This window comes from Magnolia sinica, chromosome 17 (assembly GCF_029962835.1).
Source record: "Magnolia sinica isolate HGM2019 chromosome 17, MsV1, whole genome shotgun sequence".
NCBI classification, from domain to species: domain Eukaryota; kingdom Viridiplantae; phylum Streptophyta; class Magnoliopsida; order Magnoliales; family Magnoliaceae; genus Magnolia; species Magnolia sinica.
In genome coordinates, this window is record NC_080589.1 from 44,892,553 (window position 1) to 45,036,731 (window position 144,179).

General features: G+C 39.6%; 3 protein-coding genes, 2 long non-coding RNA genes and 1 other non-coding gene across 7 annotated transcripts; 3 read left to right on the top strand and 3 right to left on the bottom strand.

Moving 5' to 3' along the window:
- Window positions 1–7,035: 7,035 nt before the first annotated feature.
- LOC131230693 (MDIS1-interacting receptor like kinase 2-like) lies at window positions 7,036–77,516 on the bottom strand. Of its 2 annotated transcripts, XM_058226617.1 has the most exons (3): window positions 74,491–77,515; window positions 72,957–73,016; window positions 7,036–7,562 (listed from the first exon to the last, which is right to left on the bottom strand). In XM_058226617.1, exons 1-3 carry the CDS (start codon window positions 77,297–77,299, stop codon window positions 7,264–7,266), a joined length of 3,168 nt encoding a protein of 1,055 aa, XP_058082600.1. In that variant the 5' UTR covers window positions 77,300–77,515; the 3' UTR covers window positions 7,036–7,263. The 2 variants fall into 2 exon arrangements, with proteins under 2 accessions (XP_058082600.1, XP_058082601.1); XM_058226618.1 differs by lacking the exon at window positions 72,957–73,016 and having other exon boundaries at window positions 7,036–7,622; window positions 74,491–77,516.
- LOC131230695 (protein BOBBER 2-like) lies at window positions 62,711–65,436 on the bottom strand. Its single transcript, XM_058226619.1, has 4 exons — window positions 65,270–65,436; window positions 65,065–65,113; window positions 63,185–63,233; window positions 62,711–63,084 (listed from the first exon to the last, which is right to left on the bottom strand). Exons 1-4 carry the CDS (start codon window positions 65,355–65,357, stop codon window positions 62,839–62,841), a joined length of 432 nt encoding a protein of 143 aa, XP_058082602.1. The 5' UTR covers window positions 65,358–65,436; the 3' UTR covers window positions 62,711–62,838.
- Window positions 77,517–86,844: 9,328 nt separating the features above from the next.
- On the top strand, window positions 86,845–89,683 carry LOC131230894 (uncharacterized). The gene is made up of 2 exons (XR_009164127.1): window positions 86,845–87,091; window positions 89,331–89,683. It is a non-coding gene; the product is annotated as an uncharacterized LOC131230894 (long non-coding RNA).
- A 662-nt stretch (window positions 89,684–90,345) lies between these two features.
- On the bottom strand, window positions 90,346–95,609 carry LOC131230893 (probable leucine-rich repeat receptor-like protein kinase At1g35710). Its single transcript, XM_058226918.1, has 2 exons — window positions 92,477–95,609; window positions 90,346–90,942 (listed from the first exon to the last, which is right to left on the bottom strand). The coding sequence occupies exons 1-2, from the start codon at window positions 95,502–95,504 to the stop codon at window positions 90,584–90,586; spliced, it is 3,387 nt and encodes a 1,128-aa protein (XP_058082901.1). The 5' UTR covers window positions 95,505–95,609; the 3' UTR covers window positions 90,346–90,583.
- Window positions 91,217–91,706, top strand: LOC131230895 (uncharacterized). Its single transcript, XR_009164128.1, has 2 exons — window positions 91,217–91,517; window positions 91,551–91,706. It is a non-coding gene; the product is annotated as an uncharacterized LOC131230895 (long non-coding RNA).
- A 28,651-nt stretch (window positions 95,610–124,260) lies between the features above and the next one.
- LOC131232104 (small nucleolar RNA R71) lies at window positions 124,261–124,367 on the top strand. Its single transcript, XR_009164706.1, has one exon. It is a non-coding gene; the product is annotated as a small nucleolar RNA R71 (small nucleolar RNA).
- The last annotated feature ends 19,812 nt before the right edge of the window (window positions 124,368–144,179 follow it).

The following is a 144,179-nucleotide window of genomic DNA, read 5'->3' on the forward strand; positions in this document are numbered from 1 at the left end:
TATATTCTATGAGTTTTTACAATCCATGCATTTAAATGGTCATGTATACCTTCATATTATGATTTTGATGTGTATGGATATGTTATCTGGTGTGACATGTTAGAAAAGCAACAAATGTATTGTTTTTATTATTATTATTATTATTATTATTTTACAAGAATTTTAATAATGGATTGCCCAAGTGAACAGCACAAATTGATTCAGTTATGCTTTCTTTACATTATCTTTTGATTTTCTTGTAGGTATATTCTTTGGAGTGAGTTTTTACTGTCCACGCATTTGAATGGTCATGTCTTCATATTATGAATTTGATGTATAGATGTGATAGTGGCAGAAATTTTAACGACGGACTAAATCCGTCACTACTTTGAGATCATCAACAAAGAGTAGCGACGGATATGATCCGTCATAACATTTTAGGATGTTCGTCAAATTTGTCGAGGTTTACGATGGACATAATCCGTCGTTTTTTTTTTTACAGACCCTATTTATCATCGCAAAATTCGACAAACCATGCGACAGATAGTCTATCATTAAATGTGTTTATTATTATTATTATTATTGTTTTGGCATGGCGACCACAGAGAGAGAGAGAGAGAGAGAGAGAGAGAGAGAGAGAGAGGAATACAGGTAAGGTGATCAAACCCAAGGGTTGACAATCTCAAGTGTAGGGCCGCGATGCAGTAATGACTCGGTGAGACCGATGTCAAATCCTCAGGGAATGGAGAATACAACCTAGAACTAATATAAAGATAAAGGGTGTTTAGATTTTTAATCCAACGAATAGGTTAAAGGATTTTAAAACAACAATAAATAAATAAAAACTAAGTATTCAAGAATCCACTCATAACAATCACAATATCTTACACATTGATTTAATGTATAACTTAATTAGAATCGAGGTCCTATCATATCTAATCAGAAGATAACTCTGTTAATCCAACCATTAACATCAATAAGATATGATTTCGATTGAATGATTCTCTCATGAAGCACTTAAATTTCAATCACAGGTAATCAAAAGTGTCTAAAGCACGCTTATGTGATAATAGATTAATCAATTGTACATATTGAATCTTTATCTATTTTAGGCTAAACAATTCCTAAATCAAAGCATTCATTGTACTCGTATTGTATAATAAATCTAGAAATAAACAACTTAAAGACTTTAAAGTAAATCCAAATCTATTTTAATTTATTATCATCATTCAAACCATTATCATTGAATCAAATAAACTAAATATTGTAATTGAACTACAAGCTTCATCCCTTACTGTAACTAAGAGATTAGCCTAACACGACTAATATCTTAAAAGAAAAATAAAAAGAAAACTAAAACGACAAATTAGTTTTGAGGGATTGACGAAGAAGGACGGATCCGTGGAAGTTCTGTCACCCCTAGGTCTTTCTCTCAAGCCATAATTCATACTTTGGAATGCTTAGAACACCCCTTTAAATAGGAAAAACTCGCACCAACTTAAATTTTACACACATTATGCTTCGAACCTACTAACAGTCACCTTTGGTTACACCAAAGTTGTATCGAATTCAACCGAAGATGCCTTCGGTTGCAGCCAAATTTCATCAAAATATATTTGAAGTCATTGTCCCCCTCAGGTTACACAAAACTCTCCTTTCGATGGCACCGAACATGACTTTGGTCGCCCTTGAGTGTCGAGTTGAATTACATTTGAAAATCACAATTTCTTGGTTTATGATTTTGTACACATTCAGTCGGATGGAGCAAACCTTAGTTGGGACCGAACAATCTGTTATTTTTATTGATGTATTGCTTGATTTTTCAGTATTTTATTTCTAATTTGTCCTTGATTTTCTTGGATCTTTGACACTTAAATTCTTCATTAATTACTTCCAAAATTTCAGCTCTTCACCATCTTTTTTTGAGCTCTAAATCTATCTTTTAAGCATGTATTCTTCTTTACATCCAAAATCATCTCGTATATAGAAAACATATATAATTAAATTAAAATTACACTTCAATGCCAGAAAAGTTAATGCAATTGAGATGATAAATATGTAATATTTAGGCGTTATCATAAAGCTTATAGTAGCCGACGACAACCACCGCTATATAATAAAAACAATCAACTATAGTGTTGTGGATACATTGATCCACCACTATATAATGGCGGATATCCTAACTGCCACTAAAGATCTCCATAATGACAAAAAACTAAAGGGCGCCAAAGGTGGCGGATATCCTATCTGCCACTAAAGACTTTCTACATGACAGAAGACCAAGGGGTGCCAACATGTATAGTGGGGGATAAATATTCTTCGCTATTACTAATGCCAGCAAGCCAAAGGGCGCCAGCTGGCGTGTTTGATAACATATAGTGGTGGATAAATTATCCGCTACTACAGGCAAATAATGCTAGAATATCAAAGGGTACCACCTAATGTGTGCAGCTTATCATGGCTGATAAATTATCAGCCACTACAGACCTTAATCATGACAGAATCAAAAGGTGTCACTTGGCATGTTATTAAATGGCTACCTATCAATGATATGAGATTCTGCCGCTATATGCTCAGGTACAGTAAAAAAAAAAAAAGAAAAAGGCTGGGATAAAGATGTTGGAGGGGTGAAATGGCGAAAAAAATCTAGTGGTGGAAATGAGCCACTACATATTTTATTATCCACCACTACATATTTTATTAATGCCATAAAACCATATGGCGGTGTTTTTGATATTCTATAGTGGTGGATAAGTTATTCGCCACTAAATACACTATTAATGAATGAACACTAAAGGGCGCCAACTGGCTTGTATGGTCTATCGTGGCAGATATCTTATCCACCACTAAAGACCTTATTTATAAAAGAAAACCAAAAGGCACCACTTGGTGTGTTTTTGTGTTGGCAGATATAAATTTCTGTCACTATATGCTTAAGAATGGCGGGAATGGTGCTCTTTGATGGTAAAATGGTAGTAAATCTATAGTGGTGGATTATCCGCCGCTAATCGGCTGCTATTTATACATCAAGATCGTTTTTTGCGGTGGTAATAACGTAATGGTGCTTTTTAGTTCGAGGTGGATTGAATTTTTCACTGTTATTTTGCAGGAAATTACTGGTATAGTGGTGGATTAGTGTTATCCGTCGTAAGATAAACTTTACAATAGCGGATAAAATTATCTGCCGCCAGGGACTACCGTTATAGGTCACTTTTCTTGTAGTGGGTAGGCGTTCCATCCCCACTGTTTCTTGTTTCTTGTGGTGTGGTCCGCTTGAGCCTTAGATATCTCACCTTTTTGGGCCCATGCCATGAAATGGTCTGTAAAAATGGAAGAACGGCCTGGATAAAACACATAAATCAAGCCTTATTGAGCTCCTACCGGGGCCATTCATCTGTAGCTAAGTCCTAGTGAGGATAGTAATCAATTAGTACTACGTTATGCAATAGGAGATCCTAGCCCTTGGAAAATGGGCACAGCTTTAATGGATTCCTTGGATCTACTGAGGTGGGTGGATCCCTGGCTGAGGGGCCCACCATGATGTATGTGCCTTACATCCACACCATTTATCCATTTTTAGCTCATTTTAGGACATGATCTCGAAAATGAAGTAGATCCAAATATGAGGTGGACCACCATTAAAAACTTCTTGGGGCCACTAGAATATTTATTTTCCATCCAAATATCAGCTTCATTCAAAATTTCTGTCGCCCACAACAAGTTTTAACTGCCAATAACCACTGTTTCCTATGGTGTGGTCCACCTAAGATTTAGATCTCTTATTTTTTAAATCATGCTTTAAAATGAGCCGTTAAAATAGATGGATGACATGGATGTAAGGTACATATATCAAGGTGGGCCCAACAGTCAGGGATCCACTCACCTCGGTGGATCTGAGGATCCACAGAAGTCGTTCTCTTTGAAAACAGGTGCAGATTGGGTACTGCCCTCACTAGGACCTAGCTAGAGATAGACAGTCCTACCAGGGGTTCTGTGGGGCCCACCATGATATATCTGTTTTATCTAATCGATCATTTTATGGTATGAGCCTAAAAAGGAAGCAGATTGGAGGTTGGAGTCGATCACACCACAAGAAGCAGTGGTGTCAATGATCCCCACAGTTGAAACCTTCCTAGGTCCACCACGATGTTTATTTGTCATCCAATCATGTTCGTGCCAGCGTGCTACCGTGCTGCCCTGGGCGTGCCAGCGTGCTACCGTGCTGCTGCCGTGCTGCCCTGGGCGTGCCAGCGTGCTGCCGTGCTGCCGCCGTGCTGCTCTGGGCGTGCCAGCGTGCTGCTGTGCTGCTGCTGCGCGCGCGGAGGCTGGCAGCGCTGGCACATGGACCTAGATAAAGGACAAACATAAATATCAGCTTGATCCAAAACTTCCATGGCTTCCAGGAGGTTTTAGCCTTAGGCATATAATCCTCACTGCTTACTATGGTGTGGTCCATTTAAGCATTCGATCTGCCTCATTTTTTGGGCTAATGACTAAAATGATTTTTCAAAATGGATGGATGATGTGGGTAAAACACATACATCATGGTGGGCCCTAAAGAGGCCCTGCCAACTGTTCGTCTCTAGCTAGGTCGGGGTAGTAACCAATCCCCTGGCTTGGAAAACAGGAGTGGATTGCCTGTGACCCCAACACGGACAGAGATATCTCTATGCTTGAGGCTGTGGGGACCACAGGGATGTCCGTGACAAATCCATTCGGTCCATCTTTTTTGAAAGACCATATTATGATAGGATTATAGAACTCAGGCAGATTTAAAACTCAGGTAGGCTATACCAACAAAACAGTGAGAACAACAATGTCCACCTTGAAACCTTCCTAGAGATGACCAGGATGCTTATATGCCATCCAAACCATTCATAAAATTATTGCCATTAAGATAAACTGTAGGAACGAATATCATCCTGATATAGAACTTACGTCACCGCCAAGCCTTCAATCCCCACTTTTTTTCATCTGGTATGGCTCACATGAGTTTTGGATCTGCCCGATTTTAAAATCCTGTCCTATTGTAGTCTTTCAAAACAGATGGATGAAGTGGATTTGTCACCAACATCTCTATGGGCCCACGCAGTGCCGAGCACAGGCATAGGGATATTCACTCCCTTGGAAAGGGGGATTTCTCTGACACTACTACTCCGATGAAATGGTCGAAAAGTGAGAACGGATGAGGTGCAGCCCTGGCCTCACCCGAGACAGTGTGGACCTTATCCTGGGCCCACATTGATGTATGTATGTTATATCTATGCGGTCATTTTTCAAATCATTTTAAAGCTTGAGCCAAAAAATAAAGCTAGTGCAATTCTTCGATGGACCATACCGTACGAAACAGTGATGATTTGATTGACCCCTACTGGGCCACAAAACTTTTGGATCATGCTTATATTTGTTGTTTTTGTTTTTTGTTTTTTTTTTCCTCTATCCAAGTTTATGTGACCTTATCATAAGACTGGATGGCAAACAAAAATTATAAAAACATTATAATGGGTCCTAAAAAGTTCTTAATGGTAGGGTGTTCAATCACCTCGTTTCCTATGAGGTCATTTGGCTGGTGGTAGATGGGGCAAGTAGTAAATGATTTACTAACAAATCATTTACTACTTGTATTTGGATGCTCGAATTTACTAGTAAATCATTTACTACTTATAAATAATTTACCAACAAAGCCCTCTTCTCATTTACCAACAAAAATGTGAGTTTTCATTTACTAGTAAATGAGGAGATGGCAACGGCTCTATTTTTTATTTTTATTTTTAATGAAAGCCAAATTTCATTTACCATTTACACTATCCAAACATTGTAAATGATTTAGTAATAAATTTACAACTTAAAGCCAAATAAAAATGTTAGAAATCATTTCAAGCCTTCAAGTGATTTACTAATAAATCATTTGCAACGTAAACCATTTACCACCATCCAAACGTCCCCGATAGTATGGTCCATCTGATAATTTGATCTATTAAATTTTTGGGAAAATGCCTTAATCTTATCTGGAAAAATGGATGGACAGTGTAGATACAAAATGCATGCATCAAGGTGGGCCTACAGTGAGGGTCACCCCGTCTTGGGTGAGGCTAGGTTCTCGCCTAATCTGCTCCCTATGTGTAGGGTTTTTATACTCCCCCAAATTGTATTAGTTCTATTATAAGGTCCGCAGGATTTTGGAGTGGGATGTTTAGTTTTCTTCATACAAAAAAGAAAAGAAAAAACTATAAACACTAAACAACTTCACATTCATAGAAGGAGAAGAAGAAGAAGAAGAAGAAGAACACGGATGAGAAGAAAGCAACCAGTTTATTCAGCTTCATTATCGACAGTAGGATTTTCAGCATTTTGATGTCCCTTGCTGTCAGTAATATTTGCAGCAGTGGTTGTTTCTCTTCAGTGGCTGCCTTGCGGTGTTAGTCAGTGATAAGTGAAAGCTTTGAATCTTTGTTGAAGGGTGGGAGAAGTTCTCGGTGCAGTCCTAACCTGGATTCATCGCCTACTGCACCCCATGGGAGAAGCTCATACCTCTTGCACATTGGTTTCTATTCTACCTTCTTCTTGGTCTATTGGTTAGTCTCCAAACACTGTGTTGTTGCATATTTTCCTTTTGTTTGTGTCGTGTTTGGATTGAGATTGGGATTTCTTTGTATATTTTAATGGTAGATGATCCCATATGTTGTATAGGTCACTTGTAAGGGGCATTGTCCTTGTTCGCCCCTTGCGAGGTGTTTTTTTTTTCTTATCAATAAAATTTGCAGGTGGTGTGCTCCCACCTTTCTAAATAATAAATAAATAAAAAAAAGTAAAATCATTTTATTAAAGGACTTCCGGACAAGGAGAAAGAAGATGGTTGCAAGTTGCAACAAGGACAACTAAAGTTCTTTTTTCTTTTATTTAAAGAAGCCACAATTTATGCCTTCTTTCACAGATAAATGTCATTCTTCTACTTTCGATAACACATTAGTACACAATTGGTATCACAGAAAAAGATTACAATTCCTAAAAGGTTACTTCTTTGGCATAAAAACCTTTGGCTAGAAGATAAACATCACACAAGAAAACATCTTTATTCTTTCAACTTACTTTTATTACATTTGGATTTTTATCACCAATCCTAGTAATTTATATTCTAGATAAACGTCGATTCCACACATTGAACCATGTATGCATCCTAACAAGAAAAACACCTTTGTGATTGATTATTTTCATACAATATACACACAATAATAATGTTCTTGGCACTACATGCCCACAAACTCACTAATTTTCATACACCAATTATACCTTGAGATCCATCAGCTGACGTAATGTAAGTGCATGGAATGGCTCTAGAGAGAAAGAAGGCCCACCAACTGATAGCTCCTGAGCCACATGGTACATGGTTGGCCGAGTGTCTGGATTCAGCCGAATGCATGCAAGTGCCATGGACACTGCAAAAATGACTTCCTGTGCAACCTCCGCCATTGGATCAGAGAGATGCTGGTCCAATGTATCTTTTAGCAGTGTATCTTCTCTATTTGGTGATGACAACGAGGAGATGAGCTCCCCAGGATGCCTTCCCATCATCACTTCAAGTGCCACAAAACCAAAGCTATATACGTCACATTTTTCAGTCACCCTCATTGTATTTGCAAGCTCTGAAAGATAGAAGATAGTTCAATCATATTCTTACTCTTTGCAAATCATCAATAGATAAACTCTTATTCATATATCAAACTAAAATGGGTTTCTAAATTTAGGTTTCCTATCTTATAATCTTTTGTGCTTGATAAACCCATGGCATCTCTACAAACTGGGCATGTGCCAAGAGATGTGTTTGGTACATCTGGGAGGTTCGGATCGTCCACTCATCAGGCATGCCACATATATATATATACATTGAGTGTGTACTATTGGCTTTTTTGTATTTTCTTAAAACATTACCCGATAAGGGGATAAGCTTAATCATTGTGTCGAGTCATCTGAATAGTTGGGCCTATTTTCATGTACACCTCAGATATAACATACTCATGAGACGTTGTCATGTATGAACTAGAGTGTAATAGTGTCTATAGCTATTCGTTGTAGTGACACATTTCATTGGCATGGATTGGGTGATACGGGTAATGTTGTATTTAGCATAATTTATCAATATTTTGGACCCAAAAACCAAATCTCTCTCTCTCTCTCTCTCTCTCTCTCTCTCTCTCTCTCTCTCTCTAAGGAAACAACCAACAAACATGCTCAAGAGTATCTACGGCTTTACATCTGTGTTAGCGAAGTCCATATTTCCAAGATCCAAACCATTGACATAGTGGGCCCCAATTTAGATGGCTCATGCATTAGCAATTCTCTAATTGGAAATCCTAACCATTTTAGTTGCTAGCAGATAGATGATCAAGAAGAAGAAAACAATTGCGCACATTCAACAAAGAAAGACCATATATAAAATGGCTAGGATTTTCCAATCTAAGATTATTAATTTTTTGCGTGGGGCATCCATTGCGTGAGGCATCACATGAACAGTTTGGATTGTAGAGCTATGGAACCCTTGTACAACAGGAAACCCCAAGTTCAGGCTATGGAATCTCTTGGTAGAGCATTGAACGATGCCACATTTTCTGATGCTTCATTTTCAGATTTACTTATATGTAATAGAAGTCAGGAGTTTTTTCAATAATTTCTTAACCAGTGTTTTAAATATTGACGATATTGGCTGATATATCCCACAATAAATCTTGTATCCCACCTGTACGGTACGAAGCTCACAAGTAGTGCAATATATCTCACATGTTCAATCCGGTAAGCATTTTCGATTTTCAATCATATATATATATCATGTTAAATCAATGTCAGATTGTTACAAATCCAAGGCTTTTCATGTTTTGCATAAAAAATCATGGATTGAGAACTTAAATTTCGATATTTGGAGGAGATGGGCCGAGTTGCGGAAAATTGAAAAAAAAAATCAAAATTTCCCACTTTCTTGCAAATCGGTTGCAATCCTTATGTTCAAACATAAAATCAAACATGTATAGAACCTGATCTAGTGATTCTTCTTTTCTTTTTGAATGTATTGTTTGTATTTACACACATCTTCTTACATTTATAAATTATATGAATAGACTTTGAATATACTTGCATCAATTCAGTTAGACAACACATATATTAGGACCTCATATAAGGAAAACATATTATGTGCACTTATTTTTTGCAATGTTTTGATTTATAAATGTGTGTTGATGTCTTTTGTAACAACCATTGAAGTTTCATTGAAAAATTCGACCAATTTTCCTATGTTTCCAACAATAACGATACATTACGCAATACAATCGATATATCCCATGTGATAACCAATATGTATCCGAATCCCAAGGGTGCGATACATAACGCGATACCGATATTTCAAACACCTGTCATAACTCATCCATCTAAACTTAGTAAACATGTAAATCAATCCAGCCATCAGGAAACAAGATCCAATAAATGACACTTATGGAAGGATTCTATCCAACCAATGGTTAGTGCCACAAATTTAATAGCTAATAAAATATGGTAAAAGTTTTTTTGGTAAATGTGAATCATGGTTAAGTCTTACCATGTAGCCATATTATCTTTACAAGGCCTCTTATAGTTGTTGGATTAAGGAAACTTAGAGGGGAAAATTTTCAAATATGAAATGTTCTCATATTCTAATCACCCTAGATTGCCTCATATGACATTAGTGTGGTAACCAATACACAAATTTTATAGTACATAATTGCCAATAAAAAATATGAAAGCTTAAGTAAAATAAAGGCCAATTTATAATAAACCTAGTAAAGTGTCGAGAATGTATTAGTGACTAACCTGGAGCGATGTATCCATAAGTGCCTGCGAGCATAGTCCAATTAGACGAATTGGGTATCAGCAGTCGTGCAGTGCCAAAGTCAGAGACACTAGCCTCAAGTTCCGAATTCAACGAAATGTTGTTGCTTGATAGGTCTCGATGGACAATCGGCAGAGTGCAATCATGATGCATGTATGATAAAGCATGCGCCACACCTTTAATAACCTTCATCCTTTGAGTCCAGTTCAACTGTACAACTTCTTCATCATTGTTTAGGATACTTGCCAAGCTTCCCCTTTCCATATATTCATAGACTAGAAACGAGTATTGAGCATGTGAACAAAAGCCATAAAGCTTCACAATGTTGCGATGGCGGATTTCGGTTAATGCTCGTATCTCATTTCTAAAACTTATATGAGCAGATTGATCCCCACCTTCGAGTGGGTGAAGTTTCTTCACAGCTACTACCTGGCTCATTGGTAGATTTGCTCTGTAAACTTTTCCATACCCTCCGGTTCCAATGCAGTATTTGTCGTCAAAACCCTATGTTGCCTCCACAATGTCTTCAAACACAGCAATCCCATCATAATTCCATATTGAAAATGGATTTCCATGGCTCCTCTCAAGAAACTCTTTCTCTACATATCTTCTTCTTCGGTAATAAATGGAAGAAATGCTGACAATTACAAATAAAAGAAACAAGGCCACCAAGAGGGGAAGAATAATGAGGATCACAACCTTGCGGCCTTTCATCGCATCATCACGACTTATTGAAGGGGCATTGCAAGGTCGCAAACCTTGAACTTCGCCGCATAGGCCTTTATTTTTTATGAATGCTTCTACAAGAGCCGTCTGAAAGGCTTTGTTGTTGGGAAGAGGACCTTCCAAAGCATTGTATGAAAAATCAATGGATTGCAAGCTGAACATTCCTTCAAAAGAAGGTGGAATGGAGCCTGACAATATATTGTGGGAGAGGTTTAACTTTTCCAGCCGAATCAATTTCGCGAGTTGTGGTGATATCTCTCCATTGAGGGAGTTATGACTTAGATCTAGTAAGCCCTGTAGGTATACTAGGTTACCGATCTGAAAAGGAATGCTTCCATTCAAAACATTTTGGCTCAATTTCAGATACTGGAGTTTGGAGCAATCCCCTAATTGATGTGGTATTGGACCGCTTAAGAGATTCATTGACAAGTCCAGAATCTCCAAATTGGACAGTTTTCCAATATCTTGTGGTAACTGACCAGAAAGCTGGTTATCCCTTAAACTCAAGTTGAACAAGGAAGTCAGCCCCCCAAATTCCTTTGGAATCTCTCCTACTAGATGGTTTGAAGAAAGATCAAGCACTCTTAGCTGCCTCAACTGTCCAATCTCAGGAGGAATTCTACCGATGATCATGTTCCCGGAGAATTGTAGCTTTGTCAGGTTTTGGCATTCTCCCCAGTTCGGTGAGAGTTCACCAAACAGCATGTTGTCGCTGATGTCCATGAATGTGAGATTCGGGTATACACCAAAGGCTTCCGATATGTTTGCAGCAAGTTGGTTTCCATTGAGCTGCACTCTTGTTAAGCTTGTGCAGTTTCTGAAGCTTCTCGGGATCTCACCAGTGAAATGGTTGTTTGGCACACCGATTACTTTAAGAGATCCACCATGGCATAACTCAGGTAAATAGCCAGACAAGTTGTTGCCATCCAAGTAGAGTTCAGAAAGATTTGTCATGTTTGTCATTTCTTGAGGCAAGAAACCAGATAATTTACAGTGAACAAGGGACATTAAAGCAAGCTTGGTCAAGTTACCTAAAGTGGAAGGGATAGAACCTGTTAGAAAGTTACTACAGATGAGAAGTTTCTTGAGATTAATCAGATTCCCTATTTCTGGTGGAATTGAACCCGAAAATTGGTTGTCGGAGAGATGCAAAAGTTCAAGGTTGCTCAAATTACCCAGAGAAGGAGGGATCGGACCAGTCAGATTGTTTTGGTACAAGGACATCCCAACCAAATTCTTGAGTTTTCCTAATTCTCGAGGAATTGTGCATGAAATCTGATTTTTGTATAAAGACAAATTTGTGAGCATGGACAGGTTCCCTAAAGTGGAAGGGATGCAACCATCTAGCTGGTTAATGGACAAGTCTAGGTCATTCAAATTCACAAGATTCCCTATTTCGGGAGGTATTGATCCACTTATTTCATTTCCCCGTAAGTGCAAGATTTGGAGATTTATAAGCAAGACGATTTGAGATGGAATGTTTCCAGTGAGTTGATTGTTCTGGAACTGAAGGGAGATGAGTTTGGTCCAATTGGTGAAGAAAATGGGAGCTAGTTCACCTCTTATTTCATTAGATGAAATGTCGAGCTCTAAAATGTGGCTAAGGTTAGCCATTGAAAGAGGTAGAACTCCAGAGAGATTATTTGCAGACAGATCGAGGGAGACGAGTCTGGAAAGAGTGCCAATATGGTCTGGGATGTTTCCAATGAGGCTGTTGCCACTGAGATTGAGACCAAGGAGGTTTGGAAATGATGGGAAGCTCAAGTTATCAAGCTTACCTTGCAAGCCTACACTCTGTAAGGTTATATCTGTGACACTTCCAAGGCGGTCGCATGAGATCCCAATCCATTTACATGGAGAGATTGTGTTGGTGGTAGCATTAGCAGCAGGAAGTGACCATGAATGGAGAGCTTGTACTGGGGAGAGGCTGGCTTTCCATTTCAGGAGAGCCTCTGCTTCTGAGAGTGCGGGTGATGGTGTTGCTGTTGCAAATGATGTTGCATGGGAAGAAAAAAAGGCCAGAAAAACGAGTAGAAAAGCATGGGGGAGAGATTTCTGTATAGCCATGGTTGCTGTTGCTTATGGTATGTTAAGAACTTATGATGGGTGGGTAATATTATAGTAGAAGGTTGATGGTACTCAGGTCAAGCACAGCTCATCTTACTCTTACGGGAGAGAAAATGAGAAAAATAAAATAACATAAAAAGAGTTGTTGGATACACGTGCTGAAAAGTATAATTTGTCAAACAAAGTGGACCCTAACTTGGATGGGAAACAATAGATGATATCAGATCCGTTCGACCTATCTCACCTATGAATGATGGGCATTTGTTCTTTGAGTGCAAGTCCTCTTTAAAATTTTCACCATCCATATTTTAGACATTGAGATGGTGGCTATGGACTGTCCACAGTTTCTAATATTATTTTAACAGCTTGGATTGGCCTACGTGTAGAGCTATACACGAGTCGAACTGAGTCGATCTTGGCTCAGCTCAGCTCGGCTTGGCCAACAAGCTACCCCAGCTTGAACCCGGCTCGGGTCGGCTCAGCTCGGTCAGCAACTCAGTCAGCTGAAGGCAAGTTCGAGCCTACAAGCTAAGTTCGAATTTAGGTTTTATGATATATATATATATATATATATATATTGTGTGTATATAATTTATTTAAATATATAAATATGTACAAAACATTTATATTAAGTAAATCCGATCCGAGTCGAATCGATTCAAACCGAGTCAAGTTCGAGTCAAGTTCCAAGATGAGTTGAGTCGAGTCTGGTCTAGCTTGGACTCGGCTTGAAATTTTTTCGAGCTAAAAAAATCGGCTCGGCTTGGCTCGAACCCAGTTTTGAACCGAGTCAAGTCAAGTGAGTTAACTGAGCTAATTCAGTTTGTTTATAACTCTACCTAGATGTATGATACGTATACGATGACTATGTGCACACCGAACATTAACATGTAACAGATCATTCTCATTTTCTGATTTTCTATTATCATATCAGTGCTGACGTCAGGTCTTCCTAATGCTGATATTTCCTTTCTATCGACCTGCCTTAACCCGGGTTAGGGTTAACCCGGGTTATCCAGTAAACCTCAGGCTATGTGGAGCACACCGAGGTGTTTATCCATCCCTTTTCCCAGCTCATTTTTGGAGACAAGCCCAAACATGAGAAAGATCCAAGACGCAAGTGAGAGATATCACAAGAAATAGTGAAGAAAGAGATGCTGATCATTGATACCTTCTAACATGCTCATTAGGTGGTTCTTACATGCAGGAAGGGAAAATACAAATATCAGCTTAATACAAAAGCAGCTGTATTCAACTCCTTTATTTCTGGGATGCTCTGAATTTGGGATATTAATGGATGTGAATTACCTGTGCCACCAGCCTATGGGATGTTCCAATAGGTTATAGTTATATGTGGTCTGCCATGATGTACGTGAGACATCCACTCCATTCATCAGTTTTTACGGTTCATGTTAAGACTATTTCCTATCATGTGGCTCACATGAGTTTTATATCTATCTTATGAAATTGATGAAGAGAGCTTTGGCCTGGTGGCTCCCTGTATACTGGGCCACATGAAAGTGACAACCAATGCGAATTGCCTATAATCCGGGGTTACATTAATCTACTCTTACCCTAGACTCCATGAGGCCCACTGTGATGTTTGTGTTATATCCACTCCTTTCGTCCATTGTGCTTGCCCATTTTAGGACCTCATTTGAAAAATAAGGCCTAATCAAATATCAAATGAGCCACACTAGAAGAAACAGTGGTGATTGAACAACCACCATCGAAAACTTTCCGTGGGCCACAAAAGTTTCGGATGAGGCTGATATTGGTCTTTCCCTTCATCTACCTGAGAATCAACTTGTGAACTGTTTTGGATGGCATATAAACATCAGGTGGGCCTTTGGAAAGTTTCAACGTGGGTGTATCTATCCCCACTATTTTATGTGGTGTGGCTCATTTTAGTTTTTGAATCTTCCTGATTTTCAACATCACCTCCTAACTTGGGCTGTCACAGTGAATGGAGTAACAAAGACATGACAACTGCTCCCTTAGAACTTGAGGGCAAAAGGGATTCCTGAACCCTGGGTTAAGAGGCAAGTGGCATTTGTGATATTTCCAGGAGTGGGGCCTGGGATTGGATGGTTTTGGACTTACTCGTTTGTAGTCTCTAATTTCTTTATTTTTACTTTTGTTGAAATGCTGCGAAATTTCCAGGAATTGGGCATGTGATTGGATGGCTTTGGACTAAAATTTTATATTTTAAAAGTCAAATCTCCTCTTTTGCAAGGAGCAGCGATATTCAAAAGAGTGGAGCCCTTGACGGGATGGATTTGGGCCCAAATTCCGTTGAGAGTCAAAGTCTCTCTCTCTCTCTCTCTCTCTCTCTCTCTCTCTCTCTCTTCTCTGATTTCAAGAAGATGGGCCCATGATGGGATGGTTTTAAGTCCAACATGACGTTTAGATGCCATCCAACCTTGTTATTCTCGTGGGGCTGAAGGAAAAAGATACAATCATCCTGGTCTAAAACTTTTGTAGCCCAAAATATGATTTTAACAGTGGGCATTCAATCTCCACTGTTTATAGTGATGTGGCCTACCTGACTTGAAGTCTAACTAATTTTTGAGAACTAGTCTTAACATATGCTAGCTAAATTGGATGGCTATACTGAATATAATATATGTTGTGTTTGATGTTTTTAATCAAGTTTTATGTTTCCTTTCTCATTTGGGATTCTTCCTAGTTTCCTTTTCCATTTGAGATGGGATTCTTCCCAGTTTCCTTTTCCATTTGAGATTCTTCACAAGGCTATATATATATATATATATATATATATATAAACAGGATTAGAACATATTCCTAGGGGTTTTCAAATCCATCTAAGGGGCTCAAAGGGTGTAGCTAGGGTGAGATTCAAGGTTGTTCGAATCGTGTAAGATATTTCTCTTTGTAATTTTGCTTTCATAGTATTCATCTGTCGCTTTGTGCCGTGGTTTTTTCCTGCAAAAGTTTTTTCATGTTAAAATCTGTTTACTTCTCTCTGTGTGCTTCCGCGGTCCCCCCAACAAGTGGTATTAGAGCTAACATTGGGGTGCAGGCTTCAATCTGAAGGATTAGTATCAATGAGAAATACTAAGTATGATATTGAGAAGTACTTAGGGAAAAATAATTTTGAATTATGGAAGGTTAAGATGATTAGCCTATTAACTAAGCAAGACGAATATGGGGCTCTTGAGGAGTGCCAACTATTTATGAGTGACGATGATTGAAATACTCTTGATAAGAAAGTCTTATCCTCTATCTGATTGTGTCTTGCGGATGAGGTTTTCTATAATATCTTGAGGGAAAAAACCGCAGCAAGTTTGTGGGCGAAGTTAGAGGACTTTTATGCTAAAAAGTCCCTTGAGAATCGCCTACACTTGAAGCTATAGTTGTTCAACTTTTAGATGGCAGAAGGTGGAGATGAGGAGGCCCACATCAGTAGTTTTAATAAGTTGATTTGCAAGTTGCTGGACATGTAGGAGGTGATCAAAGATGAAGACTAGGCATGTATTTTGTTGAACTTTATGCCGGCCTTATATGAGCAATTCAGGGACTCATTATGCACTGAGAATTCGTCCTTAAGTGTGGCCACCGTTATCTTATCCCTTCAGGGTAAGGTCATGAAAGCGATAAACGGTATCATAGGTGGCTCTTTAGATGCACTGATTACAAGGGGCAAAAATTTTGAGCGAGGTACATGATTTTCAATGTCGATATCTAAGTCCATGGGCAAGGGCAAAGCTAAGTTAAAGTGTTGGAATTGTAGGATGGGATGACACATGAAGAAGGATTGTACAAATCCTAAATCTAAGAGAGAAGACTCTGAGGCTTCATGCAGGGAGGCCAACGTTGCAACGTCCAAAGAATATTCGAGTGGATATGAAGATGATGTCTTGTCTATGTCTATGATCGGACACTTATACGATGATCATACAGATAAGTGGATTCTAGACACAAGGGTATCTTATTTCATGACTCCTCATCGGAGTTAGTTCACTAGCTACAGAGAGTGCGATGGTGGACAGGTGTTTATAAGCAATGACATTGCCTGTAATGTTGTGATTTTTTTTTTTTTTTTTGGTTTTACACATGTACACACGCTCACGCTGGTGGAATTTCACCACCTACGGGTACTCGAACCCTTGACGGAGAGTTGAAACTCTTGTAATGTTATGGTTGTTAGTACAGTGCGCATCATGATGTTTGATGGGACAGAGCATATCCTGACTGAGGTGAAGCATGCTCCCAACATGAAGAAGAGTCTGATTTCTCTTGATGCACTTGAGGCAATAAGATGCAAGTTCACCGGATTTGATGGTGCCCTTAAAGTATCTAAGGGAGCACTTGTAATCATGAAAGTGCAGAGACTCGGAAACCTTTACAGGTTGATCGGGAGTACTTCTACAGGTGGAGGTGTAGTGGCTACAACAGATTCCACCTCTACACGTATGTGGCATGCATGTCAGGGTCATATGAGAGAGCATGGCATGAAGGTTGAGACAGCTACGCGGACATAGATACAGGAGCAGGTGGAGCAATCACCTGTGAGAAGAAACCCACCACGGGATCGCAGGTTATCGGAAAGATGCAAGGACGACTCTAAATCGCATATGCCCTCATTATAGATGAGGGAGACCCGTCTACCATTCAGGAGGCTCTTGATGAGCCTGATGTAAAAAAGTGGAAAGTGGCTATGGACAATGAGATGGACTCTTTGTACAAGAACCACTCATGGGAGCTAGTGAAGCTTTTAGTGGGTCGAAAAACGATCGGATACAAGTAGTTATTCAAAAGGAAACATGATAGATACAAAGTGAGGATGGTGGCGAATGATTATGCTCAAAGAAAAGAAATCGACTTCACAGAAATATTCGCGCCGGTGGTTAAGCAGATGTCTATCAGATTCGTGTTGGTGCTGGTTGCCCAATATGATCTCGAGCTGGAATAGATGGATGTGAAGATTGCATTCCTACATGGGAAATTAGAAGAACAGATCTACATTAAGCAACCAAAGGGCTACGAAGTTAAAGAGACAGAATAAAGTTTGCAGGTTAATGAGGTCATTGTACGGCCTGAAACAGTCGCCTAGGCAGTGGTATAAAAAAATTTATTCTTTCATGCAGAATCAGAAATTTACTAAGAGTGAACATGATCACTGTATATATTACAAGACACTGAGTGATGAAAATTTCATCATCCTAGTATTGTATGTTGATGATATGTTGATTGCCAGTCATGATATGTCTGAAATCGATATACTGAAGACTTGGTTATCAGGGACATTCGAGATGAAAGATCTGTGGGGTTGCAAAGAGGGTTCTCGGCATAGATATTCATAGAGATAAGATGATGAGTAGACTTCATTTATCACAGGTAGAATACCTTGAAAAGGTGTTGATCAAGTATGGGATGAACTAGGCTAAGCCGGTGAGCATTCTCCATGTGACTTATTTCAAGCTTTCCTCAGAACCATGTTCCAAAATAGATAATGAAAAGAAGGATATGTCCCATGTGCCTTATTCGAATGCGGTTGATAATTTAATGTATGTCATAGTCTGTATGAGACCGGATATTTCACAAGCAGTCGGTGTTGTGAGCATATATATGTCAAACCCCGACAAATAACATTGGGAAGTAGTGAAATGACTACTTCAATACATTCGAGGTACAAAAGACTACGTCTTAACTTTTGAGAAGACAAGAGCAAAGTTGGTTAGGTATGTGGATTCAGACTACGTAGCCAGTGTGGATTCCAGAAAGTTGACTTCAGGTTACTCGTTTGTACTAGCGGGTGGAACAATTAGTTGGATGTTGAAGCTTTGGTCTATGATGGCTCTTTCCACGATCGAAGCAGAGTACATGGCGGTGACGGAAGTATTTAAAGAAGGTGTTTGGCTAAGACGCATGGTAAATTAGTTGGGGCATCAGTAGGAGGCCGTGTCAGTTAACTGTGATAGCGAGAGCGCCATCAATTTGGCTAAAAAATTTATTTATTATTCACGTGCTAAATATATTAATGTTCGTCACCATTTTATCCGACAGATGCTTGAGGAAGGAGGTGTAACTTTGGAGAAGATTCACACCAACGTGAATTTGGTAGACATGCTCACCAATGTGGTTCCTACATAGAAGTTTAAGTTTTGTGCGACTTCTCTGGGGTTGGCGATGGCGTAAAAGGAAGATAGAGTGTGCACGAGAAGCGTTGATAGAGTTATCTTGCAAGGAAGAGATAGGAGAAGAGGACAAGAAGCTAAACATTTGATGATTGAAGACATGGTGGAGATAGTTGTATTTAATGTCTTTAATCAAGTTTTATGTTTCCTTTTCCGTTTGGGGTTCTTTCCAGTTTCCTTTTCCGTTTGGGGTTCTTTCCAGTTTCCTTTTCCATTTGGGATGGGATTCTTCCCAAGGCGATGTATATATGGGTGTAAATAGGATTAGAACATATTCCTAGGGGTTTTCAAATTGATCAAAGGGGCTCAAAGGGTGTAGTAAGGGTGAGATTCGAGGTTGTTCGAATCGGGTAAGCTTTTTTTCTTCATAATTTTGCTTTTATAGTGTTCATCTGTCGCTTTGTGATGAGGTTTTTTCCCGTAAGGGTTTTTCCACGTTAAAATATCTGTGTACTTCTCTCTTTTGCTTGGTCCCATTGGGTTGCCATCCTAGATCCACCTCTGTGTGCTTCCGCGGTCCCCCAATAATATAGACATCAAAGAAGGCCTTATGGCGCTTAGGGTTACACAGGGATCATGTCACTCCTGGTCACAGGCAAGTTACATCCCAGTGAAAAGTCCGGACCCTAAATGCCTCAACTAGGACTTCGTTAAGTGGTAACCTTAGCTTTGTGGAACCCAGCTTGGTGTTTGTGTTATATGCACTCTTGCCATCCACTTCACAAACTCCATCTTGGCAATGAGCCCAAAGGGGAGGGAAATCCAAAACTCAAGTGGGTCACGTCACAGGAAACAGTGGAAATGGAAATGCCCCTTTCTCAAAGCCCTTCCTGTAGCCCACCTTGATGCATGTATGCCATCAAATATTTTCATAAGATGATTATTGCATGGATGAAGGGAAAATTTAAATATCATCCTGATCTCAAACTTGTGTGGCCTCCAGGAAAGTTTCAACGGTGGTACTCAATTCACACTATTTTATGGTGTAACTTGAGTTTTGGATCTCCTTTTTTTGGGCTCATCTTGTAAATGAGCTAACAAAATGGATGTTCGAGTCCATATATAATGTAGAGCCAGTCGCAGACGCTTTCATTGAAAAGATGGACCAAAGAGGGCCTGGTGGGAGGCGACTGTCATAACCTTAAAACAGTCTATCTCCCAAACTAGGATACCATTTTTGACATACTTAAGCCAACCTACTCTACTACATCAGGTTACCCATTCTAGATTTGCGAGATTCCATCAAATCGATGGTCAAAAGTCCCGTTTTATTTCATTTTTACTATAAATACTAAGTTTTAATTTGAGTACAACTTTTGATCCTTTGAGTTGAAGCCGTGCCCAACATGAAAAGGGCTTAGAAAAGTTAGGAGAATAACGTGGTCATGCCAAATTGGACAATTACTATTTTCAGCTGAAAACTATGAAGTTTAGTAGAAATAGAGATCCTTTATAAATAGTAAATATACTATTTATAGCAAGTGACGTTTTTTGGGTGTTTGAGTTGGACTCTAAATCTAAAAATTTGTCCTAAGTTTGAGTTCCTTATTTTAAGAGTTGTAATTTCAATTATTTTTTTTAATCATCAATCAATTTATTTCGAATTTATTAAAAATTATTTCTACTTTTATCCCTCGTGGATTCGAGGAAGCTCTAGAGGAGTCCAAAGAGCTCCGTGGATTCAGAGTAGATATCCCCTAAGGAAGATAGTGATCAACCTCATCATGTCCCTCCTCACTTCAAGTGGTATCAAAGCGAGGACTTTACTTGGGCCGATGGCAATTAATGATGTAATGGACCAAAATCCTATGACGGTGATCCATCGATTCATTATCTATTAGAAAGAATGGAAGCTTTCTACCGGGAGAGTCAGGTGACCATGCAAGGGTTGTAAACAACCCTTGAATGTATTGTGGATGGGCTAATTTCGCCCCGAGCCCAAGGTGATGCTCAGTCGCTTGCAATTGCTGTATGACATAACCCTAATTTTCGTAGAGTGCTTCCATAGGTAAATCATATGGCTTTCCCAAATAAGTCAAGCTCTAGCGATGAGGATGTTGGTGGCGTCGCTGCCTGGTAGTCAATCCATGGAGATGATCGACTAAATCATGCTGAAAGAGATTATTGAGATAAGGTCGAACTTCTCAATTTTACGGGCTTATTGCGTATAAAAGACTTCCTCGATTGGTTAACCGAAGTATAACAGTATTTTGATTACATGGATATGACATAAGAAAATAAAATGAAGTTGGTTGTGCTCAAATTGAAATCTGGTGCTTCTGCATGGTGGAAACAATTATGTAACACCCCATACTTTTTAGTGCACAGGTGTTACCATGAGGATTTAACTTAGTATAAACATAGACCCGATTTATATAAACATTAACACACTCTCGTTAGGGGTAACCTTCATCTGTAGATCAAGCCGTCTACCTTCTAAGTATATGATCAACGGCTAGATTTTCACTTATATGGTCTCTAGGACACCTAAAACTAGTGAGGAATGAGTCTAAAACAATTGCATTGTTGGATCACAAGATCTGACCATTGGAATTGTAGATCAACTATGGAATTCGAGATAGATCATTGGATTTAGGCCTCGCATCATGCGATGATGGATCTGATCATCAAAACTAGTTATTAGATTCATTTAAGGGACTCCTGAACCGTCGATGAACCGTCCTGAAATAATTCAGCCATTCAAACTCATGATCGCTCGTTCAATTAAGAGGTAGGGACGATTAATTGTAAAAATGACTGTTGAATTTGTCCTAAATCAGATTAAAAACTATTAGGCGTGTTGATGATCATATTTGGAAAGAATCTGACTATCGGGAGCTTTCTCCGCCTAATAGAGTTTAAATGGACAACTTCCGTTTTGATGTGATGTGGCCCACCATTAAACACTTCAAATGATCTGAATCATCCATCTGGTTCAGAGCGAGATTTTGACTAGAGTCCTAAAGTCCGCACACGTTTGTGTGCACGCTCGCATGAGGGATCACAGATAAAAACCCATCGGTGTGCGAGAATCTTTCTGAAAATAGAAAAAATTCTTTTTCCTTCCTCTTTCCATGTTGGCAATCCTTATGAGGGAGGTTCCAATAATCTTGACCTTCTATTTGGTGGAATCACAGCCCTCCGAGTTAGGGCTTTCCTCGGTAGTCGCTTGGATTTTTCTCTCGCCTCCGCTGCAAGTTAAAACCAAAGCCACTATTTGAAAATGCTAATAATCATCCCTTTGGTGGCTCTCGTGATGATCATAGGGCCTATCGACACCGTCCATTCACTGGTGATCATCGGATCAGCCATCAGATGATGACCAGTCATTAACGTTCCGGACATGTTCTCTATGCGATCAAAGAACCCACCAACCTGAGATGCAGCCCACTCACTGATCTAAAATGTCCATGAGGTGGATCCTTTAACTAGATGTTCACTTTAATAAGTAGATGAGCATCATGTAGTCGGTTTGAGTAGAAACAACGACTTGTGCAAGTGGTGATTATATCCCTACGTAACTAATCCCTTGGTTATTAGGGATACTAACCTCTAGAAAAAATGATTTAGGGAAGGTTATAAGTGGTCTCTTTTTCTAGGGCAAGGGTCTCAAAACCCTGGAAAGCCGAAGCAAAATGGAAGTTAGAGAGAGAGAGAGGAGTGTCTGCTCCGTCGTACTGCATCGATTCGGTCCGAGTCTGGGGTGAGTCTAGACCCTATCTAGCCATAAGATAGGCTCATGTAGAGAGGGGAGGATGAAGTAAAAGGAAGCAGAAGAGAGAGAGAGAGGGAGACAGAGAGGAGTTGTGTCGCACTCCCGTTAAGTGCAAGAGCACAATTACTGTCACACTAAGTTTCAGACTTGGTCTGTCCAAGTCTGGGTTCATGTAGGCCTCTTTATTATCCAAACAAGAAGAAAAGGAGAGAGTGATAGAGGAGATGAGAAATGAGGGAGAGAGAGAGAGAGAGAGAGAGAGAGAGAGAGAGAGGTGCGGCTGCTGCTATCGCACCAAGCTGGGCCCAGGGGGTTGCTGCCAAGTCGAGTGGACTCGCCGCAACTGGTCTGGTACGGGTTCTTCCAGTATGGAGAGAGAGAGAGAGAGAAGGAAGAAAGGAAGATAATAGATGGAAATAGGAGGAAGAGAGGTAGATAGGTAGAGAAATGAGAGAGAGAGAGAGAGTTTGGTGGTTATTGAGTCAACTCGGCCAAAATCGAGTCCAGTTGGGCCGAGTTAGGCTTAAGCCTGGTCCAGGCTTAACGATGGTTCCAATAAGGATGAGAGAGAGAGAGAGAGAGAGAGAAGGTTAGAGAGAGTTATTCTTTGTCGTCGAGTCAACTCGGTTGGAACTCGACGAGTACAACTGAGTCTAGCTAAATTTGGGGTTGTTGGGTTGTTGGAGCCTAGTTAGGTTAAGTTGGGCTTGGGTTTGGTCCAGGTCCGCCTGGAATCTAGGTATGGAGAGGGGAGGTGCATCCGAGTCACGATCGAGTTGACTCGGTTGGTTTTAGCTGAGTTCAACCAAGTTCGGCTGAGTTCCTGTTGAGTCACTGAGATAAACTATCAAGTCGAGATTTGACTCTATCGGGCTGCAGTCATGCTATCTAGTGGACCACATAACTAGGTTGTTTGATCAAGGTGAGGACTCCCCCTTTAAACTTCTCACTTAAATTCATCAATCTTCATATAGACGATGCCTTAATCTCTCATATTCAGTATCTCCTGAGTCACATGATTTATTTACTTGTCTCATTATGTAAATATGTCTATCTGTTGTGCATTCGACTCATGTGCTATATACTTTATATGTCTCTTTAATGTTAGTAAGCATTAATGAATTTGTTGTAACATTTTACTTCAAGTTGTAGAATTTGTTAATTAATTAGATGTTGCCACTTGTGTTTATGTGATGGATTGAATGGAACTTATCGTGGACTTACCATCTTGCAGTTCGTTTATGCCCTATACAGCTTTGATCACATAATGGCCCTATTGAGCTCAGATCGCATATTTTCCCTACGCAGCTTTGATTGCATACTTGCCCCACGTGGCTTGGATCACATTTTTCCCTACAAGGCTTTGAATGCATATTTTTCCCTTTGCGACTTTGATGGAGTATTGGTGCCCTTCGTGGCTTTGATGGTTACACTTATATAAACTTGTTGACTTTTGGGTCATTATGCGAAGTTTGATATGATTTCCGGGTGGGCTGAAGTTCATTTATTAATTTTCTAGTCATCTTGTAGAGTTCATACGATTTTTAAATGACATCGGAGTTCATATGTTGATTCTCTCTTCATCTTACGGAGTTCAGTTGTATTATGATTTATAGGTGGAGCTGAAGTTCATTTATCGATTTTATACCCATCTTACGGAATTCATGTACGATATGATTTATGGGTGAAGCAGAGGTTTGAATGTTGATTTTTTATTGACCTCACGGAGTTCACTTGTATTATGATTTCTGGGTGAAACTGAAGTTCACATGTTGATTTCGTAGTCACCACGCGAAGTTTATATGATTTCTGGATGAAGCAGAAGTTCATTTATTGATTTTCTAGTCACCGTGCAAAGTTCTATATGATTTTCAGGTGAAGCGGACGTTTATTTGTTGATTTTCTAGTCATCTTGCGGAATTCACGTACAATGTAATTTTCGAGTATAATAGAAGGTTGTATAATGATTATTTGACTATCTGGACACATTCACTTACAATGTGACTGCTAGTACATTTCCTTAATAGTGAAATTATATTGATTGACTTTATTTTTAAATATATGATCATGATTTTGAATTGCATTGTTTATTATGTCTTCTCATGTCCTGCAATCTATACTAAATTATGAATGATGAGTGTGTAATCTTAGTGGATATCTCTCACTGTGATAGCAATTAAAGCTATCAAAATATATAAGTTGATGTACGTGTAGAGCAAGTCGATGCTGTTCACTTGGTTACTTGAGTAGATTGTATAGTTGAGGAGCTAGATGAGGTCCCTGTTCACTCCCCAAGTATAGGGTTGTGATGTAGTAATAAACTCGGTGAGACCGAGGTCGAATCCCAAGGGACTGAAACATGTACGTAATCTGAAAATAACTAGAACTAGAACTAGAAAAAGATGAAATCTAAATCAGGTGGATTTGAGGAATAATAGTGAAACAGTAAACTAAAATGTGTAGAATTCAAAGGTAGGAAACTAGGGTGCCAAGGATCCACTTGTAGCAATTGGGAAGTTACCTTGCACTGATTCAAGGACACAACTGGAATCAGAGTCCTATCTTATCCAGTTGGTAAGAAGAGATTTGTCAGATCTCTGAACTTCTCATGAATCTAATCATCAACAGATAAGATTGGTGAAGATTTGGAAGTGATTCCGTCACCTAACCATGCCCAGGAGACTATGGCAAACAACAGCAATTTACCAATCTCACAGCTATTCATGAGAGAATTGTGAAAGTTAGGAAGGGTTCCATCACCCAACCATGCCCATGAGACAATGGCGAACAACAGAGCCTCCTAAGTTCACAATCTCATAATGAAAAGAACATACTCAAAGCTATTGCAGATCTACTGTAATTTGAATCACAATAAACCATTAAAAACTAAAAGTATTCCTTAATAATCAAACTAGAATCCATAAGAGTTCAATAACCATGAATCAAAGCAAAACTAACACCCCAATCACGCTACAAGCTTCACCTCTTAGCCCTAGCTAAGAGGTTAGCTAACCACAGACATGATCAACTAATTCTAAAAAAGAAAAGAAAAGAAAAATAGAAAAACTAAAAACTCTCTCCCACGTCTGCTTCCACGTCCAAGCCTAAACCGACCTCCTTTTCTCTTTCTTCTCCCCTCTCTTTTATAGCTGATGAAGGTAGGCTGGGAGTGCGTAGGGCTGGAGTCGATGCGTGCAAAAGATCTCCTTACACAGCATGAGAACCGACTTCCTTTCACAGCAAGGAATCGGCAGAAGAGGTGGGCCAGCTTACGCAGCCGGTGATCAGAAACTTCGTGCGGCCCGCTATTCATTTTCTGGTCAATTCTGCCAGCGTGGAAGTGGATGAATCTTCCCTCTCTATCATTTAGATGGTTCAGATCAATGTCACAACCCAGACAATGGACGCACAATCGCCCGGAATGTCCGGGTTTCTCGAACGTGCGAAGCGTTACGCAGGGGGTTGCGCTAATGCTTGGTGGGGCCCACTTTATTTGGCATCTGAAAAATCCACTCTGTCTAATGAATGCACAACGAAAAACCAGTGGGAATTAGCTGGTTTTGGGTTAGATTCGGTGTGGCCCACGTGGTTTTCTGCTCTGCCGTCTGTCTTGTGTTTGGACGATTAAAAATCGATCCTTACTTCTTCTTGGAAAATTTCCACCTAGGTCTTGGCCAGTGGGGCTTTGGGAGTCCAATGGACGATCCGGATCGGACCGTCGAATTACGATGGTGGCCCACAAATGAAAACCGCATGTCCCTGTTTCTGTTTTCACGCCGCTGAAAACGGAAGTTTCCCTTTTAATGAGAGAAGTTGGGTCAGCGCCTGCTAACCGACTTTGTCCATTCGGTGCACGACTTCTGTGCACTCCACTTTTCTCAAAGTGGGCCTCACCTTGATGTATATGCAAAATCCAATCCGTCCATCCACTTTTTCATCTCATGTAAACCGTTGAGACCAAAATTGAAGCACATCCAAATATCAGGTAGGCCCCAAATCACTGTTTTGTGGGCTGATCTATCCATTGGGTCACTTCCACAGGGATCGAATGGTTGAAATTCGACGTGTACAGTTAATTCATGGTCCTCAGGCCATGTGTGAAGTTTCGAGCCGATCAGATAGTGGGAACCCTGTGATCTTGCATTCTGGACGTTTTTCAGTTCTGTTTGAAGTAAGCGGCTGGAATTTCGCTGATCTCTGGTGTGTAAATCCTCGATCTTGGACCCATGGAGTCCCATCCAATGCATTGGTGATGCCAGAGCGTGAAATCCATGCTTTTAGCATTCTTTTTAGTCCCCGCTCGTAAATCCACCTTGCAGCACAAACATGATTAAAATGGGGCGTTAATTGGTATCATGTTCGTAAATCCATGTAATAAATGGGGTCTAATATGCAATATTTGACCCTCAATACAACCCCAACCAGCATTTTGTTAGTCCCGAGCAAAGTATGCAAAAAATAAATTGAGAATTATAAGATAATTTCTAAAAACTCGAATGATTTTGGGAAACAATCCAGATACTAGAAGTCTAAGATTCATGAATGTTGGGCATTACTTTCTCTTGGACTCAAGCACTCGGTAGACTTCATAATCAAGATCAAAGTATTAATCCATCAATTAGAAAAAATTCTGAACATTAGGATCCATGATTGTATAGTCTAATCTCGGCTTATCATCATTAAAATTCACTTCTCTATTTCAGGATATCATTTGGTAACCAACAAGAGAATTCATGATAACCAAAACTTAAACACTTGCCTCACAGATCATTTTTTCATTCTTCCAGCTTTTGATTTTTTCATTAAAAGAAACGCCAAGAAGGGGAATCAATTTCTCACCTATAGGGAGCAAACCTATGGTGAAGACTATATACCCAATCCTTTTCACATATCATCTATGGGGAATCGAATCTACACCTATAGGGAGCAAACCTATGGTGAAGTTCGTTTGCCCAACCCTTTCCGCAGGCAGCTATCTTGTAACTAGGTGTTTTCTTTTTCTTTCATGATGGATAAATTCCGCAGGTTGGTTCCTTTCATGCTTAATGATCACCAAGTCATAGTTCAATATTGAACTGAAACCTAAATGTGCAAGCGAGATGTGTCTTGTGAAATCATGACTCAATCAATGTTTACAATTTCTAATTCTGGGTTAATAATTCAAACTTAACTGTGAAATCTAACAGATACTGAATCCAAGAGTCATAAATCACGTATCTTGAAATTCTAAGTGCCCTAGATGGCCGTCAAAATCACTTCGAATTCACAAGAAATTCCCAAAAATTTCACAATTTTTGCTCATGACCAAGAAAACACTAATTAGGTTACCTAATCTCCTACCCCCAACCTAAAATCTACATTGTCCTCAATGTAAAAGATATGAGCATGCAATGCACATGGGACAACGAAAGTAAATGAGAAGTGAGGGGAAGATAATACCTGAATGAAGGTACAAGAGAGATTTTTCAAAAGATCGCAGTGTGAGAGCATGTCAGTACGAGAGTGAACACATGAAAGAAAACTATCCTAAAATAATGCATGAAGCAAACTAACCTAATGGCATAAAACTGTCTATCCGAGAACAACATAAAGCAAACTACTCTAATCCTATGAAAGCAAGAAAAAACTACTCGATCACGCTGCAAGGTTCCTCTTCCGGCCAATATCTTAATAAGTTTCTTAGTAAGTTCCTTAACAGGATCATCCAAAAGCCCTTTTTGCAATAGGCTTGGACGCCCTGGAGCATGACTTTCCAGAGAAACTTATGTACCTCATAAAATTTTTTTTGTTGAAATGCTTGAGGTATCCAAAGGATATATGATTCACCTGTGACAGAAAAAGTTTCAAAGTTAGTATCCCATGGTGAATTAGAGACTACAAGTAAATAAAACTCAGAAAACTTCTCAGAAAGTGATGTAGTCTTGACACATTCCAAAGTTTTAAACTTCGGTTCAAATTTCAGCTTCGCCTCCCTTAATGGTAAACAGTCAGGATCTAGGGAAGAAGGGGCTTCAGAGTAAGGGTCCTCTCGGTCTATGACATCTACCGACGTATTGTCTTGCGAGGCATCCACTTTGTCATGTATCAGGGGGTCGTCAGAATCCACAAAGTGTGCCACGCATGTAGTCAAAGGGTTGGGACAATCAACTGAGAGTGACTCGTCTCCTGCATCGAAGTCTATGATGATTTGTCCAAGGATTCCATCGTCTTTTGAAGTGAATGGACGCATGCTCGCTTGCTCTTGCCCTTCACAGACAGATGGACAATCAATAGGCGAAGAATTGATGTGAAAACTCTGGTCATTGAAGCTTCTCAGTGGAGGCATTGAATCGTCTAAAGTGTGTAGCTCATATTGTGGCCTCAACTGGGTAGTTTCAAATTCTAGAGTCATAACAAGCAAATCATCCATCACTTGAATCATATCATCATTCAATTCAGGGCAGTGGTCCAAACATGCATCACAAGAGTTGGAAGGGTTAGTTAAAAGTTGTTCATTTTCCACATTCAAATCAGTTATGTCAGACAAGTGGAGTAGATCATTATGGTTAACAACTTCTTGAACCTCTTGATCATTGGCAGGGGTCACACTTGAGATTGAACCCAATACTCATCATCGTCCAGTTTCGTGCAGTGTGCACTTGGGAGGGATCACATTTCTCACATTCTATTCCTAGATTGGGTTGAGGTTCGAATAACCTAACCTCTACCTCATCAGTGTAATCATGTGTGTCATGTGAGTGAAGTGTGTCACTATCATTATATTTGAAAGACACACACGTCTCTTGATCATTCTTTTGAACAGTCATCGAGATCGACTCATCGGGGAACTGAACCGTATGCTCATTAATGGAATCCAACTCCTCAATCCAAATTTCAGATTTCTTCAAAAGTGAGTGAGGATCACTTTCCTTACATTGTATTTCTGGATTGGATTGTAGTTGGGATGAGCAAGCTTCCTCTATCCTATTGAGGCACGAATTGAGTGCTTCCATTGCTTTTCTAATTTCCGCAAGACACTCCATGTTATGCTGAAATGAATTCTCTTGAATCGTTTCTTGTTGGTTCTCAAAGGTAGGGTGTCCAAGAGAATAATCGTTACAACATATTGTTAGTTCATCTTCCCAGTTTTGATGGTTCCACGGGTTATAGTCATACGGATCATAGGTAGGAGAGTCTGATGGTTAGTAATACATATTATCACTCATAATATAATCACGCATTGTTTTCTTTTTATCAAATGAATGATAATAATTCTCACTCCCATAGTTATGATAACCCCAACACTCATGTACTGTTTTGTTAATCCGTGGGGTGTAATTGTTTTCCTGCATATGATCACGTAAGGACTTCTTAACCGGTGGATCTTTATATTCTAATCGGTTCTCAATGATAGTTTTGGAAAAGTTTTGAGACATAGGTTGAATTCTATCATCATCATCCCAATATATGTTATTTTTCTCAGCATACTGATGTTCCCACTCGTGCATATACATGGTGAAACCCTAACTCTGAATCTAAAATGGAAAAAAAAAAAAAGATCCTACAGCAATATGGAAATTAAGATGAGGAGAAGTTAGAAAGAGGGTACCAAATGAGAAGTTCCTATGTTAAGATCCTGTAAAAGAAAACAAAAGAGATTAGTTTTTAAAAGAGAAAGTCTAAAGTTAGAAAGTTCCCACAATTGAAATAGAAAGTTAGTTTCTAAAAAGGAAAGTTTCCTAAACTTATAAGCTAAGTTAGTTTCTAAAAAGAAGGTCTAGATTAGAAAATCCTTAAAAAGAAAGATAGAAGTAAACTAGTTTTTAAAAGAAGAAATTCCTAAAAGAAAGTGGAAATTTTTAAAATAAATTAGGAAAGTCCTAAACTAGAAAGTAAGTTACTAAAAGAGATCTGAAAAATAGAAAGTAGAGAAAGAGCTTACCGAATTAGAAATTTCTATCTTAAAAGCCTACAAAATAGGAAAGTTGGGTTAGTTTCTAAAATTAGAAAGAATTTCTAAAAAGGGAAATAACTAACCTAGTCTCTAAAAACAAAAGAGGAAAGTTTCTAAAAATAAACTAGTTCTTAAAAATAGAAAAATACTAGAATTAGAAAATTTCTAAAAGGAGAAAATAAAACCCAAAATTAGAGAGTTTCTGAAAATAAGTAGGAAAGTTCTAAACCTAAAGTTAGAAAATTCTAAAAAAAACATAATCCTAAAATAGAAAATATTGTTAGTTTCTAAAAAGGGAAAATTTTCTAAAATTAGAAAATAGAAAATTTCTAAAATTAAAAAAAAAGCCAAGAATTAGAAAATTTTTAAAACTCAAACCCTAATTCTAAAAAATAGAAAAAGTAGAGGAATTAGAAAGGGATTACCAATTTAGAAGTTTATGTCAGGATCCTACAAAACAGGAAAACAGGTTAGTTTCTAGAAATCAGAAAAACTTAAACCTAAAGTTAGAAAAATCCTAATCTTAAAATAATCCTAAAACTAGTTAATTTCAAAAACGAAACCGTCATTCCCCGGCAACGGCACCGAAAACTTGTTCACTCCCCAAGTATAGGGTTGTGATGTAGTAATAAACTCGGTGAGACCGAGGTCAAATTCCAAGGGACTGAAACTTGTACGTAATCTGAAAATAACTAGAACTAGAACTAGAAAAAGATGAAATCTAAATCAGGTGGATTTGAGGAATAATGGTGAAACAGTAAACTAAATTGTGTAGAATTCAAAGGTAGGAAACTAGGGTGCCAAGGATCCACTTATAGCAATTGGAAAGTTATCTTGCACTGATTCAAGGACACAACTGGAATCAGAGTCCTATCTTATCCAGTTGGTAAGAAGAGATTTGTCAGATCTTTGAACTTCTCATGAATCTAATCATCAATAGATAAGATTGGTGAAGATTTGGAAGTGATTCCGTCACCTAACCATGCCCAGGAGACTATGGCAAACAACAGCAATTTACCAATCTCACAGCTAATCATGAGAGAATTGTGAAAGTTAGGAAGGGTTCCATCACCCAACCATGCCCATGAGACGATGGCGAACAACAGGGCCTCCTAAGTTCACAATCTCATAATGAAAAGAACATACTCAAAGCTATTGCAGATCTACTGTAATTTGAGTCACAATAAACCATTAAAAGTATTCCTTAATAATCAAACAAGAATCCATAAGAGTTCAATAACTATGAATCAAAGCAAAACTAACACCCCAATCATGCTACAAGCTTCACCGCTTAGTCCTAGCTAAGAGGTTAGCTAACCATAGACATGATCAACTAATTCTAAAAAAGAAAAGAAAAGAAAAATAAAAAAACTAAAAACTCTCTCCCACGTCTGCTTCCACGTCCAAGCCCAAACCGACCTCCTTTTCTCTTTCTTCTCCTCTCTCTTTTATAGCTGATGAAGGTAGGCTGGGAGTGCGAAAGGGCTAGAGTCGGTGCGTGCAGAAGATCTCCTTATGCAACATGAGAACCGACTTCCTTTCACAGCAAGGAATCAGCAGAAGAGGCGGGCCAGCTTATGCAGCCGGTGATCAAAAACTTCGTGCGGCCCGCTGTTCATTTTCTGATCAATTCTGCTAGCGTGGAAGTGGATGAATCTTCCCTCTCTATCATTTAGACGGTTCAGATCAATGTCATAATCCAGACCATGGACGCATAACCGCCCGGAATGTCCGGGTTTCTCGAACGTGCGAAGCGTTACGCAGGGGGCTGCACTGATGCCTAGTGGGGCCCACTTTATTTGGCATCTGAAAAATTCACTCCGTCTACTGAATGCACAACGAAAAACCAGTGGGAATTGGCTGGTTTTGGGTTAGATTTGGTGTGGCCCATGTGGTTTTCTGCTCTACTGTCTATCTTGTGTTTGGACGATTGAAAACCGATCCTTACTTCTTCTTGGAAAATTTCCACCTAGGTCTTGGCCAGTGGGGCTTTGGGAGTCCAATGGACGGTCCGGATCGGACCGTCGAATTACGATGGTGGCCCACAAATGAAAATCGAATGTCCCTGTTTCTGTTTTCATGCCACTGAAAACAGAAGTTTCTGTTTTAATGAGAGAAGTCGGGTTAGCGCTTGCTGACCAACTTGGTCCATTCGGTGCACGGCAAGTGCATGGCTTCTGTGCACTCCAATTTTCTCAAAGTGGACCCCACCTTGATGTATATGCAAAATCCAATCCGTCCATCCACTTTTTCATCTCATGTAAACTGTTGAGACCAAAATTGAAGCACATCCAGATATCAGGTGGGCCCTAAATCGTTGTTTTGTGGGCTGATCTGTCCATTGGGTCACTTCCACAGGGATCGAATGGTTGAAATTCGACGTGTACGGTTAATTCATGGTCCTCAGGCCATGTATGAAGTTTCGAGCCGATCAGATGGTGGGAACCCTGTGATCTTGCATTCTGGACGTTTTTTAGTCCTGTTTGAAGTAAGCGGCTGGAATTTCGCTGATCTCTGGTGTGTAAATCCTTGATCTTGGACCCATGGAGTCCCGTCCAATGCCTTAGTGATGCTAGAGCGTTAAATCCATGCTTTTAGCATTCTTTTTAGTCCCTGCTCGTAAATCCACCTTGCAGCACAAACATGATTAAAATGGGGCGTTAATTGGTATCATGTTCGTAAATCCATGTAATAAATGGGGTCTAATATGCAATATTTGACCCTCAACAGTCCCCAAGGCCCATATTGAGCTCCATCATTTAATGATATATTTCTGTTTTGGTTTAGTGAACTTTTGGTATTTAGGTTGTATAAGTCTCGTATGGGCACTACGTTTGGATTCTTGTGGTGATTGGAATGTTTTTATACAATACATGATTTAGTCCACCAACATTTGCAGCTAACTCTAATTAATGATAAGAATGCTTCAATTTAGACTGAAATTTTAAAGGCCAACGCTCAAGTTTTTTGAAAATGAGTAGTATATTCGGGTTTTAAAAACTAGGGTGTTACAAGTTAGTATCGGAGCGGAGTATAGATAAACTAGGCATTGGGATAAAAACAAGACTTATACAAATTCGTATATTCCAAAGTTACACTGATGAAATTAGAGACTTGAAACTAGGTTTAACTCCCTTAGGTTTAGGGTGTTTCGTGAACTTAGAAATAAAAAATCTTAGGCTCCATTGAAAATTAGTAGGATAGCCGTGGAACTTAGAAAAAAAGTAAAATTAGTTGTTGTGGGAAAATTTGGTTAGGAACTCACAAGTTTAGACCTCTTGTAGTTCATCTCGGGTCATAAATATAACTTTAAGATATTCATAGAACCTTAACTGTAAGTCGAAAACGAAAAGATGTGGGTCAAAAATCAAGTTTTGTATGATTCGTGTCATGGCCTAGAAAGAATGATGCTTTGTTGGTCATGTTAGGAACTTTGGAGCCTTGTTGCATATAATTGCAAAGGATAGGGAGTTGTCGAGCTCTTATTGATTCGAATGACACTCTAGTCTGGCAATTCATATCTAACTTTTAAGATAAACTGCTTCGTGATCTTAGATCAACACTTGCTTAAACCTATGTGGATGGGACCATGACAAATCCTCTCTTTTAAGAGGATTATGGCCCCAAGATCCTGTTGCCCGAGACCAAAAACTCTTTATTTGCTAACTTTGCCAACAAAAAAGGTTGTTAAGGAAAAGAGTCCTAGTGCACTCATGTACCTCCAGTTGGGCCAAGTAGCCCTGAAAGAGAGTCAGCATCAGGAACTGTCCCATCTCAATCGCTTGCGGGTCCTGTTGGCACACCTCCATCAAATGCGCAACATGGAGCCCTACCTAGCAATGTTATTAGTCAGATGACTATCATTATACAACAGCAAAAGGCTTCGATCGCCACACTACTAGAGGCTCTTCAACACAATATCCATGCATCAGCCTCAAAATCTTAGGAGATTAGTGAGGATGATATGTTTGAAAGATTTCAGAGGTTGAGGCCACCAACCTTCTTAGGAGCGCTAGATCTAGTCCTAGCAGAGCACTACTTGAATAGAATGGCCAAGATGATGAGGTCACTTGGTTGTTCAGACGCTTAGAAGGTTACTCTCGCCAATTATACCCTGGAATGCGAGGCGGATATATGGTGAGAGAGCATGCTAAGAAGAGTTCCATCTAATTATGAGTGGACCTGGGTTGAGTTATAGAAGAAGTTCAATGAAAAGTATTTTCTCTCATGCTATCGCCATGAGAAAGTAGCTCAGATTCTTAAGTTGGAGCAATGGAATATGTTAATATCTCAATATGTAGCATGCCTCGATGAGTTGTCACGATATGTGTCAAAGGTTGTTGAGGACGATGAATATAAAATGCAGACGTTTAAGGAAGGTCTTCAACCTAAAATTCAGTTGAGATTGTGCACCATGGATTTTGTTGACTTCACTAATGTTATGGACAAAGCAATGCGAATAGAAAAAGACTTCGAGCATATGGATAGAACACGTATTCTTATTCGAGGTTTGACAAGTAAAGCTAGGTCGACGCCATCTGCATCTCATATGGCTGGGAAAAGGGTGAAATTTACATCTCACCCAACTCATTCTTCAAGACAAGTTAAGCTTTATAGCTATTGTGGAAGACCGGGTCATGTCTTAAAACAATGTGAAAAGGAGAGGTAGAGATGTCCTAGAGGGGTGAATAGGATAGTGCCAAATAATCAAAATAAATGCATAATATGTAAATATTACAAAAATCTTAATCGCTTGGGTATTAAAACCTTGATTCTAAATAATTTGTACGATAACCTTCACCTAAAATATTAGGTAGGACAACCTTATTTCATGAATGTCTTTAAAATCAATCTTTCAAAAGAGCAAGAGAATATAAAAACGATTACAACATTCATACAAGATTGAAATAGTAAATAACATCCAATCACCAAAAAGAATAAAGCATTCACCACACGACACAAGGAGTTATAGTAGTTTGGTGCTTAAAACAACCACACCTACTCCACTCCCAAAATTACTACTCTCGTAATTTTGGCTTTCACTATAATAAGGTTTTCATAGGTTCACCTTAACAACTTGATACAGTTCCTTATGATTTTCATGGGCTTACCACAATAAAAACCCTTTTATGATTTTCACGGGTTATCACAAATAGAAACCCCACAGAGATTTTCACAGGCTATCTCAGACAAAACCTCACTGAGAATTTCACAGGCTATCTCAAAAAAACCTAAAAAGAAATATAGTAAATGTACTTATCTTTAAATGGAGATTCGAAGACGTGGCAAAAGCTTGTAGCACTTCTTTCTTAAACGTAGATGTCACAGTGTTCAATCAAATAGAAAGAGTCTAGAGTTCTATAAATTTTATAAATAAAAAACTCGAATGCTACTTGATTCAATTCTCTTACATCTCAAAGAAAAACATAGTTTACCCTCTTAGAATAATATTAAAATGATCTAGAGATAAGGGAATTGAATAACCTATAAATTAAATTTATAAATACCAACATATAGCTTGTCGAGGACTTGAGCTTCTCTCTCTTTCTTGCAGAAGAATTATAGTAATTTTCGTTTTAATTTGGAATGAGAGAAAGCTTCAATTTATAGGTAAGGAAGTTGAATCTTCGGCTAGCTTATGACTAGCTTCGGCTGGCCGGAGTTCATCGGATTCGTTTCAACGGCTCTCAGATCACGCGGAATAAGGTATATCCAAAATTCGCCTGGCCTGAGGACAAATTTTGCTGGTCGAATTTGCTAATCAGCTAGCCAATTTTTCGATAAATTCAAATATTTTCATTGTTGGAATTTCACCCGAACTTTCTCGGGCTAGCCGAATTTCAAGCGTAGGCTAGTCGAACCAAAACTTAGGCTAGCCGAATTCTCAACAGATTTTGTTATTTAGTTCGTGCTTAAAGTTTGGCTGACCAAGGAAGTTAGGTTTGTCGAACCAGAAGATAGGCTGGCCGAATTCCACGATAAAAATACTTATAAAACCCAATATAATGATATTTTGAAAGAACCTAATCCTAAGGTCTTTCTAGGGTTATACCACCCATGTTTTAATAAATAAACGAGTAATCTTATCTTGAACTTTGACTTGATCTTGTCTTGAATACGGGCATCGATTTCTTGAGAAGATGTGCCAATCTTAACTTGATCATAAGCCGATCTTGAGTTGATCATAAGCCATGTAGAGTAGTTGTGATTTTGTACTTATGATCTGACCTTGAAGCACTTTTGTCTTACCAAATTTGACAACTTATGTGTGCTTAACATAATAGCACTTACAATCTCCCCCTTTGTCAATTTCGGGACAAAACACACAACATTACACTATAAATCCATTAACTCATTTACAAGATCAACCCAACTCAAGATGTAACAAGCTTGTTGATGTGAGCATCCCTGTAATATTCGTAGCCATCTGTGATGCTCAAGTGATACTCCCCTTGCGAAATACAACATATAGTTTGCAAAAAAATAAAAAATAAAAAATTGTACACAAACATTTCATTCATTCATTCCATATGCCCCCATTTTACTCACACACCAAAAACCAATTTCTCCCCTTTTTGTCACAAGTTGACAAAGGAAGAATAAATGACATGAGAGATAAATATTAAGGTAAAGTAGATAAGATAAACGATAAATATCAGTAAGCAGGAATATCAGGAAAAATAACACTGTTTAAGACAGTGTATTAAACAGTGTATGAAGTATCAAGCAAATCAACTCATACTACTATAATATAAGGAAATCATCCAAAATATCCAATCGAACCAAAATATCCAAAACAAATTAAAATACCCAAAATAAACTAACCATCAAATAGATCCAACATATAGTAAGCAAATGAATCAAGTTGAATCTGACTCAATCTGACTCGGAGGAAGATGGTGCAGGCATCGAATGATCTTAATCCGCAAACTCCAGTTGAGTAATTTTTCATGTACTTCATTGTAGACTATTGGGTTTGGGCTAATGATGCCTGAGAAACATGCAGCGCATTGACCTTCACTTCTAACGTAGATAACCTCTTATCGAATTGAGAGGGATGATAGTCAGAATAAGCCGGTTCGTCAGAATCTTCTAACTCATTAAATATGTCATCCATGGTTGTGTCTCTACCCACCTACGGTTCTTCTCGTCCTTCTCTTTACTTAGGTAGGGGAGTGAGATTCATCATATTCAAGTTAGAGTTGTTGAAAGGGAGTTCGGATTCCAGTGCCTCAACTATAAGGACTTGGACATTATAATGAAAGGCCAGACTAGACATAAGATGTCCAAACGAAATCAACCCATGCTTAGGATGCAAGCGAAATTGAATAATGTATAGCAAATCAAAGAAGGTAAATAGACACGAATACCTATAACCACAGGATGGAAGACTCGAAGTATAAAGGGAGTAAAATTAGTCTTGTTCTCAAGTCTAGGATATACATTGGATGTAAAGATCTGATGTAAGACCCGGTATTTAGGAAATAGTTTGTTTGAGGGTAAGGCATTAATGGATCTCTATTTAGCATTGAAACCATACAACACTTTTGTAATTGTTTCCCTTTCAGAGTTAAGACATCATCTCTAAAAGAGCGGCGATTGGAATTCCATCATCTGCAACATCTATATCCATTAATGCATAAATGACGAAAAGCGTAATGGTGATTGTTCCTTCTAAAAATTTAATAGAGAATGACAAATCCTCTAAAAAACAGCATCACAAATAGAGGCATACATGCCTTACACAATGGACCAATAAGCTGTCCCACCCCAATGTAAAATACGTTCACATCCAACTACAAACAAAATATCAACAAGACCAAAGCGAGTGATATGGTCTAAATTCACAAATTTTTCTATAATAATGTTTCTAGTGCGGAAATCATGGACCTTTTTCGAATCCTCCTCTGGTGTGCGCAACGATCATACACTTAGAGGAATGGATCTAGAAGTAGAACTAGCACGAGATTTGCGTACATAACGCTTTACTCGTGATTCCATTGTAAATGCACATGAAAAATGCAAGGAAGGTAAATCAGATTTTGAGAAAAACCTACAAAGAAAAGGGTTTCAAATTGATAAAGAACTACTCAAACTTGCAAATCTAGTGAAGGACAATCAAAATCTAGAAGGAAATTGAAAGAAAATCACTTACAAGAGAGTTTGGTTGATGGGTTGATCAAATGGGGCACCGGCTAGCTGAAGAAGAAGAAGACTGAAAAGAAATTTAAAGTTTTTCCCCTTTTTAACTCAATCGGTGCGATCTTCGGCTAGCCTGAGTATGTGCTCGACTAGCTGAATTTTTTGATCAGTAACGGTTCACTGAAAAATCCCAATTTTTTTTTAATTTCATCTTTTATATTTATTTTTATTTTTCATTTTTCTTTTCATGCATTTCATAATAAAAATAAACATAAATGTAAATAAAATAATAATTATTTAACAATACACAATCCAATATCATGCTTCACATTTGAAATTTTAACATTGTCAAGCGACTTAATCAGTATATCTGCAAGCTTCTTCTCAGTTTGAATGTATTCCAGCATGATAGTTTTATCTTTAACTAATTCTTAAATATAGTGATATCGTATGTCAATATGCTTTGTACAAGAATGCTGAATTAGATTTTTAGAGATATTTATTGCACTAGAATTATCGCAATATAATGTCGTTGTGTCTTGCGTAATTCCATAATCAACTAACATTCTTTTCATCCACATTAGCTGAGTGCAAGCATTCCCTGCTGCAATATATTCAACTTTTGCAGCGGATATAGATACAGAATTTTATTTCTTGTTAAGCCATGATACTAAGCAGTTTCCAACATAGAAACATCCACTGTAGGTAGATTTTCTATCATCAACATTTCCTGCCTAGTCTGCATCTATATAACCAGCAATTCGTACAGACATATCATGTGGATACCATAAGCCTAAGTTCGCAGAACTTACGACATATCTGATTATTCATTTGACAATAGATAAGTGAGATTCTTTAGGATTATATTGATATTTAACACAAATTCTAATGTTAAATGCATATCAGGTATACTAGCAGTTAAGTACAAAAGACTACTGATCATACTGCGATATAGTCGAGAGTCTACATTTTTACCTGATTCATCTTTTGAGAGTTTAAGAATTGTACTTGTTATGGGAAGACCAGAGATACATCAGAGCCAAGGTGTGAGATAAGTCAGAGCCAATTCAGGGCGTAAAACCAAGCTCTGGGGTTGTATAGGTGAAGGATGATCATCTGATTCGACGACCGTAATGTTCTGAGGGCCCAGACTGTATGACCCGAGGATGAGTTGGTCCGTCCGAAGGTCAGAGCGGAATCCTATAATGCTCCGAGGCTGAAGGTGTCGGCTCGGAGTCATCTGGGGCCGAGGTACTCGGTTAAGGATTCGAACCAGGATCCACTAATGAAGAAGGCTGTGAAGTGTCCCACAATCACACGACTGGTGACGATTACTCAACCGCCCACTTCCACACGACTATACTACGATTGGGTGGCTGAATCACCCGCATGATGGGGTAAATGCCTTGAGACGCCCTGAGTTATCTGGACATGCCCATTCTAAGCATAAGGGTATATATAGCATCTTGTGAGGAAGAAACGGGTACGCAAGATCTCACACTCTCCCTCTACAAATCAACTTAGACCCAGATTCCCTTGACCTAACTTAGGCATCAGAGGGTCCCCTGTTTAAGCCAGGGTCTCCTTTACTCACCGTGATTGTGCAGGTTCAGGACCCTGAAGCAACTCGGAGTTTAGTGATCCGAGCGGAGAGTCATCCAGATTTTGTTAGCAACATTTTTAGCGCCGTCTGTGGGAAACTAATACAAAAAGTCAGTTTCCTATTCATAAGTAAAATGGTGAGAGGAAAGAAGAAATCTGCAGCTTTGGAGCCGGAGCCAAATGAACAGACTCGGTCTTCCTCACTACTTCACGCCGAGTCAGCCCTAAGACCTTCCCAGCATTCTCGCAATCGGGCGAGCAAGTATCTAGTTATGCAAAGCAAGATACAAGCCCTGCACGATGAAATTTACCAGATGAAATAGTGACAGGAGTAGTAGCCGCAGCCGCATCCCGTCCAGGAAACGGTCAGACTGGTGGTGGAAGTCCAGTCCGCACCGCTGAATATGAGACCCGAGGGGTCTCATCATCAATCCGTTGGGGTTTCAGCCTCAGTCCAGAACCCTCCCCCGACCCAAGACCGAGTTCCAACTCGAAACACAATGACCCGAGTTCCAACGAACGCCTCAGTCACCTCGACTCTGGCACCGACAGATCTTCATCACGAGCTAGAAAGGAGGAGGGGAAGAAGAACTCCTGAAGTGGAAGCTACACAAGAGATAGTAGCAAAAAACAAAGATCCGTGGGAGACGTAGTTTGCAGAGCTCAATAACAAGATTCTGATGCTAAAGCAGAATCAGCATCCGTCATCAGTCTCCACCGCCGTTCAAGCAATAATGGAAGAGACCGAACCTCCCTTCACCTCTACAATCATGAGTGAGGTGATGCCACAGAGGTTCCGGATACCTCCCATCATCCAATACTCCGGATCTGGCAACCCGTATGAGCACGTAGAGGCTTATCACTTGTGGATGCAAATCTAGAGAGTGATGGATGCGATGATGTGCAGGGGATTTTCAATCACGCTCACTGGATCCGCTCGGAGTTGGTACTGGCAACTCAAACCCAATTCCATTGGTTCCTTTAAAGAGCTCAGCAGATTATTCCTTACCCAATTCATAAGTGGTAAGAAGAGTCAGAAGCCAAATACTCATCTCTTCACCATTAAGCAAGGGCCTAAAAAATCGTTGAAGGACTACATCACCCATTTCAACGAGGAAGCATTGCAGGTGGAGGACTATGACAACAAAATGGCGCTCTCTGCTGTGTTTAGTGGTTTGAAAGAGGGAAAGTTCACCATCTCCATTGGAAAGAATCCGCCGAAGACGTTAGCTGAGCTCGTCACCAGAGCTTATAAATATACTAACGCCGAGGAATTCTCCAATGTACGTAAAAATGTTCAAGTAGCAGAGCCGACTAGTAAGGGGAAGAGGCCGAGGAACGAAGAACCTCAATCGTCCAGTAAAAGACCAGACGACCGTGCTTCTCGTGATCGTTGTCCGAGCAGAAAACCTGATGGCAAATTTCGTTCCTACACTCCCCTCAACACATCTACTGAATAAATACTACTGGACACAAAGGCCAAAAGCTCCTGAATTGGCCTGTTTGTATGAAGGTCGACCCAGATCATCGAGACAAGCGCAAGTATTGTCGTTTCCATCGAGATCACGACCACAACACGGCCGACTGCGTGGATCTCAAAGACGAGATCGAGACTCTTATCCGTAAAGGTCATCTATGCCGATATACCAAGGAAGAGAGAACAACACGAAGAGAAGAACGAGAGCAACCAAATAATACTGCGAAAGAGCCGGCTGAAATCCGTACCATCTTTGGGGGTTCATCCGGTGAAGGATATTCAAACAGGGCCCGTAAAGCTCATTCTCGGAAGTCTGATCCGGAACTCTACATTCACATGACCGAGAGGCCAAGCAAAGAACTCCAGGTCAGCCCGTGCAGTCTGACCTTCACGGAAGATGATGCGTGCAGAATCCAGCATTTGCATAACGACACCTTAGTAGTTACTATGACCATAGTCAACCACAAGGTATATCGCATCCTGATCGACACCGAAAGCTCAGCTGATGTAATCTACCCTGAAGCTTTTAAAAGAATGGAGATTCCAAGGTCACGCCTCAAACCTGTGAAGACCCCCCACCCGGCTTTGCCGAAGAAAGGTTGATTTTCGAGGGAGCCATCTCCCTTCCTGTGATAGCAAGAGAAGGACGACATCAAGTCACCCTCATGGTGGACTTCCTTGTCGTTAAAGTACCATCAGTGCATAATGTCATTCTGGGCAGACCTTCTCTTAATGCAATGAAGGCAGTCATCTCAACCTACCATTTGATGATGAAGTTTCACAGCCTGAATGTAGACCCGGATCATAAACCTGTGAAGCAAAAGAGGAGACCGTTCGATGTCGAGCGGTATGAAGCTATAGTCGACGAAGTCTTTAAACTGCTCAGCGCTGGCTTCGTCAAGGAGGTACACTATCCAGATTGGATCGCAAACGTGGTCCTCGTCAAGAAAGCTAACGGGAAATGGCAAATCTATGTGGACTACTTGGATTTGAAAAAGGCCTGTCCTAAGGATAGCTTTCCATTGCATTGGATCGATCAGCTGGTAAACAGTACGGAGGGGCACGAACTACTGTCCTTCCTAGATGTCTATTCCAGGTATAACCAGATCGCGATGCATCCCCCAGACAGGCAGCAGACTACTTTCGTCACCGACAAGGGACTCTACTGTTATCGGGTCATGTCATTCGGCCTGAAAAACGCTGGGGCCACGTATCAGAGATTGGTGAATCAAATGTTCACCAAACAGATCGGACGTATTATGGAGGTTTATGTAGACAATATGCTCATTAAGAGTGTTAAGGCGTCCGGTCACTTAGTAGATCTCAGAGAAACCTTCTCCATCCTCTAAGAGTACCAGATGAAGCTGAACCCCGTGAAGTGCGCCTTCGGAGTTGGCTTCGGTAAATTCTTTTCAAGTCAGTCAGAGGGGCATTGAGGCAAATCCCGACAAGATTAAGGCACTCCTCGACATGAGCTCGCCTCGGACTATCAAGGAGATACAATGCCTCACTGGACGAGTAGCAGCGCTCGGGCGATTCATATCCAGAGCCACTGACAAATGCCTCCCCTTCTTTCAGTAGTTGAAGGGTCATAAGAAGGCTGAGTGGACATCAGAATGTGAGCAGGCCTTGCAACAATTGAAACAGTACTTGGGCTCACTGCCCCTACTGTCCAAGCCCGAAGAAGGCGAACCCTTGTTCTTGTATCTTGCGGTCTCGGCCTCAACTGTTAGCTCAGCCCTGATTAAAGACTTAAGGGGCAAGCAGCATCCCGTATACTATGTGAGTAAAGCTATGGTACCTGCCAAGACAAGGTATCCGGCTCTGGAAAAGTTGGCACTTTGTCTTGTTGTCTTGACTCGGAGATTACGGCCGTACTTCCAGGCCCATTCCATTGTTGTCTTGACTGACTCTCCCCACAAGCAAGTCCTCCAAAGGCCCGAAGTGTCGGGTCGGTTAACTAAGTGGGCGATCGAACTCGAGGAGTTTGATATCCAGTTTTGACCAAGGACCGCGATTAAGGGCTGAGTTGTGGCCGACTTCATTGCGGAGTACACTGCCCCGAGCGAAGAGGGAATCAGAGCCGAAGTGGAGACGGTTCCGTCGCCTGCTCCTCCAAGTAATCAAGAGACAGTATCAGAGCCAGGATGGATTCTCTATGTGGATGGGTCGTCCAATGCCAAGCATGCCGGAGCAGGAATTGTCCTGGTCGCTCCTGATTCTATACCCATCCATTATGTGATCAAACTCGGTTTCAAGGCCTCTAACAATGAGGCGGAGTATGAGGCTCTGCTGGCTAGACTCAGGCTGGCGGCCAGTCTGGGGGTCCAGTCTCTTAAGGTATGATGTGATTCTCAGCTGGTAGTGAATCATATCTCCACTGAATACGAGGCCAAGGAAACTAGGATGGTAGCTTACTTGGCCAAAGCAATGAAACTGATAGAAAGGTTCTGGAGCTGCACTATCAATCAGATTCCTAAAGCGGAGAATTCCTTGGCCGACGCCCTAGGGAAGCTAGCCTCAGCCATGGAAGGAAAGATCCCGCGAGTCATTCCCGTGGAGTTCATAAAACATCAGAGCATTGACCAAATAGAGAAGAAAACGGTCAACCTAGTAGAAGATTCTCCGAGCTGGATGGACCCAATTTATAACTACCTCACATCTGGTGAGGTCCCCTTAGACAAGTTGGAGGCTAGGCTCCTGAGAGTCGGAGCAGCACGGTATATAGTCCTAGATGGGATCTTATACAAAAAAGGGCATTCACAGCCCTACCTCAGGTGTCTCCAACTTGATGAAGCAGACTACACTGCAGAAGTCACTCTGGTAGTCGGGCCTTGGCTCTGAAAATACTTCGCCAAGGATATTTCTAGCCAACCATCAGGGAGGACTCAAAGAACTACGTTCAAAGTTGCGACAAGTGTCAACGGTACGCGACCGTACTGAGGCGACCTGGGAAGAAATGACTCCCATGAGTGGACCGTGGCCCTTCGCTCAATGGGGGATTGATATCATCGGACCTACCCATAGGGAAAGGGCATGTCAAATTCGCTATTATCGCAATTAATTACTTCACCAAATGGGCCGAAACTAAGCCTGTCGCAAAAATCACAGAACAGAAGGTGGTTGATTTTGTTTAGAAGAACATCATCTGCCGATTCGGGATCCCGCGCACCATCGTTCGATAATAACAAGTTCCGAGGTATGTGTCAGGGGCTCGGCATTTCAAATGCGTATTCTTCGCCTCGGCACCCGCAATCTAATGGACAGGTGAAGGCAGTTAACAAAGTCATCAAGCAACATCTCAAAACAAAATTAGAGAAAGCGTATGGGAACTGGGCCAAGGAGCTCCCATTCATCCTCTGGGCTTATAGGACTACGGCTCAGTCATCTACTGGGGAAACCCTATTCTCACTTTCCTACGGCTCGGAGGAGATGGTGCCAGTTGAAATTAGCATCCCTATAGCTCGGGTCAGGAACTATCAGGAAGATCAGAATACCGAGCAGATTGCAGCTAACCTGGACCTACTTGAGGAAGCTAGAGATATCTCCAAACTCAGGGTTGTCGCTCGGCATCAGTAGGTGGCACGGTTCTACAATTCTAAGGTCAAGACTAGGTATTTCCATCCAGGAGACTTAGTCCTTTGCCGAGTCTTCCAGAACACTGCAGAACCAGGGGCTGGGGCACTCGGACCTAATTGGGAGGGGCCATATCGTGTGGTCTGATCGACCAAGCCTGGCTCCTACCACTTAGAAGATCTCGAAGGCCATCAGCTCCCCCACCACTGGAACGTCGAGCACCTAAAAGTCTACTACCCTTAATATAATGGTCATTGAAGGCCCCCAATAAGTGTACATCTCCGCACGACTAGCCTTTAAGGCTTTCAATAAAATCCATATCTCTTCGTATCTACCTAAACAAGTTATCGACTAATAAAAAGTTGTCTCTCATAAGTAGGGGCCGACTTAACGAACTGATCCCTTAAAGAAGGAGTCAGTACGTTATCTCACGAAAGCTCGTCAAGGCATCCCTTCATATTCGGAGGAAAAGCCCGTGGATGACCCGACGGCTCGTCATCCGACCGACGGATTTACTAAAAGATGCTTGCCATTTGTGGGAGGAATCGACCCCCCAGGGGGCCGGTCCTGATAATTTTAACATCATAGAATTCTACAAAACGGCCTTACGGTGAGCCGACCCGCTAAGGAATCGGTTCAGCAATCAACAACTTAACATCTAACAATCATCATCCAAAAAATCAACTATGATTTATCATCTAACGATCATCAGCCAAAAATTCAACTATTGCGCCCTCTTAGAGGGTCAAAATATATATCATCCATCAGATTATCCGTCAAAAGTACTGTATAGAAGAGTTATAAAAAAGGAATGTATAAAAAGAAGGAACGTCGAAAGCTATTCGGTCAAAGGAGGAGTTTAAGAGGCAGGGGCTTGGTCTGGGTAGGCGTCTCCAACTGGTTTCTCCCCTACATCCTCGGGTAGCAGAGGCTCAAGGTTGAGGTCCGAATAGAGCTCCTGGATCGCATCGATGCAAGCATCGAAGCTGCGGTTATAAAACTTGGTGGCTTCGGCGGTCCTCTCCTCCAAGGACTTGAACGCGTCCATTGCAGCTGCCACCGCCAAGGCCAGGGAGGCCTCATCTTCGGTCCGCTAAGTTTCCTTCGCCTGGGTGACTACTCGGTGTTGCTCTTCCACCACCTCGGCTTTGGTCTGCTCTAGCACGTCCCCCAATCGGGCGTTCTCCTTCGCGAGCGAGTTGACATGGGCCCTGGCTCGGGACAGTTCGGCTGTAATGGCAGCGCATCGGGCTTTAAGATCGCTGGTGACCCCCTTCAGTTGTAGCTCGCGAGCTTTTCCATCGTCAAGCTGCCGGCGTAGTTCTGCCTGCTCCATTCGGAGGAACGCAGCCTCATCTCGGAGGTTCTCAATCTCGCTCCTGACGGTCCTTATCTCCGCGTCTTTCTGCGCCAGATCCCTCAACCTCTCCGGGTTTAAGAGGAGCCTCGGGACATACTGAATCGAAGTAAGAGAGTGAACATACAGACGCAACAAAAGAAACCAAAGGCAAGAAAGGTTGGTAGAAATACTCGGTAGAAGATGGAGGCCATGTCGTTGATGAAGGACTCATCCGACTTGTTGAGAAGGGTCGTTATCTCCTCCTCCGGGGAATGTTTAGTAGCCCAGCGAACTAAGCATGACATGTGATAACCCGGCTGAAACCTCTCTCTGCTGGTTCCAACCTGAGCCGACCCCATCGCTCCCCCTGCTTTGATCATGCTACCTACCGAAGCTCGAGCCTCACCCTCGGGGTTGTTCTCGGCTTCGAGAGGAGAGAGCATCGCATCAGCTATCCAAATGGCCTCCTCCTCCTTGGAAGAAGATGCGATGGCTATGAAGGGTTCGGGGGCTGGCGGAGGTTCATAAGGGACGCGAGGCGTAACATCAGGAGGGGGCATTGGAGCTGAGGCAGCAGCTACAGCCGGAGCTGCAGCAACAGAAATTGGAGCTGCAGCTGAAACTGTAGTGACAGAAATTGGGGCTGAGGGGCCCCCACCGTGAGGAGCCTCCTACCTCCTCCAAACAATTGTTTTTGTTCGTGGTTCGGCTCTCAGCATCTCCTCGAAGGTCGGAGCAGCTTTCTTCTTCTGGGATCCAGAAGCCTCGGTCATGCCTGCATACAGAATAATGAATCAATATCCAAGCTAAGAGATTCAGTTCCCTCAAAGTAAAAGGCGAAGGAAAACTTACTGAAGGAAGTGGGGAGTGGCTTGGACTTGCAGAGCCCAGACTGATAAAGATTATCAGTAGTGATCAGGCCCGACCAGGAGCGTAGGTCTTTCGAGCGTGCCCTAGCCTTAGCGATCTAGTTCTTTTGCCTCGAGGTGACGAGAGGCAAGCCCCTCGGGAAGTCTGTAAAAATGAAAAGAAGGCTTCAATCAGATCACAACAAATGAAGAAGCATCGCAAGAAGACTTCAGAATTCGACCTAGAGATTTGAATCAGGTAGGAACCCCAGTCCTTAGGTTCCCGAGTTCCGCTGCCGGCACCTCTCACTCACCCGAAGCCAAAAACCACTTGTTCTTCCAATCCTTATTAGAGGATGGAAGTTGCAGGACCAGCCCCGAACCCTTGCTGCCGCAAGTCGCGAAGTAATACCACGGCTCTTGGCTATCATGCTTAACTAAGTATAAGCTTACCAGCTCCTCTAGTGTCAGCTCCGGGTTCCCGACTTCGTGCCAGATGATGTAAGAAGATATCAAAACCTTCCAAGCGATGGGGGTAAACTGGCCTGGAGTCAGTCCCAAGTAGGCTGGCAGGGCTCGGATGAAGGGGTGCATGGGAAGTCGGAGCCCACATTGTAGCGCGCAGAGGAAGATCACAACTTCCCCTTCGGCAAGAGCTCCAGCGGTATCGAGGGGCTCTGGCGCCCGTATCTACACGGAGTCCGGGATTTCAAACTCCGATCTGATTCATTCCATCTGAGACTCAACTAGTACAGAGCCTCCTGGGATGGTTTCTGTAGCCTGCCCGCTCGCAGGCATCTCTGCACCGCCTGCTGTCAAGTCTCGGGGGGCTTGGGAAGTTTTCTTCCTGCCCGTGCGGCGTGTCCGATCCCCCGCCTCTTTGCCCCTCCTGGGCGGAGGGAGGATGGGTACTGCTTCAAGGGGACCTTCGGAGGCCCATCTTCTATCATCCGAGCTCCTTGGCTCGGAGTCATCATTGAAGTCGTAATTGCCTCGGACCATATTTGAATCGTCCGACATCCCGCAGAGGCAAAGGAAAGTGGTAAACCGAAAACGAAAGGGAGGACTCACCAGGTGGTCACTGGGAATCGCTTCTGCCAGAAACTACGAATCAGTCGAAATCGCCTTCGTCAGAAATCGCAATCACCGAAAATTGCCTCCTTAGGTAACCCACAGTAACACGGATTCAGGACGTAAAAATGAGAAGCGCTTCCGAAGCGTTGGGGTTTATATAACCTGTGGAGGATTCTCGCATTAATGGCGAGATATGATGACTGTAGCCGAACCATCACGAGCCAACTTCGGAATACACGTGACCAAATGTCACTGGCCCAAGCACTGTCAGGCCGTGTGCCTCTGACATTGGGCGACGAGCTATGAGCAGTGGAAGCGTTGTTTAACCATCTTCCATAGCTTACGTGGCGATCCCTCATAGGTTTTATGACGATCCCATATCCCAACCATCGCCACACGGCCGTTCAAGGATAACCCACGGACGGGAACCCCGAGGACGTATCCTTCTGGATATAAAAACCATGATCATAACTGCACGCGTCGAAGGGAAACCACTGATCTTACGCATATACTTACTCTCTGAGTCCGTGTCCGAACTCGGAGAGTAAGGGGCTTCTGTTATGGGAAGACCAGAGATATATCAGAGCCAAGGTCTGAGATAAGTCAGAGCCGATTCAGGGCATAAAACAAAGCTTTGGGGTTGTATAGGCAAAGGATGATCATCTGATTCGACAACCGTAATGTTCTGAGGCCCCATACGGTATGATCCGAGGATGAGTTGGTACGTCCGAAGGTCAGAGCGAAATCCTGTAATGCTCCGAGGCTGAAGGTGTCGGCTTGGAGTCATCTGGGGCCAAGGTACTCGGTTAAGGACTTGGACCAGGATCCACTAATGAAGAAGGCTGTGAAGTGTCCCACTATCACACGACTGGTGACGGTTACTCAACTGCCCACTTCTGCACGACTATACTACGACTAAGTGGCCGAATCACCCGCATGATGGGGTAAATGCCTTGAGACGTGCCGAGTTATCCGGACATGCCCATTCTAAGCATGAGGGTATATATAGCATCTTGTGAGGAAGAAACGGGTATGCAAGATCTCGCACTCTCCCTCTACAAATCAACTTAGACCCAGATTCCCTTGACCTGACTTAGGCATCGGAGGGTCCCCTATTTAAGCCAGGGTCACCTTTGCTCACCGTGGTTGTGCATGTTTAGGACCCTGAAGCAACTCGGAGTTCAGTGATCCGAGCGGAGAGTCATCCAGATTTTGTCAGCAACAGTACTCATCGGAGTATTGAAATTTTTACCATTCTCAAAGCCAAACATTTTTACAAGGTTCAATGCATATTTGTTATGAGAGATGAATATGCCATCTTCAAGTTGTTTGACTTGTAATCTAAGGAAATAGTTAAGTTCACTGACCATACTCATTTCAAACTTGGATATCATAAGATCTGTAAACTCAATAGATAGATTAGTGCATGTAGATCCATAGATAATATCATAAACATAGATTTGAACAATTAGGATAGTATCATTAAGAAATTTTACAAATAGGATTTTGTCAGCACTACCCATAACAAAATTATGACTAAGTAAGAATTTAGTCAACTTTTCATACTATGCTCTGGGAGCTTGTTTTAAACCATAAAGAGCATTTTTAAGATGGTAAACATGATCGGGAAGTTTGAGATCTTCAAAACCATTTGGTTGTTCAACATGAACTTTCTCATTTAGATTACCATTTTTAAAAGCACTTTTTACATCCATTTGATAAATTTTGAATTTTTTATGGCATACAATGGAAATAAATAATCTGATTGATTCAAGGCACACAACTGGTGCAAAGGTTTCATCGTAATCAATACCTTCAATCTAAGTATAACCTTGTACAACCAGTCGTGCCTTATTTTTTATAATGTTCCCCATTTCATCAGTTTTATTTTAAAAAATCCACTTAGTTCCAATCACGTGTTTGTCAGTAGGTTTGGAAACCAAATATCATACATCATTTCTAATAAATTGGTTTAATTCCTTTTGCATGGCATTTATCCAACTTTCATCAGCGAGCGCTTCATTTACATTACCCGATTCAATTTGAGAAGTACAGCAGACATGATTACATATATTTTCAAGTTGTCTTCCTGTTTGAACGCCAGTGTGAGGGTTACGAAGTATTGGATTAGTCGGATGATCTTTGATTAACCTTAACTTGGTATTGTCAGATTTAAATGAAGATTTAGGTATATTAATCAAATTGATATCATCATCATCTTAATTAGAACATGGTGTGATCTATTGATCATCTATTACAATATTTATCGATTCTTGTTTAACAACAGTTCTTTTGTTAAGTACTCAGTATGCCCGACTATTTAGAGCATATCCTACAAATATTCCCTCATCGCTTTTGGCTTCAAATTTTTTCAAGATTTCACGGTCATGTAAAATAAAGCATTTACTTTCAAAAGTTTGAAAATATTTAACCATGGGCTTTTTGTTAAACCATAGTTCATAAGCTGTTTTGTTTTTAGCTTTTCTAATATAAACACGATTAATTAGATAGCATACAGTACTAATAGCTTCAACCCATAAATTTTTACGTAAGTTCATGCTATTTAGCATTACATTAGTCATTTCTTGCAGAATTTTATTTTTTCTTTCAACAACCCCATTTTGCTGAGGTGTTTTTAGAGCAGAAAATTCATGCAATATACTATGATTATTGCAGTATTTTTTAAAATTGCTATTTTTGAATTCAGTACCGTGATCACTTCTAATTTGAATCATAGATAACTCTCTTTCAGTCTGTATGCATTTTATAAATTTTCTAACTTCATCAAGAGTATTTGATTTTTCTCTTAGAAGGGCTACCCAAGTATATCTAGTGTAGTCAATTATAACTAGAAAATATTTTTTTCCGTCTCTACTCTCCATTCTAGTTGGTCCAACTAAGTCCATATGGAGAAGTTCAAGAGGTCTAGCAGTGGCTAATGTGTTTACTTTCTTGTGACTACTCCTAACTTGCTTGCCTATCTGACAAACACCACAAACTTTTTCTATCTTTTTCAGTTTGGGTAGGCTACGTATGTGATCTCTTTTACTCAATTTATATAGATCTTTATAATTTACATGTCCCAGACGTTAATGTCATCGTTCAATTTCGTCTGTTTGGACCATTTAACACGAATGGTTTGTTGAGCAAGAGTCATCGATTATATAGCAATTTTCAGAAATTCTAAGTCCATTTAATATTACATTTCATTTCTCATTTATTATCTCCCATTCGTGATTTGAAAATTTTATGTTATTATCACAGATCTGAGATATACTCAAAAGATTATGTTTTAATCCTTGCATATTAAACATTTTCAAAGAAAGGTAAGTTAGGAAGTTTTACATTACCTTGGCTAATAATCTTGCAATTGCTTCCATCTCTGATCGTAACTGAGCCGCCATTTATTTGGTTGATGTTTGAGAGTATAACCTTATCACCTGTCAATTGTCTTGAATATCCACTATCCAGGTACCATTTTGAATGGCTACTTGCATTGAAAGTTGTGTGGATTACAAGACACTGAACCTTTGAGACCCATTTCATTACAGTTCTAGGTTTAAGAGGATCTCTTACTTTACGCTGTGTTTAGGAGTTATGATTTCTATATATTTCAGTCTTATCAGAGTTGGATTTCAATAATTCTTTAAGCAAGTACACGAGTTTATTGGTTAGAGAAGGATTTTTTGTTATTATTCTTTTGATGTTTATAGTAGTTGGCACAATTTTTCATATTAGAGGCTTAAAAAGGTTTTGAATTCTTGAAGTCATTCCTCTTATAGTTTGAATCTTTTAAAGTCTCTGCTTTATAGTTCGAGAATTCTTCTTTTACAAAGGTAGGAGTAGAATCCTTAAATTTTAAAGAGTTATTTTTAATATAACCCAGTTCAGACTTGTCACCACATCGCCTAGATGAGGTTAATAGTTTTTCAAGTTTCTGGTCACCAAGGGTATATTTCCAAGTATCCTTTAAACTCTGAATGGAGAAAACTTTTTTAGTTTCTCATTTTCGGATTTAAGTTTTTGTAATTTAAAAGACTTAAAACTCAAATCTAATTTAGTCTTTTCAAAACAATCGGAAAAATGAAAATTTTCTACAACAGCTTTTTCAAGTTCTAATTTAAGTTTAGCATAATTTTCTTTCTGAAATTTCAATTTAACTACAATTTTTTAACTTTCTTGGTATAGGGTATTATATACATCTTGAAGATCATCTTCATTTTTCGAATCACTTCTTCGAGTTTCGTAATCAGATATATCACAGTTATCTAAAGAAATGATTCTGGCTATTATCATAAAGGCTTTCAAATCATTTGTATTTTCCTGGTCTAATTCATCAGTTTCAGAATTAGTTTCAGACTCTGATGATTCTTCCCAAGTAGCTATCATGCATTTTCTTTTAGATTTATCCTTTTTAAGACATTTTGAAGCTAAATGCCCATATTCAAAACAGTTGAAACATTTAGCTAGAATCATGGTGTTTGAAGTTTTGAATTTCCTTTTCTTTTATCAAATGTTTTTTGAAATTTTGTTCTTTTATTATTTTTGAAAATTCTATAAAATTTCTTTACCAATATAGTCATATCATCTTCATTTTCTTCAAAATCAGAATTTACATTAGATTTCTTTGAATTAAATTTAGAAGATTTAAGAGCAATGGACTTAATTTTAGAAGCTTTGAAATTTAGCTCGTAAGTTTGAAGAGGGCCAACTAACTCCTCAACCTTCATGGCATCTGTATCCATTAATTCCTGTCTAGCAATAACCTTTGAATTAAACCTATCAGGAAATGATTACATTATTTTTGCACAAACCTTGCTTTCAGAGATTTTATCTCTAAGAACCCACATGGAATTTACCACGTCGTTAAGTTTCATATACAAGTCCATAAAAGACTCATTTTCTTCCATACGAATTTCCTCAAATATGGTTGTGAGCATTTGAATTTTAGATTTTTTTACAATAGTAGTTCCATCATATATCATTTCGATAATATCCCATGCTTGTTTAGCTATATCGCATGAAATGATTCTTTTGAATTCATCTGGCAATAGAGCACTAGTAATTGCATTTAAGGCTTTTACATTTGCACTGCTTTCATTTTTCTAAACAATAATCCAAAAATTGTATGCGGTTTCTTTCATTGATATGGTTCCATCATCGGCTACTACTTCCATCATAGGAGGGATCCATTTAGTCACAGTGGCTTGCCACACATTTTCATTAATGGATTTGAGGAAAATCCTCGTCTTGGCTTTCTAGTATGAATAGTTAGATCCATCAAAGGGAGGTGCCCTGGTAATGGATAAGCTTTTGAAACTTGACATCTTGTGGCTCTGAATCTAGCTCAATGAGGTAAATCCAAAAAAAAAAAAGAGCAACCTTCTTTAATACCACTTGAAAATGAGAGCTAGAGATGTCCTAAAAAGAAATATAGTAAATGTACAGTATCTTGAAATGGAGATTCGAAGACGTGGCAGAAGCTTGTAGCAGGACTTTTTTCTTGAACGTAGATGTCGCAGTGTTTAAACAAACAGAAAGAGTCTAGGGTTTTATAGATTTTATAAATGAAAAACTCAAATTCTATTTGATTCAATTCTCTTAGATCTCAAATAAGAGTATAGTTTACCCTCTTAGAATAATATTAAAATGATCTAGAGACAAGGGAATTAAATAAGTTATAAATTAAATTTATAAATACCAATAAATAGCTTGCTGAGGACTTGAGCTTCTCTCTCTTTCTTGTAGAAGAATTATGGTAATTTTCGTTATCATTTGGAATGAGAGAAAGCTTCAATTTATAGGCAAGGAGGTTGAATCTTCAGCTAACCTGAGACTGGCTTCGGCTGGCCGAAGTTCACCGGATTCGTTCCAACGGCTCTCAGATCGCGCAGGATAAGATATATCCAAAATTCGCCTGGCCCGAGGACAAATTCGACTGGCCAAATAAATTTTCAAGAAATTCAAATATTTTCACTGCTAGAATTTCACCCGAACTTTCTCGGGCTAGCCGAATTTCAAGCTTAGGCTAGTCGAACCAAAACTTAGGCTAGCCGAATTCTCAACGGATTTTGTTATTTAGTTCGTGCTTAAAGTTTGGCTGACCGAGGAAGTAAGGTTGCCCGAACCAGAAGATAGGCTGGTCGAATTTCAAGATAAAAACACTTATAAAATCCAATATAATGATATTTGAAAGAACCTAATCCTAAGGTCTTTCTAGGGTTATAACACCCGTGTTTTAGCAAATAAACGAGTCATCTTTTCTTGAACTTTGACTTGATCTTGTCTTGAATACATGCGTCAATTTCTTGAGAAGATGTGCCGATCTTGACTTGATCATAAGCCGATCTTAACTTGATCATAAGCCATGTAGAGTAGTTGTGATTCTGTACTTGTGATCTAACCTTGAAGCACTTTTGTCTTACCAAATTTGACAACCTATGTGTGCTTAATATAATAGCACTTACACAATGTTTAAGAAATTGTGAGATGAGAGGATCTTTCCTCCAGCACAGTAACCTCAGCTACCGATTCAGGTTTCTTCAATCCCTGCTCTAGTATCACAACCTCAAGCACGATGACATGTAACTCATCACATGTACGCCTTGGATACACTCAACCCTGGAAGAGCCCACCAAGGTGCAATCTTTACAACGTAATTATAGAGTAGTTAGTAGGAATTAAGAGTTTTGTGGCTATGTAGTAATGTGACAATAACAATTAAATTTTAGATTTTGAGATAGTACTCCAGATAGTTGAAGTGCGGCATGAAAACGTAACGAGCCATCTAGGCTTATTCTTTATAGAAATTAAAAACTAAATAACATATCTCAAATGACTAGAATGATCAGGAACATGAATCGACGGAACCATGTTTAAGCGAAGTATATACGGTTGGAGTCGAATTCTAAATCCTGATGATTATAATGATCTCAATGCCCTGATCAAACAGAAGATCGATATTCACTAGGATTAAGAATGATACTAGCAAACTCATTGCCTGACCAGGCAAAAGTTTGGCGCATCAGGTTCAGACCTACTACAACTGTCCTTTCGTGTTTTCCTGAATAATGGAAACATAAAATTTCCTTTATTTTTAATAGCAGAGAGATATCCTCGATTCCATCCATGATAGAAGTGTTGGATTTAAGGATGAAATTCTTTTAACAGGGGTAGATTGTAACACCCTGTACATTTCATACCCGATTATGTGAACATTCACACACTCCCGTTAGGGGTAACCTTCATCCGTAGATCAAGCCATCTGACCTTCTAAGTTTATTATCAACATCTAGATTTCCACTTATACGGTCTTTAGAACACCTAGAACTAGTGAGGAATGAATCTAAAACAATTACGTTATTGGATCACAAGATTCGACTGTTAGAATTGTAGAACAACTATGGGATTCAAGATAGATCATCGGATTTAGGCCTTGCATCGTACGATGATGGATCTGATCATCAAAACTAGTTATTAAATTCATTTAAGGGACTCCTGGACCGTCAATGAACTGTCTTGAAATAATTCAGCCATATAAATCCATCATCTCTTGTTCAATTGAGAGGTATGGACAATTAATTGTAGAATTGACTATTGAATTTTTCCTAAATAGGAATGCAAACTATTAGACGTGTTGATGATCATATTTGGAAAGAATCTGACCGTCAAATTAGTGAAAATTCACTGCTAAAGTCGAAGATTCTAAGGTGTGGTCCACCTGGACTTTGATTGGCTTGATCGATGGCCAGGGGCCTTACTTGGACCCATGGAATCTAATGGACGGATTAGATTTTCCAAGATCACCACGGTGGACCCCACCCTGTCTGTGCGTGTGCACAACTGATGCAAACGCGCCGTGCACTAGGCCGGGAAACCCGGTCAATCGGGTTTGACCTGATGAAAATATCAACTGAGAAGGGAGCTTTCTCATGCTCGATAGAGTTTAAACAGACACCATCCATTTAGATGTGATGTGGCCCACCATCAAACACTATTCAGATGATCTGAACCGTCCATCTAGTTCAGGGCGAGATTTCGACCAGAGTCTTAAAATCTGCACACATTTATGTGCACGCTCGCGCTAGGGACCACAGACAGAAACCCATTGGCCTGCGAGAATCTTTCCGAAAATGAAAAAAATATTATGTTTCCTTCCTCTTTCCACGATGGCACTCCTTTTGAGGTAGGTTCTAACAATCTCGATTCTCCATTTGGTGGAATCACAGCCTTCTAAGTTAGGGCTTTCCTCGGCAGTTGGTTGGGTTTTTCTCCCACCGCTGACGTAAGTTTTAACAAAAGCCACTAAATTAAAATGTTAATAATCATCCCTTTGATGGGTCCCACGATGATCCTTAGGCCTATCCACACCGTCCATATGTTGTTGATCATCGGATCAGCCATCTGATGATGATCTGCCGTTAACGCCTAGGACATCTTCTCCGTGCGATCGAAGAACCCACAACCTGAGATGGGGCGCACTCGCTAATCTAAAACGTCCATGAGTGGGTCCCTTAACTTTATGTTATTCTAATATGTAGATGAGCCCCATGCAATCGGTTTGGGTAGAAACAACGACTTGTGCAAGTTGTGTTATATCCCGATGTAACTAACCTCTAGAAAAAACAAATTAGGGATGGTTATAAGGGCTCCCTTTCACTAGGGTGAGGGTCTCAAAACCCTACAAAGCCGAAGGAAAATGGAAGTTAGAGAGAGAGGAGAGTGTCTGCTCCGCCGCACTACATCGACTTGCTCCAAGTCTGGGGTGAGTTTAGACCCTATCTGGCCATGAGATAGGCTCAGGTAGAGAGGGGAGGATGAAGAAGGAAGCAGAAGGGAGAAAGAGAGAGGGAGACGGAGAGGGGTGGCGCTGCAATCCTGTTAGTGCAAGATCACTGCTACTACCGCACTGAGTCTCAGACTCGGTCTGTCCAAGTCAGGGTTCATGCAAGCCTCTTGAGTATCCAAAAAAGAAGAGAAGGAGAGAGCAACAGAGGAGAAGGAGAAACGAGGGAGAGAGAGAGACAGAGAGGTGTGATTGCTGCTGCAGCACCAAGCTGGGCCCGAGGGGTTGTTGAGTTCAGTCAAGTTCGACTGAGTTCATGTCAAATCACCGAGATAAACTATCAAGTCGAGATTTGACTCTATCAGGTTGCAGTCATGCTATCTAGTGGACCACATAACTAGGTTGTTTGATCAAGGTGAGGACTCCTCTTTTAAGCTTCTCACTTAAATTCATCAATCTTCATATCAATGATGCCTTAATCTCTCATATTTAGTATCTCCTAACTCACATGATTTATTTACTTATCTCATTATGTAAATATGTCTATCTATTGCGCAATCGACTCATGTGCTATATACTTTATATGTCTATTTAATGTTAGCAAGCATGAATGAATTTTTTATAACATGTTATTCCAAGTTGTAGAATTTGTTAATTAATTAGATGTTGCTACTTATGTTTATGCGATAGATTGAATGAAACTTATTGTGGACTTACCATCTTGTGGTTCATTTGTGCCCTATACGACCTTGATCAAACAATGGCCTTATGTAGCTCAGATCGCATGTTTGTCTCATGCCGCTTTGATCGCATATTTTCCACATGTGGCTTGCATCGCATATTTGCCCCTTTGCAGCTTTAATGGAGTATTGGTGCCCTTCGAGGCTTTGATGGTTATACTTGTATAAACTTGTTATTTTCGGGTCATTATGCAAAGTTTGATATGATTTTCGGGTGGGTTGAAGTTCGTTTATCGATTTTCTAGCCATCTTGCGGAGTTCATACGATTTCCGAATGACCGGAGTTTATATGTTTATCCTCTCTTCATCTTACGAAATTCAGTCGTATTGTGATTTCTGGGTGGAGTTGAAGTTCATTTATCGATTTTCTAGTCATCTTGCAGAGTTCACGTACGATATGATTTCTAGGTGAAGCAAAAGTTTGAATGTTGATTTTTTATTCACCTTACAGAGTTCACTTGTATTGTGATTTATAGGTGAAGCTGAAGTTCACACGTTGATTTTGTAGTCACCGTGCGGAGTTCATATGATTTCTGGGTGAAGCGGAAGTTCATTTATTGATTTTCTAGTCATCGTGCGGAGTTCTATATGATTTTTGGGTGAAGCAAAAGTTCACTTGTTGATTTTACAATCATCTTGCGAAGTTCACATACAATGTGATTTCCAAGTGCAATAGAAGGTTGTATGATGATTATTTGACTGTCTGGACACAATCACTTACATTGCGACTGCTGGTACATTTCATTAATGGTGAAATTATATTGATTGGCTTTATTTTTACATATAAGATCATGATTTTGAATTGCATTGTTTATTATATGTCTTCTCATGTCCTGCGATCTATACTAGATTATGAATGATGAGTGTATAATCTTAGAAGGTATTTCTCACTGCGATAGTCATTGACGGTATCAAAATATATTAGTTGACACAAGTGTAGAGCGAGTCGATGCTGTACACTTAGTTGTTGGAGTAGATCATGTATTTAATGAGCTAGACGGGGTCCATGTGGTCCATATTGAACTCCATCATTAGATGATAAATTTCTGTTTTTGTTTAGTGAACTTTTGGTATTTGGGTTGCGTAAGTCCGGTATAGGCGCCACGTTTGGATTCTTGTGTTGATTGGAATGTTTTTGTAAAATGCATGGTTTACTTTGCCAATATTTGCTGCTAACTCTGATTAATAATAAGAATGCTAAAATTTAGACTAAAATTTTAAAGGCTAGTGTTCGAGTTTTTGATAAACGAGTAGTATACTCAGGTATCGAAAGCCGGGGTATTACAAATTACCACTCTCACATGTCCAACAGAACAAGACGCCCATCCGATCATGGCTACGGATGAGACACCTTCTTTGATCACGATTCCTCCTTAGTGATTACGAGTAGGTGTTGTTCTAGCAATACCAAAATTGCCAGCAGAAAAATCAAACCATAATAGATTACACCGAAGAATTCCAGTGGTTAGCAATGTAGAATGATTTTTCGGAGAAAAAATCGCAAAAGGTAGCATCGAGTTCAGATGCACCTAATCAAGACCGTATATGAAGAGGCTCAGTTAGCAAGTGAGGTGGAAACACAACTTGCGAGAGTCCTTACTCGGCCTTATCCTTTAACTTGGCCCCCCATGACAGGTCCCATGCAGGATTCAACACTGGGCAAAGGAAAGGAACCAGTAGGAGGGCGTCCTCAACCTCCTATAACCGAAAATCGTGACACAAGGAGTGGTCCATCTAAGCCTCAACGTATAGTGCCCACAACAGCGAGTCTGAGCAGGATTTCAAATCTTTATGGTTGACCAAGGCCGAACAATTGTTATCGCTGTAGACAACCGAGTCACTTATCAAACACCTGCCCTCAATGCCCCGCAATCCACTTGGCCATAACAAAGGGGCACTGAAGGTGAGGCAGCGGAAGAAGGTCCTGGATTTGATGAGCATGAATAAGCAGTTGAAAAGGGAGTTGGTGGTGAAGAATGGTTGACTGAGGATTATGGTGAATACTTGATTGTGAGGCGGTTATTGTATACTCCAAGGAAGGAGGTGCACCTGCAGTGACACAATATATTCTGTATGCGGTGTACCATCAACAAAAAGATCTGTGATGTAATCATAGACAGTGACAATAGCGAGAACATCATTTCGAATGTAATGGTGGACAAATTGCGGCTACCTACAATAAAGCATTATTTCTCTTACTTGATTGTCATGATAAAAAAGGTAAACAAAATTAATATAACTGAACAACGCACTGTCTCATTTTCAATTAGCAGGAATTATAAAGATCAAGTACTTTGTGACATGGTCAACATGGATGTATGTTATATGTTACTCAGTCGACTATGACAATTGGACTGTGATACGACTCACCGAGGATGAGACAATATTTACGTCTTCGTCAAGGACAGTCGAAAAATAATCATTACCCCTATGGCACCAAAGAACCAACTTAAATCTTCTAAAGTGGAGGGGAGCTTCCTCCTGACCATTTGAGATTTCGTGAAGGAATTCAAGGAAATCTGCGAGGTAAACGCCCTAGTGGTAAAGGGTGAGGAATCAAAGCCCTTATACATTCCTCCAATTTTAAGGTCGTTGCTGAATGAATTCAAAGAAATCTGGCCTGAAGAGTTACCAGATAAATTGCTTCCATTAGGGACATCCAACACTACATAGACCTCATCCCTGGGTTAGCTTGCCCAAACGCCTCACTATCGGATGAGTCCGAAAGAATGTGAGATACTTCAGGGGTAGGTGGAGGATTTGATCCGTAAGGGTCTTTTGAGAGAGGACATTAGCCCATGCGTCGTGCCAGCTTTATCAAAGCCGAAGAAAGGTAGGAGTTGGCACATGTGCTGACAGTCGAGCAATTAACAAGATTACCATTAAATATCGGTTCCTGATACCACGGTTGGATGACATGCATGATATGCTAGAAGGTGCCAAGGTGTTCTCTAAAGTAAATTTGAGGAGCGGATACAATCAGATTTGTATCTAGCCCGGTGATGAGTGAAAAATGACATTCAAGACCAGAAAATATTGTATAGGTGGTTGGTCATGCCCTTAGGTCTATTGAACGCACTGAACACTTTTATACGTCTATTCAATCAAGCGTTGAAGCCATTTATTAGTCAATTTATGATAGTATATTTTGATGATATCCTAATATATAACCAGGGTGAGACAGAGCACGTGGAACATCTTAAGCAAGTGTTAAGGTTCTGGCAATTAACAAGTTGTACCGCAACTTGAAGAAGTACAATTTTTTAATGGACAGCTTGTTGTTCTTATGATTTATTGTGACATCCATGGGCATCTGGGGAATTGGCCGATTCCGACGAATACTCGTGAAGTGTGAAGTTTCCATAGGTTGATGACATTCTATCATTGATTCATGTGGAATTTCAGCACTATAGTCACACTCATTACAAATTGCTTGAGAAAAAAGCTTGTTTCAGTGGATTGATGGGGCTGGCAAGAGCTTTGCTGAAATCAAGTATCGATTGTTCACAAAACAGGTCTTGATTCTTCCCAGTTTTAACAAACTATTTGAGGTTAAGTGTGACACCTCATATGTCGGAATTGGAGGAATCTTATCACAAGATGGCAGGTTAGTATCCTTTTACAACGAAAAGCTTAGCGAAGCCCGAAAGAAAGCATAATATTGTAGCTTTTCACTTGGGCAGTCTGTAGGTAGCTTTTTTGCAAAAAAAAAAAAAAAAAAACAACAACAACTTTACATATGTTGTTTTTTGAATCTATTGCACCTGATAGCATATCTATACACATGAAAATCATAATATGAAGGCATTTATGATGATTCAAATGCGTGGATTGTTTAGCAGCTGAACATGTTAGATGAACTTCATTCTCCATTTTTTTCCATTACCATTGGATATGCTATGTAAATATTTTTTACTTTGACATGATTTTGGTTCACTACCCTCCCATTCTGGATTTACTAACGGATATTCAATCATTTAAAGAAAAATAAAGGAAAGAGAATCCTTCCCTGGAGTTGAAACAATAGTATTTTAGTTTTCCATAGCCTAGGCAAGGTAAATAACTATACATTTATCCAAATTATACCACAGAAATCCAATAGCGTACATAAATATAAGAGCATACCATATCTGAACCAAAAGTACCTTGAAACTATTAGAAGCAAAGATTTAATTCAGTTTTGTGATACTTGTTTGTTGAAACAGGACCATTAGATATTTTTCAGTTTTAACCAACTAATGGACATCCACTGCTCCAATATGAAGATATGCATAATTCTTGGTTCATGATACATCTAAAGTCCTAATAAACATAATTTTGGGCAGCTTTATTTTGGACTCCGAAAATTAATTTGAATGATGAAAAGATAGTTCATTATCTGGTTTGGGCATGGTAACTGTGAGTCACAGCAACATAAATAATTTCATTACAATTGCAGGTATATTTCATTTTTAACTGTCCACTAATTGTCCATGCAAATTCAATGATGAACAAGGTGGCATGTCAGTCACTTCCACACAAACCTGTGAGATATCTCTGGCTAAGATTTCAACTAAAATCACCACATACTACAAAAAAAAAAGGAATAAGAAAAGCATAAGAGCCTTTTGAATCTTTTGTTAATGTAATGATAAAAACTACATAAAGAAAGAATCACCAAGATGAAATAATCATAAAAACTCACTAAATTTGACATAGGAGTCCATATAATCTAGCAAATAATGTTTAAACCTAGTAACACATCTTCCATCCATAAGGGACCATGCCAGCTTAAAAACCCAACAGAACATGCAAATAGCCAATTGATGGATTTTTTGACTACTAAATGTATGACTCATGCAGTCTTCTACGCTGAGCTAACTTATTAAACAGTGGTATTGAACAATAAAGAATCAGTAAATTACCTTTATTTTTTCTACGGTGCCAAGTTTCAGGATCCAAGTCAGACAGCTTGCTGTTCTCAGGCTTTATTTTCTGTGTATCAACTTCAGGGTCACCTTTAATCAAGGATTTCCACCACTCCATTTGATTTTGCTTGGTCAAAAGAATATAAATGAACTTCCCATCCTATGTAGAAAGTTGTTGTGGCCATTTTTCATTATGTAAAAACCTATCACACGTAACTAAGATCAGCCTTTTCTAAAGGCCCAAATAAATAATGACATACCAATACTCCAAAAGTAGTCATCCACTTTAACACATGCATGAAGCTCCCCCTGAGAGTATCAGAGATTCAGAATGCTGTTACAGGTGAACAAGCGGAATAGGAAGCAAAGAGAAGAAATGATCCAATTGGTGATTACAAAAATGAATTTGTTTCGTTCTTTTTCTTCTCTTGTTAATTTCTGTTCGGGTAACTTGAAACAAGTCTTAATTCAACTAGCAATTCTGATGGTCAAGCAATTTGTGTCAAAAGTGAATGTGTTTTACCGATGGTAAGAAAACAAAAAATTGAGCACACTTGCATCAATAACAGGAGGCTAACGCTTCAATCCAACCTTCAGATGGTTTCTCTTTATTTCATAACCGACAAACCACGACTTCCCTCAGGAATTAGAATTGTAACAATAGCCTCTTGCAATGTTTGAGTCCAAGAATACTTTTCTAGATCCAAGCCATTTCTCAAGTTCGGGTTTGCTCAAGTGTAAGAGAAAATAAAATAAAAAATTAAAATCTAGTAGCCCTTGATGTAAATAGAACAAGTACTCGTGATCAATAAATAACAAACATGAAATGCTTGCAGAAACACATGCCTACCTGTCAACCTAATGAAGGAATATTTATGCTACTTCACGATCTTCCACAATTATGTGATCAGTGTGTGCACTGAAAAATCATCAGGTGTAGAACAATTACAAAATTTCATTTGTATCGGTGATGTAAACTGAGATAAGAAGCTTTCTCGCATAAGAGCACATTATCAAACACAAACCATTTTATCTAAAATAGCATCATAACTTGATGCAGGTTGTAACCTAGTAGTGGATAGGCATGAAACATCATAGAGTTGGGATTCAGTGCCAGGAGCCTGACATGACTCAGCTACAAACCAAGTCAGTCCATGGGTTTCTGAACTTTTGCTAGCCATAAGAAACATTGTGTCTCAACCACCGCAATTTGATTGCTTGGCTGTGTTTGAGAGAAACATTGTGTGTGGTTCATCATTGATGAGAGACAGATTCAATGGTCTGCACTCTAGATGACCACATATAAGTCCATAACAGAGCCCAATCCGCACTTATCATAAATGCCTTCACGTCAAGAATATAAAATAATCAAATACAACACTAGCCACTGGCGACTCTCCATTTCATTAAACCACTATTTCAAGACATGTCTCTGTCATGAGAATGTTTTCCTTTTTCTTTTTGTGTGTGCGCGTATATTTTGTTAGGCCATCCATCTTTTTAACCCAACAAAGGTGGATAAGTGAATGAAACCATAAAAGACAGACAATTATCACAGTTGATTGTTCACGTATTTTTCCACTTGAATGTGAGCTTGTTGACTTGTTTTCATTTTAAACTATTGATTTTAAAATTGCTCATTAGACATGATTGCCTAAATGACACAACATTCATAAAAATGGACAGACCAGGTGATACACCCACTCTTCTACATTGGCCCAGCCCAACCTGTTGCCACCCATATGTGCCAAATGTACTAACCATTGATTAAATGTGTCTGAATAGCCTGATCGAAGTGGTTCATAGACATGGAGATGGCTACATGTCCACATGGGTGTGACAAGAATTCATATATTTCTGAAAACTAACTATGAATACAATTCCAATTACTGACAAACATAAGATGTAAAGTACCATACAAATAAAAGATAAGGCACAGAACTTCCAATAAAATTTAACAAAATTTATATTTCCCAAAAATCTAGAAGGTCCATGTTGATATAAAGGGTGACATAAATCACATAATGCAGCATTAATCCATTCAACAATGTCAGGATGCACCAGTATTCACTAGGCAATTATGCAAACAAAACATCTTTCAGTTACATAAGCCCCATTGTGCAAATAAAAGAGAAGAAACTTCAGCGGGTTTGCAAGAACTCTCTGTCTAATAGTGACAAAACTCGTTTCTTGGTTTGACGTAAGCCATGCCAAAGAAAAAACATTGCAACACAGATGCAGTCGCCCGTTAGATAAAGTAAAAGACCAGAAAAAGTAACAGAAAACAGTTCACAGTTATAAAAGAGCAGATAATGATTTCAATCTTTTATCTTCATCATTCTAACCTTCCTGTAAAGATATGTTCACGAACCCTAGAATTGTAGGTGGACACACTCCATGATTTTCGTTGAATTCTTCCAAAAGATTACCCATCTTAAGAGCTTCTTCCAGGTAATTGTCCTAGATTAATGTGAAGCACAGATATCAGAATAGTTGGTCAAATATTTCAACAACACAATGTATAACTTCCCAAGGTTTTCTGCGTTCCCTGATTCATATCAATGGTCTGTAGTGCTTCCCCTCCAGTGAAAACTATCGCATGGTTCTGATTTCCAGGTTTGCCTTCTCCTATCTTTGCTGATCCTAGCAATTTTATCCAATAGATTTCCTTTTTAAATGAAAAGGTACAGTTTTGACCAAGATTGTCAATAGTTTGGACCAAAACAGAGTAATGGGCCTTCTGCATTTTGCCACCTTCTCTTTCTTTTACTTCATCAATAGTGGTGTGCCACAGTATACTACAATATCTTGCCACAGTAACATCACAAAAATCTTAGCATGGTGTGGAAATAATTCTAATAGTATATGAAGTCTATTCCTATTTTTTTCATTAGATTCTAGATTCCATAAATCCTACAAGCCTAAACTCCAGCAGATTCCAGATTCCAACCCTGCTTTTTCATGATTAGGATGTTAGGTGAAGCTTGACTGAGACATGAATTCAAATACGCTTCTCTTTTATTTGGTAAAACTTTGGGGAGATCAATTTTTATTATTTAACACAAACACATAAATGAGATGCTATTTGATACACAAATACGCAAATGTGTAAGGACAACATGGCATTGTAGACCTCCAGCATATGATCCATGAAAACTCAAATTGAATAGATAATCATTGAATTCATTAAACAAACAGTCAACAATACAATAAACTTGCGATGTTTCAGGAGGAACAGACAAGGTCACTAAGATGCCACTCCATATGGCACCTGAACTCGAATGCTCCAAATGCCACTAGCTTTCAGCTTCTAAACTCACTCAAACTGGTGTTTACAATAGTTGAAATTCAAATTTTTTTTAACCCTACTTGTCATCATCCAAATGTATACACATGACTTTTCACTTATGGGCAAACATCAGCATCTTTGAGCACCATTTATGCCTCAATTACAACAGGGTGGTAAATATCAAGAAATATCCAACTACTACTTGACTTCTTCCAGATCATCTGATCAATGATAAATTCCTCACATTTATCAGAGGTCCCCTAATATTTCAGTGGTAGCAGAGAAATTGTGCCTTGGACATCAAACTAATCCTCTGACAGAATGATCATGCATCTTCCTCAATCCCTCAAAGTGTCAAATACAATTTCTTCTACTATGTTCTTTTCTTTACCATCTCAAAAATTAAAAATAAAACATAGTTATGTATAGATGAATTAATCCTATTTTCTGTTGGTCCATGCTAACTTCCATTTACATAGTTTTGACAATTTTACTTGTTGCCTTTTCTCTGATCCCACTGCTTCTTTAAGAAAGGATGAAAATAGGAAATAATCTTAATAGTATTTCATATAAACCATGCTTTGGCTCCAATAATCAGAGCTGTATTGTTTTTCTTCTTTAAATAGAAATAAATCTCAGATTCGATTTATTGCTTAATGGCGAAAGCATGATGTGAGGCAGCATTTTAGTACAACCTACCTGCCAAAAACAAAATTGAGACACCTAAGGGGCTTTTAAGAGAATCGTCTCCCAAGTGACGTGCAAACCACTTATGGCATGGAATCTCATTGTATCTTTGGAGGTATTCTGCCTGAGTGTGACATGTGTCATACTGTTACCAGGCACTAACAGGGTCCTAATAAGTATCTGTAGTTATATACTAACCTAATTTTTTTAGCATGGAGAATAACTAAAAATAAAGTATTCAATTAAGAATTAATTCTCTACACATAGAAACTCCAAAGTGGGTGTTCTGTTCTAACCACGTCGAACTTTCTCACCATCACAATCAAAATCCTCTAACATGTTCCTCTCATTAACTATTCAAGCCTTCTTACCACATGCATTCAGAAGATGAGCATGTTATACAAACAATTGATACCTTGTTGTATGGAGAATGAAACACAAACTAATTTGCATCAGAAATTGCAAATTGTTTTCCCTCCAATTTCTCAAACCTAATGAAAGAAATACGGCAAGATAATATAGAATATGTACATGAGTAAGCCAAAAGCTGAAGCAAAATAAATAAAACACTCAAATGAATTCAATTGCCAACTTACTACAAAAAAATTGGTAGCAAGAATCGAGTGGCATGAGATAGCAAGTTTGTGAAAGCTTCCCATCAACAACCCATGAACAAGAAATTTGAATGAAGTATCAGAAGAAGGGCAATTATGAGCATAATGAGAAAGCTTTGACTATTGAGAAGCATGGCTTTTAATTGTTTGATGAGGAACATAATGTATCAATCTTAATTGCATTTTTGTTGCCCAAACTAGAATGATTCTCATTGGCTTTAAGAAGAGCGAGTGTAATGCATTGCCAAGATTTTGATTTTAGAGAATGGTTCATACCTTTAAAATACTTGGTAGTTCCACTAAGAGAAATTGAAACTAGTGACACAACATGATCATGGGGAAGATTTCGAGATAGGGGGGCATATGGGAAAGACCAACTCTAAACAAAGAAACATAAGAAAAATGAGGATTATACACTCACAAAGTCCTACTCTTATTACCTGAGATTCGGAATAAGTTCAAATTGCTTAGGAACAACACCATTGAAGTTGTCGTTTTTTATGTCACTGAAAACCAGACTCAGTAATTAGGATATTTTAAAAAATGTTGAAGAATAGACAATCCAACAAGTTGCCTTCCCACCAAGAAAAAGACCATTTGTTTTCAATTACAGAAAAAAGGCCTTGCCTCTCTCTCATTTTCGGCACAACATCAAGAAGCACCAGTCCGTGGCTTGATTTTAATGGGGCTTTTCTCTGTTTTGCCAACCATTTAGAAGCACAACCCAAATTGCCTCTCTCTCTCTCTCTCTCTCTCTCTCTCTCTCTCTCTCTCTCTCTCTCTCTCTCAATATCTTTTCTTTTAACAATAACTCGATAATTACCTCTCTCTCTCTCAATATCTTTTCTTTTAACAATAACTAGATAATTACCAATAACTTGATCCATGATCCATTCATATCCTCACAAGCGAGATGTGTAAGAACTTAACACATGGAAAGAAAGATATATAGCATAAGATTAGCAAAAGTATTGGACATGCATTTCATAAAACAGGAAGGTTTAGAGAACTTCAGTGTTTGCTTTCCTCTAAGCATTCTGGAAAGCTCATATAATGATAAGTAAATATATAAAACCAAAACAAGAAAGCATCCAAATGGGTTTTTGGTTAGCATTTTATTTACTTGAAAAAAGGAGCTTGGTTTTTCAAGGTCATTTTCAGCAGTAACCATCGTGGAAAAGGACAGCTCTCTAGAGAAGTTGAGCATCTATATGCTGAATTTGAATGAAATGTTTGCATTGTCATGGTTGCATAAATTTTCATGGCATGACTCTTAGTTCCCACCTAAGAACCAATAATCAAGTTGGTACAAGTTAAGCGAGTGGGTTGGTACAAGTTGAAGGCTTTAAAAGAGCAAGGGGAATGCCTAAGAGGATGAGGGTGGAGGTAGTAAAAAAAGACTTGATGGCCATGGTCTAAATGAAATTATGGCCCTTGATAGAGTGGTATGGTGGAGAAGGTTCATGTAGTGGAGCCCAATTAATTGGGATAAGGTTTACATGATGCTGATGATGATCCTAGTAGATCCCAAATTTCACATTTATAAGACACATTGAAACAACATTGGACTGAACTATAATTGCTACATTACTATGCAGATTGTTGAGAAACTTTCATCACTTGCCAACACATAGAAAAGAGCTGAAGCAGAAACGATGCTGGGGAAATCATCAAAGTTGAGACCAAGAACAACATCAATAATTGTTTTCATCATCCTAAAATAATATTTTAAAAAGGCAATCATTCATAAGTAAAAACTTCCAAGATCCAGCAAAGAAAAAAATGAAGGATAGTGAACCATCTTCTTCAAAGAAAATTCCAAAAATTAACTGAGGTTAATAGTTATTTCTTTAATAATTACAAATTGCCCCGAGTTCTAGAAATTCTCAGTTGATAATCATTGTCAAGTAAATTGCAAATTGCCCAAGTTCACCCATCAAAAGAGAAAAATAACAAATGTCACATGTAAATTTTAGCAGAAAGAGTACCAAAAAAAAACCCAATGATCCACCTAATGGAAAAATAACCAATGACACATGTGCATGTAGATTGCTAACAATAAGATAAAAAATATACACATCCAATAAAATATAAAACAACAACAATCATCGAAAAGGGAGAATAAAATCCATAGCCAACCAAAAGATTGAACTTCATGCAGCTTTACATTTCAAAAAAGGAAAGTAATGAATATCACACATTAAATTTATTGGGAGCGTTAATACATCAAATAATTAAATGATATACATAGAAAAAAAAAAACCATAAAAGAGCACATTCTGATGATCATGAAATTCAAAACCTAAAATAAAACAAAATTCATACTCATCAAAGAAAAAAAATGCAAACTGTCCCAAGTTCACATTCCAAAAAGGAAATAAGCATAAATAAAAAGATACCAAGACATTAACCAATGACATATGCTTATGGAGAATTGCAAATACCCCATAATGAAAAGACACCCATCAGAGCATGGTATTATATAATACACTGACACAAATATCAGGAAATTCAAACGAGTAAATTTCACAGACATACAAGAACTACAAAATTACCAAATTCACATAGCAAGAAATGGAAACCCATCAAAACCCCAATAACGACTAAACATACCCCTTCACCCTAACCCATTGCTACACGACAGACCTGCAGATTGACAATAACAACAACAAGCTGCCATGCCAGACCCGCACAAGCTGCCCAGGCCTCAGATCATCCAACGTGAAATTCACCTCATTGACATGCTCCATCTCCCCGAACTCCTGCACCTTCATCAACGTCGATGTCGACGCTCACGCAGAATTGGCCATCTTTGACAAAGAGGCACGAAGCTTCCTCGGCTTCTTGGACAGCGCCAAGCGAGGTGGATGAGGGGGAATGTATCAAAGCCATTGAGAGAGGGATCAAGGGACCAAATAGAGGAATCTTAGGAGGAGAAAGGGACGGTGTAGATCTCTTGGGAGAGGGATTCTTGGGAGAGGAAATCTTCCATGATTCCATCATCGAAGGAGGAGTTAGAGAACGTTCAAGAGATGCAGTATTTCCAACGGGCGTAGGTTTGGATGGGAAGGAGTTGGAATTAGGGTTAGGGTTTGGGAGAGGTCTGATGGGAGATTTTTTAGACGAGAGAGAGAGAGAGAGAGAGAGAGAGAGAGAGAGAGAGAGAGAGATGAGATGTGGCTTTTTTGACCTTTTACCGACGATTATGTGATCGCCAATAAAGGTCATCGTAAAAAAACGTCGGTAAAAAACCTTTTGGGGGCAATCGTTTCCCACATTAGGGGTGGCCACAGGAAAGTGCCGGTGATTCATATCTACAATGGCTGTATATGTTGGCCGAAGGTAAAAAAGCGCCAGTAATTCTTCTATTTCTTGTAGAAGCCGGGGCTTTAATGGATAACCTAAAATTATGCAAATAGTTTAGGGTGGGTTTGGTATGCACTAGGAGAGCTATACAAAGAGTTACTAAGTATAATCCACTTAAATCTCCTACATTTTTAGAGAAAGTAACAGTATAACGGATGGTCTAGCCCATATTGGTAGTGAAAATAAAGGAAAATGGGTGTACAAAAGGCAGAACAATCAACCAAGTGACATTGACGTGAGAGGGGCGTTAACCATGGATAGGCGAGTTTAGGCAGCATCAAGTGGAAGTAGGTGCTCCTTACTGGAAATGTGAGTTGATTCCCATTCTATGGTTATGCTTTGTCGTTGATCTGTTGGGTCTTGGCAGTGATGGCTTGGTTGAATTGGCGTTGTTTGGCTATAGTGGGTTGGTTGCATAGCTTGGCAGTGATGGCTTGGTTGAATCGGCGTTGTTTGGCTATAGTGGGTTGGTTGCATAGCTTGGCAGTAGTGGTTTGGTTGTAGTGGTTTGGCGGGTTTATTGGGATACAACAGATCACATGAGTTTTCCTTGATTGTTGTAGCCAGTTGGAGGATGATGGAGTTCTCTCTAGACAGAGTAATAATTGCTTTATTCTCTCAGCAATTTCTTTTGATTGCTCCATCCTGGTCCCTTGGATTGTATGAGTTTTGTTTAGGTCTGCAGGATTTCGAAGTGTGATGTTTGGTTTACCTTAGTGAAAAAAATTATGCTACGTACACTAGTCTAACAACTTCACATTAATAAAGGAGGAGAATGCAACCTGTTTCTTCAGCTTCATTATCAGCAACATGATTTTCAGCATGTTGATGTCCCTCACAGTCAGTGATAGATATCAACAGCATTGGCTTCTCTCCGGCAGCTACCTCATGGTGTTGGTGGGTGTTAAGTAAAACTATTGAATCTTTGTTAAAGGCTGGGAGAAGTTCTCAGTGTAATCCTAGCCTGAATTCCCCACCTGCTACACCCTGTTGGAGAAGCTCTTGCCTCTTGCGCATTGGTCCCTATTCTGCTTGCTTCTTGGTCTATTGGTTATCTCCAAACTCTGGGTTGTTGCATATTTTCCTTTTATTTGTGTCTTGTTTGGATTGAGACTGGGATTTATTTATATATTTTTGTTTTTAGAGGATCACATATATTGTATAAGTCACTTGCAAGGGGCTTGGTCCTTGTCCACTCCTTGCCAGGTGTATATTTTTTTTTATCTTATCAATGAAATTTGTAGATAGTATGCTCCCAACTTTCTTTTTTTTAAAAAAATGAATAAATAAAAATAAAAATAAAAATAAAATCATTTTATTGAAAGACTTTCAAACAAGAAGAAAGATGATTGTAGCAAGTTGCAACAAGGTCAACTGAAGTTAGTTCTTCTTCTTTTTTCTTCTATTTAAAGAAGCCACAATTTAGGCCTTCTTTCACAAATAAACATGTTCTTCTGTTCTGAATAACACATTAGTACAAAATTGGTATCACAGAAAAGGATTACAATTCGTAGAAGGGAAATTCTTTGGCATAAAAACCTTCAATTAGAAGATAACCATCACAAAAGAAAACATCTTTATTCTTTCAGCCTACATTTATTACATTTGAATTTTGATCACCAATACTAGAAATATACATTCTAAATAGACATTGATTCCACACACTGGCCTATGTATGTATCACAACAAGAAAAACCCCTATGCTTGATTATTTTCATACAATAGACACACACAATAATAACGTTCTTGCCACTACAAGCCCACAACCATGATAATTTCTATACACCCGATTATACCTTGAGATCCATCAGTTGACGTAATGTAAGTGCATGGGATGGCTCTAGAGAGAAAGAAGGCCCACCAACGGATAGCTCCTGAGCCACATGATGCATGGTTGGCCGAGAGTTTGGATCCAGCCGAATGCATGCAAGTGCCATGGACACTGCAAATATGACTTCCTGTGCAACCTCCGCCATCGGATTAGAGAGACGTTTGTCCAACATATCATTTAGAAATATATCTTCCATATTTGGTGATGACAAAGAGTAGATGAGCTCCCCAGGATGCCTTCCCATCCCACAACGCCAAAGCTATATACATCGCATTTTTCAGTCACCCTTATTGTATATGCAAGTTCTGCAAGAAAGAAGATAGTTCAATCATGTTCTTTACTCTTTGTAATCATCAATAGATAAACTCTTATTCATATATCAACCTAGCATGGGTTTCTTAATGTAGGTTTCATATCTTCTATGCTTTTGTGAGCTAACCCTTAAGGCATCTCTACAGAATGAGCATGTGCCAAGATGTGTTTGGTACATCTGGGATGTGCATAAGATGGGCCAAACTTTCAGTTGATCTTGCTAGAAAGTCAGGATAGTTCACTCATCAGGCATGCCACATATATACATTGAGTGCATATTGTTCGCTTTTTTTTTTTTCCGTCTTCTTCTTCTCAAAACTGTCCATTGTTTTGACGTGGTGGTGGCCTGCCCGATAAGGGGACTATCTTAATCATTATGTCAGGTCATCTGCATGGTCAGGGCTACTTTTATGTATGTCTCAGATGTCCCAAACATATGAGAAGTTGGCATGTGAGAACTAGAGTGTAATGGTGTGCATAGGTATTGTTGTAGCAACACATTTCATCTGTGTATGGCCCACCCATGAGTATCTATGATATTCTCCTAAGGTTTTAAGTCTGTACTGGTGGGGTCCATAGTTACAAGGACCAAACCATTGAATAGTGAGCCCCAATTTGGATGGGACATGCATTAGTAATTCTATAATTGGAAATCTTAACCATTTTGGTGGCCAGCAGGTAGACAATCAAGGAAAAACAATAGCTAATTGTGCACATTCAACATAGATTCAATGGCTAGGATTTTCCAATTTAGGAACTTCTTTTGTTGCGTGGCGCATTCATTGTGTGGGACACCACGAGGACGGTTTGGATCTTAGAGTTATGGAACCCTTGTATAACAAAGAAAACCCAACCATGCTTTGGGATCTCTTGGCAGAGCATTGCACGATGCCACATTTCCTAATGCATCATTTTCGAATTTACTCGTATGGACTAGAAGCCATGAGCTTTTTCAATCATTTCTTAAATAGCCTTAACTCATCCATCTAAACCTGGTATGAATGTAAATCACTTCAGAAAATCTGAAAACATGAACTATATCATAAATGGAGAAGATCCTATAAATGACACTTATGGAAGGATTCTATCCAACCAATTGGTGAGAAGAAATGTATAGTTAAAAATGGTTCGCTGCCACAAATTTAATGGCTGATAAAATGTGGTTAAAGCTTGTTTGGTAAGTGTGAATCAGGGTTTAGTCTTACAGTGCAACTGCAGCCATATTATCTTTACAAGGCCTCTTATAGTAGTTGGATTAAGCAATCTTAGAGAGAAAAGGGAAACTTTCCAATCATGAATTTTCTCGTATTCAAGTCACCCTAGATTGCCACATCCAACAATAGTATTGTAACTAATGCACAAACTTTATAGAACATAATTGCCAACAAATAATAGGAAAACTTACGAAAAATAAAGACCAATTTATAATAAAACTATTAAAGCATTGAGAATGTATTAGTGACTAACCAGGAGCGATATATCCATAAGTGCCTGCAAGTGTAGTCCAATTGGATGAATCAGGTATTAACAATCTTGCAGTTCCAAAATCAGAGACAATAGCCTCAAGTTCTGAATTCAATAGAATGTTGTTGCTTGATAGGTCTCTATGGACAATCGGCGGGGTGCAATCATGGTGCATGTAAGATAAAGCATGGGCCACACCTTTAATAACCTTCACCCTTAGAGTCCAGTTTAGTTGTGCAGCACCTTCATCATTTCGTAGGATGCTTGCCAAGTTTCCCCTTTCCATGTACTGGTAGACTAGAAACGAACATCGGGCATGGGAGCAAAAACCATAAAGCTTCACAATGTTGCGATGACGGATTTCAGTTAATGCTCGTATCTCATTTCTAAAACTTCTTTGATCAGAATGATCCGCACCTTCGAGTGGGTGGAGTTTCTTCACAGCTACTACCTCGCCCATTGGTAGATTTGCTTTGTAAACTTTCCCACACCCTCCAGTTCCAATACAATATTTGTCATCAAAACCCTCTGTTGCCTCCACAATATCTTCGAATACAGCAATCCCATCATAATTCCATATTGAAAATGGATTTTCGCTGCTCCTCACAAGAACCCCTTTCTCTATATTTCTTCTTCTTTGGTAACAAATAGAAGAAATGCCAACAATTACAGATAAAAGAAACAAGGTCACCAAGAGAGGAAGAATAATGAGGAATAGAACTCTGCGGCCTTTCTTCACATCGCCATGACCTATTGAAGAGGCATTGCAAGGTTCGAAGCCTTGCATTTCACCACATATGCCTTTGTTTTTTATGAATGCCTCTGCAGGAGCATTCTGAAAGTTCTTGCTGTTGGGAATAGGACCTTCCAAAGCATTGTATGAAAAATCAATGGATTGCAAGCTGAACATCCCTTCAAAAGAAGGTGGAATGGAGCCTGACAGCATGTTGTGGGAGAGGTTTAACTTTTCTAGCCGAATCAATTTCACAAGTTGTGGTGATATCTGTCCATTGAGGGAGTTATGACTTAGATCTAGTAAGCCCTGTAGGTATACAAGGTTACCAATATGATAAGGAATGCTTCCATTCAAAACATTTTCGCTCAATTTCAGATAGTGGAGTTTGGAGCAATCCCCTAATTGAGGTGGTATTGGACCACTTAGGTGATTCATTGACAAGTCAAGAACCTCTAAATTGGATAGTTTTCCAATCTCTTGGGGTACCAGACCAGAAAGCTGGTTATCATTTAAAGTCAAGTCAAACAAAGAAGTCAGCTTCCCAAATTCCTTTGGAATCTCTCCTACTAGATGGTTTGAAGAAAGACCAAGCACTTCTAGCTGCCTCAACTGCCCAATCTCCGCAGGAATTCTACCACTGATCATGTTCCCAGAGAATTGTAGCTTTGTCAGGTTTCTACATTCTCCCCAATTCAGCGAGAGTTCACCAAAAAACATGTTGTCACTGATGTCGATGAATGTAAGATGTGGGTATACACCAAAGGCTTCTGATACATTTGCAGCAAGTTGGTTTCCGTTGATTCGCACTCTTGTTAAGCTAGTGCAGTTTCTGAAGCTTTTTGGGATCTCACCAGTGAAATGATTGTCAAATGCAGTGAATCTTTTAAGAGATCCACCATAGCATAACTGAGGTAAATCGCCAGAGAAGTTGTTGCCATGCAAGAAGAGTTCAGAAAGATTTGTCATGTTCATCATTTCTTGAGGCAAGGAACCAGATAATTGACAGTCAATTAGGGACAAAAAAGTAAGCTGGGTCAACTTTCCTAATGTGGAAGGGATGGAACCTGTTAGAGGGTTGCGGTACAAATCAAGCCTCTTGAGATTAACCAGATTTCCTATTTCTGATGGAATTGAACCAGAAACTTGGTTGGCAGAGAGATGCAAAAGTGCTAGGTTGCTCAAATTACCTAAAGCAGGAGGGATGGGCCCAGTGAGATTGTTACGGTATAATGCAAGCCCAACCAAATTCTTGAGATTCCCTAATTCTTCAGGAATTGTGCCTGAAATTTGATTTTTGTATAAATACAAATTTGTGAGCATGGTTAAATTACCCAAAGAAGGAGGGATGGGACCAGTCAGATTGTTACGGGACAATACTAACACATTCAAATTCACAAGATTCCCTATCTCTACAGGTATTGATCCATTTATTTTATTTCCCCTGAGGTTCAAGATTTGGAGATTTGTAAGCAAGCTGATTTCAGATGGAATGTTTCCGGTGAGTTGATTGTATTGGAACTGAAGGGAGATAAGTTTGGTCCAATTGGTGAAGAAAATGGGAGCTAGTTCGCCTCCTATTTCATTAAATGACATGTGAAGCTCTGAAATGCTACTAAGATTAGCCATTGAAATGGGTAAAATGCCAGAAAGATTATTTGTAGATAGATCGAGGGAAGTGAGTTTGTAAAGAGTGCCAATATGGTCTGGGATGTTTCCAGTGAGGGTGTTGCCACTGAGATTGAGATGGACGAGGTTTGGAAATGAAAGGAAGCTTAAGTTGTCGAGCTTACCTTGCAAGCCCGCACTTGGTAGGCGTATATCTGTTACGCTTCCAAGGCTGTCGCATGAGATCCCAGTCCATTTGCAGGGAGAGATTGTGTTGGTGGTAGCATTAACAGCAGGAAGTGACCATGAAAGGAGAGATTGTGATGGCAAGAGGCTGGCTTTCCATTTCAGGAGAGCCTCTGCTTCAGGGAGTGGCGGTGATGGTGTTGCTGCAAATGATGTTGCATGGGAAAAAAGAAAGGGTAGGAAAATGGGCAGAAAAGCAAGGGATAGAGATTTATGTATTGCCATGGCTGATAGAAAGAAAAGTATATTTTGCAGAACTCCTGCACGCACACGATCCAAACTGCCCTTAACTTGGATGGGAAGTAATAGATGAAATTAGATACGATGGATCTTATCTCGCCTCTAACTCTTTAGAATTTTCACCATCCATATCTTAGATATTGATATGTTTTTGTTAGGTGCCATTTTAGGTATATGGACCATCGGTAGTTTCTAACATTATTTTAATGAAAACATAGTGAGAAGAGCCTAGATCATCTGTTTGCCAAAATTACGACTTTCCTGCTTTTTATCTCCTCTGCTGTATGGTAATTGGTCCATCGCACTCAGTCATGCATCGTTCAATGCATTATACAATCACACGGGCCAATTAGATTACAAAAACAACAATTTGGCTGCTTGACGCGAACAGAGGATCCGTATTGGAATTTTAAAGGCCTCCTATTTTGACTTGAGACTTTTGTATTAAAATCACGTGGTCACTTTTGACCACGCGATTTTGATTAAACTTTTGGTCACGTTTTACCAAAATTTCTTGAACACTTGCCAAAGTTATGTGGGCCCCAACATAATGTTTGTGTTATATCCACACCGTCCAATCATTTTGCCATATCATTTTAATGCACGAGCCCAAAAATAAGGTTGACCACTAGCTGATCGAAACATACAACAAAAGCAATGTTGAAACTTTTGAAGGATTACCGTAATGTTTATTTGCCATCCAACCTATTCATAAGGTTACTAAGACTTGAATTAACGGTAAACACAAATATCAGTTTGATCCAAAACTTATGCAGCCTTAAAATTTTTATGGTATGATCACGTGAGCTTTGGATTTGCCTTAATTCTGGATTCATTCCCTAAAATAATCTGACCGAATGGATGGGCAGTATAGATGTATCACAGTACTTGGGTGTACTGTCAATGGGTTGAGCTGGGGCCTACCATAATCTAAATTTTGAATAGGGCAGCTAGCCCTACACCCCAGCTCAAAACAGTTCAAAATCTGGGCCCAGGTCAACCCAGTGCCAGCTCCTTGACAGCCCTGGCTGTGTCCTGGGCTTTCAAAAGGACGTGGATTTCATCTCAAATCCTTTCCCAAGAAGTTTGAGATGCTATGTGGGGTCCACTGTGATGATTGTGAGAAATTTATCAAGTTTATCTATTATGTAAGCTAATTTTAGGTATGCCATCCAAACCATTTACATGGGATGAAGTGAAAACACAAAAATATTAGCCTAATGTAAAACTTTGTGGCCAGACAAATATTTCAAAGGTAGTTGTTGATGCAAAAATTTGGTTCACCTTCGCCGAGATCCGAGCACCTGCACAGGAAAAAGATAAAGGAGACCATGGTGAAAGTGATCCAGACCGTCAAACCTTAAATCAGGCGTATCTCGCAATCTAGAATGAGTTATTTTATGTACCATATATGATTTTGGGGTAGGATAAGCTACTTTAGCTACCCAACCTCGCTATGCTAGGTTACCCATGATGAATTTGGGAAACGTCATCAGATCAACGGTTGAATTCCTGTTTTATTATCATTTTTACCATATATAGTAAATTTTAGTTTGAGTATAACTCTTCTTACATTGGGCTTCAGGAGTTGCGCTCAACATGAAAAGTACTTAGAATAATTGGGAGAACATCATGGTGAAGCCATATAAGATACTTAGGGCCTGGTTGTTAAATCTGAGGTCTAAAGCCTGACTCTAAATCTAAATCTAAAGTCTGAATATGAAGTTGGAAAATTAAGTATCGAGTCTAGAGCAACCTATTTGTTAACTAAGGTCCAAAATGTTTGAAATATGTTAATTTGACATATTTGCCCCTGTCTCTACATGAAACAGTCATGATTGAATCCCTACCATTAAAAACTACATAGATTCCACCAAAATTTTATTTGCTACCCAACCTATTGATAAGGTCAAAAAGACTTAAATGAAGAGACCACACTAATATCATCTTAATCCAAAGCTTTAGTGGCTCACAAGAAATTTTTAATTATCATTTACCACAGTTTCATGTACTATGGTCCATCTAAGATTTGGATCTGCTTCATTTTTTTGTTGTAGTCACAAACATTACAGTGGACCCCACAGTCAGGAATCCCACTCGCCTAAGTGGATCCGGATTGGACAATGTTACTTGTCCCTAGCTATTGGATGGTGTTGTGTGGCCCACATCATAATGTTTGTGTTTTATCCATCCCATCCATCCATTTTTCCATATCATTTAAGGGAATGATACCAAAAATGAGGAAGGTCCAAAAATCTCATGTGGAGTGGTGATTGAATGCCCACCATTAAAAGCTTCTTAGGGACCTTAAAAATTTTGGATGAAGTTGATATTTGTGTTTTCCCTTCATCCAGGTTTGTGTGACCTAATGAACACATTGGATGGTAAATAAACATTACAATGAGCCCTAAAATGTTTTTAATGATGATATTCAATCACCATTATTTTCTTGTGGTGTGGTCCCCTTTAGATTTGGATATGTCTCAATTTTGGGCTCATGCTATAAAATTATTTGGAAAAATAGAAGGACAGTGTGGATAAAACACATACATCATGGTGGGGCCCTGTCCAATAGCCTGCTCCCTATTGCAGCGTCACTGGGCAATCCGCATGGAGAGCCAATGAGGTGAACTTATGCTGTGTGTTGACGTCGACAAGTTTAGTGGGCCCCACCATGATGTATGTGTTATATGCAAACTGTCTGTCCATTTGGTGAGAACATTTTAAGTCCTAAGCCAAAAATGAGACAGATCCAAAGCTCAAGTGGACCACACCTCAAAAAGTAGTGGGGACTGAACATCTACCATTGAAACCTTCTTAGGGTCACAAAAGTTTTGGACCCATCCGATATTTGGTTTTTCCCTTCATCCAGGTCTGTATGACCTTATGAACAATTTGGATGGAAAATAAACATCATGGTGGACGCTATGAATGTTTCAACGGTGGGAATCATTTCCCCCACGGCTTACTGAATGCCAACTATTTACTGTCGTGTGGCTCACTTGACCGTTTGATACACCTAATTTTCGATCTCTCACCCTAAATTGATCTTTCAAAATGGACGGACGGGGTGGATTTCTAAAAAACAAATCGTGGGCCCCACCCAGCATCCTTGCGCAGGAACTTTGACTGGAAATCCGCGTTTGGCATACCACACGATCCGCTTCCCCCTGCAAATCCGGGCGGGATTCGGTACTGCCTCGTGGGTTGCTAGAGACTGAGAGTCCTGTCTAGGGTTACGTGGGGTACGTCTACCGTAATGTATGTGTTTTATCCATACCGTCCATCCATTTTTTCATATCATTTTAGGGAATAATATCCAAAATCCAAGCAGATCTAAGGCTCATGTAGGCAACACTACAAGAAACAGTGGGAATTGGGTGTCTACCGTTGAAAACTTCTTAAGGCCACAGAAGGTTTTGATAAAGCTCTTTTCTTTGTTTTCTCTTCATCCAGGTCTGTGTGACCTTATGAAGAGGTTAGACGGCAAATAATCTCATTGGTGGACCTTAGGAAGGTTTCAACGGTAGTGGTTCCATTCCCACTACTTTTGGTGGTGTGGTTGACTTGAACTTTGTATGTGCATATTTGCTGGGATTATGCTTTAGAATTATATAAAAAAGTTGATGGACGGTGTGGATGTAACTTATAAATTATGGTGGGCTAAAAAAGTGTCACACGTTGAAAGTCAAGTTATTTATCAGGTAAACAAGTAAATATTTGTTTGCACAGGGCAATATTAGATAAAAATATATATATTCGTGGCTTTCTGGATTCACAAAATCAAGTGAGACCTCCTTCATTGAAAAAATACAGCATAAAATAATGGAGCAATTTCCTTCTCTAGTGTTAATAAACACCGCTTAATATCGATGGCTTTCCGGATTTCATATTAAGTGAAAGTTTTTAGCATTAACAAGCATGCCCTTACTATTTTTGGCCGAAAACCATGAGCACTAGTAGACATCACGACCATCTACTATTTATAGTAAGTCGCGATTTCTAGGAGTTTTAGTTGTGGTTTGATTCCGAAACTTATCCCATGGCTTAGTATCCCTATTTAAAGGGTTATGAACTCGTTTATTTCATCCATTAATCAAATTATGAATTTTTGGAATTTATTTTCTATTTTTCTTGTTTTTTCCTCGTGGATTCGAGAAGTCTCTATGAGGAGTCCAAAGAAGCTCCGTGGATTCGAAGTAGTTATCCTTGAGGAAGGTGGTGATTGACCTTATCACGTTCATCCATACGTCAATTGGTATTAGAGCGAGGATTCCCTTCAGGCCGATGACAAACAATGAAGGTATGAACCAAAATCCTGTGGGCGGTGATCAAGGGATTCGTTATCTTTTGAAAAGAATGGAAGCTTTCCACCGATAGAGTTAATTGACTATGCAAGGTCTACAGGCAACTTTCGACCGTCTTGCGGATGCGTTACTTCCACCCTGAGCCCTAGGCAATGCTCCTCCGCCTATGGTTATTGTACATCACAACCCCGATTTTCGTAGAGCACTACCAGTGGTATATCGTAGGGTTACACCAAATAATTCGAGCTCTAGCGACGAAGACTTTAATGAAGACTTTACCTGATGACTAATCCATGGAGGCGATCATCTAGATTGTGCTGAAAGAGACTAAGGCTAAACTTCCTAGTTTTAACGTATTTGAATTACATGGGCATGTCAGAGCATAAAAAGGTGAACTTAGTAGCGTTTAAATTAAAATCTGGTACTTCTATATGGTAGGAGAAATTGCAACTCTCACGTGCCCAAAAGAATAAGGTGCCTATCCATCATGACCATGGATCGGACACCTTCTTCGATCACGATTCCTTCCTAGTGATTACGGGCATGTATTTTTCCAGTAATATCAAAACTGCCAACAGGAGAATCGAACCATCGCCAACTACACCAAAGAATTTTAGCAGTTGGTAACATGAAACGATTTGTCAAATACTGAATCACAGAAGGTAGCACGATTTATAGGTGAGCTACGATTAACAATTCAAGACCAAGTCCAGATGCACTCAGTCGGTACCATGGATGAAGCGGTTCAATTGGCAGGTAGGGCAGAAACACAATTTGCAAGAGCTCTTACTCGGCCTTATCCTTCAACTTAACCCCCCATGACGGGTCCCACGTAGGATCCAGTGCTGGCACGGGGAGAAGAACTAGTAGGAGAACGTCATCAACCTCCTACAATAGCAAACTATGATACGGGGAACGATTCATTTAGGCCTCAATGTTTAGCACCCATAATACCTGGTCCAAGTATGATTTTAAATTCTTACATTCGGACAAGGTCGAACAATTGTTACCATTGTGGCCAACCAAGCCACTTATCAAATACATGTCCTCAATGCCCCACAACCCACTTGACCATAAATGAAGGGGGCATTGAAGGTGAGACCGCATAAGAAGACCCTGGCTTTGATGAACATGAGCAAGCCATTGAGGAAGGAGCAAATGGTGATTAATGGAGAGGCGATGATTGTGGCGAATCTCTGGTTGTAAAGCAATTACTGTACGCTCCACGGAAGGAATTACAACCACAGTGACACAATATATTTCATACGCGGTACACCATCAACGATAAGGTCTGTGATATAATTATAGACAGTGACAGTAGTAAGAACATTGTCTCAAGAGTGATGGTGGACTAGTTACAGCTATCAACGACAAAACATCTTTCCCTATACTCAATTGGCTGGATTAAAAATGTGAACGAAACTAAGGTAACTGAACAATGCACTGTCTCATTTTCAATTAGAAAAACTTATAAGGATCAAATACTTTATGATGTGGTTGACATGGAAGCATGCCATATCTTACTTGGTTGACTATGGCAGTCGAACCATGATGCGACCTACCGAGAACGAGATAATGTTTACGTCTTCGTCAAAGATAGTCGAAAAATAATCATTGCCCCTATGGCACCAAAGAACCACCCTGAAGCTTCTAAAGTGTAGGAGAGTTCTCTCCTGACCATTCAGGATTTCATGGAGGAATCCATGAAAATCGACAAGGTATACGCTGTAGTGGTGAAGGGCGACAAATCGGAACCCTCAAACATTCCTTTAAGTTCAAGACTATTGCTAAATGAATTTAAAAAGTCCGGCCTGAAAATTTACCTGATGGATCGCCCCCCATGAGAGACATCCAACATCACATAGACCTCCTCCCTGGAACTACCCTGCCTAACTGCCCTCACTATCGAATGAGTTCGAAAGAGTATGAGATACTTCAAGGGCAAGTAGATGAATTGATCCGTAAGGGTCTTTTGAGAGAGAGCATAAGCTCATGTATCGTGCCAGCGTTATTAACGCCAAAAAAAGACAGGAGCTGACACATGTGTGTTGACAGCCGGACAATCAACAAAATTACCATCAAATATCGGTTTCCAATACCATGGTTAGACAACATGCTCGATATGCTAAAAGGGGGCCAAGGCGTTCTCTAAGCTAGATCTGAGGAGCAGGTACCATCGGATTTGTATCCGACCTGACGATGAGTGAAAAACAACATTCAAGAGCAAAGAAGGGTTGAATGAGTGGCTGGTCATGCCCTTCGGTCTATCGATCAGGAAGGTAGACTGGTAGCCTTCTATAATAAGAAGCTCAGCGAAGCCCAAAAGAAGTGGTTAACATATGAGATTGAGTTGTACGTAGTTGTTAAGGCGCTGCGACATTGACGACATTACCTGATTCAAAGAGAGTTTATTTTGTACATCGACCATCAAGCATTAAAGTTTATTAATTGTCAGAGTAACGCAAATCGTATGTATGCTAGATGGGTTACATTTTTAAAGGAATTCACGTTCATTCTAAAACACAAGTCAAGGCAACAAAACACGGTGGTTGATACACTTAGTCGTCGTGCATCACTACTTGTTACAATGAGCAATGAGGTGGTGGGCTTCGACTGTATTAAGGAGTTATATGCTGAGGACGAGGACTTTAATGATTCTTAGATGAAGTGCCAAGAAGGTCAACCTAGTGACTTACATATACAAGACGGTTTCCTCTTCAAAGGTAATCGATTATGCACTTCCCAAAGTTCTTTGAGGGAGCAGATTATTTAGGGGTTACATGGAAGTGGCCTTAGTGGGCACCTTAGGTGAGATAAGACACAAGCTCTAGTGGAGGAGAGGTATTACTGGCCGCAATTAGTAGTGTTGTGGGAAAAACAGTACAACGTTGCCATGTTTGTCAGACCTTCAAGGGGCAATCTCAAAATACGGGCCTCTACACTCCGTTACTTGTGCCTGACGACCCTTAGGAGGATTTATCTATAGACTTTATGCTTAGTCTCCTATGAACACAACGTGACATGGATTCAGTGTTCCTGGTGATAGATTGTTTCTCCAAGATGACACACTTTATCCCATGCAAGAAAACTCTCGATGCAACACTTGTGGTGAATCTATTCTTCAGAGAGGTTGTGCGGCTACACGGGATTCCCAAGACCAATACTTCTGACTGTGACACGAAGTTCATTAGCTATTTTTGGCGGACTTTTTAGACTCGATTCGATACACGACTTCAGTTCAGCAGCGCCTACCACCCACAGACTAATGGGCAGACTGAGTTTGTGAGTTGTACGTTGAGAAACCTCCTTCGATATATTTCAGGTGAAAAATCGAAGCAGTGGTACTTGATATTATCTCAAGCGGAGTTTGCATTCAACAACATGGTGAACCGCTTGACAGAAAAGGCCCCATTCCAGATTATTTACGGCCGAGTACCTCATTACACGCTTAACTTAGTCCCTCTGCCCAAACTCTCAGGCATGAGCATTAAAGCAGAACATATGGTAGACAAGATTATGGGCATTCATGTAAAGGTGAAAACCAAACTACATGCCTTGAACAAGAAGTACAAGCAGCAAGCGGACAAGTATCAGCGACAAAAGGTGTTCGACATGAACGACCACGTTATGGTCCATCTATGCAAAGGGAGATTTCTAACTAAAACATACAAAAAATTAAATAATAAGAAGATTGGACTAGTATCAATCATCTAAAAGATTAATAACAATGCTTACGTTGTTGATCTTCCGGATGACACGACAATCTTACAGACTTCCAATGTCGCGGACCTGACCGAGTATCATGAACCAAAACAGGATGAGAACTCAAGGACAAGTTCTTTTGAAGTGGAGCGGACTTATGTATAGCGGGTCGCGGATAGTTTCATGGCCAAGATGGACCAGAAAAGGCCCGATCGCAAGCAAAAGTGATCCGAATCGTCAGGACTTTAAATCAGGCATATCTCGCAATCTAAAATTAGTTATTCGATGTACCATATATGATTTTGGGGTAGGATGAGCTACTTTAGCCACCCAACCCACTACACTAGGTTGCCCACGCCGAATTTGTGAAATAACATCAGATCGACAATCGAATTCCCGTTTTATTTTCATTTTTTACTATTTATAGTAAGTTTTAATTTGAGTACAAGTCTTCATCCGCTGGGCTTTAGGAGTTGCGCTCAACATGAAAAGTGCTTAGAATAATTAGGAACACATCATGGTGAAGCCAAATAAGATACTTACTATTTTTGATTGAAAACTATGCTCACCAGTAGACATCATGGCCGTCTATAAATAGTAAATTTACTATTTATATTAAGTCGCGATTTCTAGGAGTTTTAGTTGTAGTTTGATTATGAAACTTCTCCCATGACTTAGTATCCCTATTTAAAGGGTTGTGAACTCGTTTATTTCATCTATCAATCAAATTATGAATTTTATAGAAATTATTTTCTATTTTTCTTGCTTCTTCCCCATAGATTCGTAAGTCTCTATTAAAAGTGAAGTTCCATAATTCAGAGTAGTTATCCTTGAGGGGGACGGTGATCGACCTGATCATGTTCATCCGCGCCTCAGATATCCAATTAATCAATTTTTTAACAACAATTTCCGTAATTTGTGCTTTCTCCCATGTAACAGGGCCCACCTTTCCAACGGCCATCTCCACTTCTACAAACTCGCCAAAAGTACTCGTAACGTGAATTGTATGTGCCCCTGCATATGGGATGTTCTTGTAGGTGATAGCTATATGGGGCCTGCCATAATGTACGTGTGACATCCACTCCCTCCATCAGTTTCCCAGTCATATTAAGGATTATTTCCTATCATTTAGCTCACTTATCTAGCTTATGATTGGGCTCATGTCCAATTCACGAACAGAGCTTCTGCTTAGAGGGCTCCCGCACAAGAAAGTGGCATTCGATGCAAATTGATGCCTGTGTTATATCCACTCCGTTTATCCATTGCGGTTGCCCATTTTAGGCATCATTTTAAAAATAAGGCATTTTCAAATCTCAAATGAGCCACACCACAAGAAACAATGGTGATTGAACAACCACAGTTGAAAACTTCCTGTAGGCCACAAGAGTTTCTGATCAAAAGTGGTGTTTCCCTTCGTGTGTGTGAGAAACAACTTATTAACGGTTTTGGATGACAAATAAACACGAGGTAGGCCTTTAGAAAGTTTCAATGTGGGCATTTCTATGTAAGATGCCCCAAAGATGATAGTCCTGCAGAGTATCAAAAGTTTCTTTTAGGTGTTGTAGTATGAAAACAGAGTGGCCTAAGAGGGCTTTTGTAAGAGACTTGGTCTGGTCCGGTTCCGTCCGGTCCTGATTCCTGGTCAAGAGGTCGAACGGGGGTTAGGTCCACAGGCTGAGGGAGAAGGGAGCGCTGGTCCGAGAGGTGGAGCACCGTCTGGTCTGCACGTGGGAGCAGAACAGAGAGGCGTGTGTGCCGAAGGTTTGAGGTAGGGTGTTTTTTTTTTTTTTTTTTGCCCTTTCTTTTCTATTTGTGTTCTTTTGTTTTTGGATGGTTGCTGGCAGAGATGGGTCTTGAAACGGATTGGGTTCACCATAATTGAGGAAGGTCGCTGGAATGGGTTTTAGGGGGGTGTTGAAAGGGCGGGGGCAACAGGTTTGCGAGATGGGGAATCGTCGGATTTGTCAGATGGGTTTTGGTGGTGATTGGATTCTGATACCGTGAAGATTTTTCAAAAACAGATGGATGGGCTTCGACATAAAATCGATTGTAAAGAGAAATGCTCTGGTACTATCTAAGAACTAAGGTATAATGTACTTGCATATGTTCACTTGGATAGTCCAATCGATCAATCTGAACCGTTTATTAACTCCAAAACTCATAGACTATAATGCAAAAATAGTACTGATCAGATGATCCAATCCATTATTGATTTGGCCTTATTTTTCTCTATCCATCCCTTTTCCAAGCCATAGATGGGATGGGATGGTTTTGATTGACTGAAAATATTTATATTTTAGAATTATAAGCAATCCACAACAGATCAAATGGTTGATGGGATCCTAACAAATTGACAGATCAAATGGTTCACTGGACCTATTTTGCGAAAACAATCTTAACCATCCATATTAAAGGCCATTGATCAAATGATTAATACTTGTCGAATTGATAAGATGTTTGCACCATATCTCATGAAATGTAGGTTGGATCTAATGAACGGTCTAGATCAGTACATTGAATTGTAAAAGTGTACCAATGTAACTAGGAGCACTATAACTTATAGTGCTCTAAGAACATTGGAGCATTTTTCTATATTAAATACATATTATATATTCACCATAAGAAATTGGAATGGGATTTGCCAAGCCATATGCATGCAAGAGAGACCATTTATATAACAAGCATATTTCATTATGGCACACGTGTGTGCAATCTAATCCTTTCAATAAGTGAGCCTAACAATGTAAAAATATACTTATTTGCCCTGACCTGGACCCAACCCGAACCTAATTGGATCTGGCCTGACCCAAACCCAATCAAACCAGTACTCTAGGATTGAACCCAAACCCAAGAAGTTGAGAATCCTATTCATTATGGGCAGGCCTTAGAAGTGGGTATGGCCAGTTGACACCTGGACCAACCTAACCTACTTTTCAAGTAAATCATTCATATCATTATTCTATCAAATCCATTTTAACCATGATCATTTGGCCCAACCAATTAGTCAACCAACTTGATTAGTGGGGCCCACCTTAAACACAGTTGACACGACACACACATGTGCCAAAAACCCTATATTCATATAAGTTTTGAGTGCCTACTTGCCTTTTCATTTCTTCAACAAAAAATAAGTTTTCCTTTTTTTTTTTTTAGAATCTTCCAAAAAAAAAAAAAACAAAAAAAAGTAGTCTCCAGCATTACCATGGAGGCCAAGACCTTGTTGAACAGCCTAAAATTATGGAAACAATTCGGGGTGAAGATTATTATGATCAAATCTAACTTAAAAGTCATTGTTGACGGACTCATAAACTGCCATGCACTCATCCAACCTAGAAGGTTTGGCATGTGTTAGAAGAACTAGACAAATAACAACCAGGTACAAACCACCCAAATCTCACACATTTTCAAAGAAAGTAACAGCATAGTGGATGGTCTAGCCCAAATTGTGTTTTTCTGTTGATTTGTTGGGTCTTGGTGGTGATGGCATGGCTAAATTGGCGTTGTTTGGCTATCGTGGATTGTTTATGTAGATTGGCAGTAGTGGTTTGGCTATAATGGTTTGGTGGTTTCGTTGGGCATGCAACAGATCACAAGATTTTCTCTTCATTGTCATGGGCAATTGGAGAATGATTGAGTCTGTTCTCTAGGCCGAGCAGCAGATGCTCTGTTCTCTCATGGATTTCTTCTGATTGATCCGTCTTTGTCCCCTAAATTGTCCTAGTCCCCTGGATTGTATGATTTCTATTCAGGTCTGTAGGATTTTGAAGTGGGATGTTTAGTTTTCCTTGCGCAAATAAATAAATAAATAAATAATGTGCTATAGACACTAGGCTAACAACTTCACATTTATAAAGAGGAAGGAGAAGGAGAACAAGAAGAAAAAGAAGAAAGCCCGTTTCTTCAGCTTCATTATCAATTACAGGATTTTCAACATTTTGATGTCTTTTGCCATCAGTAGTATCTGTAGCAACGGTTTCTCTTCAGCAACTGCCTTGTGGTGTTGGTAGGTATTAAGTGAAAGTCTTGGATCTTTGTTGAAGTTTGGGAGAAGTTCTCAGTGCAGTCCTACCCTGAATTCACTGCCTGTTGCGCCCTATGGGAGAAACTCCCACCTCTTGCACATTGGTCTTTGTTCTGCTTTCTTCTTAGTCTATTGGTTAGGCTCCAAACTCCATGTTGTTGCATATTTTCCTTTCGTTTCTGTTGTGTTTGGATTGAGATTGGGATTTCTTTATATACTTTGATTGTAAAGGATCTCATATATTGTATAGGTCACTTGAAAGGGGCTTTGGTCCTTGTCCGCCTCTTGCCATGTGTATTTTTTTTAATCTTATTAATAAAATTTGCAGGTAATGTGCTCCCTCCTTTCTAAAAAATAAATGATAAATAAGTAAATATATATGTTTTTGAAAGATAACCAAACTTTATTAGACCTTGCACAAAGCAAAAAAAAAAAAAAAAAAAAAGCAAGAAAAAAAGAAGAAACCAGAAAGAAGTCCAGCAATGCCTTACATCTCCCAATCAATAAGCCTATTAACTTTAGCAATAACTTCTAAATGACTTTCTGACTTATTACAGAAACATCAGCCATTTTGAGAGCCCTAAATGACCCAAAAGATCGCCATTATAGTCATCCTCCACGCCGGTATGCTTGCTTTCCCAATTCCTCTGCTGTGTCAAGCCCACAATAATTCCTTAATGGATGCTGACATCACCCAACAAATATTGAAAGAGAACAAGAAAATATTGAAGGAGAACAAGAAGTCATCCCACACTTTAGTTGCAAATGGACAGTAGATGAAAATGTGATTGATCGTCTCCTCCTTTGCCATCCACATCAAACAAACGTTGGGAAGGATGAGGTATCTCCTCTGAAAAAAATAAAATCATTTTATTGAAGGACTTCCAAACAAGGAAAAAGAAGATGATTGCAAGTTGCAACGAGGCCAACTGAAGTTCTTTTTCTTTTTTTTTTCTTCTTTTCTCTTCTGTTTAAAGAAGCCATAACCTTTAGTTACAAGATAACCATCAAACAAGAAAACATCTATATTCTTTCACCCTACTTTTATTACATTTGGATTTTTATCACCAATCCTAGAAATATACATTCTATATAAACATCGATTCTGCATGCTAAACTATGTACATATCATAACAACAAAAATACCTCTGTGATTGATTAATTTTCATACAATAGACACACAACAATAATGTTCTTGCCACTACATGCCCACAGCACCACTAATTTTCATACACCCAATTATACGTTGAGATCCATCAGTTGACGAAATGTAAGTGCATGGAATGGCTCTAGAGAGAAAGAAGGACCACCAACAGATAGCTCCTGAGCCACGTGATGCATGGTTGGCCGAGAGTTTGGATCCGGCCGAATGCATGCAAGGGCCAAGGACACTGCAAATATGACTTCCTGTACAACCTCTGCCATCGGATCGGAGAGCCGTTTGTCCAACATATCCTTTAGCAATATATCTCCTCTATTCGGTGATGACAAAGAGGAGATGAGCTCCCCAGGATGCCTTCCCATCATCACTTCAAGTGCCACAACACCAAAGCTATAGACGTCGCATTTCTCAGTCACCCTCATTGTATATGCAAGCTCTGCGAGAATGAAGCAAATTAAATCATGTTCTTTACTCTTTGTTAATTAGCAATAGCTAAGCTCTTAATCATATATCAAACTAACCTAGGTTTCTTAATCTAGGTTTCACATCTTTTAGGCTTTTGTGCTTTGTAATCCCAAGTCATCTCTACAAACTGGGCATGTGCCAAGCCACATGTTTGGTACATCTGGGAGGAGTATAACATGGGCCAAACTTTCTGATGATCTAGCTAGGAAGTCGGGTATATATATATATATATATATATATATATATGCTTTTTCTCAAAATTGTCCATTGTTTTGACGTGGTGGTGGACTGCCCGATAAGGGGACAAGCTTAATCATTGTCCGGTCATCTGGATGGTTGGGCCTATTTTTATGCATGCCTCAGATTTCCCAGACGCGTGAGAAGTTGGCATGTGTGAACTAGAGAGTTTAATGGTGTGTATAGGTATCTTTGTAGCTGCACATTTAATCGGCATGGATTGGTAATATGGGTAATGTTGTATTTAGCATAATTACATGTATCAATATTGTCTACCCACAAGCCAAATCTCTCTCTGTATGTGTGTGTGTATACCAACAAACGTGCTCAAGAGTATCTAAGGTTTTAAGTCTATACAAGTGAGGTCCATAGTTCCAAGATCCAAACTGTTGACATGGTGGGCCTCAATTTGGATGGCTCTCGCATTGGCAATTCTCTAATTGGAAATCCTAACAGTTTTAGTGGCCAACAGATAGATGATCAAGGAAAAAAAAAGAAGTGGTAATTTTGTGCATTCAACAAAGAAAGACCATAGATTCAATAGCTAGGATTTTCCAATCTAGAAACTTCTTTTGTTGTGTTGGGCATTCATTGTGTAAGACATCACATGGACAGTCTGGATCTTAGAGCTGTGGAACCCTCATACAACAGGGAAAGCCCAAGCTCATGCTCCGGGATCTCCCGGCAGAGCATCGCACGATGCCACATTTCCTATGTATCATTTTCAGATTTACTTGCAGGGGCTAGAAACCATGAGCTTTTTCAATCATTTCTTAAATAGCCATAACTCATTCATCTAAACTTGGTATGCATGTCAATCAATCCAGACCATCTGGAAACATGACCCATGTTGTAGATAGAGAAGATCCCATAAATGACACTTATGGAAGGATTCTATCCAGCCAATTGGTGGCCAACAAATGTACAGTTAAAAATAGTCAATGCTACAAATTTGATAGCTAATAAAATGTGGTGAAAGTTTGTTTGGTAAATGTGAATCACGGTTAAGTCTTACCATGCACAATTTTTATAGTAAATAAAATGTGGTGATAGTTGTTGGATAAAGGAATCTTAGAAAGAAAGGAAAAATTTTCAAATATGAAATTTCTCATATTATAGTTGACTTAGATTGCCCCATTCGACAATAGTATGGTAACTAATGCACAAATTTTATAGTAAATAATTGCAACCAAATAGAAAATCTTAAGCAAAATAAAGGCTAATTTATAATAAAACTATTTAGTGTTGAGAATGTATTAGTTACTAACCTGGAGCGATGTATCCATAAGTCCCTGCAAGTGTAGTCCAATTGGATGAATCAGGTTTTAGCAATCGTGCAGTACCAAAATCAGAGACAATAGCCTCAAGTTCTGAATTCAACAGAACGTTGTTGCTTGATAAGTCTCGATGGACAATCGGCGTGGTGCAATCATGGTGCATGTAAGATAAAGCATGGGCCACACCTTTAATAATCTTCACCCTTAGAGTCCAATCCAACTGCACAGCTCCTTCATTGTTTTTTAGGATGGTTGCCAAGCTTCCCCTTTCCATGTACTCATAGACGAGAAACGAGCATCGAGCATGGGAGCAAAAACCATAAAGCTTCACTATGTTGCGATGGCGGATTTCGGTTAATGCTTCTATCTCATTTATAAAACTTCTTTGATTAGATCGATCCCCTCCTTCAAGTGGGTGAAGTTTCTTCACAGCTACTACCTCACCTACTGGTAGATTTGCTTTGTAAACTTTTCCATAACCTCCAATTCCAATGCAGTATTTATCATCAAAACCCTCTGTTGCCTCCACGATGTCTTCGAACACAGCAATTCCATCATAATTCCATATTGAAAATGGATTTCTGACGGTCCTCTCAAGAACTCCTTTCTCTATATTTCTTCTTCTTTGGTAATAAATGGAAGAAATGCCAAGGATTACAAATAAAAGAAACAACGCTACCAAGAGAGGAAAAATAATGAGGACCAAAACTTTATGGACATTCTTCGTATCGTTATAACTGATTGAAGAGGTATTGCAAAGTCTCAAACCTTGCACTTCACCACATAAGCCTTTATTATTTATGAATGCCTCTGCAGGAGCCTTTTGAAAGCTTTTGCTGTTGGGAAGAGGACCTTCCAAAGCATTGTATGAAAAATCAATGGATTGCAAGCTGAACATCATCTTAAAAGAAGGCGGAATGGAGCCAGACAACATGTTGTGCGAGAAGTTTAACTTTTCAAGCTTAATCAATTTCCCGAGTTGTGGTGAGATCTCTCCGTTAAGGGAGTTTTGACTTAGATCTAGTAAGTCCTGTAAGTATACTAGGTTACCGATTTGAAAAGGAATGCTTCCATTCAAAACATTTTCGCTCAATTTCAGATACTGGAGTTTGGAGCAATCCCCTAATTGAGGTGGTATTGGACCACCTAGGTGATTCATTGACAAGTCAAGATACTCCAAACTGGATAGGTTTCCAATCTGTTGGGGTACCTGACCAGAAAGCTGGTTATCCTGCAAAGTCAAGTTGAACAAAGAAGTCAGCCTCCCAAGTTCCTTTGGAATCTCTCCTACTAGATGGTTCGAAGACAGATCAAGCACTCTTAGCTGCCTCAACTGCCCGATCTCGGGAGGAATTCTACCAGTGATATTGTTCCTGGAGAATTGGAGCTTTGTCAGGTTTTGGCATTCTCCCCAGTTTGGTGAGAGTTCACCAAACAGCATGTTGTGGCTGACGTCCATGTATATGAGATGTGGGTATACACCAAAGGCTTCCGATACATTTGCAGTGAGTTGGTTTCCATTGAGTAGAACTCTTGTTAAGCTGGAGCAGTTTCTGAAGCTCCTCGGGATCTCACCAATGAAATGGTTGTTTGGCACAGTGAATCTTTCAAGAGATCCACTGTGGCATAACTGAGGCAAGTATCCGGAGAAGTTGTTGTCACCCAAGTAGAGTTGAGAAAGATTTGTCATGTTTGTCATTTCTTGAGGCAACGAACCAGATAATTGACAGTAAATAAGGGACAAAAATGTAAGCTTGGTCAACTTTCCAAAAGTAGGAGGGATAGAACCTATTAGAGGGTTACTGTACAAAGCAAGCTTCTTGAGATTAATCAGATTTCCTATTTCAGGTGGAATTGTACCAGAAATTTGATTGTGGTAGAGATACAACCTTGTAAGGTTGCTCAAATTACCTAAAGTGGGAGGGATTGGACCAGTCAGATTGTTATGGTATAACAACAGCTCAACCAAATTCTCGAGATTCCCTAATTCTGCAGGAATTGTGCCTAAAATCTGATTGTTGAATAAATACAAAATTGTGAGCATGGACAAATTACCCAAAGCAGGAGGGATCGGACCAATCAGATTGTTTTCGTACAATGGTAGCTTATTGAGACTTATTAAATTCCCAAGTTCTTGAGGAATAGAACCTGAAATTTGATTTTGAAAGAGGTAGAGAACTGTCAGCTTTGTCAAGTTCCCTAAAGTGGAAGGGATAGAACCTGTTAGACTGTTATTGGACAGATCAAGATTTTCGAGTTTCATTAAATTCCCAAATTGTGGAGGAATTGAACCAGAAATTTGATTGTTGTACATGAACAATAGTTTAAGGTTTGTTAAATTACCTAAAGCGGGAGGGATCGGACCACTTAAATTGTTACTGCGCAAAGATGTCTTAACCAAATTATTGAGATTCCCTAATTCTGCAGGAATTCTGCCAGAAATCTGATTTTCGTATAAAGACAAAATTGTGAGCATGGACAAGTTCCCTAAAGTGGAAGGGATGGAACCATCTAGATGGTTAACGGACAAGTCTAGCTTATTCAAATTCAAAATATTCCCTATTTCTACAGGTATTGATCCACTTAGTGTATTTACGGATAGATCGAGGGACGTGAGTTTGTAAAGAGTACCAATATGAGCTGGGATGGTTCCGGTGAGTATGTTGTCACTGAGATCAAGATGGCGAAGGTTTGGAAATGAGAGGAAGCTCAAGTTATCAAGCTTACCTTGCAAGCCCGCACTCGGTAGGCTTATCTCTCTTACACTTCCAAGGGTGTTGCATGAGATCCCAGTCCATTTACAAGGAGAGATTGTGTTGGTGGTAGCATTAGCAGCAGGAAGCGACCATGAAAGGAGAGATTGTGATGGCAAGAGGCTGGCTTTCCATTTCAGGAGAGCCTCTACTTCTGGGAGTGGTACTGACGGTGATGCTGTTGCAAATGATGTTGTTGCATGGGAAGAAAGAAAGGGTAGCAAAAAGAGGAGAAAAGCAAGGGAGAGAGATGTATGTATGGCCATGGCTGTTGTTGTTTATGGTATGTTACAAACTTAGGATGGATGGGTATTTATAGCAAAAGGTTGATGCTACCCAGATCAATTACTGCCCATCTTACTCGTACGAGTGATTAAAAACAAGAGAGAAGAAAAAGAAAGAAAGAAATTTGATACACGTGCAGGCACACGATCTAGACTGCCCTAATTTGTGGACCCTAACTTACATGGAGAGTAATAGGTAAAATCAAATCCGTTGGACCTATCTGGCCTCTTAATGATGGACATTTGTTCGTTGAATGCAACTTCTTTAGTCTTTGTAGAACACATGCACACACACGATATAAGACTGCCCAAGTATGTTTGGATGGACATATTTTAGACATTGATATGATGGTTAGAATTATTTATTCAATTCCATTTTTGGTATATGGACCATCCATAGTTTCTAACAGTATTCAAACGGTTAGGATCACAACTATGTGCACTAGCACAGAGGATTAACGTCTAACAGAGCATTGTCATTTTCTGATTTTTTATCAGTAGTGCTAAAATGTCACATGTCTTCTTAAAGCTGATATTTCCTTTTTATGATCAGTAAAATCGGAGAAGAAAATGCCAGCGCTGCATTAGAAAGCCACCAACCTTAGGATGCGTTTGGTAAACTGAATTAAAAATTAAAAAAAAAAATCTGAATTAATTTAAATACTAGATATATTGGGTATTGAATTTTAAGCATTGAAAAGAGCATAAATGGCTATTTAGTAAAATGTTTTAAGAAATTCTGAACACTGAAATTTAAGTACTGAATCTAAAAAGTTTTAGTTGATCTGATATTTGACAATTTTACCAAATTGCCCCTAATTTGGACTGATACCCTGACATGATCTGAAAACACGGATGGACAGAATGAATTTCTCAAAAACTTCAGGGTCGATCCCACCTGGTTAGCATCCTTCCAAAGTTGGAGTGGATTAGGTGTTACCGGGTAACACCGGACCATGGGGCACACCCTTATATGTGTTGTATATCTACACGGTCCATCCATTTTTCTGGTCACAAAAATAAAAAAGATCCTAATTTCAAGTGGACCACACCACGGACTGAATTCCCACCTTTAAAAACTGTGGGGGCAACAAAAGTTTTGAATCAAGCTAATATTTGTATGTTCCCTTCATCCAGGTCTACGTGACCTTATAAACAGTTTGGATGGCAAATAAACATTATGGTGGGCCGTAGGATGTTTTTAGTGGTGGTCATTCAATGACCATTGTTTCCTGTGGTGTGGTCAACTTGAGATTTGTATCTGCTTCATTTTTGGGCCTATCCCCTAAAATGAGCTAGAAAAGCTAATGGATGGCATGGATATAAGATATATTTAAGAAAGTGGGCACCACAATCACGACAATAAGAAACTTGCACCCCACAATAAGAAACAATGAGGATTGAATGTATAATGTTGAAACGTTTGTAGGGCTGGATCAAGCTAATATTTCTGTGAACAGTATGGATGGCATATAAACGTTTCAGTGGACCTCTGGGAGGTTTCAAAAGTAAGCATTTCCCTACACACTATTTCCTATCCTGCGGCCCACTTGAGTTTTAGATATGCCTCAATTTTGGTCTCATGTTCTAAAATGATCTGACAAAATGGATAAATGAGGTAGATTTCTCACAAATATCATGTTGGCCCCACCTAGCTTCCCATTGCAGAAACTTCCTGCAAAGGCTTTCAAAAGAAATCCGCATGCAAAGCAGATTTTGGTAGCTCTGTAGGTACCGTGCTGATGTAATATCAGTTCTGTAGCCCCACCATAATGCATGTGTTAGATCCATAATTTTCATATTATTTTAGGCCATGAACCCAAAAATGTGGCATACCAAAAGCTAAAGTGGACCGCACCACAGAAGCCAGTGGAGATTGAACACCTACAATTGAAAAGTTCTCGGGGGCTACAAAAGTTTTGGATCCAGATGATATTTGTATTTTCCCTTCATCCATGTGTATGTGATCGTATGAATAGGTTGGATGACAAGAAAACATCATGGGGGCCCTAGGAAATTTTCACAGGTGTTGTTCAACTCCTTGGCTGCTCTGAATTTCGGACGTGAATGGATGTGAATTGCCTACTGGATGTTCCAGTAGGTGCTAGCTATATGCGGCCTGCCATAATCTGTGTTCAACATCCATTCCGTTCCATCAGTTTTGCCGGTTCATGTTAGGAACATTTCCTATCACGTGCTCCACTCGAGTTTTGGATCTACCTCATATGATTGGACTTGTGTCCTAACATAATCCGGTAAAATTAGTTAATAGAACTTCAGCCTAGGGGCTCTCTATATGTATATGCTGGGGCAGAGGAAAATGGCATCAAATGCAAATTTCCCTTAAGCAGAGGTTTGTTAATCTACTTTTAGCCTAAGCTCTATGATGCCTACTGTGATGTTTGTAACAAACGTAGATATAACAGCTCAAGTTCAATATCTACGCCCTTGTAATATATGTGATCATGTAAACCTGGCATGAAGATCCATTGGTCCTATTAATAGACCCTTAGCTCATGAGGCTTGAGCTTGTTTTGCTTGGGCTCAACCATTGGGCAAGCCCGGTCCAATCCTGACCCATTGCCAGCGTAAGTCACAGCACACGTACGCAAGATCGAATCATAAGGTGGGACCAATAGTGGGGAATAAGCCAATCTATTAACCAAGTGGATGGAATCCCAATTCCATAAAGCATCCAAATGCTAGCTATGTTTTTTTTTCTTCCCTGCATCTATTAATTTTTGTTTTTATCTAAGATGTAAGTCTATTTCTTGATGTTTACAAGAGAGAATAATGAAGCATTCAGTCACTTTCTGACCACCCTCGTAGATACGGTATCCCATCTCCATCAAACAATTAATGCATGTGATATATATGCCGTGTGCGTAAGGCAATTGTCACTAGCTGTGGCTCTACGGTTGCCATGTAGGTCATGCAAAAGCTACCTGATTTTATCATCTCCATCACAAGCAAAAGTCCCTTTTAGCTCGATCGTCCAAATCGATCGTGACAATACCTTTACCACATTTAGAAATCAAGATAAGATAAGAACTGTGCTGTCACACTTCACACTGGGTATCTCACAATGTGAGTGGAACTTTCATGAGATGAGAAAGTTTAGGGTTTTGGGAGAATTCTCGATAACCCTAATCAGAGTTAAAAGATTTATTTTATTATTAATAAATTACAAAAGTACTCTTAGGTTAATGTACATATGTGAACAAATCCATGTCATATGTATATGTTTTAATACTCCCTTACAAACAGATGGTGGCTAAGCAGCATTTGTTTATATATAAGTAAATGAAACCCTATACAAAATGACATAATTTCACTGGGCTCCACGCGAATTACAAAATGGCATAATTTTTAGGCACTGGACCTAACAACGTGTGAGAAACCTAATCAACCAACTGAAGAGGGATTTTGCTCAGGCCGCTCACCTCCCTCTCCTGCCCGGAGGGGAGCTAGTCCTTGACAGAATGGGGCTTGGATCTGTTACAGAGATGTAGCATGCCCATTTTAGATTTTCTAAGGTTTAGAATGGATGTTTCCTCCTCTCCTTTAGTCGCGGAGATACAGCCTGAATCCATAATTCCTCCGTAAAGTTGCTTCTAAGTTGAATATACAAACACTTTTTGGAAAAAAAAAAACCCAACTGGATATTTCACATATATACTAAGCATGGTGGGCCATATACAAAACTAAGGTAGGCTTTCCTGGCCTACCTTAATCACGAATAGTTTCATGGCCAAGATGGATTAGAAAAGGTCCAATCGGGGGCGGAGGTGGTCCAGACTGTTGGGGCCTTAAAACGAGTGTATCTCGCAAACCAGAATGAGTTATCAACGTGCCATATATGATTTTGGGTAGGATGAGCTACTTTAGCAACCCAACCTAGCTACGCTGAATTTGCAAAATACCATCAGATCGAATTACTATTTTTACTATACATAGTAAGTTTTAGTTAGGTTATAACTCTTCATCGGTTGGGCTTTAGGAGTTGCACCCAACATGAAAAGTGCTTAGAATAATTAAGAGAATAGCCTGCTAAAGCCAAATAGGACACTTAGTGATTTCTAAGAGTTTTAGTTGTACTTAATTCCGAAACTTCTTCCATGGCTTAGTATTCCTATTTAAAGGGGGTGTAAACTTGCTTATTCATTCATCAATCAATTTATGAATTTTCTAGATTATTATTATTATTATTATTATTATTATTATTATTATTATTATTTATTTATTTATTTATTTTCTTGTGGATTCGAGAAGTCTCTGTGAGCAGTGCAGAGAAGCTTCATGGATTCAAAGTAGTATGTTCATACCTGCGTCATTTAGGCATAACACAGAAGCTCCTGATCATGACCAAAGTGGATTTCACCTACACATTACAACACATTACAGTTGAGCCCACCTGAACCAGCCCCTCTTTTGCTAGTAGGTTAGTGGGTGTGTGTATAATCACACTGATTAAAAAAAATCCTAACCATCCATTTTTTTTTTTATAAAGATGATGGTTAAAAAAGAAATAATGAGTAGTCCTAACGCAAATGAAATAAATAAAATGGTTGATATTACCCTCTTAGAGCTATTTTTGGATTATGCTCAATTGGTAGTTGGTTGAGACATTTAGAGGGTACAAATTAACTACAGGCCTATGCCGACCAATGTCGTGAGCAGGTTTGAAAAGTCACCACCATTATTGACATTTCTGCACATATATTATGCAAAGCATGTGAGAAAATTGTCAGCATTTCATTTAATAAAATTGGATTCTTGAAACATTCCCTGCAAGTATCGTAGAGTATGATACCAATACAGTATTGTGAGTGTGTTAGTATACTGGGCATAACATAGAATAAACAACAAAAGGAACTTGAATCTGATGAGCAACCAAATAAGTAACAGTAACCAGAGATGTAAATCTCCAATTTTCTATCATCAATATAGTACCCACCATAAGGGAAGTCGGCCTTCTTGACGATATTCAACAATGAAGACATTATCGATTCAACAAAACAAATGTGTTATCTCTGAAATCACACACGTGTTATCTCTGAAGTCATACATCTCCCTTAAGAACCTTAATTCCTGCTTTTCTTCCCTCCATTTCTTTAAATCTTTTAGTTTCTCAGCTTTCACAATCGCTTAGTCCTAATATACCTAGCTTCCACAACTAGAGTTTTGTCATCGAAAGTGAAATTGTTCATCCACAAATGTGAAATAACCCAACGGATGACAGAATATCAAAACCAAAGGAATCTAAGCCAACCATTAACAAAGCAAACAGATCAAAGCCAACAGAAAGAACCACTAGTAATATACTACAACCACAAGGCAAGGACTAAAAGCCCCTTTAGAGTGGCTTGAATAAATTTAAACCAGTTTGAATGTTGTTTCCTAGACAACGTTTATATTATATAATGAGTTTTGTTAACCTTACCCTCATGGAGGGGACGTTAGCAACATCCCCAAAGTTTTTGAATAGCACATGGGATGACCTATTGTCAATTTGAACCGTTCGTTGATTCACACAGTTAGAGGCAAGATAAGGTACAAAACTCGCATCAATCGATGATACTAAACATCCCATCGATATTATGGAAAATAGATAGTTAGAATTCAGCCGAGAAATAAAATAAGTCAAATCATCATCTTGAAATATCTATTCGATAGATCCCATTTTATATTGCTTATGATCCCAAACTTGCCCTTTGGTTTGATTATTCTAACCATGTGATCTATGGCTTGTAAACAAGGGATGGTGTAACAAGTTGGCACTTTCCAAAGGGTTAGATCATCTACCTGACATGATTCCTGCATCATAGCTTGCTCCCAGTGATACTATTGAGTGAACCATCCCAATTGATGATTGAGCATTACAGGTGTCATTTAAAAAGTCTAAGGATGTTAGCTTCAAAATGGCATTTGAATATGTTAGGACCACCAAATGGAAAGAATCACCAGTTGGATCTCCAGTTTGGTTTAAAAAACATGTATATAGATTACTGCAAAGCTAACCTATAATAGTGAAATCAAATCATACATTGAAAAACAAATAGTCATGAGAAGGGCAAAGCATCCTAACCTCCCCATTGCACTATTCACAAGGTTCCGACACTCCTCAATTGAATCAGCATGGTGTGGCCCAAGCAATACATCCATGATGTCCTTGATAAGTGCAAACACTTGGGCCACTGACTACAACAGATCCAGGTCTTCGATGTCATCGAGTGAAAAGGCCTAGCTATATGTCATAGGGGGGGGGGGGGGGGAGGAATAGGACAATGCCAAATAAAACTTAAAACAGCGGAATTAAAAAGAATATGATAGTCAAAGTAAATCACAATGCAGGAAAGTAAAACAGCCTCAAAATTCAGATCTTGAGAGGTTGATACAAATGTTGTTCTAAGGACAACCTTACACCAAAAACCAGAGTTTATGGTAGGATAACCTTATTTCTAGAAAAATCTTTGTATCAAATCTCAAACCGAAGAGGAATACAGAAATAAATACAAACAGAATTAAAATAAATTGAATCACAAATGTATTGTTCTAGGGACAGCTATACACCATAAAAATGGCAGGGCAACCTTGTTAGAACAACTTTCAAAAGAAATTAAAATATCAAGCGATAAAGGAATAGCTGAAAATAAATTCTAAACTATTACAACATTCTCACAATGCTTGAATTAAACGATTACAACATTCACCACCATACATACATCCCACAAAAGAATAATTAAAAATCAGAAGTATAAATCATTCAACCACAACTCAAGGGATTCTAGTGGTTCGCCTGTGTGTTCACCAACTGTTAAACAACAGCCACACAAAATGCTACTCCACTCCTAATATCCTCACACAGGGGATATTAGCGTTCACTAAAAATAGGTTTTCCCAGGTTCACCCAAAACCTTTACAATTGTGTCTTTGTATGTGGGCTTACACAATTAAAAAAACCCCACTTCTGAGTTTTCCTGGCTCTCCTCAGATAACCAATACAACAAGATTTTTCTGGCAAATCTTGAAAGAAACCAAAACAAAAAGGAATTTACAATTAAATGTAAAATACCTGATTATCTCCTTCGTTGTAGCAGCCCGGTAGAACCAAATCAGAGTAGATAATTGAATGTCCAAGTTCAATGTCCAGTACTCAATTACAATGGTTCTAATTCTAATAGATTTTAAATTAAACCGAATAGGACTTGCCTTAATTGATTTTGATTCCAAAGAAAGGGAATAACAATTCCTCTTATCAAATCAGATTGGAATAGCAGAAACAAAATCAATTAAAATAAAGCTAAGGAAAGAGAATATTAAATAAGCACACTTAGCTTAGATGGAGCACAGAATTATCTCTTAGAAGTTCGACGAAGATTAACTTGAATAGATTAATTAATTCGATGATTTCTTCTGAGATTCGTGCACTATTTATAGGTGAGCAGATCGTGTCTTCGACTGGTCTAGGGAGCTCTTCGACTAGTCGAAGCAATAACAGATATTTGAAAGATCTGGTGGGATAAGCTCTGACCATTTTATGACTGGTCGTAGGTCACCTACAACTGGTCGTAGGTTTCCTTCGACTGGTCGAAGAACCTATAACACATCGCTGTATTTTGAGTCGAAGATTTACGACTGGTCGAAGATGCAGTCGAAATTGTTCCTACGACTGGTCGAACAGATTCCTGGACTAGTCGAAGCCTAACAGATTTCATCCGAAATTTGTAACAAACTCACGACTGATCGAGAAATTTCTAGACTGGTCGAAGTAACTCTAGGACTAGTCGAAGAAGGCCTAGGACTAGTCGAAGAACAGACCAAACTTACGTAAAATAAACATTCGACTTATGTATCCAAAATGACCTACTTCTAAGGTCAACCTATGGTCAGTCAAACCTCAACCATGAAGTATGGACATTGAAACATTAGGAACAAGTGACCTTGAAGTATGAGCCTTGAAGTCTTGAGATCTTTACAAACTGCCTTATACTCTTCTTGAAGTCTTGATGCTTTGAGTCTTGTCTTGTGAACAGTTCTTGCATTCAAGATTGATCCTTGTACTTGTGAGCTTTGCTTGATGTGAGCTTAGCTTGTTCATGAATGTTGATCCTTGAGAGAGATTCACTTATGCAAGTTTATATATAACAGTGATTTTGGCACCACAAATTTGACAATAGACAGGGATATAAATTATAACACTTACATCGAGAAAAGTGGTTAATTTGTCCAGCAACCGAACTTGATTTTCATGTAATTCTCGATACAATCGAATTGTCTTCGATGTCATCGAAAACTTATTTCAATGCCATCGAATGGTGTTCAATGTCATCGACAGTAAAGTTCAATTTTTTCGAGTTTTTATACTTTGTACTTTCAACTTTCTTTCTTCTCTACTTGGTTTTCTTGAATTTTGGGCTTTTGAAGTATTCAATCTTAGTCTCCTAAGATTTATCCCTTGCCTTAGTGATTCTTGAGTATTAATTAAATCCATGCTTTTAACATATTTTCATTCCAAGCTCTCAGATTCACCTCATAAGACAAACATGCATAAAATATACCAATTAAGCATTACCATGTTTATAAAACCGAGATATAATTAAACATGGGAAAATATACGATATTTGGCACTCAAGACACCCCCCCAATCAGCATTTTGCTAGTCCTGAACAAAACATGCGAAAGATATTTCGAAAACAATTGAATAATTTCCATTAATTCAAGCGGTTCTAAAAACAATTCAAATTATAGAAATCTAAAATATATTAATGTTGAGAACTATTTCTCTTAAAGTTTAATACTTAGTAAATGTCCTAATCAAGTTCAAAGCATTAATCTTCTTATTAGAACAATTCTAAACATTGAGTTCCATGGGTGCATAGTGAAGTCTAGACTAATCACAATTAAAGGTTCAATTCTCTATTTTCATGATAAAATTGATAAAAAGAGTTTACATAACCAAAACCTAAACCAAAGCTTGCCTTACAGTTTAATACTCTATTCTTCCAGCTTTTGATTTTTCCATTGATGGCTTTTATACTATTTCACTTTTTTTTTTCTTTTCAACATTCCTTAATGAACTTTAATAGGTAGCCCTTTTTGACGAAAACTATTTTTTTGCTAAGTATTTTCTTTTTCTCAATTTTTTTTTTTTTAAATTCTTCTCATTGAACATAATGGACAAATTCTCCAAGTTTGGTTCCTATTATTCTTAATAATTATCAAGTTAACAATTCAATATTAAATAAAACTTTTAGAGATGTAAGCTAGATGTGATATGTGAAATCATGACTCAATCAATGTTTAAAAACTTCTAATTATGAATTAATAACTCAAACTTAACCTTGAAATCTACCAAATAACTAAAATTCAGATTTCAACAATCCTTAATAATAAGTATCTTATCATTCTAATATCTGTATTATCTTCAAAATCACTTAATTTCACAGAAATTTTCAAAATTTTAACAAATTTGCCCAAATCTGAAGAATTTCTAAGGAAAACTTAATCCCCCAACCTAAAATCTACATTGTCCTCAATGTATAAACATATGTAATAAAAATAAAATTGAGAGCAATGAAAATAAAAGGAAGTAGATGAAGAGTACATGTGAAGTGAATACGATCTTTCAATAAAATGTGGTTCTAGTGACTAAGCTAAGCAATGGAAAGCAAACTAATCCTAAGAAGTAAATAAATTCTAATCATAAACTGAGAAAGCAAGGGAAAAATTACTCATTTGTGTAGCAAGGTTCCTCCTTCGACCAGTATCATGATAAATTTCTCAGTAAATTTCTTAACAAGATCATCCAAAAGCCCTTTTTGAATACCTTGGAGCATAAATGTCCAGAGAAATTTATGAACCTCAGCAACATATTTGTGATTAGAATTTTGAGGTCTCCAGAGGATATATGATTCACCTTTGAAAGAAAAGTACATGGTGAATCTAAGACTACAATAATGTGAAATTTAGAAAAGTTCTCAATAGGTGTAGTCTCAACACATTAAAAAGTTTCAAACTCCGGCTTAAGTTCTAGCTCCTCCACTTCTAATAGTAAACATTGAAGATTTGTGGAAGGAAGTTCTTCAGAATAATGATTCCCCCGGTTAGTAACAACTACCGTAGTATTGTCTCACAGGGCATCCACTATTTATTTTATTATATTATCATTAGGATATTCAAAGCATGCCAAGCGAGCTCCTAAATAGTTGAGAGATTTAGTTGAGAGGGCTCATTCTCCACATTAATGTCTATGATGATATGCCCAAGGACTCCATCATCTCTAAGAATAGAGGGAAGCACACTCTCTTGCTCTTCATCTCGGTGAGAGTAAATCATCACCGGATACATCTTGCCTTGCCTTGCATAGATAAATCGAGGATTAATAGGTGAAGATTTAATATGAAGACTCGATTCCCTGATACTAATCAGTAGAGACTTTGTATTGTTAAGGGGTGATTGCTCAAATGGAGGCCTCCACTGGATAGTTTCAAATATTGGAGTCATATCAAGCAAGTTGTTCACCTCCCTAATAATATCATAATCTAAATCAGGGGAGTAGGCTAAGCACGCCTCAAAAGAGTTGTGAGGTTCACCCAAAAGGGGCTCATCCTCCACATTAGAATTAGTGTGTCATGTAGGTGGAGTAGGTCGACATCACTATGTTTAAAAGATACCCGTGTCTCTTGATCATTAACTTGGATTGTCATTGAGATTAACTCTTCGAAAAACTAAACTGTATACTCATGAACATAATCTAACTCCTTATTCTCAATTTCAGTATATTCCATAAGCGAGTTGGAATTACTCTCCTCGCATTGTGTTTCTATATTGGGTTGAGGCAGGGATAAACTAGCCTCTTTCTCGTCATTGAGGCACAATTCGATCATTTCTAACAATGTTATAATGTCTACGATGAATTGGTTGATTTTTTCTTGAGCATCCATGAATTTCTGAATTAACTCCTTTTTTATTGTTTCTAGTTGGATCTCAAAGGTAGGAGATCCAAGAGGATAGTTACTAGAATAGATTGTTGGTTTACCTCTCCAATTTAAACTTTGATGTTTCCATTGATTATATTTATACGGGTCATATGAGGGGGACTTTGATTGTTGTTGGTATCCGTTATCACCTATATTATAATCACGCATTGTTTTCTTCTTGTCGGATGGGTGATAATCGTTCTCACTCTAATAATTGCATAATGATTTCTTAATAGGTGGAGTGTAATTGTTTTCCCTCATATGATCGCATATAAATTTCTTAACCGGTGGAATATGATAGCCTGACTGGCTCTCAATCATGGTTTCAGAAAGTTTTTGAGACATAAGTTGTTTCTTAACATAATTATTTGATAGCCCTTCAACGTATCTCTTATCTTTTAGAAGTAGATTAGAGTATTCATGTGTCCACTCTTGCATGAACATGATGAAACCTTAATTCTAAATCTAATCCTAAAATAAACTCCTACAGAAAAATCCTACAACAATAAGAAAAACAGAATTAGGAGGGGAAGGATATTACCAGAAGAGAAGAACTAGAATAGAAGATTCTACAAAATAAAACAATAAATAATGTTAGTAATCTTAGAAAAGAAAAAATAAGCCCTAAAAATAAATTTCTAAAAGAAAATTCTGAAAACCCTAGGTTGGAAAATTCAAAAAAATTAGAAAAATGTAACCTAAAAATAATAAATTAAACCTAGAAAACCTAAACTTAATCATGTTCAATGCCATTGTAAGATCTTTGTCTTTTGCAACATGGCTCGTATGCACATGTGTCCCAGCTTACACCATTGATAGAATGTACACTGCACCCTAGCGCACTTAGAAAACTCACCCAAGTGATTTGTTCCGGTTGACCTTAAGACCTCTGTCATGTGGACCACGTCGTCGCTGTGGTCGTCATGATGAAAATCGTGTGTCAATCCAATGCTCTGTTAGTAAGATATGACTTGTCGAATCCACAGCTTAAATTACGTATCCTATAACACAAGCAACCTTTATTATGATAGGCTCATTGGACTTAGGCCCATGTGGGCCTAAAGCCCACTTTTAGAACATGAAAATTACCAATAAATAGGATAATTGCTACATGACAAAATAAGAACCTAGCACATGTAAGACAAGCACTATAAGACAAAATTGGATTCTATTCCAAAACCCATCATTAACTTTCTCCCCATGCCTTAGAAACTAATCATGGCTCATGTCTACCTCATCCTATACATGCATCCAATGCATATCTTACTTTGTGCCACATCACTTCAAATAACCAATTGCAACATTTCACTTCATCATCCACCATGCATCACCTACAACCCATAAACCTTATCCATCCCTTAGCCAATGCATGTCTAGATTTCTTCCACCTTGGTCAATACATGCTTAGCACCATCCACCTCATCCATCCACTACCCATACCATACATCACATTCCACCTCACTTTTAGCACCAATGAGATCCAATGAACTTGCCACATCATTTTTCCCTATATAAGAGTAGGAGTTCTCTTGTACTTATTCTTTTCCTATACTTAGAAAAATTCTAAGATTTTAAGAGAAAGTGAGAGAGAGTGGGGCCAAGGTGTGGCCCACCATTGATCAAGAGGGAGTGGACCACACATCATCATCTAACCATCCATCCATTGAAGTGATCAGTCTACACCCTCCTTCCATCTTCCTCATCCTCCTCTTTCTTACTCTTTTTATTTTTTTGATATGTGTGGGCCTCACTGGTGTAGAGTTCTTGTGTGCATGTATTTATATCTATGGTAGTCAGCAAAATGGCCCATGTCGGTATGGTCCACCATGATGAACGTCATATCTACACCCATCATTTGTAATCTTATTTTTGTTTCTGGACAACAGTTCTAAAAATTATATAAAATCAACCATGCTAAGATCAGAGTTGAAAGATATAATGAATCACAATATGAACTAAATTTGGACCAAATTTCGTAGCCATCCAACGGTCCAATCATCCGTAACATCAAGTTTACTTGGCTGTTGTCCAGCAGCACATGCAGGATTCTGATTTGCCTAAATGGACCCATTTTTAACTCTTTTAATGAATGTATTAAAAATATATGTTCCATTGGATGCACAGAAAATCGAACTAACTTTCCAATGGTATATAATAAGTCTCAATCGAAGTTCAGACGGCTGAGATCTTGGCCTTATATGAAAGATGTATTTAGGAGTTTGTTATGACCATTCTTGTGTGGGTCATATCTATGATTTCAACAGTCAGATGTAATTGATATTTGTTCTTAACTTACTTGCGATAGTAAATAATCATATGTATGGTCCCTATGATCAGATTCTTTCATGATAAAATTTAGAAAATTCTGAACCAACAGATACTTCTGTAAGGTTAAATCTTAACTTGTTTTGTATGGTCCAAACGGATCCAAGGCTCTGTATGGTTGGAAATCTATATACAGCCTAAATGATATATTACTAAACCATCCATTGGATGAGATTTTCCAATAGAGGATCTGATCATAGAGATTTGATCAATTCATTTCATGTACTACTTGATGTGTATGTTGGATCTATGTTATACATAACATTCACCCTCTTATTGAACCACTTGGTTATGGAATCACTTGTGATTTATGCATTTTTATTAGCTCATCCACTCTGGAAACCCATGTATATTTTTATGTGTCCCTTATATATGGTATGATTGTAATAACTCACGCTTTGACACAAGTTCTTAAATTGGAATTTAAGATAACTAAACTCCCTAAACGTCATTACAATTAGATCAGCCACTTGATATCATAAATTTACAGTCAAACTTTAGTTAAACAGCTCTTTAAAAAATCTGATGGCTCTGATCTTTCAGAGGATCGGGTGGGACCCTCTTTAGAATCACATTAACACTAGAAAGACCATAGATTCCACTAGGATGGGCATTTTCGACAAAAATCCGCCTAAGATGGCCCACCTAATCTTTTGATCATGCAAATCCCTAACCTAGAGTGATCAGCAGTCGTCCCGAAAAGAATGGACGGTGCTGATCAGGCGAGATCATCACGTGGACCCCATGTTTGAGTTGAGTGCGTGCACCAGTTGCGTGCACACACTGTGCATGAGACCAAGCCATCGGGTCAAAGGAGCTTTGACCTGATGGAATTCGCATGAAGTGGGAAATTTTGAAATTTCCTCTCGCCCGTCGCTGTTCAAATCGGACTCTCCATTTGATGGTGCAAACAACCGTCCATATGAATACATTAGCTAAATCCAAACCATCCATCTGATTGGTAGGGTCCCACTGACTCTGACTATGTTGAGAATTACGATTGAAAATCACCGGCGCCACCTTTGTCAATGACTGATCAAGCAATGTATAAGGAAGGTGCTGACGGGGAGAGAAAATCCACGTCCCCTAAGTTGCTGGCGAATCCGACCATTCGAAATGGTCGGTTACCACCCACGTATGCGAGAAAGTCCCAGTCAACCCTACCGTTTCCTAAAATGCTCCCCTACCCGTTAGAAAGTGGAAAAATTCTTTCCACTTATAGTAACAACCCATCTCGCCCGATCGTTGGCCTCTGGAAGCTTCTCGTGAGCTAATCCAAGGCGTTGGGATTAGGGTGGTGAGCAAAATCTCGTAAGGAAATGAGACATTGACGAGTCACAGCCACATCTCGAACTGACTCCGTTGTAACGAGTATTGTCATCAACGGCCTATACCTCGCCATGAGATGGACCTCACAAGCCTCCTGGGCACAATCCAAACCATTTGGGCATCTCTTATTGGGAGATAAGCCGATGGTTGCAAAACCACCATGGCTGATGGGTCGCCTTCCTCAATCTGGCTGTTGGTGTAACACTTCGAAGAATTGATGTTTTCTTCGATCCGAGATGTTCATCACGTAGGCCACCTGATCCGAAGTCCATCAGGGGAGATTCCAGAGGGCCATTCATTCGGTCGGACGTGAGAGAGAACCCTGATGATAGTCTTTTTCAATAGGATTATATTAAGAACATGCTAATCTCTGCGATTAGCAGTGGATATTTCTAGAAGGAGGAAGGCTATAAATAACCATGGGTTATGGCGAATCCCAAAGAAGAAAAGAAAGACAGGAAATAGTAAGGATGAAGGAGAGAATATCTGGGCGGCGCTGGTGCGAGTTGCAGGTCTGGTTGCAACTTGACTCAGCTTGAATCGTTATGGTTGCTGAGAGGAAACTGAGAGAGAGGAAGAAGATATTGAGGAAGAAAGGAGTCTGTGAGAGAAATAAAAGAAGGGAGGGAGTGAGTAGTAGCTGCTGGAACTGGTTTCCAGTTGCTGCTTGACTCGGCCATCTAAAACACTAATCTTGACTTGGTCTGCACCCTGTTGCAAACGGATTTCATCCCTACCGAGCTACATTAGGGGATTCAGTCGGAGGCATGGTTGTTTTCCTTCTAGGGACGGCCAGATTAATCAGGCCCCGAACACGGAGCTATTTGCACTACCCCAACTTGCCAAGACGCACCTGCTCTCACCGTCGGGCCCTCCAACGACGAGCTACTGTTCGATGCCAACCGTCTACAGCTACTGTTCAGCCCCAGTCCAGGTAATCCTGTCTATTCTCTCTCAGTCATTGAAGGATTTCACCACTTGACTGGCTGTGTTCACAGTCCCCTCAACTCGGTTGCGAGTTAAGTGACTTAGCACCATTCTAGGACGGGAAAACCCGATCTGCCTTCATGGTAGCAGTCGGTTTTACCTAGAGCAGGAACCAACACTTTGAGTCGACCTTAGATACGCCGCATCTAGCTAATTGGAGGGCCGTCTGAGTTGAATCACTCCTGAGTCAGTGACTCAGGGCCATTTCAGGATTAAAGGGCTTAAATCAGTTGGGCTTGGTAAGCAACTCGCCTAGTTAACCTGGAGCCTAGCCAAGGGCATTCAGTTCGGGGCTGACCTGACCATCTAACCTGACTGAGTCAACTCAATACCCATTATCGAGCTAACTCGTCAGTTTTTCCAGTTGAGTCAAGCTGACTCCAACCAGTTGTGAATGATTTTGAGAAGCATTGGGTTCAATAGACCTTTAATTTAACCCTGTGGCTAACAAAACCCTTGAAACAAACTCAACTAGTTATTAGTCATGACTCACTAGAACTTGTGATGCCTCCTACAGGTGTTGTTTGCAACTGATATCCTTGAAGGACACATTCCTTCAATCAATTTCAATCAAGTGAGTGAAATCAACCTCAAGGCAACCATAGTCCATTCAATAGATAGAATAGAACTAATTCTTAAATTCAATGATTTAGGAGCTCATAAGCTCACTTGGGAGAAAATTCAAAACAAGGGAGACATCCATTCAAGGTCAGGGATATCCCACATGGCTTCCTCATTTCATGGAATTCCAAGATAGTTAAGCTTAGAAGTATAATGATCTTGTGATTGTATAGTAGTTACATTTCTTTTAAATTTTCATTGGTAATGTCCCACATTACTTCTTCATTCATTTAATTCATGATTAGTTTAAGCCTAAAATGTGGGAAGTGTTGCAGTATTATTTACTTTCATTCCTTTACCTTAAATTTGTGTAGATGATCATGGAGGAATGTTTAGAACCCTGTTGCTCAAATTCCATTTTATAGAATTTTATCTCACAATTATCATGCCACTATTGTAATTGTTTGATCATGGTACGCTTCTATTAATCATAATGTGAAGTAGGAAATCCTATTTAAAACTATCACGCTAATTGTGTAGTGAGGAACCACCTTTATATCTTCCTATGTCCTTACAATTCCTAAGCTAGTTTGAATCTAACATGTGGTAAAAAAATTCAGATTATGGTGAATTAAATCTACTGTTCGACCGAACACTTTAATCATGCTATTCAAAACTCCATGACTACATTTATTCTAATTATCATGACATCACATGGATAGCTATTTGCTTATGAGAATACTTCTACAAATGTGACATGAGTCTTGCAAACTCCATTTCACTTTTTATTACAAGTCCTATGATGAAGATTACGTATGGAATATTCTCCTTATTGGAAAGACAGAAGGGACTCTTAGTAAGCCTAAACTATCTAATCCTACTTGAGATTGACAATTTATATTGGTAAGCAAGCACGTGGACTTAGAGAAATTATCAAGATTCAAATGAATTCATGCTTGGATGGTGGATATCTTGCTTTAAGAATGCTTGTGATTTAAAGAGTTATTTTACAAAGTCTAAAGAATGTACTTGAGTATCATGGTGCATGACATCCACGCATGACATATGAGCTTTTCCGAGTGCTCAATGTAAGCTATACTCTGCACGATCTACTGATGGTTCTATCACTTCAATTAAATTCCTAGAATCTGTGCATTTGGGTTACTTTAGGCGCTCTTAATTTACATGAGACTTTTTCGGGATTAGACACTCATTGGGCGTACGCCGTGTATTTTTCCAGCAGTCGGGATATCCTTGGGCGCTCTCACTTGCATGGTTTTTACCTGGTAGTCTACCTACCTCGGGCGACCCTTTATTTTGACAGCTAGATGTGTATCCCTAGATCTGTGACTTGAGCATGCATTCATACACCCATATACTTGCATTTAAGTTCACATTATCCTTCATATGATTGAATATGTTTGGTTTAAACTGTTTTGGAATGATGTGGTATGCATGAATCCTTGCGAGAAATTTCCACTGAGTTTTCACTCATCCAATAGTGCGGTTGCACCAAATAGATACAGGTATGATGGAGGAAGATGACGCCTATGATGGGACCCCTGGTGCAGCTGATGAGGAGTATGGAGAGGAAGGACAGTATGCTGATACAGTTGAGCCGTTGGAGCTCAACTGATGATATAGGATCTACTTTCATGTTTTCAGACATTATTTTCATGTTGTATATTTTGAATTTTTTAATTAAAAATCCCCTGCTAGGGGATCTTGCTTTATTTTTTTATATTCCACTCACATATGTTGAACTCTTCCTAATAGTTTATAGAATAATTACATTTCGATGTTATGAAATATTTTAGACATTAAATAAATGGTTGTTACATAGCATGATGTAACCCTCAGGATTCTTGTACTCGAGTAGTCATCCTCGGATTATGAGAATCAGGGTGTTACAAGGCTCCACTTGCCATTGGATTGATTTCATTTCCTTTGCACTTTCTGTTTGCTGAAATTTTCTAAGTACCCAGCTGTATTGCATGTAGGCCTCTTTGACACCTTGTAGTGGGCCCTACACTCTGTAGTTAAGGGTCCCACTTTGGGGGATGTTTAGTCCTTATAGAAGTGAGTTGGCCTGTCCCACCTTTTTGTTAGAAATTATCCCTAAGTGTTTGGAAATTGGGCCCTAAGTTGTGACAGACCCCATTGCTGAAAACTGTCTACTTATTTGTGTTTTGTACCAACTTTGGGGCTCTGTAGTGGACCACACGTTAGAGATATGAGTAGGTCACTACTTGGAACCTTTAACTTATACCAATGAATAGATAAATAATATTTTACTTAGGCTAAATCAGACCCTATATGATCAGGGAGTGTATCCCAAAATGTGGCCAGGCATGGTTGTGCAGAAAATTATGTGCAGAAAATTAAAGTACCTATGTTTGGCCCTATGCTAAATGTTATGTGTACGCAACCAGTTAGTCCCAGCTTATACTTTTTAAAGTACACATACAGTACTACCAAAGGCACTAGACGGCACACTGAAAGGTAGTGCCTTATGATCATGGGACATACTTAAAATTGGGCCAGAACCAATTTTGCACTATGTTTTCTGCACAGTTTCTCCAAGTACTCATGTTTGGGCCAGCACCGTAAATTGTGCAGACCTAACCAATGAGGCCTACCTTATACCTCTTAGAGTCCATACATAGAGTTATCAGATGGACCCTTCCTTTCCCCATATGTGGGTCCCACATGATTATAAATCTGAATTGAAGATGACTAGAAACAAACATTTGTGCAAAAATCCGTTTGATGTAAAATTTATGTGGGGTCACGTTAGTATGGTCCACCACATTCCCAAAGCATTTAATGCAGCATCTAAACTCTGAAAAACAACTCAGATATTGTTGGGATTTTTCTTGGTTTGTTGTGTAAGTGGCTAGTGGGCCCAATATGATATATGACATGAAAGATGTTAGCATGTTATCCTTTATGTTTGAGATTATGCATTATTTCTAGTTGGTGGAATGTGTGGTGCTCACTTAGTTGTAGAACTAGATCGACACCATTGAAAGCGTTGTGGTTGGACATTTATACCCTTGGGTTGGCTTATTAATTCACCAAGTGAGACTCACACTTGACATATACAACCTCATGCCTTGAATTTAGTTCAAGTCCAGTGTGGATGTCACACTAGGTAGGATGCACCTAGTGATGGGTGAGATGATGATACATGTATGGTAACATGATAATGATGATTGTGAGTTGTTGGTTGAAATAATAGATATGATTTAATGGATGGTGAATTATAACATATGCATTGATGATGGATGAGTAATTATTTATAACACTTATGATATTGTTTATGTTAATCATGAAGTGAAGATGATCCTCATGGTAATGATAATGATATTATATATTTATATGCATGATGGCAAAATGTACTAGTTGACCACCATACTTGATATCCAAGTGATAATAATGCACGTATTGATTGTCGTGGTGATATTGTGGATAAGATAACTATGTTTTGCTTGATGTATGGATGATGATAAATATATGATATTTGTGTGGCTCACATGGTGAGGCCCAATATGATGTTTGGGTGGCCTATATGTGAGGCCCAATATGATGTTTGTGTGGCCCATATGTGCGGCCCATTGTAATGTTTGAGAGGCCCATATAATGAGGCTCACTATGATATATGAGAGGCCCAAGTCTTGAGGCCATAATGATGTATGAGATAACGTAAGAGAAGTCCATTTTATTCCCAGTCATTTGAGGGCTATGGGCTGTTTCATTAGGCCCTTGTGTGAGGCCATGGGCCCCACTATATGTTAGGCTTTACGTGGGCTACTCGTTGGGATCAATGTTGGTTAAATGTCCACATTGATGGGCAATGTTGGTTAAATGTCCACATTGTGACCTTCCCTTAGGCCTTTGTTAGGCCCATTCTCATCTTCTCTAAGTGGGTTGACCTTAATCCTTGGGCCCCCATTGATATGTGCATGATCCATCCATTTAAATTGGGATAACCCAAGATTTGGGTCCCCATTGATTGCTAGTAGGATGATTTTAATCTTAGAGTCCATCTAGGACTTATTGGGGCCCCCTAGGGTATTTAGCAGGTCATATAATAGTATGATGAAGGAAGCCTGTTTTGGATCCTTAGGATTATAGGTAGTCACCTAGGCCCAACCTTGATATGAGGAGAGTTCATCATCGCCGTAGATAGAGGGATCTGTGCTATTAGATTTGGTATATTCACAATCGAAGGCCGATCTTTATATTATGGTTTAGATCGGTTGTCCATCTATGGACCCCGCCTTGTATATAGTGTTCACACCCCAAGTATAGGGTTGTGATGTAGTAATAATCTCGGTAAAACCGAGGTCGAATCCACAGGGACTAAACCTTGTACGTATTCTGACAGTAACCAGAAATAGAACTAGAATAAGATATAATCTAAATTAAGTGAATATGAGAAAATAATGGTGAAATAGTAAACTAAAACTTGTAGAATTCAAAGGTGGAAAACTAGGGATTCAGAGGATCCACTTGTAGAGATCAGGGAGATCTATGCTTGATTCATGAACTCAACTGGACTTCGAGTCCCATCTTCATCCAGTTGGAAGATATATCATTAAAGCTCAATCTGAACTTCCTTTGATCCAGTTTTCAAAGAGATGAAAGGTATAAGAATTAGAGATGATTCTATCACAAAATCATGCCCATGAGAGAGTAAACAACAAAATTAAACTAATCCACAACCAATCAGGAAGATGTATGAATGTTAGGAAGGATTCCATCACCCAACCATGTCCAAGGGGCAATGGTGAACAACAAAGCTTCCTAACCTTACTATCAAAATAAGCGAAAGAAAATACTCAAAGCCATCGCAAGTATATTGTAATTTAAATCACAACACCTCATTAAAAACTGAAAGTATTCCTTAAAATCAAACTAGAATCAATATCAATTCAAAAGCATGAATCCAAGCCATAGAATTAGTTCCATCACACCACAAGTTCACCTCTTAGCCTTAGCTAAGAGGTTTAGCCCAACATGATTGGAACAGATCTCGCAAAAATCATAATAAAAAGACAATAAATAAAACAAAAAAGAAACTCTAAAACTACTCGCTCTTTCTCTCTCTCTCTCTCTCTCTCTCTCTCACTGACGTTCCAGGGCTGAATTCAACGAATTTCTTTTTCTTCTCCTCTCATTTATATAAAACCAAGGGAGTCGGTGGAACTCCTTCGCACAAGAGTCGGTTCAGCATCAGCAACTCAGTGGAAGAGTTCCTGACGCCGACTCTGAAATCCCTCTATTTTCAAAGTACTTTTCATCTATTTTTAGAGGTTGTCTTCGTGTGGGGGCCATGGCATCTGGTGAACGGTTTAGATTCATGCTGTTTCTTTGGTAGTGGGTCCCACCGAATCTCTGAACCAGATCCGATTTGACTAGGTGCACACGGGCAGAGGAATGTGTAATCAGAACATTGAAACTGATTCGGTTGTGGACTGATTTGTGTGTACGTGACATATTTCCTAGGTGTGAAACCAGCTAGGATAGGGTCAAATCTGTCCTTTAGACATGATAGACGGTCCGGATCTTCCTGTCCGATCACAGGGGTGGACCACAGTAACTCGCAATGGAAGCTGCGTGCGTAGTATAAATCCGACTGGAGCCGGGATTCCATATGCTTTGCGTTATTTGGTGGGGCCCATTATGGAAGTTTTCTGATAAATCCACTCCGTCCATTAGATTTGTCATAAGATCTTAGCGTAGGGTCCAAGGATGCAGATTACATCTCTGTTTAGCCATCACGTCATCCATGGTGCGGTCCCTTGATTGATCGAGTGGATGAAATTCTTCCCTGACCTCACCCGGATGTTCTTTTTGCATGGTTCTAATCGAAGGTGTTGTCCATGTCTGATGGACGGTGATCATCCAATTGGTCAGGCGGGTGACCCATAACCGATGGCAGAAATCCACCGTTTGAATGTTTGCATGGCGGGAAAGACGGAGAAGGGATTTCTTTCTCTTCTTCTTTTGTAAGTTGTAGGTCAAACGGAGTTTGACCGGTCTTGTGGTACGGTGCAAAGCTAGTGCACTCCTTTTGGTGTGCTTTTTCGATGAGAATTGGCCCCACAGTGATGCTAGTGGGAGATCTGTACCTTTCATCCATTTTTTCATCCACTTTGATGGGTTGAGTCCAAGATTGAAGTAAATCCAGAGATCAATTGGGCCCAAAATCAGAGATTCATGGGCTGATCTATCTGTTGGGTCACTTCCACAAGGATCTGAGAGCTGAAATTCGACTTGTACGGTTAATTTGTGATCCGCAGGCCATATATGAAGTTTCGAGTCGAACGGATATTGAGAACCCTGTGATATTGCATTTTGGACGAATTTCAAGCCTTTTTTTATCATGAAATATTGAGTTTTCTCGAATTCCAGGCGTGTAAATTCTTCGATCTCGGTCTCCTGGAGTCTATCCCTTGCCTTGGTGATTTATGAGAGTTAAATCCATGCTTTTAGTACCCTTTTTCAGTCCAGGCTCCTAAGTACACCCTGCATCACAAACACGATTGAGATAGGCTGTTAAACAGTATCATGCTCGTAAAATCAAGTAATAATTGGGGTCTAATATGTAATATTTGATCCTCAACACAACTCCCAACCAGCATTTTGCTAGTCCTGAGCAAAGTATGCAAACAATAAGTTGAGAATTACAGGACAATTTCTATAAACTCGGGTGATTTTTTAAAACAATCCAAATACTATAATTATAAGATTCATGAATGATGGGCATTACTTTTTCCTCAACTCAAGCGCACGGTAGACTTCATAATCAAGTTCAAAGTATTAATCCATAAATTAGAAAAATTTCTAAACATTAAGATCAATGGGTGTATAGTGTAACTTGGCTTATCAACATTAAGATTCAATTCGTTATTTCATGATATCATTGGTAACCAACAAGAGCATTCAGGACACCCAAAACCTAACCAAAACCTATCTCATAGATCATCCTACAAACTTTTGATTTTTCCATTAAAAATGACGCCAAGTAGGGGAATAAAATCTTCACCTATAGGGAGAAAACATATGGTGAAGACTAGTCGCCAAACAATTTCAGAATGTCAACCTTGGGGAATCGAACCTTCACCTATAGGGAGCAAACCTATGGTGAAGACCATTCGCCCAACCCTTTCAATTCTTCTTTATAAGCATGATGAACAAATTTCTCAGGCTGGTTCCTTTCATGCTTAGTGATTAACAGGTTAATCCTTCAATATTGAACTGAAACCTCAATGTGTAAGCAAGATGTGACATGTAAAATCATGATTCAATCAATGTTTAAAATTTCTAACCATGGATTGATAATTCGAACTCAACTGTGGAATCTATCAGACAGCTAAATCCAAGAGACGTAAATCCCCAACACTCCGTATCTTATAATGCTAAATCAACGATGGCCGTCAAAATCACTTCGAATTCACAAGAATTTCCAGAAAAATTTTAAAAATTTCACAATTTTTGCTCAAGACTGAGAAAATACTAATTAGGTGACCTAATCTCCCACTCCCAACCTAAAATCTACATTGTCCTTAATGTAAAAAAAAAAAAAAGAAGAATGCAATGCACATGGGACAACGAAAGTAAAAGAGGAGTGATGGAAAGATAGTACTTAGACAAAAGAATCAAGAGACTTTTCTACAAAGATATTAGCATGAAAGCAAGTCAGCATAAGAGAGAAACTAACAAAAGCAAACTATCCTAAAACAATGTAGAAAGAAAACTACCCGAGTCCTATGAAAGCAGTAAACCTACCTATACCTCCATTAGACTAGGAGATCAATCCTGGTAAACATGATTAGTCAGAGGCATGGACATGTCCTCTGCATCAAATTTCTCAACAAATGGCTTTAGGCGATGTCCATTCACTTTAAACTCATTGCCATTGTCAGGATTCCGAATCTCGACAGCCCATGAGGATAAACATTAATAACAGTAAAAGGGTCAGTCCAATGAGATCGAAGCTTACTCAGAAAGAAATGTAATCGAGAGTTATACAAAAAGACTTTCTGACCAGGCGTGAATGATTTCCACAGAATATGTTGGTCATGAAACGCCTTCATCCTGTCCTTGTAAATCCTCGAGTTCTCATATGCATTATTCTGGATTTCTTCGAGTTCATTCAACTAAAGTTTGCGTAGCAAGCCAGTGTTGTCTAGATTGAAATTTAGATTTTTGATCGCCCAATAGACCATATGTTCCAACTCCACAAGCAAGTGGTAAGCCTTCCCATAGACAAGTCTAAAGGGAGACATTCCAATAGGGGTTTTTAAAGCATTACGGTAAGCCCATAAGGCATCGGTCAATCGGATTGACTAATCCTTACGGTCAGGGTTAACCGTTTTCTCCAAAATGTGTTTGATTTTCCTATTGAAAATCTCAGCTTACCCACTTGTTTGTGGGTGGTATAGGGTGCTCACCTTATAAGAGATACCATATTTCTTCATTAAACTCTCAAATGGTCTATTACAAAAGTGTGAGCCCCCATCACTAATGATAACTCGAGGCGTTCTGAATCAGGAAAGGATGTTCTCTTTTAGGAATTTAATGACCGTGCGATGCTTATTATTCCGACATGGAATCGTTTCGACCCATTTAGTGACATAGTCCACAACTAGCAAAATATATAGATTTTCAAAAGATTGGGGAAATGGTCCCATGAAATCGATGCCCCAGCAATCAAATGCCTCTATGATAAGAATGGGGTTCAAAGACATCATATTTCGACAGGACAATGCTCCTAACTTCTGACAACGCTCATAAGCTTTGCAAAACTCATGTGTGTCCCTGAACATAGTGGGCCAGTAAAAGCCACACCGCAGAATCTTGGCCATAGTCTTTTTAGAAGAAAAGTGACCACCACAGGCCTGTGAGTGACAGAAGGAGATGACACTCTGATGCTCATCGTCTGGCACACATCTCCCTAAGATTTGGTCTGGATAATATTTAAACAAATATGGATCATCCTACAAAAAGTTGCACACCTTAGTGAAATTTTTTTTCTTATCTTGTGAAGTCTAATGTGTCGGTATGAAACCTGTGGCAAGATAATTAGTGATATCAGTGAACCAAGGTGAATGGGAGACTTTGAACAACTATTCATCAGGGAACATGTAATTGATATGTATCGTCTCAAGGGAATCAAAGGGATTAAGGAGGGATAGGTGATCAGCCATTACATTCTTTACTCCCTTTTTATCTTTTATTTCTAGGTCAAATTCCTAGAGTAGGAGGATCCATCTAATCAGTCGAGGCTTGACATTATTCTTAGACAGAAGATACTTGAGCGCCGCATGATCTATGTAAATAATGATCTTAGATCCAATCAAGTAGGACCTAAATTTGTCCAAAGAAAACACTATGGCCAAGAGTTCCTTTTCCATAGTCGAGTAATTCATTTGGACAGGATTTAGAGTCTTACTCGCATAATGAAAAACGTAGGGTTTCTTATCTTTTCTCTGGCCTGGAACCACCCCAAGAGCATAATCAGACGCGTTGCACATAAGTTTGAAAGGAAGACTCCAGTCAAGTGGCTGTATGATAGGTGCAGTAGTTAACTTGCTCTTAAGCTTAGTGAAAGCTTCTTGGCATGGCTCAATCCACTCATATGGTGCATCCTTTTGAAGTAGATTACATAAAGGACGAGAGATGAGACTAAAGTCCTCTATGAATCTTCTGTAAAACTCGGTGTGTCTTAAGAAGAATCGCACGTCCCGTATGTTCTTGGGTGGAGGTAGGTTAGAGATAAGATCGATTTTTTCCTTATCCACCTCGATTCCTTTGGATGAGATAATATGTCCAATGATAATTCCCTTATGAACCATGAAATGACACTTCTCCCAATTAAGTACCAAGTTCTTTTCTTCACATCTTTTCAGTACACATTTAAGACTTTCTAAGCATTCGCTGAAAGATGGACCGAAGACAGAGAAATCGTCCATAAAGACCTCTAGATATTGCCCCCTATATCAAAAAAGACACTCATCATACATCGCTGAAAGGTAGTAGGGGCATTACATAGTCCGAATGACATCCTTTGGTAAGCAAATATGTCATAAGGACATGTAAACGTAGTCTTTTCCTGATCTTCAAGGGTTATGTCTATCTGATTATAGCCCGAATATCTGTTAAGGAAATAATAATAAGAATGACCAGCTAACCTTTTCAAAATCTGATTAATGAAGGGTAAAGGAAAGTGGTCCTTCCTCGTGATGGTATTCAACTTCCTGTAGTCAATGCACATTCTCCAACCAGTAGTGACCCTAGTTGGCACGATTTCATTATTGGCATTAGCTACGACGGTGATTCTGAACTTCTTAGGAACCACCTGAGTTGGGCTCACCCATTGACTATCGGATATAGGGTATATGATACCCACATCCAGTAGTTTAAAAACCTCGACCTTAACCACTTCTTTCATTTTTGAATTTAATCTACATTGTGATTGTCGAGAGGTCTTCTCATTATCCTCAAGATAAATGCGGTGAGTACAAATTGAGGAGTCAATTCTCTTTAGGTCCGCAATCGTCCATCCAAGGGCTCCCTTATGCTCAATGAGAGTAGATATGAGCATACTCTCTTGTTCTTTCTCATGGTGAGCAGAAATCACCGCTGAGTATGTCTCATCTTGACCTAAATATGTATATTTCAAATCAAAGGGCAAAGATTTTAGGTCAAGCTTTGGTGGCTTGAGGTTAGACGATAGAGGCACTTCATCAATTTGGGACAACTCTTTAAATTATGGCCTCCATTAGTTAACTTCAAGTATCGGCGCTACATCAAGCATGACACACGTCTCTCTAATCATGTCATCATCAAACTTATGAGAGTAGGCCAAGTACGTCTCTAGAGGATCAGAGGATAAAGTAAAGGGTGTCCTATCTTTTATGAAAGTATCAATCAAGTTAATGTCGTGGAAATCATCATCATCCTCTAACCGTTTGCCTGTGTTGAAAAAGATATTCATTTCTAATGTCATATTCCCGAGAGACATACTCATGAAACTATTCCTGCAATTGATAATTGCATTTGAGGTGGCAAGGAATGGGCAACCAAGAATGACGGGAATCTAAGTGCTCATATTGCCGATGGGATCGGTATCAAGGATGATAAAATCTACAGTATAGTAAAATCTATCAACCTGGACCAACACAACCTCAATTATCTCTCTTGGTACACGAATAGAGCGATCAACAAGTTGTAGTGTGGTTAGGGTGGGTTTTAATTCACCCAAACCTAACTATTTGTATACCAAGTAGGGAATCAGATTAACGCTCGCTTCTAAGTCAAGAAGTGCGTGCTCAATTCGATAGTCCCTAGTTCCACATGATATGATTGGACTACCGTGATCTTTGAATTTCTGCGGCACATATTGTTTTAGGATGGCACTCACTTTCTCAGTCAAAAATATTTTCTTTTGAATATTTTGTCATCTTTTGATCGTATATAAATCTTTCAGGAATTTTACATATGAAGGTATTTGTTTCACGACTTCAAGTAGAGGAATGTTGACCTTCACTTGTTTCAATACCTCTAGAATATCCTAAGAGTTAGAGAGAGGTTTTGGTGCAACCAACCGTTGAGGAAATGGAGCAACCAACTTCCCTTGAGGTTCCGGTTCTAATTCTGGTGGGGCATGGCTAGATCCATCTTCTTTATCCACTTTCGGGTCCTTAAGATTTTCAACCCTCATCGAAATAGTTTTGTCAATGATCTTCTCACTCCTAAGAGTGGTGATGGATTTAGCATGCTCCATCTGATTTAAAGAGCATGGGTCGCTAACTTCATATTGCAGTTTAAGATTGGGAAGAGGTTGAGCTGGGAAGCTCCCCTTGTTCCCAATTGTATTTTTAGCCTTAAGTCCTTGTATCACTTTTGTAATGTCTTGAAAGGCTTGTAGCATACCCTAATTGAAAAGCTCTTGCTATTGAAAGTGTTTTAGAACTGAATCCTCTTGAGGTTTCTCTTGAGTTAGAATTTGATCTAGGAAACCTTGAGGTGTAGCGGTTTGTCCAATCCTCCAACTAAAGTTTGGATGATTTCTCCAATTAGGATTGTATGTGTTAGAGGTGGGCCCACTGAAAGGTCTTTGGTAATTGCTTACGACATTAGATTACTCATTTAATACCTCTTGAAAGGTAGAAATAGTTGGGCAATTTTCAATAGTGTGAATGTTGCAAGCACAAATACCGTAAACAGTTTTCTTAGCCTTATCCTTTTTTAATTCCATGGCCTCGAGTTTTCTAGTGAGATTAGCCACTTTAACATTAATATCATCATCCTCCTTCAAGAGATACATTCCACCCCTTTCGTTGAAATGATTCGGCCTAGATGTAGTACTCAGTCTACGAGAGATGTCCCATAATTGTGTGTTCTCAGCAAGCTTATCAAAGTAGTCCCACACCTCATCGACACATTTATTCATAAACTCCCCATTACATATCGTCTCGACTAATTGGCGCATGGGAGATGTCAGTCCATCATAGAAAAAGTTCGTGATGCGCCATGTTTCAAAACCATGTTGTGGGCATGAACTGACAAGATCCTTGAACCGCTCCTAACATTGAAAGAATGTTTTATCTTCCCTTTGGGCGAAGTTCATGATCGACTTTCTAAGGGTGTTCGTCTTATGGTATGAAATTTTTTTCTTAATGAACTCTTTTGTCATGTCATTCCATCTGCCAATATATCGAGGACGTAGTGAATGTAACCACGTCTTAGCTTTCTCTTTCAAAGAAAAGGGAAAGAGTTTCAACTTGACCATGTCATCAGACACGTTAGGAAAGTATAAAGTAGCTATGATCTCGTCAAACTCTTTTAGATATAAATATGGATTCTTTGACTCAAGCCCATGAAATTTAGGAAGGAGTTGGATCACCCCTGGCTTGATATCCATCTGTCCTACATTCTTAAAAAAAAACCATGCATGAGGGCGTACTCACCCCCGCCGGTTGTAAATAATCTCGTAAAGTACGAGGCGGGGGTGCTTGATGCACCTCATTCTCATCCTGGACATCCTCCACCCTAGGTTGGGGCAGAAGAGGTTGGTTGTCAGCTATTACTTCAATTAATTCAGGGGATTTTGAGCGGTGTCTAGTCCCGCGATGGATAGTCAACCCCTCAACCAATCCTCCTTTAGTCAAGAGACATCGAGTATTGTCACGAGCCCACTTGGGCATGAAACACTCGCAGCCCTCAATTCAGATTCTAAACTTAAACCTAAAAGAGGAAATAAAAATCTAGAAAGAAAGAGAGGATTGGAAAGAAGTTACCAAATAGGAGTCCCTAAGTTAAAAACCTGCAAAACAAAACAAAACAAGTTAGTTTCTAAAAATAGAAAGTCTAAGAATAGAAAGTAAACTATTTTTTAAAAAAGAAAGAAGAATTCTAAAGATAATCAAAAATAGAAAGTTAGTTTCTAAAAAGGAAAGTTTCCTAAACCTAGAAGCTAAGTTAGTTTCTAAAATTAAAAGAATTCTAGAATTAAAAAGTTTCTAAAATAGAAAACATAATCCTAAAATTAGAAAGTAATGTTAGTTTCTACAAAGGAAAATTTTCTAAAACTAGAAAATAGAAAGGAAGAATCTAAATCTAAAATTAGAAAATAGAAAATTTCTAAAAAAGAAAGTCTAGAATTAGAAAATTTCTAAAACTAAAACCCTAATTCTAAAAATAAAAAAAGTAGAGAAATTAGAAAGGGATTACCAATTTAAAAAGTTTATATCCAAGTCCTACAAAACAGAAAGTTAGGTTGGTTCCAAAAAAAAAAAATTCAAACAAAAAAAATCTAAACCTAAAGTTAGAAAATCCTAATCTTAACCTAATTCTAAAACTAGTTAATTTCAGAAAAACGCAATCGTCGGTCCCTGGGAACGGCGCCAAAAACTTGTTCAAACCCCAAGTATAGGGTTGTGATGTAGTAATAATCTCGGTAAGACCGAAGTCAAATCCACAGGGACCGAATCTTGTACGTATTCTGACAGTAACAAGAAATAGAACTAGAATAAGATGTAATCTAAATCAAGTGAATATGAGGAAATAATGGTGAAATAGTAAACTAAAACTCGTAGAATTCAAAGGTGGGAAACTAGGGATTCACAGGATCCACTTGTAGAAGTTGGGGAGATCTACACTTGATTCATGAACTCAACTAGACTTCGAGTCCCATCTTCATCCAGTTGGAAGATATATCACTAAAGCTCAATCTGAACTTCCTTTGATCTAGTTTTCAAAGAGATGAAAGGTACAAGAATTAGAGATGATTCTATCACAAAACCATGCCCATGAGACAAAGTAAACAACAGAATTAAACTAATCCACAACCAATCAGGAAGATGTATGAATGTTAGGAAGGATTTCATCACCCAACCATGTCCAAGGGGCAATGGTGAACAACAGGGCTTCCTAACTTCACTATCAAAATAAGGGAAAGGAAATACTCAAAGCCATCGCAGATATATTGTAATTTAAGTCACAACACATCATTAAAAACTGAAAGCATTCCTTAAAATCAAACTAGAATCAATATCAATTCAAAAGCATGAATCCAAGCCGTAGAATTAGTCCCATCACGCCACAAGCTTCACCTCTTAGCCCTAGCTAAGAGGTTTAGCCCAACATGATTGGACCAGATCTCGCAAAAATCATAATAAAAAGACAATAAATAAAACAAAAAAGAAACTTTAAAACTACTCTCTCTTTCTCTCTCTCTCATTGGCGTTCCAGGGCTGAATTCAATGAATTTCTCTTTCTTCTCCTCTCCTTTATATAAAACCAAGGGAGTCGGTGGAACTCCTTCGCACAAGAGTCGGTTCAGCATCAGTAAGTCATGGAAGAGTTCCTGACGCCGACTCTGTTGCACAGGAAAAAAAAAACTGAACGTAGTCTGTCTGCGACAGACCCTCTCACCAATCTTTTAAAAATCCCTCTGTTTTCAGAGTACTTTTCATTAGTTTTTTAGAGGTTATCTTTGTGTGGGGGCCATGAATCTGGTGAACGATTCAGATTCATCTATTTCTTTGGTAGTGGGCCCCACCGAATCTCTGAACCAAATCCAATTTGACTAGGTGCGCACGGGCAAAGGAATGCATAATCAGAACATTGAAACTGATCCGATTGTGGACTGATTTGTGTGTACGTAACATGTTTCCTAGGTATGAAACCAGATAGGATATGGTTGAATCTGTCCTCTAGACATGATAGACGGTCCGGATCTTCCTGTTCGATCACAGGGGTGAACCATAGTAACTCGTAATGGAAGCTGCGGCGCGGTGGGAAATCCGAATAGAGCTGGGATTCCATATGCTTTGCATTATTTGGTGGGGCCCATTATGGAAGTTTTCTGAGAAATCCACTCCGTCCATAATATTTATCATAAGATCTTAGCGTGGGGTCCAAGGATGCAGATTACATCTCTGTTTAGCCATCACGTCATCCATGGTGCGGTCCCTTGACTGATCGAGTGGATGAAATTCTTCCCTGACCTCACCCGGATGTTCTTTTTGTATGGTTCTGATCAAAGGTGTTGTCCACGTCTGATGGACGGTGCTGATCATCCAATTGGTCAGGCGAGTGACCCATAACCGATGGTAGAAATTCACCGTTTGAATGGCTGCGCGATGGGAAAGACGGAGAAGGGATTTCTTTCTCTTCTTCTTTTGTAAGTTACGAGTCAAACGGTGTTTGACTGGTCTTGTGGTATGGTGCAAAGCTGGTGCACTCCTTTTGGTGCCCCTATTCAATGAGAATTGGTCCCACAGTGATGCTAGTGGGAGATCTGTACCTTTCATCCATTTTTCTGTCCACTTTAACGGGTTGAGTCCACGATTGAAGTAAATCCAGAGATCAATTGGGCCCAAATCAGAGATTCATGGGATGATTTGTTTGTTGGGTCACTTCCATAAGGATCCGAGAGTTGAAATTCGTCGTGTACGGTTAATTTGTGGTCCGCAGGCCATATATGAAGTTTCGAGTCGAAAGGATGTTGAAAACCCTGTGATCTTGCATTCTGGACGAATTTTAAGCCTTTTTATCATGAAATATTGAATTTTTTCGAATCCCTGGTGTGTAAATTCTTCGATCTCGGTCCCCTGTAGTCTATCCCTTGCCTTGGTGATTTATAAGCGTTAAATCAATGCTTTTAGTATCCTTTTTCAATCTAAGCTCCTAAGTACACCTTGCATCATAAACATGATTAAGATAGGCTGTTAAACAGTATCATGTCGTAAAATCAAGTAATAATTGGGGTCTAATATGCAATATTTGATGCTCAACATATAGGCCGGTTATCGATACCGATTATGAGTATGTGATAGCATAGCATCATGATACATGCCCATTCGCATCATCTGCATGTATTATTGGGTAAGTTATTTATGGGACTCCCTGATTGGCGGAGTTGTCCCGCATGAGCGTAATGTATGCGCTGTATTGATGCATAACTAAATTATGTGACTTATGCATCTTACATTGTGTGTTATGATTACTGTACGCCCTAGCGACATCAGGGTTGTAGCCTCGGTAGATATAACGTGGATGGCATGATTGGAGACTGAAAATTTTTGTTAAGAATGGGGGGGTGAAGGATGTCCCAGGGTGAAAGTCCCCAAACCCTTGTAGTACCATGGAGGATGCTCCAATTTCTAGACCAAGTGGATGTATGAGCGCATGAGGACCTAATACTAGAAGGCTGCTTATTCCACTATGTTGTGATCGATTGGAATGGGGTGTAGCCATACCCGCACGAGGGTAGGGGGTAATTGCTAGGCTGAGTATGACCAGCTCTTAAATAGGTCCGTTTCGACTTGCCGGATAGATATTGGCTAGCTATTGGCCAGGCGAATAGTGAGGTCCCTTCCACTTACACGGTTGTGTGTCTAGTGTAGGGCGACAATGTGGCATATAGTGTATTAGATCCCGGTGATTGTCTAGAGAGGAACTATACTAATATGAGGATTCAGATGAGGAGTGTCATGACTTGTGATTGCATCTTGCATATGACATTGGATACGTAGGCCTTGCACTGCATGGCCTTGGTATGGCTGACAGCATTGTACTAGACCCCGATGATGATTCTAGAGATGAGCTGTACTGATATGTGGATTTACTGAGTGGGGTTGCATGTTCAACATGTGACTCATTCATTCATTCATTCATTCACTATCCACTCGGGCTGGTGGTACGCAGCTAAATCATTATGTGTTCCTTCGCATTGGCCATGATTTCGGTTGGGGCGCGTGACCAACTTGAGATTAGGAGTTTATCACATTGAGTCTGGCTATACAAATTTAGGTATGAGACTGGTTTGGATAAAAGTCCCTTGTGATGAACCCCACGACTTGTGATACCACGTACTATCATCTCGACTACACCCTCCACCTTCGTCATTCCCTTGCATTACATGTTACATTACACCCTCCGTATATGACATTTAAGTTACTATATGTTTCTGCATTACATGGTCTAGGTAAGGCTGATGATATTCGTGGACTTGTCAGGAATTGCATATTACATTGCACCCTCAATATATAACTTTAGCTTACTATGACTCCACATGCCAGCTCTGCCATTGCATTTCCATTGTATGCTATATAGTAAAAAATGGAATTTAATCATTTTGTTCATAATTATTGGCTATTTTAATGATTCATGGTCGCTTATTGAGTGACATGCCTATTATTGATGTCATGTTCATAATAACCTGTGTAATTATACGACATGTGTAAGACCCGTATCCCAACCCGTACCGTTCCGTAGACTTCCGCGATTTTTTCGGTCGAATTTCGACAACCTTCGACCCTTAACCGGTATTTGCGCGCGACCTGGAGTATCATCCTGTAATTTCGAGTCGGCTTGACCTAAGACCTATGTCATTGCGACCGCATCGTTGCTGCGGTTCTAACGCCGCGTCTCTTACAACAATCCGAGTTGTACATCAAAGGATTTAGGTCGCGCTCTATTTGGACCATTGATTGTATTTTGGTGGGGCCCACCTATCACATTGGCACTTTTCCCAAGGCTAGGGTGACATCACCCTAAGCCATCCATGATTTCTAGTCAAAGCAATTATGACCCTAGCCCATACTTACTACCCTTTTTCCCAAAACATTTATTACCTAGCTAAGAGAGAGAGAGAGAGCTATCATCATTACTCTCTCTCCTTCATCTCTCTCTTCCCTTTTTCATTCTCTATTTTCCACCATGGTAGCAAGACCTTAGACGTCCCAACTCTCCAAATTCCTACCACCTTTCTCACCTTAGATCCCCCATATCCTGCCATCAAAAAGCTCATCTCCACCATTGAAGGAGCCCCATTGGAGCTTTGGAGCATCAAGGAGGAATAAGGAAGGTGGGTGCTTCTTTCTTCCACTCTCTCTTTCCTTACTTCTTTGTGATGGTGTGGTCATGTGACCCACTTGAATGGACCCCACCAAGAGGCTTGTATCCTATCCAAACCATCTATAGGTGGGACCCACCTTATATGTACTGTATCCACAACACTCATCATTTGGTGGCCCACCTAAACAGGGCCCACCTTATGCGTGTGATAGGCTCAGACTGTCCAGCGTCCAGGGACGCTGGACGTCCATGGAAAACACAAATATAAGCTTGGTTCACAAGCCTTTTTGGTGGCCCACTTGTTTAGGCACCACCTTGATGAATGGATTCAATCCACGCCGTTCATTTCTTTCCCAAGCTCATTTTAGACGTCGATCTGGAAGATGGGACCAATCAGACTTTCAGGCGGGCCATAACACGGCAAACAACGGGTTTACCGTTGAAAACCCCCTGTTGTTTTTATACACTGAAACAGGCCCAATATTGGACTTGTTTTGTTTGTTTTGAGCCATGGAGGGCCATTGAACGGGGTAGATTCACCTTATGTGGGCCCCACTTGAGCAACCTTCAGAAAAACCAGAAATCCGAATAAAAATAAAAATAAAAATTTAAGCAGCAGTCGCTGCTATTGTCAGTACGGCGGCAGGCGTTGCCTGCGCACGCTCGGGCGAGCGGGTAGAAACCCACGGCTCTAGCCGTGGGCCCCACCATGATGTTTGTATGATGTCTAAACCGTTCATGAGGTGGGTCCCTGATTGACGTGGCCCCCTCCAAAACTCAGGCCCATCCAAAGTTCATATGGCCCACATCACAGGAAACAGTGTGAATTAAACCGTCTGCCATTAAAAACCTTGTTGGGTCCACAGGAGCTTTGGATCAAATGAAATTTGTTTTTCCCTTTCATCCAGGTACGGACGACCTTATGGATGGGTTGGATGGAAGATAAACGTTATGGTGGGCCCCACGTGGGCCCCACAGGGATGTATGTATCTTTTTTTGCACCGTCCACTGACGGTGGACGGTGGCAACCCACCAAATGTATGGATCTAATCCACACCATCCACGTGTACTTGGATGGTGGGACCTAACGTATGTGGGCCACACTGTGATGTATGTTTTGATCCACTCGTCCAACCGTGGTACCCACCTTGATTTATGTATTTAAGCTGCACCGTCTAGATGCACCTGACGGTGATACCACCTTGCTGGATGAAGAGCAAACAAGAATATCAGCTTGAATCACGGCAGTGGGCCACATGTATGTGGGACCCACACGCTGTATGTGTTGTATTCCCATAGTCCACGTGGGACCTACCTAACGCCTGACTCATCCTCACCGTCTAGCATTTCTGGACGGTGAAAAATCCAAATATCAGTCATATTCACGGCTGAGGTGGGACATACGTGTGAACCCACCTCTGACGAATGCGTTTAATCCATGAGGGAAGCAATGATGAATGAGCCTTATCCAGACCGTCCATCCACCAGCCAGAAAACTGCTGGATCGACATCTGCAGTTCTGTGCGGCAGATCATATGGGATGCATCACATCCAACCGTCTATCGGTGGGCCATCCCTCAAGTGGACCACACTACAAAACAGTGAGGATTGACGTCATCAGGTTACGTAGGACCCACCTCGCTGTGTATCCACATTGTCCATTTAGACGGTGTGCTGCGAGCCTCACCGTGCTCTGCAGCCACACCTTCCATCTGACGTGTGCTGGGTGGGCCACCATGACATGTGGGTTTGATCCACACCGTCCAGTTTATTGGATGGTAGGCCCCACCTTTGATGTATGCCTTTCATCCAACCGTCCATCTAGGCATGGGCCACCTAGATGTTTATCTCTACCGCCTACTGCCATATGGGGTCCAGAATGATGTACGTCTTTCAACCAGATCATCCATCAGGGCCCTGCCCGTGTTGCAATTCACACCGTCCACTGTTTGGGACAGTGGGACCCACTGTAGTGTGTTTTATCCTCGCCATCCGCCTAGACTGTGGAACTCCACCGTGATGGTTGTATTGCACAGCGTCCATATGTAGGGCTAGCTGTGATGTATTTGTTATCCATGTCGTCCAACTATATGGACCCCCCACCAGCAATTCACTTGTGGTGTCAACGTCAGCAAGTTTGGCCTGATCATGGGTATGTGTTATGTCCCAACCGTCCGTCCATATGGACAGTGGGTCCCACGCTGCATGATGTTAACAAGTTATGTGGGTCCCATTTGATGTATGTGTTCTTCACATCGCCCATCTGTTTTGCCAGGACCCACCATGTTTCATCCACACCGTCTAGGGGGTCTGGACAGTGTTGGACAATGTTTGGATAGTGCTGATTTACATGGACAATGTTTGGGCGGTGCTGACCATCGCTGGTGCGTCATGTGCTAAATAGAACGATAGTGTATAATGATACACATGTTGTACCTGCCACTATTGAAATGATTTTAGATGTAATCCAAGCTCTCATCCACATCCTAGTGGGACCCATCGTGATGTATTTGTTATCCAGGCCGTCCTTTGGCTGGACCGTTGGTAGGCCCAGCTATGATGAGTAGGCCCACTTGCTGCATGTACAAGGCCCACTTGTGATGTATATTTGAGGCTCGCCTATTGTGTATTTGAGGCCCGTGTGATGAGGCCCATATGATGTATTTGAGGCCCAGGTGCAGGGCCCACCTGTTATGTATTCATGGCTCTCTTTGGCGTGGTCCATTTAGCTATATTTGTGGCCCTTGTGAGGTGTATTGGGCCCATTAGTGCGGCCCATGTAATGCAGCCCATGTAATGCGACCCGCTTGATATTCAAGGCCCATGGGCGAGGCTCAAAGTGATGTATTCAAGGCCCATGGACGTGACCCATTGTGATACACTCGAGGCCCTTGTATGAAGCCCAATGCGATGCATGTGGGGCCTAATGTGATGCATGTATATCCACTACATTGCGTATAAATCCCTTATGTGGGCCACTCCTTGGGAGTAATGTTGGTTAGATGTCCTCATTGAGGGGCAATATGGTTAGACGTCCTCATTGTGACCTTCCCTTAGGCCTTGTTATGCCTGTTCTCTTCGTGGGTTAACCCAAATAAGTGGGCCCCATTCGCCATAGACGGATGACTCTATGCTATCAGATTTGATATAACCACGGCCGAGTGTCGATCTTTATACTATGGTTAATCGGCTGATCACCTATGGACCCCGCTTTGTTTATCTACTGATTATCGGTGCCAATTATCGAGGCCGTTTATCTTGACCGATTGTCGATTAGCAATCGAGGCCGTTTATCTTGACCGATTGCCGATTAGCGATCGATGCCGTTTATCTTGACCGATTGTAGATTAGCAATCGAGGCTGTTTACCTTGACCGATTGCCGATTAGCGATCGAGGCCGTTTATCATGAGATTAGCAATCGAGGCCGTTTATCTTGATCGATTGTCAATTAGCAATTGAGGCCGTTTATCTTGACCGATTGCCGATTAGCAATCGAGGCCGTTTATCTTGACCGATTGTCGATTAGCGATCGAGGCCGTTTATCTTGACCGATTGTCGATTAGCAATCGAGGCCGTTTACCTTGACTGATTGCCGATTAGCGATCGAGGTCGTTTATCATGACCGATTGTCGATTAGCAATCGAGGCCGTTTATCTTGACCGATTGTCAATTAGCAATCGAGGCCGTTTATCTTGACCGATTGCCGATTAGCAATCGAGGCCGTTTATCTTGACCGATTGCCGATTAGCGATCGAGGCCGTTTATCTTGACCGATTGTCGATTAGCAATCGAGGCCGTTTACCTTGACTGATTACCAATTAGCGATCGAGGCCGTTTATCGTGATCGATTTGCTGATTCCGATTATTGACCGATTTCAATTGTCGAGGCCGATTATCGAGACCTTTAGGGTCTATATGCGACTCGTAGTTGAGGCCCTTTGTGATGTGTGTTAGGCCCATGTGAAAGGCCTATCGTAATGTGTATTAAGGTCTTGAGTGAGGCCCATGGTGTTGTATATTTGTCCCTTGTGTGAGGTCATGGGTCCATTATATGTTAGGATCTATGAGGATCATTCCTCGGGGGCAATGTTGGTTAAATGTCCACATTGTCGAGGTCGATTGTCAATGTCGGTCATTGATACCGATTATGAGTATGTGATTGCATAGCATCATGATACATGCCCATACGCATCATCTGCATGTTTGTTATGAGATGTGGTTGACCATTGCATATTTCATTAGACAGATTGTTATGAGACTCCCTGATAGGCGGAGGTTATCTCACATGAGCGCATGGTATGCGCAGGATTGATGCATGACCGGATTGTATGACTCATGCATCTTGCACTATGATTAATATACGCCCTAACGACATCAGGGTCGTAGCCTTCACAGATATATCGTGGATGGCCAGACGGGACACCGAAAATTTGTTCTAGCATACGGGTGTTATAGATGTCCCTGGGTGAAAATCCCTAAACCTCCGGGCCAGGAGACGCCCCAACATCGAGACCGAGTGGATACATGAGCGCCCGAGTGCTGAATACCAGGAGGCCACGTCTCCCACTGTGTCGTGGTCGGTTGGAAGGGGGTATGGCCTTACCTGCCCGAGAGGAGGGGGCAATGCTAGGCTGAGTCTGACCAGCTCAAGGAATGGGCCCGCTATCGACGAGCCGATCCCGATATTGACAGGCGAATAGTGAGGTCTCTTCCACTCACCTTGTTGCGCGCGATGGGGCGGCAATCTGGTTTGGAGTGTAATAGACCCCGGTGATTTTTCAGAGAGTAACTGTACTGATATGTGGACTTATTGAGTAGGAATTGCATACTCATGCATTCATTTCATTCACTATCCACTCGGGCTGGTGGTACGCAACTAATTGTTGTGTACCTTCGCATGGCCAAGATTTCGGTTGGGCGCGCGACTAACCTGAGATCAGGAGTTTACTATATTGGGTATGACTATCCAAATTTAGGTATGGGACTAGTTTGGATAGTAGTCCCATGTGATAGACCCCGTAGCTTGCGATACTACATACTATCATCCCGACTTCACACTCCAGCATGGTCATTTCATTCGCATTGCATATTACATTGCATCTGCAGTACTTAACATTTTGAGTTACTATGTTTCTGCATTTATATGGCCTAGATAGACTTAGCAGGATTTACGTCTTGCATTGTACCTTCGGTATTTGATATTTGGCTCTCTTTGGCTCCTCATTTATATGGTTGATCTGAATTGCTTACTCCGATATCGTATGAGTCATGGGCATACCAGTATAATTCTGCTTACTCTGATATCGTATCTTGTCAGTGTTTCTACTTATTCTATTGTCTGATTTATGGCATTGTATTGTATACTTGACTCTTACCTTGTGCACAAACTTTCACCACCCTCTAAGCTTTCTATAAGCTTATGCACGATAGATGCGTGCAGGTGTTATTAGGTTGCAGTAGCATTGAGCTTGGAGCGTGCAGTTGCATTCTGGAGCTTTGTTTTCGATATATGTACTTTTTTTCTTTTTGCATTGTACTCAAATGATTATATTAGTGGATATATGATGATGATGTTGCATTTGTGAATTGGGTAATCATGTGGTTATGCTTATTATGAGTTAAATGTACAAAAAAAAAATCCTCCTGGTAGGATCCCAGGATCAGAATCTGGCGTATGGACACTAGGAGCCGAGAATGGGGTACTACGGAGGCTGTCGGCACCGGATTCGGTGATCGGAATTCCTGCGAATCCGATTTCTGGGTTTGGGGCGTGACAACATGCTTAATTGATAACCTGCTCACATATGATAACATGCTCGATTGATAACATGCCTATGGCTGTTTTGGATGTCTTTACGGGAGTGCCTTAATAAGCCGTGTTTGACTCTCGGCACGCAGTAGACTCACAAGCTGTAGTATGCTCATATAAATGACTTACACTTTTTCAGGATGCATGCAAGAGCCATTGGAGTTGCTATTGTTTCCATCATTATTGTTGAGCTGGCACACCTTATTATGTGTGATATATCAAACAGGTTTGTCTCTTCGATATGCGCTGATACCATGCAAAAAATATGTAATCGCCTAAACAGATTAACCGTTTAAAAAAAGAAAAAAATCATACTGAAAATCCTCCTTTAAGGATCCTAGGATCAGAATTCAGCATATAGGTGCCGGAAGCCGAGAATGGGGTACTACGGAGGCTGTTGGCACCAGATTCGGCGATTGAAAATTCTATGAGCTCGGTTTCTGGGTTTTGAGGCGTGACAACCACTCCCCAGCAATGACACCAAAAACTTGTTCACAACCTAAAGTGCAGGGCTGCGATGTAGTAATAACTCGGTGAGAACAAGGTAAAATCTATATGGAATGAGGAACATAGTTTATAAGTAATTTAAGTCTTAACTTAGTTGGTCTGGGTTTATAATATAACAATTTAAAAAATATTTAAAATAACAAAGATAACAAGACTAAGGATCCAAGAATCCACCTATAGTAATCTCAATATTTAATTTACTTGATTCAATATAACTCGATTGGAATTGAAGTCATATCCTATCCAATCAGATGGTAGAGTTGTTAAAATAGAATCTGAACTTTTCATTAGTTTAGTTCCCAAATATCCGTCTAATTGTAATGATCGTAGGAAATTCAATCATCCACCATGCCTAGGAGACGATGGTGAACAACGGGATTTTACAGATCATACAAGTCCAAAGCTAATAAGATAATATCAAAACTTTTCATAGCATCTACTGTAATTTTAGTCACAATAAATCATAGAAAACTAGAAATATACCTTTATTCAAACTAAAGCTTAATGGAAGTTCAATATAAACTTGAATCAAAGCAAACTAAATATCAAAATAAATTATAAGTTTCATCCCTTAGCCTTAGCTAAGAGATTAGCCTGAGAAGACTAACATCTTAGAAGAAAAACAAAAAGATCTACTAGAACCGTGAAGAAATCAAAGTGGAAGAATGTTGTCGGCGCTCCGCCTAGGCCTTCTCTTCCTTTTCAAACCCTAGAAGATGATTTGAAGTAGCCTAGGGACTCCTCTAAATAGTTTTGCAACTCAAACTTTCGTACCACCTCAGAAAAATTCGCAAACCTTCGGCGTAACACCTTTAATGGCATCGAACAACCTTCGATATCACGAACATGGATTCTTAGTTTAAATCGAAATCGGAAGTTGTGCCCTTTCGCACTGTGTAAGTTGTCGTTGTCATCGAAGGTGTCTTCGATTAATCAAAAAAGTATCTAGAATTTTCCAGCGAGTTGCTCCAAAATCTTCAGAATTCTCGAGGCCATCGAACCGGTTTCGATGTCATCGAGGGGGTCTTCAATCACTCGAATAGGTCTTCGATGTCACCGATAAAAGTAGCCAATTAGTCTAGCAACTGAACTTGATTTTCATGTAATTATTGATGCAATCGAACCGTCTTCGATGTTATTGAAAACTTATTTCGATGCCATTGAAGGATGTTCGATGACATCGACTGTGAAGTTCAGTTTTTCTCAGTTTCTGCACATTGTACTTTCAACTTCCTTCCTTCTCCACTTGGTTTTCATAAATCTTAGGCCCTTAAAGTCTTCAATATTGGTCTCCTAAGATTCATCCCTTCCCTTGGTGATTCTTGAGCATTAAATCTATGCTTTTAACATCATTTTTATTCCAAGCTCTCAGATTCACCTCGCAATACAAACATGCAAAAAATATACCAATTAAGCATTATCATGTTTATAAAACCAAGATATAAACATGGAGAAATATGCAATATTTGTCACTCAACAGTGCCTTTGGTCTATGATAGATCAACAAATTTTACACATCAATCCCTTGCAAAATGGATAAAAAAATTATTCTTAACCTTCCTAAGGATAGTTTAGATCATTGAGCAATTAACTTCTACAAACCTAGAAATGAAGGGTTGATAATCCTTGCTGTCGTAGGGAGTATTCCCAGAGTAATAAGTGAGTTGGACTCCTATGATAGTTTTACATCATTCAGAAAAAGATCAAACAGTGACCACCTTCGTATATATTACTAAGTGGACCATCATGTAGGTAAAATTTTCCTGATATCTACCATGTCCATCTTGTAAGCTGCCTCATTTTTATCCTGGAACACAAAAATCATGATATTCCAATACTCAGGTTGGCCATGTCATAGGAAAGCGTTGGAATCAGTTGTCCACCATTAGTTTTATGTAGTGCTCAGCATGGTTTTTATATGCCATCTAATCCATTCATCTAGAATGCCTCGACAAGAAAAGATGAAGGAATTTGCTTAAAAATTAAATGGGCCTTATCTAATGGCCCGCTAAGATGTGGTTGGATGCCACTTGCCGATGGACGCAGATTACCTACTGACAATGCCAGTAACAAGGTTGTTAGTGGATGCTGCTCTGTGGGGCCACTATGACACATGATATATGTGTTTTATCCCGTACTGCATCTATTTTTCCAAATCATTTTAGGCCATGAGACAAAATGAGATGCATTCAGATCTCAATATCTCAAGTGGACCACACCACAAGGTAACAATGGTGATTGAGTGCTTACCATTAAAAACTTCCTAAGGTTGATATTCGTTAGGTCACACAGACATGCATGAAGAGAAAACAAAAATATCAGCTTCATTTAAAACTTTTGTGGCCCCTAAAGAAGTTTTTAATGGTGGTCGTTCAAACACCATTGTTTCCTTTAGCGTGGTACACGTGATTTGGATCTGCCTCATTTTGGGGCTCATGTCCTATATTCCATGAAATGAAGGAAAAACATGGATTAAATACAGACATCATGGTAGGGCCTACAGAGTACCGTCCAATAGCTATTTGTTGCCGACTGCTAAAGTGGTAGATTGGTTAACTCACTCGGCTTGGATCGGGTCAGCTCAATTAAGATCAGATTGAAAGTTGGGTTTGGGTTGAGTCAAACTTTTTTTGAGTTCTTTAAATTTTTGAGCCAAAGTCAAGTTGACCCAAGCTCGACTTGGAATCAACATAGTTCAGTTCCACATGACTCAACTTGATCCATATACATTTAAAAGTTTATATATAGAGAGTAATGCTCCCCCCAAACGGTACTGTAGGGGAGCTATATGCGCTCTAAAAGAAGTGTTAAAGAAGTGTTTAGTAACAATGTGCGCCCCATGGAATTTTCTTCCATCTGACGTGGATTTCCTACCAAAGGCTCTCGTATGTAGGGAAGCTAAGTGGGGCCATTGTGATGTTTATAAGAAATCAACCCTATCCATCCATTTTTCAAGCTCATTTTAGGATATGCAATTAAAAATGAGAAGGATCTAAAACTTAAATGGGCCACATGTGAGGAAAGAGTAGAGAAAGAAATGTCTACCATTGAAACCTTCCTAGGCTTAATCTTAATGTTTAAATGCCATCCAATCTTTTATAAGGTCCTTCCAACTCGGATGAATTGAAAACACAAAAATCTTCTGAAAAATCGAGCTATCGATGTCCTAAAGTTGGGTGAATAGGACCATGCTAAATAATTGAAATAAAAACGAAATATATAATGAATACAAAATCTCAATCACCCAAGTATTAAAACCTTGATTTCAAATAATTTGTAAGACAACATTCACTTAAAATATTAGCTAGGACAACCTTATTTCACGAATGTCTTTAAAATCATCTTTCAAACTAGCAAGAGAAGATAAAATAATTATAGCATTCACCATGAGAATGAAATAAATAACATTCACCAAAAAAAAGAATAAAACATTCACCAAAAGGCTCAAAGGGTTATAGTGGTTTAGTACTTTAAAAAACCACACTTACGCCACTCCTAAAATTACTACCCTCGTAATTTTGTCTTTCATTATAAAACCCCTTTTGTGATTTTCATGGGCTATCACAAACTAGAACTCGCTTTGTGATTTTCACGGGCTATCACAAATCAACTCATTGAGATTTTCATAGGCTATCTTAGAAAAACTTAAAATGAAATAAAATAAATAGTGTACTTATCTTCAAACGTAGATTCGAAGATGCAGTAGAAGCTTGTAGTAGAGATCTTTTTTCTTGAATGTAAAGGAGGTAGTATTTGCTCAATAGAAAGAATATAGGGTTATAATGTATTTTATAAATGAAAAACTCAAATGCTACTAATTCAATTATCTTAGATCTCAAGAGGAGTATTGATTACTCTTTAAAATAAGATTGAAATAATATTGAAAAAGGGAATTGAATAAGCTTAAAAGAACTTATAAATACCACACAATTAGCTTGGCGATGACCTGAGCTTCTCTCTCTCTCTCTTGCAGAAGGTTTATAAGGATTTTTTGTTGTTGATTAGAATGAGATAAGGCCTCTATTTATAGCCAAATATATTGAAAATTCAACTAGCCTAAGAATAGGTTCGGCTGGCCGGATTCCACCGCATTTGTTCCAACGACTATCGGATTACGCAGGATAAGATTTATCCAAAATTCGGCTGATCTGAAGTGAAATTCGGCTGGTCGAATTCCCGCAATTTTCAAAAGAATGCATTGATGGAATTTAACCCGAACGTCACTCAGGCTAGCTAAATTTCAAGTTTAGGCTAGCCGAACCAAAAGTTAGGTTGGCCGAATTTTCAACAGATTTTGATTTTTTAGCCTGAACTTGAAGTTAGGTTAGCCAAGGAAGTTATGTTGGCCAAACCAGAAGTTAGGCTAGCCAAACTCCATAACAAATACACTATGGATAATCTAAAATGAATGAATTTTTGAAAGAGCCTAACCTAAGGTCTTCCTAGGGTTATACCACCTGTTGTTGAACAAATACAGAGTTCAACTAATCTTGAAACCGAACGATATCTTCTTGAGATGATAAGCCGATATTGAGTTGATCTTTAAACATGTAGAGTAATTGCGATCTAGCAGTTTTTACAATCTATCTGGTATCACTTTTGTCATACGAAATTTGATAAGTGTGTTAAACATATAAGCACTTACATCTTATCCTGATACAAAACTTTTGTGGCCATGTGAGTGTTTTAATAGTAGTCATTCAATCTCCGTTGTTTCCTCTAGTGTACCCCACTTGAGTTTTGGATTCGCCTCATTTTCGTCGCATGTTCTAAAATGAGCTCTCAAAATAGGTGAACAAAGTCAACTTATCATAAATATCACAGTGGGTCCCACCCAACTTTACTGCACACGAAAGCCTTCGGTAGGGAGATCCGCGTCATGGAAGCGGGTCATGTGATGGCGCTAAGTGGGTAACATCGGGACTAGCTAGAGACGGACAGTCGTGCTAGGTCTGTGCAAGCCCACCATAGTATAAGTGTTTTATCCAATCCATCCATTTATTTTGAAAGACCATTTTAAGATATGAGCCTTACAAAAAAAATGTAGATTAAAGGTTTGAGTGGACTACACCATAGGTGGCGGTGATGATAATGACCCTCTTGAACCTTCCTAGAACCGACCGTTATGTTTATTTGACATCCAACTTGTTCAAAAGGTTACATGGATCTGGATGGAAGGAAAACATGAATATCAGCTTAATTCAAAACTTTTATGGCCTCCAGGAGGTTTTTAATAGTAGGCATTCAATCCCCACTTTTCTTGTGGTGTGGTTTGCTGGATCATTCAATCGAGTCATTTTTTAGATCATGTCCTAAAGTGATTTTTCAAAATGAAACGGTACAAAACATATACATCATATATGGTGGGCTCACAAAACCATTGACAGGACTGTCCGTTTCTAGCTTAGTCCAAGCGAAGCAGCACCCAATCCACACCCCACTTGGGTGGTGTGCCACGCCATCGACTTCGGTGGCGTGTTCATGTCGTCAAGTTTTATGAGCCCACCATGGTGTGTATTATATCCAAACCGTTCATCTATTTGGTGAGATTATTTTAGGGCATGAGCCCAAAACAATTGGCAGATCCAAAGCTCAAGTGGATCATACCATAAAAAGTAGGGGATAATGACAACCACAGTTGAAACCTTCCTAGAGCCTACCATGATTTTTACTTGCAGTCCAACCTAATCAAAATTTTACATAAATCTCAATTAAAATTAAGTAAAGATCAGTTTGATCCAAAACTTCCATTACCCCAGGAAGGTTTCAATGATGGGCGTAAAATCTACACTACCTTCTTTGGTGTGATCCACTTGAACTTTGGATTAGCCTCATCTTTTGGCTCATGCCCTAAGATGATCTCTCCAAATGGATGGATGGTTTGAATCTAACATATACATCATGCCAGCTCATGTAACTTGGCGACGTCAACACACCAAAAAACTATAGTTCGTGCTATGGTACAATTCATAGGTAGCATTACTCTCTATATATAAATAAATAATATCGCCCTAAATTCTCTTTTCTTTTTATTTTATTTTTTTTTCGCTCTAATGGACCCGACCGGCTCTCCATTCCTCTCAAATTCATTTTCCTTTTTTTGCCCTGGCTGACCGGATTAGCCCTCTCTCTCTCTCTCTACATTCTTCTCTGTCTGAGTAATCAGTCATCCCTGTCCGATCCTCTTACCTTGTCTGAGCACTTGCACTCGACCGTTCCTGTTTGAGCACTCAGTCGAGCATTAAAGCTTCTTTGTCTAGCCATTTAGCCCTGTTTGAACACTCTAGCGGTCGAGCTAGTAACTCTCTCTCTCACTATCTCCCTCTTTCTATTTGGGCACTTGAACTCAAACTCGACTTGAACTGGCCCCAGTTTCTAACCAAATCGAGCTGAGCTGGCTAGTCAAGCTCAAGGACCGAGCCAAGCTGAACTCGAGTTGAGGTGAGCTGCTGGCTGAACCAAGTCAAACTTGAGATGAGCTATGCCAAGCTCGACTCGGTTCAACTTGGTGTCTAGCTCTATTGACAGCATCAGTAGGCAATCCACGTCCCTTGCCAATGGGGTTGACATTTTTACTCAAGACGTAACATCTAAAGGTGCACTTGATGTATGGAGTAGATATCCCACACTATCTAGTGGGCCCTAGAGAATTATTGTAATGGTATCTGGATTGGGTACTATCCCCAATGGGACCCAGCTAGAGTTGGAGGGTCCTGTTAGGGGCTTTGTGGGGCCTACCATGATACACATATTTTATCTACGCAGTGCATCCATTTTGATACATCATTTTTGGATATGAGCCCAAAAAGGAGGCAGATTGAAGGCCCAGGTGGACAATGCCACAGGAAGCAATGGGGATTGAAAGCCTACTATAGCCATTGAAGTTCTTGATCAAGCTGATATTTATTCTTTCCATTCAACCAGGTCAACGCGACCTTATGAACAAGTTGGATATTAGTAAACATCCGGTTGTCTCTATGAATTTTTCAACGGCAGGCATTGAATATGTTGTGATATGTCTTAAATCTGAGTCCTTTCGCAACTGGGATGCGAAAGGGTCCCTTCGCAACTAGGATGCGAAAGGAAAGTTGTCTAAACTATAAATAGGTGTTCCTAGGGCTTTTTTTAGGTGATGGGAAATAATTCTAAGGCTTTCTAAAGGGGTTCTAAGAAAATCAAAGGGTGTAGCAAGGGTGAGATTCGTGGTTGTTTGAATTGGGTAAGTCCTCTCTCTTTGTAATTTCTATTTTCATAGTGGAGATCTGTCGCTTTGTGCCGTGGTTTTTTCCCGTAAGGGTTTTTCACGTTAAATCTGTGTTCTCTTTTGTGTGCTTGGTGTCATTGTATTGCTATCCTAGATCTAAATTTATGTGATTTCGCAGCACAAATCCCAACAAGTGGTATTAGAGCAATCGTTGGGGCACAGATCTGAATCTGAGGGATTAGTAATAATGGGAAGTACTAGGTATGAGATTGAGAAGTACTCAGGGAAAAATAATTTTGAGTTATGGAAGATCAAGATGATGAGTTCCTTAATCAAGCAAGGCAAAGATGGTGCTCTCGAGGAGCGAAAGGTTACTATGACTGATGATGAATGGAATACTCCTGATAAGAAGGCTTTATTATCGATCCGTTTATGTCTCATGGATGAGGTTCTCTATAACGTCATGAGGGAGAAAACTGCGGCTAAATTATGGGCAAAGTTATAGGATGTTTATGCGAAAAAATCCTCTGAAAATCGCCTACACTTGAAACGACAGTGGTATAACTTGAAGATG

Bases quoted from the DNA above. Each gene is read 5' to 3' on its own strand.
- LOC131230695 (XM_058226619.1), bottom strand. From the start codon at position 65,357: ATGGGTAATCTTTTGGAAGAATTCAACGAAAATCATGGAGTGTGTCCA. The intron at 63,234-65,064 runs GTTTCTTCTCTT...TGATACTCTCAG, and splicing joins GTTCTTGCAAACCCGCTGAA to GGGGAGCTTCATGCATGTGT. The intron at 63,085-63,184 runs GTATGTCATTAT...CTTTCTACATAG, and splicing joins TGACTACTTTTGGAGTATTG to GATGGGAAGTTCATTTATAT.
- LOC131230693 (XM_058226618.1), bottom strand. From the start codon at position 77,299: ATGGCAATACATAAATCTCTATCCCTTGCTTTTCTGCCCATTTTCCTA. The intron at 7,623-74,490 runs GTTAGTCACTAA...TCTATCTTTCAG, and splicing joins TTATGGATATATCGCTCCTG to AGCTTGCAAATACAATGAGG.
- LOC131230893 (XM_058226918.1), bottom strand. From the start codon at position 95,504: ATGGCCATACATACATCTCTCTCCCTTGCTTTTCTCCTCTTTTTGCTA. The intron at 90,943-92,476 runs GTTAGTAACTAA...TCATTCTCGCAG, and splicing joins TTATGGATACATCGCTCCAG to AGCTTGCATATACAATGAGG.